The 144,179-nt window shown below is 28.8% G+C and overlaps 8 protein-coding genes and 3 pseudogenes across 12 annotated transcripts; 4 read left to right on the top strand and 7 right to left on the bottom strand.

The window, feature by feature from the left end:
• Positions 1-11,823: 11,823 nt before the first annotated feature.
• On the top strand, positions 11,824-13,447 carry LOC113850808 (annotated as a pseudogene).
• Positions 13,448-29,655: 16,208 nt separating this feature from the next.
• On the bottom strand, positions 29,656-37,310 carry LOC113851409 (probable WRKY transcription factor 12). The gene is made up of 4 exons (XM_027481874.1): positions 37,023-37,310; positions 36,724-36,797; positions 36,035-36,196; positions 29,656-29,818 (listed from the first exon to the last, which is right to left on the bottom strand). Exons 1-4 carry the CDS (start codon positions 37,308-37,310, stop codon positions 29,656-29,658), a joined length of 687 nt encoding a protein of 228 aa, XP_027337675.1.
• A 29,532-nt stretch (positions 37,311-66,842) lies between these two features.
• On the top strand, positions 66,843-68,737 carry LOC113849366 (nucleoside diphosphate kinase 1). Its single transcript, XM_027479232.1, has 4 exons — positions 66,843-67,021; positions 67,477-67,525; positions 67,628-67,859; positions 68,355-68,737. The coding sequence occupies exons 1-4, from the start codon at positions 66,968-66,970 to the stop codon at positions 68,467-68,469; spliced, it is 450 nt and encodes a 149-aa protein (XP_027335033.1). The 5' UTR covers positions 66,843-66,967; the 3' UTR covers positions 68,470-68,737.
• A 1,645-nt stretch (positions 68,738-70,382) lies between these two features.
• Positions 70,383-72,493, bottom strand: LOC113850139 (putative pentatricopeptide repeat-containing protein At1g12700, mitochondrial). Its single transcript, XM_027480525.1, has one exon. The coding sequence runs from the start codon at positions 72,392-72,394 to the stop codon at positions 70,763-70,765; it is 1,632 nt and encodes a 543-aa protein (XP_027336326.1). The 5' UTR covers positions 72,395-72,493; the 3' UTR covers positions 70,383-70,762.
• Positions 72,494-78,207: 5,714 nt separating this feature from the next.
• Positions 78,208-79,686, top strand: LOC113850807. Its single transcript, XM_027481341.1, has 3 exons — positions 78,208-78,483; positions 78,567-79,103; positions 79,153-79,686. Exons 1-3 carry the CDS (start codon positions 78,208-78,210, stop codon positions 79,684-79,686), a joined length of 1,347 nt encoding a protein of 448 aa, XP_027337142.1.
• Positions 79,687-89,364: 9,678 nt separating this feature from the next.
• On the bottom strand, positions 89,365-90,692 carry LOC113850805 (annotated as a pseudogene).
• A 5,483-nt stretch (positions 90,693-96,175) lies between these two features.
• On the bottom strand, positions 96,176-97,798 carry LOC113851349 (annotated as a pseudogene).
• A 4,355-nt stretch (positions 97,799-102,153) lies between these two features.
• LOC113849476 (ELMO domain-containing protein B-like) lies at positions 102,154-109,385 on the bottom strand. Of its 4 annotated transcripts, XM_027479409.1 has the most exons (10): positions 109,300-109,385; positions 108,924-109,159; positions 107,547-107,656; positions 106,956-107,024; positions 106,698-106,813; positions 106,550-106,604; positions 103,906-104,026; positions 103,532-103,579; positions 103,233-103,327; positions 102,164-102,679 (listed from the first exon to the last, which is right to left on the bottom strand). In XM_027479409.1, exons 2-10 carry the CDS (start codon positions 108,994-108,996, stop codon positions 102,578-102,580), a joined length of 789 nt encoding a protein of 262 aa, XP_027335210.1. In that variant the 5' UTR covers positions 108,997-109,159; positions 109,300-109,385; the 3' UTR covers positions 102,164-102,577. The 4 variants fall into 4 exon arrangements, with proteins under 4 accessions (XP_027335212.1, XP_027335211.1, XP_027335210.1 ...); XM_027479411.1 differs by having other exon boundaries at positions 102,154-102,675; positions 108,924-109,379; XM_027479410.1 differs by lacking the exons at positions 108,924-109,159; positions 109,300-109,385 and adding an exon at positions 108,588-108,615 and having other exon boundaries at positions 102,159-102,679.
• A 17,397-nt stretch (positions 109,386-126,782) lies between these two features.
• Positions 126,783-131,948, bottom strand: LOC113849271 (chaperonin 60 subunit alpha 2, chloroplastic). Of its 2 annotated transcripts, XM_027479044.1 has the most exons (9): positions 131,726-131,948; positions 131,487-131,652; positions 131,292-131,413; positions 130,987-131,194; positions 130,753-130,898; positions 130,330-130,636; positions 129,780-130,030; positions 128,646-128,846; positions 126,783-127,511 (listed from the first exon to the last, which is right to left on the bottom strand). In XM_027479044.1, exons 1-9 carry the CDS (start codon positions 131,780-131,782, stop codon positions 127,224-127,226), a joined length of 1,746 nt encoding a protein of 581 aa, XP_027334845.1. In that variant the 5' UTR covers positions 131,783-131,948; the 3' UTR covers positions 126,783-127,223. The 2 variants fall into 2 exon arrangements, with proteins under 2 accessions (XP_027334845.1, XP_027334847.1); XM_027479046.1 differs by lacking the exon at positions 131,726-131,948 and having other exon boundaries at positions 126,980-127,511; positions 131,312-131,413; positions 131,487-131,627.
• Positions 131,949-133,067: 1,119 nt separating this feature from the next.
• LOC113849480 lies at positions 133,068-137,122 on the top strand. The gene is made up of 5 exons (XM_027479416.1): positions 133,068-133,531; positions 134,092-134,505; positions 135,986-136,078; positions 136,265-136,404; positions 136,546-137,122. The coding sequence occupies exons 1-5, from the start codon at positions 133,145-133,147 to the stop codon at positions 136,988-136,990; spliced, it is 1,479 nt and encodes a 492-aa protein (XP_027335217.1). The 5' UTR covers positions 133,068-133,144; the 3' UTR covers positions 136,991-137,122.
• A 17-nt stretch (positions 137,123-137,139) lies between these two features.
• LOC113849479 (protein mago nashi homolog) lies at positions 137,140-141,920 on the bottom strand. Its single transcript, XM_027479415.1, has 3 exons — positions 141,685-141,920; positions 141,124-141,300; positions 137,140-138,383 (listed from the first exon to the last, which is right to left on the bottom strand). The coding sequence occupies exons 1-3, from the start codon at positions 141,901-141,903 to the stop codon at positions 138,324-138,326; spliced, it is 456 nt and encodes a 151-aa protein (XP_027335216.1). The 5' UTR covers positions 141,904-141,920; the 3' UTR covers positions 137,140-138,323.
• Between the last annotated feature and the right edge of the window lie 2,259 nt (positions 141,921-144,179).

Below are 144,179 nucleotides of genomic sequence, written 5' to 3'. Positions count from 1 at the left end.
ATGTGCTAGAAGTCAAAGAATTGTCAATAAGACTCAAAGGGGCTAAACAAAGGGCAAAATGCAAGGTAAGCTATATGGCCAAGTGGGTAAAAATTTGAAAGAAATGTCTCTATCATATTCATAATTGCATATGAAAATTGTAGCCTTAAAGAAGAATCAAAACAAGTTCTAGAATGACAAAATTTAAGAGGGAAAGCACACAAGAAAGAAAAGAATGGCATGAATTCCAACCATCCAAAAATAAGGCTCAAAAGCTCACAAAGGTAAAGTCTAACATACTCAATCATACAAATCAAAATCAATCACCCAATTCACATATATCAAGAGGACGAAGCAAAAATGAAATCATGTAGGAACTCTATCCTCCTTAATGACTAATCCTTAACTCAACAACTTCCAATTCAACAAAGGAAAACAAAACAAAACAAAAACAATGCTAAATAATAAAGTTACTCTCCCCCCCACACTTCAACTTTACATTGTCCTCAATGTAATATATAATGGAGATGTAAGTAAAATATTATGGGGAAAGGGAAAGTGGAACTCCCTAATCAAGCATAAGTGGCCGCTAGCAAGTGGACCTCCCCAATGGTCTCCAAGGGTATGTCCTCATGAAATGGCTTCAAGCGGTGACCATTCACTGTGAGTACTTTATCCGTTCCAGGCTCCAAAATCTACACAGCACCATAGGGAAAAATCTTAGTCACGATATAAGAACTAAGCCATTTAGAATGTAGCTTACTAGAAAAGAACTTGAGGCGAGAAACTCAAATGCAAGAATGCAGAAAATAAATTGAAAATTTCTAAAAGAAAAAAATAATAATTGTGAGTTATATCCCTAGATATTCCTCCTTTTTCTCATAAATTTGCAGCACTTCATTTAATTGGGAACATGGAAGAAATAGCCGTGGAGGGATTTTCAGCTGCTTCATGAACTTAATAAGCTTCTCTTCATGCTCTTCATTTCCTTGATGTGCAGAATATCGTGTCTTGCTGCTGTACCTAGGCTGCTCCCTTGAATATACAATGATATAATATTTTATATTTCAACTGCTCAGGAAATGGCTTTAACTCACATGCAGGGGGTAGCTTTAGAAAAGAAGGCAGTGTAAAAATTGGAGCTGAATCTGCCGTGGATGCATCATGATTTACTTTTTCAGAATCTGCAATAGCTGCATCAAAATCACCATAAACATATGTATCAATCTCAACACAGATGCTACATTTTGTAGAATCATTACATGTATCACAAGTAAAAGAATTAGGATAATTGACTAGGTTAGGATAATTAATACAATCTAAAAATTGAAAAAACTCAGCCAAATTATCATCAACTAAATCATTCAACAAATTATCATGAAAAACCGAATGAAATGGAAGAGGAACAGGTTGCTCAAAATTTTCTTCTGCCTCAGTAGAAGTGGTATGAGCAGTAGGAGCAAATTCTACACTTGCTGGGCTGCAATCACTTGTTGGAGCAGTAGCATTAAGATCTTTATCTATTGGTTGCTGCTCTTGCGAGTGTTTAATGGTCTTTCTTGAACTCAAAGTAACATTCTCTAGTTCAATAACTAGTTGTGCAGAAAGATTACTAGGACCTTGAGACTTCAGCTCGTTTACTGTTGTTGCCAACTGAACAATCTGATTTTTCAAGTTTTGAATGGATGCTTCTGTTCTTAGTTGGAAATTCAGATCGTTAATTGTCATCTCCCTTATCAACTCTTCCAAGGAAGACTCATTCTTGGAAGGTGCAACATTTTGTAGTGGGGGTTGATATTGTTGCTGCGTAAAATTCTCCCATCCCAAGTTTGGATGACTCATCTAACCTGCAGGCTCATACAATGTAGGACAGAAATTAGTATGATGTTCAGGTGAATTACAAATTTCACACAACATTGTAGCCATTTGTGACAATGTCAACTGCTCAATCAAATAAGCTAAATCATCTAGCTTGTTCTCTAGTCTTATATGATCAGCCATATAAAAAATTCTCTGAGCCATAATATATAAATAAGAATGAAAAGAAATAATTTTTTTTTCAAAAACCACCAACCAGCCTCCGAGCTATTGTCATTGCGTAGATCTCGTTGAGCTATATGAAATGCATATATTACAATAAGAAATACGAGTTGTATGCAAAAAGTTATGTCACTTTTAAGTTTGGACAGAGATCTACACGTTCAGATATACGGCCGTGTACTTTTTTGATGAATGCAGAATGCAAAAATGTAGAAACACAACACAAAATGTAGAGAATTGAATGATGTAATACTAAGCAAGGACAGATGACTACCTACTATGCTATTCAAAGGCTACTAAAATAGAATGCATAAACACAATTATGCTAAATGAAAAATAATAATTATGTAGAATCCTAATTTGATGACAAACGCTAATTATGCATAATCATAATTAGATGTAAAATGTAACACAGAATATGCAATGCAATCACACTAACACAAAATTACATAATCAAATAACATCATCATCCCGGGCAACGGCGCCAAAATTTGATCGCGAGTGTCGTGCTCGAACAAATTATTAAAAACTGAATTGCATAAAAATTATGTAGTATGAGGTGCAATCTGAGTCATCTCCCAATGATGATAATGTTATACGATTATAAATTTAGATGGGGTTTGATTTATAAAATAATGCTGATTAGAATAAAAAGCTAACAAGAATTTAAAACTCTAATCCAAGAATTTAGAAGAACTACGACCACTCTATCACCGGATTCCAAGAAGATGCATCAACTAACAAATTAGTTATTAACATTAAATTTTAATGAAACCTCAATTCAAATTAAGCATTCACACGAGAACCCTCATACATTCGATTAATACACAATTCGCTCAAAATTCAGAAACCTCTAGAACCTAATTGATTTGTGTTAATTTAATTCACCAATGCCATTAATCTTAGATCCCAAATCTGAAAATCTAATTCACACTTCTTCAAGAATTAATTACATACATCAACTGAATAATATATAATCAAACAATTGCACAATTATCAATCCAAACGAAGAACTTCAATTCGAAATCATAATTAGCAAAAGGAGAAAGAAGAAAGAGATGAAACTGAATTTATTGTTGAATAAATTGCGAAACCGATCCTCAAGAGTGTCTCAATCCTTTTTCAATCCTTGGAATAGATGAAAGTCTAAGCCTCCATTAATGGAGGAAAATGATTCATGAATGGGGGAAAAAACGAAAACAGAGAGAAGAGATAGGAAGAAGAAAAAGTGAGGAGCCAAAAAAAAAAAACAACTTAAAATTCAAAATTCCAAATTCAAAATTTCGTTCGTCACTTTGTTTCCTTTTTTCATCTATGAAAATAGCCTCTTTTTGGTTCGTGGCCTGAAGGACAATTGTAGCCTTGATGCTAGCTTCAAAAAGCCACTGGAATGGGCTTAATTGGACATCTGTGGACTGAGATATGGCTCAAATACTGCACCTTGCTCAGGATCTGCGACTGCAACGTTCTGACTTTTTCCAGGCCCAATTTTAGCTTCTTATCATCAGAATTGGTTTCTAACCTCTCATAGGAATTGTGCACCTTTCTCTTAGCTTTCCTACAAATCAAGAATCACAATTAAAGGAGTTCTACAACTCAAGATATGGTCCAAAAACTAAAACAGTATCAAAATTTGCCAAATACTAGAAAAATTAAATAAAGCCCAAATAAAATCCAAACATCATAAAATGATCCAATTCAACCAATTAGGCACAAAAGAGGATTAATGAGCTAGGAAATAGAGGAAATAATGTTATAAAAATCCAATTGATCAAAGTTCAACTCTAAAATCAACCTAAGACAATTTTATGTGGATGACTTAGTATGGTGAGTAACCGGAGAAGCATGCTGAGACCGACGAGAAAGGAAATTGGCAGCCAACTGGGAAGGACCCTTTCGAGTAGCAGCAAGACTAAATAATGGAGCATACAAGTTAGAGACATTAGAAGGAAAGCTTATATCGAGAACTTGGAACGCCACGCACTTGAAGCATTATTTTAGTTAAACGCCTGTAACATATAATCGGTGCACTCTTTTTCTCGCCCAGGTTTTGTCCTCTTAAAAGAAAGTGAAAAGGGGTTTTCCTATAAAGGTTTTTAATGAGGCACCTTATCAATGAAATACTTCTTCTCAGATATTCAGTTTTTATGAGTTAGTTAATGAAATCTATCTACCAAGCACTTGATTAAAATTGAATTAATTAATTCTCTCTCGAGTACCCCTACTCGGCCAAGGATGAATCATTATTACAATTCCCTCCCAAGTACTTCTACTTGGCTAAGGTTGAATTAATTAATTCCCTCCCGAGTACCCTTACTCGACCAAGGATGAATCATTATTACAATTCCCTCCCAAGTACTTCTACTTGGCTAAGGTTGAATTAATTAATTTCCTCCCGAGTACCCTTACTCGGCCAAGGATAAATCATTATTACAATTCCCTTCCAAGTACTTCTACTTGACTAAGGTTGAATTAATTAATTCCCTCCCGAGTACCCTTACTCGGCCAAGGATGAATCATTATTACAATTCCCTCCCAAGTATTTCTACTTGGCTAAGGTTGAATTAATTAATTCCCTCCCGAGTACCCCTACTCGGCCAGTAATGAGACAAACAGAAGTATTTAGTGTTAATGAAATTTCATTAAAAATGTTATATATATTCAGTTTGGTTATTTTTTATATAAAAGAACTCAGAAGATAACAATAAAAGAATTGAACTTGTATTCATATTTGAAAGGATTACAAAATTTGGGCACTATCGGCCTATGAATACAAAGAAAATCAAAAACCTATTTCTAATTTCCCTCCTCTCCGACATCAGGACCGAGGGCGTCAGGACCGGGTGCGTCAGGACCAAGGGCCTTAAGACCGAGAGCATTGTTATTAACTTTGACTCGGGAAGGGACTTCGGTGTCAGGTTCCACATCATCATCCACATCGTTGTATGGTAAAAATCTGCTACTGAAAAAATCTTTGATAAGATCGAAATAGAAGTCGGTTGGCACTTGGCAGAAACCATAACATTGGCGAACGACATGGTTAAAGCCCGACTCGTGTTCGATAGCCACCTGAACCGAACACTTGTCAGCAAAGGCCTTCATCTCAGCATCAGCCTTTTGCCTTTCAAGAGCCAATGCCTCTTCCATTTCAACAGATTTGGCTCTTAAGGCCTCCTCCAGTCCCAAATATTTTACCCTTAGAGCCCCCAATTCTTCCTCTTTAGCCTTCAATGCTTGCTCGGTGGCCTGGAGCTGACTCTCCACTATATGATAGTGTTCTTTGTACTGAATCACCTCGGCCTCCAAAGCTTTGTTGGTCTCAGAAAGACTCAGCTAAATCTCTTCGTTATTGGCCAAAGCTTGTTGAGATGAGGAGTACTCGTTCTGCATCCTTTTTACCTCGAGTATGGGCTCCAAAGTTAGTCTTTGGAGCATCATCATGGATCGAATTTGAAGCTCCGCGTAGCATCGCCATAAGGACTCGAGGTCCAGGTTATTGACTGCTTCCTTTCCTGAATCAGAAAGCAAGTTAGGGGCAACTACTCATCTAGCATGTACCCCTGGGACGAGGAAGGTGTCGGATAAGATAGCTGGGGGAATAGCAGAGTTTGCAGAGCTGCTAACCCCAGCCATCATATCACCTCGGGATTGACTTTATGCTCCCTCTGAGCCACTCGGTCTACTCGAATGGGAATGCTTTCTCTTTTTCTTTGCCTTTCTCCTTGCCCTTTTCTCTATGCCTCTTAGGCTGCCTCTCTATAATGGCAAGGTCTCGGGGAGGAGGATGAGACTCAGTTATCTTTGGCATGTGGTCAAGTTGAGGGTTTCGGTGCTCCTCAATGGGTGTGTTTTTAGGTGTCTTGGTCTTCAAGGTTTGACGATATGTTGGTACGTGAATACCGCGTTGAGCCATCAAACCTACAATAAAAACAAAAAGTTAAATCAATACAACTTGATTCAAAAACTAAATTATAAGGACCCAGACGAGGGTGAGGAGATTTTAACACTAGGAGTATGTGTCAGGCAGGAAGCTCTCGGGGAAGAGACTTCAAGTAATTCAAAGTCGATAACTCTTTGGCCGACAACAGGTCCTCAGGAATCCAGTCGTACCGGCGAGGCACTCGGGTACAGTGGAAGGGAAAGAGGAGATTGTTTTCACAATCAAAGAAAAAATTTCTACCTACAGGGTGGACGGTTACTTTGAAGTAGTCGATCTTAAAACCCTTAAAAGATGAAGCATAAGGCTTAAACAATGGTAATTCTGGTTGCCTTATTAAAGATATCCATCTTGCTAAGTCTGATGGTTGAGTATAGAAGAAATAAAGAAAGAAGCATACACTAAGTTCTATATAATGAAATTTACAAAGTACTCTAAAAGCTTGGATAGTCACCCACCCATTCGGATGGAGTTGTGTCGGTGCACATTTAAAACCCTCAATACTCCCATTTGGAAGTTGTCAAAGGGCAGCTTTATACCTAGTTCTCTAAACATATACTCGTAAGCAAAGAAGGTGTCGGCCATCCTGGCACCCCCTAGAAAAACAAATTCGGGGTTCCCGGTTTCCTCTCCTTAGCAAGAGTCGATGGATATGGGGTAGGGATCGGAAGGTTCTGATAATGAAATTTCACAATGGTCCACGAAAGATTGAAGGCTCCTATTTTTTCTAAACCGAGAGAAATAACCGGCTACTTCACCATGTACCCACTCGTATCCAGGAACTGTACAGGAAGGAAATACTGGTTTTTCCTTAGGAGGGCTCATACTCGGTAGAAGCTCAGAAGAATTAGAATCAATTGACTCAGACGATTTGGCTTCGTCACTACATTCTCTAAAGTGAGTCTCTACTTCTTCATTTACCCCACTCAGTCTTGAAGAAAATTCTACCCCCCTTTCGATTCTCTCAACATTCTAACCATCGATACTAGTCGGCCTAGATGAGTCCGACAACGAGTCCTCCCATTCCAAGGATTCGGCCATGGTAAAACAAGGAAGGGAAAGAAAAGAAAACTAAACGTACCTCACAGATAGTTGGTTCGGAGGAAAGAAAGAAAATTTTAATACCCTTCGGTTTGGAGCAACAGTGTGTACTTCTCGGCTCAGAAAAAAAGTGGAGAATAAAAGACCTGGACCACCATGTATTTATAAGGTTTAGGGCCCTCGGACATATGAAGGGTCGCATCCCTTTCAAATCGACAGATCTCTTCTAAATCAAACAGTTGAGATTGAACACTCTTTCGTTTCATACACACACATCGAGGAAACCCTAAAAAATTCTGAAACCCTAACAAAGCTAAAGTTCTAGAATGATCTTTTTTCATTATTATTTATTTTATTTTTTTATGGTTTTTTACCTTTACCTCCTCGGTCTTCACCATTTTTTTTTGATAAACCGAATACCCCTTCGGTGCACACCCCTTCATTTTTTTATACTTGAACCGAATACCTTACTCGGCTTACTTATGTTGCTTAAACTGAACAACTCCCTCGGTATTCCTATCCATCCTACCAAACCGAGTACTCCCTCGCTTACATGTTCTTGGCACCTGTATATTATTAAGTCCTTGCCTCGTACCTCTTCGGGTTTGGGGGACTAGTGTACTAGATAGAAAACTACTCGATCCTACATATAGAAAAAGGAAACCGAGTACCTATTCGGCCCAGTTTGGCTGAATACCTTTTGTCAGGATTAGAAGGTAATTAACCCAATTAAAGGTGATAACCAAGGCATTATGTACTTCAAAGTAAAAGATCAAAACTCAAGGTTGACTCAGCAGACCCATTAGCCTATAACAATGCCTATAAAAGGAAGGTAGGAAGTACAGGTAAATGGTTAACTTTTCATTATTAAATAGCATTTATTGCTCAAAACCGAATCCTGACTTCAGTATTGGAGTGCCTTTTACAGGTACCCTCCCCATGTCAGCAACAGTCAGAAAGACGTCACTGTTTCAGAGCAGAGACTTGAAGACTAGTGTTTGCCTAATAGGAACACGAACAAAATCCAAATGTCTAAGTACTGCTTTGTCTTTCTCATTATGAAAGAAAGTTTCATTCTCCTGTTAATGAAACCAACCAACTAAGATGGCCAGAGGATTTATTAAAAAACAAATAGCAATCATAATAAAATATTTCATAGAAATTATAAAAACTACCAAAAACTTTTAAATATTGTCTTCTTAAAAAGGACAAAAAATTATTTAAAGAACTATGTGATATATTTATAATATAACTCATCTTATATTGTCTTTAAAAAATTGTAAAAAAATTAATATTTATAAATAATTATTAAATAAATTAACTCTAAACATTCTTACTCTTGAATGTATGTAAATATGGAAAGGACTTCCATATTTACATTTATTTAAATTGAAATAAATGTGATAGTGTGATGTGTATAAGTTGGTATGAAAATTGTACAGTCATAATATTTGTATTGTAACATATCAGTCCATATTGTTATGATATATATGTTCTAATACATCGATAGGTGCGATTATGATACATGTGTTGTAGCATATTGATTGACGTGATATAATACATGTATTATAATGTATAAGTTAGTAAAAATATGCATTATCTAAAGTGTTAAACATAATTGACTGTTGTCTTATGTGCTTCTTTGTGATGGCAATTTGGATGTTTTGAGTGTTTTGCTAATTTAATCCATGTTAAGTAATATTCCTTGTACTCTGTATACATGTGAGTATTTTGCTTATATTGAATAAGAGATTTTAGAGGGGCGAGAGATACTTACCCTTACTAATATTTTCAGATGATAAAAATAAAAAGAAAAATAGTGCTGAGTTCGTCGTAAAATCATAATCCAATGGTATTGGAAGGAAGATTGCTCTATAGGAATTAGGACCATTTGATAAATTGTATTACTTTGTTCAAGTTGAAATTTACGACAACTAAATTCTGTAAACGAATTATATGTCAAAAGTAATTTTAAGTTTTATTTAATTATTTCAAAGTTTCATAGTTTTATCCTTAGAAACTTGACTTTTTGGAATCTTATGAAACTTTAATAAGAAGAAAATAAAAAATCTTGTCTTTATTTTATTATTAAATCTATTAATAGAAGAAAAATTTATTTACTATCTACCATAAAAATTTGTTGTTTTGAATAAAGAAAATCAATGTATTATAAAAACAACATATATTTATAAGGACCAATAACATATTTAAGTCTATATTATAAAATAATGTTTATATAATAATAATATATAAAAAATAATATGATTTTTTTGTTACAATTTGTTTCTTTGTTTCTTTCTTGAATATGAAAACTAAAAATTGAACTAAATTGCATGAAAATATATTTTTTTTAATTGTTAATTTATTCAACTTTTTAAAATCAATTTAGCATATTTAAGTAATTTAAATTAATCCTATAATATCACTGATTATATAGTTTTAAATTATGGAAAAGTTTGGTAAACACTTAGCCTTATTTTTGGACAGGACAATTTTTTTTTACTTTTAAGTTTAATTATTATTTCTTTCAAATTATAATTCTTCTTTTTTTAAAATTTGTTATATGAACATTAAAAGTTCAAAAATTTAATATAAATATTTATATTATTCATACAAAAGAATATATATATAAAAATATAAATATAAAATAAATATTTATGTAATATATAAATAGTTAATTTATAGAATTAGCATAAAAAATTAATTATTGATAAAATAAATCACCAAAATTATTAATATATTTTCATGTTTTAATAGAAAATTTTTATTTAACTTTTTTATATTCTTAAATTAGACTAATAAAATTTAATTATTACATGATTGACATAAGAATGAATTTTTTTTTAAAATGTATTAACATTTAGGTTAAATTTATCTGTTAATTTTTATAATTTTTTGAAAATGTAATTTGGTCTTCATAATTCAAACATTTTTTAATTAAGTATTTATAATTCTAAATTTTTATGATTAAATCCTTAATAATTAACATTATTATATATTTGTTAAATATTCATTACGTGGTGTTGTGATATAATTGAGTAACCTATCCTTTTATTTTTCATGATTTTTTTATAATTATTATATAAGTATTTTTTAAAATTCTTTAGTCATATTATTATTAAGTGATATATTTATATTGAATTAGTGTTAGCATATTTAAATTTTAAATCTGAATAAAGATAAGTTTAAAGTCAAAATATATTATATTTTTATTAATTTGTTATACTAAATCAATAAAAAAAAATTTACAAAATTTGAATTTACGGTGAAAGAAGTTGATTTCCAAACTTAAAATTTTATGAAAATAATTTTTAAATTTATTTTGAGAATATAAAAATTAAAGAAAAATAAGAAAAAAAAAGAAGATTAACAAAATTTGGATTATCAATAAAATTTAAGATTTTGTTTCATTTAATTTTTTTTATTAAATTATATTAATATTTAAATAATAACATAAATATTAAGCAATAGATTTTTTAAAATATTTTATAAATATTATGATCAATTATCTAATAATATTCTTATTATTTATCAATAATATCTAAATTTATTGATAAGATTTGCATATATTTTTTTACACCTTAACTACAATAATTAATCAAAATATAAATTGAATCTTTTATAGATATATAAACTTTTATTTAACCGTACTCAGTAAAAAAAATTAAAAATTTAATAATATAAAAATTTTTAATTATAAATTATAATTTAATATAAATTATAAATCAAATAAATTTAATTTTAAATATATATATTCTAAAATAATGTTTAATATTTATATAAAAATAAAATAAAATAATTAATATGAATTTATATTTGTACTTTGATTATTTTATTTTTTAATATAAAAATTAAAAATCAAACTAAATAATATAATTGATAACTTCAAATTAATAAATTAAAATAATTTGTAGCAATTATTTAATTCAATTAATAAGATGACTTTGAATTTATGAAAAAATATATTATAAACATTTGTTTAATTTTAATATTTTATTTATAGGATAGATAATAATTTGTATTTCAAGTGATATTATTATATTTTTTTATTTTTATAATTATTATTTTAGGTAAAATAAAATATTAGAAAATGTAATATAAATATTTATATTATTTAAATAAATAAATACATATATAAGGATATAAATTTTTTTATTACAAGAAATAGATATCTTTTTTTTTTCTATTCAAGAAATAGATATTTATCTCACATATAAATAATTATTTTATAAAACTAATATAAAATATATTTATTAATAAAATAAAAAAGTATTATTATTTTATATTTTTATAAAAAAAATTCATTTTTTATGTTAGTAAGTTAATATAGTTTAATTATTACATAATTCTGATGAAAATATTTATTTCACACAAAAAAATTAATATCTAAATCATAATATACATAACTCTTTAATTATTTTTATTCTTAATTTTGTTTTATAATTTATCTGTTTTCTCATTCTTTAAATATAGTTACAGTCGTAGATATTAATTTTTATAATAAAAAGAAAAAATAATATAAAATTTTTGTTAATCTAAAAGACACATAATTTTAAAAACTATTTTTACTAAAAATATTTTATATTTTTATAATATTTATGCTTTATTAATTTATAAAATATATATTTTAATTAATAAATTACATAACTATTATAGATATAAGTTATACAAATTTAAATATCTAACATGTGCATAAATCAAAAATACATAAAAAATATAAAAATAAGTTTCAATTTAATTAAAAAAATCGACAAAACCCTAAACGCAACATAAAAAAAATATAAAACCCTAAAAAAGAGAAGATGCTCCGACTTTGATATTCCCAAATGTCAAGGTTAAGCTCTCCTCTCCGTCTCTCTGTTCCCAAGTTTCCTCCTTTTCTTCTCTGCTTTCCTTCTTCCTCACCCCAAACCCGATTCATTCACAATGTTGACGTTGATGATGCTGTCTCCTCATTTAATCGCATGCTCAACATGCGTCCTTCCCCATCCATTGTTCAATTTAACAAGATTCTGGGGTCTCTTGTGAAGACTAAGCATTTCCACACTGCCATTTCCCTTTTTCAACGGTTGTCGTTCAACGGAATTGCGCCAGACATTGTTACTTTTAGCATTCACATCAATTGTTTGTGCCAACTGCGTCTTATGACCTTAGCTTTCTCGGTATTGGCCAAGATCTTCAGATTGGGTCATCAGAGTAACCTTCACTACATTCATGAATGGTATGTGTCTTGATGGCAACGTTAGAAGAGCACTGCATTTTCACGACAAGTTGGTAGCTCGAGGATTTCAGATGAACCAATTTAGTTACTGGACGCTGATCAATGGATTATGTAAAACGGGAGAAACAAAAGCTGCCATTAAGTTGCTTAGAATGATTGAAGCGCGATCGATTCAGCCTAACGTGGTAATCTACAGTACAATCATTGATAGCTTATGTAAAGATAAACTTTTGACCGAGGCATGTGATTTTTTTTCAGAAATGGTTGTCAAGAAAATTTATCCCAACTTTGTCACTTACAATATTCTAATGCACGGCTTTTGTCTTTTGGGTCAAGTGAAGAAAGCAGTTGGTTTGTTCAATGAAATGGTATTGAAAAGAATCAAGCCAGATGTTTGTACATGCAACATATTAGTTGATGCACTGTGCAAGGAAGGAAAGGTGAGAGAAGCTAAGAATGTGTTAGCTGTGATGATAAAAGATGGTGTCAAACCTGATGTTGTTACGAATAATACTTTGATGAATGGCTATTGCTTAGTTAATAAAGTAAAGAATGCCAAATGTGTATTTAACAACATGATCCGAACTGGATTAACCCCTAGTCTACTTAGCTATGGCATACTGATTAATGGATTATGCAAGATTAAAATGGTGGATGAAGCCATGCTTCTCTTTGAAGACATGCATTGCAACAGTGTGGTTCCAGATACAGTAACTTACACTGCTCTTATTGATGGTCTGTGCAAATCAGGGAGATTTTCTTATGTTTGGGAGCTTATCGATGAGATGAATGACAGGGGTCAATGTGCTAATATAATTACCTACAATTCGGTAATAGACGCATTATTCAAAAACCATCATCTGGATCATGCAATAGCATTGTTCAATAAAGTCATAGACAAAGGCATTCGTCCAAATGCATATACATACACAATACTTGTTAATGGACTATGCAAAGGCGGAAGACTTAAAGATGCACAGGAGGTTTTTCAGGATTTACTGAACATTGGCTATCCTCTGGATGCCCCGGCATATAATGCTATGATCACTGGGCTTTGCAAAGAGGGCATGGTTGATGAAGCATTGTCCTTGCAGTCAAAAATGGAAGACAATGGTTGCAGTCCCAATGCTGTAACTTTTGAAATAATTATCTGTGCTCTTTTTGAAAGTGATGAGAATGATACAGCCGAGAAGCTTCTTTATGAAATGGTTGCTAGAGGCTTATTGTGAGATTAAAACTAATGCTTTCCACCTACACTTATTATGGAACATTTCCTCAAGAATCTTAACTGGCATGTGGCTCAAAACCGTGAGAAATCCAGATGTCAAACTTGTGAAGGAATAAGCATATCCAGTTTCCTTTTCGATTATTCAGTAGTGCTGTTACTTATTCTTTAAATGTTAAAGACAGCATACAATTTGTCCATTTGATTAGTCTTGTTGCTAGCCTGCCCAAGTCATAAATGACAGTTTTGAGGAGTATATGACAGTTCTAGATTTGCCATTCTTGTTTCTCCTGATTTGATACTTGCATTTGTTACAGAATATTAACTTATAATCGATGGATGTCACACTTTTTGTTGCATTCTGAAATAATATAATGGAGCATCGTTTGGCCTTCTGCATGTGTTTCTTTCAAGCTTTTTATTGATTTTATCTATTTTTTGCTCTTTTCTGAAATTTTATTTTATGATTTAACTTATTTTATCAATTTGTAAAATCGTCGCTTTTTATAATAAAATCAAGAGAAACACAAGTTTCAGATATAACAATTTCTAATAACAAAATGGTTAAAATTCTATCAATAAAGTGACAAAATATTTATTTATCAATAATTTACTATTCTAATTCAAAATTTTTCAAATGGTAAAAATATGATATGTATATAAGTGATATTATTTTATTCTATTTTTAAATTATTAATAAATATATTTTCTTGTTTAAGCCAACTATTATGGGTGATAGATAGAAAAATAAGTAAAAATGAGATGAGAAGTTAGTGAGTAAAAATAAATATAAGTATCGTTTTCAGTCATGTCTGTAGAAGCACGAACAAGAAATTCTAGTCCTTTAGATAGTCAGTCCAACTGTGACCATCTACCAACGTTTTCAGCATCGTATTGTTCGATAACTGTTGTTACTCCTGTTCCTAACGATAGTACGTGAATTTCGCTGAATGAACAAGCAACTTGATTCATCTTTACCAAGGACTTCATTCCTTGGTAAAGTTAACAAGCAAATTTATGGAAAAAAGTTTTCAACATACTCCTGACAACAACTTCATTCCTTATCCTCATGAATGTCATTTTCACTATCTTTACCAAGGACTTGTTGAAACTAAAGTGTGCAACTTGATTCTACTCTAACACAGTTGCAGGAGCCTTGAAACTTAGGTTTCTAGTTCTTCATATTACATTTTTCCATCCTCTGTGCATGATAGGTTGCTTCAAATGAACCTTCAACAAAATCCATCTTCATTTATGGTGAAAACATGACAACTTTTCAAAGCAAGAGAAAACCAAAATGATGAAGAAATAGATGGCAAAATGTTGGGGAGTGACCCTACACGATGATGAATGGTGGAAAATGAAGAGTTGAACAGATGGATGAGAAAAATAGTAGATAGGGAAGAAATGGTGTTTGAGAAATTGATACAAACAAAATCCAAATGTCTAACACTTTTGTGTACTGCTTTGTCTTTCTCATTATGAAAGAAAGTTTCATTCTCCTCGTTAATGAAACCAACTAACAAAGATGGCCAGAGGATTTATTAAAAACAAATAGCAATCATAATAAAATATTTCATAGAAATTATAAAAACTACCGAAACCTTTTAAATATTTTCTTCTTAAAAAGGACAAAAAATTATTTAAAGAACTATTTGATATATTTATAATATAACTCCTCTTATATTGTCTTTAAAAAAATTGTAAAAAATTTAATATTTATAAATAATTACTAAATAAAGTAACTCTAACCATTCTTACTCTTAAATGTATGTAAATATGGAAAGCACTTCAATAATAAATTGTATGTAACTTATACTTTGCTTAATTAATAATTATTTATAGATATTGAAATTCATTAAACCAATCTTATCATCTTTTGTATCTTAAAGTTTCATTATATTATAAAATATATATTTTTACTCTTTTCCTTTAATTTCTTACCATTAAAATATTTTATTCTCTATTTTTTAATTATTTGTTTTTACCAGTAAATTAATAATCTACAGTTCATTACATATCAGACACGTGTTATTATATAATTAATATATTAAACATAATTAATAATATGTTTGTAATTTTTCTAGATTTTTAAGTGGTGACTAATTAATCTGAAATTTTAATATATTTTTGAAATTCAAAACCAATAAATTTTATAAAAGAAAACTAAAACTTATATCCTGTCATTAGTATATATGTGAAAATAAAAATTAATGTTTGATTTAAAACTAGCAAAATGAGCCCACACAAATGAAGTAGTACTTAAATTTTAAATTGTAAGTTTAAATTAATTTTTACTTTTTTAAACCTGACCAATTTTAGATTTTACAATATTAATTCTTCAAATGGTATCTATACTTCGAAAATCTAAACGTACTCGTATTAAAAGGTTTGCCTTTGAAAAAGAAGTCAGAATTGTGTACCCTGAACATAATAATTTAATAAAATAAGTCACACTTATATATAATTAATTTCATTTTTTATTATCAAATCTTATTTTCATTTTATATCATAAATATTTATAAAATTCAATTTTTTTTTTATAGGCAAAACAAATCTTATTAAAAAGAGTTCAAAGGAAACTCAAAACTCATATACACAAAAAATTACTTACTCAGAAAAATAAAAAGCAAAAATATACTTATGCAAAATTAAGACAGATGCAATTTTGTGGGTTCAAATACCAATCAGCTAACATAATAGCTTCTCTCTTACTAACAAGTGATAACCATTTCCAGGATCTCAGAATAATAGAATTTAGGACTTCCCTCTCATCCAAAACACCATTGGAAAATATAATTCTATTTCTATGCAACCACAAAGACCACACTGTATTTACCCAAATAATTAATAAGCATATTCCTTCTTTTTTACTACAGCCAACACCAACCCAAGAAAGCAAGTGAGTCGATAAATCTGAAGGCAAAACCAATGAGAATCTAAGCCAACGCACAGTAAAGTACTAGATTTGAGATGAAACTGAGCACGTTAAAAATAAATGAGTTGGAAGTTCCTCCAAACCATGACAGAAACAACAAGTTATATCATCAATTTGAACACCACGATCAATCAGTAAACCTTTACAAGGAAGTGCATTCTTCAACAATTGCCAAGAAAAAATCAGACACTTAAGAGGGACCTTCCCTCTCCATAGCCTTTGCAAGACATCTGATGTACACTGATATACACTATTAGGACCACCAAAAAGTTCAAATAGCCATGAATACGCAGATTGCACTGAATAACAACCTGAAGAATCTGCCCTCCATACCCATTTATCTTCTTGTAGTAACTTAATAGAAACTTCATCCACAAGCTCCAACAAAAGATTAAAGCTCGAGATCTCATGTTGAAAGAGTCCTCTTCGCCAACTAACATTCTAAACCCATCTAGTGCCATCATGAAAACTATTCTCCAATACACGTGATTCAGCATTTCTCGCCACTACAAATAATCGCGGAAATGCTTCACACAATCGCACCCCTCCTACCCATTTATCTCTCCAAAAAAGAGTGTGTAAACCTGCACGCACACTTCTATCAAACTTCTCATCCAGCCATGAATTCCCTTGATGAATAACCTCCAGCAAATCACGCCACCACAAAGAACATCTGTTGTGAATTGATGAACGCTGAAGAGAAGAAGCTAATCTTCCATATCTAGATTCCAACACCCGCACCCACAATGAACTAGAACAGTTAACACCTCGCCACAATCATTTACTAAGAAGCGCCCAATTAAACCACTGCACATTCTTAATGCCCAAGCCACCATTCTTCCGCGGTCTACATACAGTTTTCCATTTCACCCAGGGGATTTTAGATCCATCCTTAACACCCTTCCATAAAAAATTTCGTTGGATAGTGACAATTTCCTTTATTACCGACTTCGGCACCTTAAAAAAGGATAACGAGTGCAATGGCATAGAATTAAGAACGACATTAATCAAAGCCACCCTACCTCCAATCGATAAATACCTATGCTTCCATGACGCTAACCGCTTTTTAAGAGCCTCTAACATACCCTTCCATGCACTAGGCTTTCTCGGGTTAACACCTAACTGTAACCCGAGATACTTTAATGGAAAACTACCAATCTTACAATGTAGGAACTCTGCAGCCAAGTTTTCAAAGTCATCACCAGTGTTAATCCCCAATACAAAAGATTTATGGAAGTTAATTTTCATACCTGACATTAATTCAAAGCTACGCAATACTGCTTTCAAAGTCCACAAATTCTGCACCGAAGCCTCTCCCATAATCAATGTGTCATCCGCAAACTGCAGCAAAGAAATATCTGGTCTCCCTTCCCCAATCGTCACACCAGAGAACAACCCACAAGTCACTGCCTTCCGCATAAGAACTCCTAACCCTTCCGCTGCCACAAGAAAAAGAAAAGGGGCACGAGGATCCCCCTGTTTTAGGCCCCGCTCAATATGAACCTCCAATGTAGGACAACCATTAATCAAAGCTGATAGGCTTCCCCCACACACACAAACTTCCATCCAACTGACCCATTTGTTTGAAAATCCAAAGCTACGTAACATAAACAAAATATATCCCCATTCTATCGAATCATACGCCTTCTCATAATCAAGCTTTAACACAAAACACCTCTTATTATACCTCCGCACATAATCAACTGCTTCATTAGTCACAAGTACACTATCTAACATGTTCCTTCCCGGGATAAAGGCTGATTATTCTTCTGAAATTATTGAATCCAAAACTCCTTTCAACCTATTTGCCAAAAGCTTGGAAACAATCTTATAAAGACAACCTAATAATGAGATAGGCCGAAAATCAAATATCTATTGTGGGCAAGACACTTTTGGCACAAGTGCTACAAAATAAGATAATAAAGACCTAGATAGCTTCCCATTTCTACAAAATTCAGTAAGCATACCCATCACTTCTTCCTTGATCACTCCCCAAAACCTCTTAAGGAACACAAAATTGAAACCATCAGGCCCCAAACTTTTATCATCCTCACACTCCAAAATCATCTTTCTCACTTCCTCCTCCGAAAAAGCATTAACAAGCTCCTCATTCTGTAGAACAAAGACTCTTGGTAAATTATTAATATCAATAGTAGGTCGAAGCCAACTTCTACTACTAAAATGAGCAGCAAAATAGGACACCACACTTGTTTTAATCTCATTAACCTCTTCGACACATCTCTCTCTAATTTGGAGTGCATGTATATTATTTCATCACCGCCTCCCATTGTATTTAAATCACCCTCTTTCTCCCATCTCACCTGAGCTTTTTGGGCTATGAGACTCTCTCTATTCTTCCTAGCCTTCCAAATATCACCCACCAATATTTGTTGACGTTTCTTCTCCACATTGGAAAGTTCTATCACAGAATTTTTATCATCAATCAAATTCAACTCAGTTATCAAATCAGAGATCACCTTATCAACATTTTCAAATACCTCAATATTCCATTTTTTCAATGCAATCTTAACATTCCTTAACCTCTGGCTAGCTCTCTGGGCAGCCCATGGGAGGGTAATATCTCTTTTCCACACTTCCTCCACCACCTCCACAACTTCTTTATGAGCCAGCCAACAATTATTAAATCGAAACGGCTTCGAACCCCAGTTAATCACTTTGTGCTTAAGAGTAATGGGACATTGATCAGACACATCTCTGCTCAGAACCTGAATAGAATCATCTCCCCAGTAATCAAGCCAGGAACTAAAAACAAGGACTCTATCCAGCCTGCTCATCATAGAAGCATCCCCTTTTATCCATGTAAATTTTTTACCCACAAGTGGAAGATCCACAAGTTCCATTTCCTGAATGAAAGAATTGAAGCCCTCCATTTCAGAGATACCATAGTCTGCCTGACAACCCTTCCTCTCTGTCAATTTAATAATTAAAGTTGTTGCGTATATATGGATATTATTCAAACAATGATATTTTATTAATTCTCCCAAGAGTGCCTCGTTGATGATGGTTGGATTGAAACAAATGAAGAAAAAAGTATTACAATTTATTTATAATATATTGAAAAATGTACAAAAAAAATAGTGCTATGAATAATATATGCATGAATACTTATAAATATTTCATTTTTATAAAGATAATTTTTTTCTAATTTTATCAATTAAGAAATAATAATTTTCATTGAGTAAAAGTCACCCTATTAATTAAGGATAATTTTTATTTTTGTCTTTTATAAAAAAATTTGGTATCTTATTATATATTTTTTATACTTTTTATTATTATTATTATTATTATTATTATTATTATTATTATAATAATAATAATAATATTTTTTTATATATTATATGTGATTCATAAATTTTATATTATATTAATATGTGTAATTTTAATTTATATAAGAATTAATTTTTGTATTCAATAAAAAAAATTTTCTCTTTTAATTTTTATTTAAATCTTAATTGAAAATTTTAAATATATAAAAAATATATAAATTTATATATAAAAAATTATTTTTCATATTTTTTTAATATAATTATATTTAATATAATAAATTTTATTATTATATATTTTTATATTTAAATTATAATTTTTTATTTATTTTAACATAAAATAATTTAATAAAAATATAAATAAATTTGTGTAATACACAAATATATTTACCAATTTATAATAAAATTATTATCATTAAGATTTATAATGTTTAAAGTCACATATAAATTAATTTTTACTGTTATATTTATTTTTTATATATAATTTATTTCAAAAAAATAGTCAAAAATTTTATTTAATATTTTTTATCTTTCTCCCACATTAAAAATAATTATTTTTATATTTAAATTATAATTATTTTAAAACTAAATTAAATAATAAAAATATAAATATATTTGTCCAAATCTGAGCAACACACAATTATATTTTTACTAGTATATGAGTATTATTCAAACAATGATATTTTATTAATTATCACAAGGGTACTTCATTGATGATAGTTGGATTGAAACAAAAATGAAAAAAAATATTACAAATATATTTATGACATTGAAAAGTATAAAAAAAATAGTGTTATGAATTAATCATCAACCATTAATGTCATATTAGAAATATTGATTTGAAATAAAATAAATGAAAGATTTGTAATTTGATGTAATAATTTGTGATAATTAAAATTAATTGAGATTCATCACTGAGTTTTTAAAAAATTTAGCAAAATGCTCAGTAGGTGTGCTATAAATTGCGTATAGCACAAGATCAAAGGATGCAAATAGAGGAATAGAAAATAGGAAATAACAGTTGAAAGAAATTGTTGAAATCTATTATTTTAAGGTTTTTTTCTTACCTTTTGTTACATGCTTTAGTTCTTGAGATATTTAACATCACAAGTTTATCTATTACTTGCACTTTTTGGATGTTAAATAGTTTGTGCAGTCAACCATCTGATTCTGATATATTTATATATATATACATATATACTATCAGGAGGTGAAGATAGGGATGAAAGAAAAAAAAATGTTTGGTATTCAATTAAAATGGTACAGAAATGAGTATTTATCCCAAAATTAGGTTTTCAAGTCTTAGATTAGATGCTATTTTTCTGAAATTAGCTTTTAATGATTTATTGATTGGGTATACATAATTCTATTTAGTTTGACTTTGAAAATAAATAAAAAATAATTAGTTTTGTTAAATTTTTTGGGTCAAACTTAAAGGAGTTTGTTCATTTTAGATCATTAGGTTTTGTGTTCTTTTACCTTTTTCTTGCTATTCTGTCAGTAAAATAAGTATATTGGAGTAAATGAGAATTAAACATTATCAACATCTTAGAATATAGGAAAAAATTGATTTGAAAAAAATATTAATTTTATTATCTTATTGCTTGAAACAATTCAAATTAATTTATTTTAGACTATTATATTAACACCCTTATATAATTGATGGTCAATTAGAATTTATACATTTTCTTAAGTTCATTTCTCAATTATTTTATTTTTCTAAATCGCTTTATTTTTCGATTTATAATATTCACATTGAGTTATGTATTGTGTCTCATTTAATATTATTAATATTTACGAAAAATTAAATTTTTGAGTAAAGCAGAATCAAGATAAAGAGGAACGTGATGGAAGGAACAAGTTCAAACGAAAAAGGTAAAAAGAAAACAGGTTTTAAAAAAATTAAATCACTTTTATCAAATAAAAAGGAAAACAAGGCAAAGCATCAACCAGAGGCAAGTCGTTCTTCAAATGATGTTATTGAGTCTGGGAATTCTTCGACAAATGTTGCTGAGACAGAACATTCTTCAAATGATGTTTACGTTCGGACAGAACATTATTATTCTCCTCCTCCAAGGTATCCAAGATACCCTGAAGGAACAAATGAAGATGACACCTTAGTGAAGATATCTAAATATATGGATGAAGATAATGCACATGGTTGTTCTCTTATGTGATTGTGTTTCCAGTTGGAAGAGTTATTAATGTTAATTTTAAGAATAAATGTATTTTACCTTATTCATTCTATTTTCTTTCTAGAAATGTTATTTAATTTACTTGTCCTAAATCAAAAAGTTGTTTTGGCAAAGTAATATATTTTATGTCATGACTACTCCAGATTTGACTTTTTTTTATGTTATAAATATCTCCTTAGGTTTCTTATGTTGTTTTTACTTTTATGTAATAATAATAATTAATAAAATAATAATAATGTTATTGTTATTAACATTTTTCTTTTTAAGGATGAAGCATATAACTTATTTCCTTATGTGAATGTTTAAAGTGTAAAAGGATATATAACAAATTGTGAAGGCATACACAAATAAAGCTGATCAGTAACCATAGGTTGACAAACTTTTTAATATTACTTTTCAGTCTTTATTATTATTTTATATGATAGGTGAATTATTAATTTAATATTTCAAATTAATAATTAATTTATGAACAGTGTGATATAAAAATCAATAGTTTATTTGCTTATTAATTGGATGAAACGAAGTTGTCCCAACCAAAATCGTAACGGAAGATAAAATAATAAAACAATAATTTAAAATTGAAGTCGCACGAATTTATTAAAATAAAAATTAAAAAACCGAGTCAATTTATGTATAAAAATAATAAAAATTTAATGTCAAATCACTCCTAATATATTTGATCTAAAGTTATTACTTTTAATGAATTTTTTCCTTTAAAATTAATTAAAAGAGAAGAAATAATTTTTGGCTCAATGGTTTAATTGTCGCTCTTATATATTTTTTAGTGTAAAATAATAACTCAAAAGTCAAATAATTCTAAAGTATAAATTAATTATATTTTAATTAATCTAAAAATAAATTAAGCATACTAAAATGAAAATTATTCATATATTTATGATTACTTAGATATCACAATTGAGATGTTTTCATTTAATTAAAAATGGAATTAATAAGGCATGTTGCTAATATTAACTTCTTTTAATGTAAAGATATAATTTAGAAATGAATAAATATACATAGAAAAAAATATTTTATACATAAAAATTTGAATGAAGGTAAATAAAAATTTGCAAATAATAATAATAACAATAAAAAAAAACTAATTTAAAACAGTGTATATTATTATTATTATTAATGTGCTAAAGGGTCGTATCTTCAACTTGCAGGCTGAATATTGTTAAGAATGACCTCAATTCCATGTTATATAGGGCCCATATTAACTTTCTCATTGGCCCAAAAGCAAGATCCCTTCTTCAGCCTTGTCATTTCGTTTTTTCTTTTGTATGGCCCAAATCAGCAAAGGAAAGTGAGTGAAATAGAAAAATGGGGCTTTTGCGGAAAAGAAAAAAAAACCAGGGCTAAGTGGTTATTGCCTCTTTAAGTTATATTTGTATTGATAAAAAGATATGGGGTGAGATAGAATAGAATAAAATAGAAAGGTGTAAAATAGAATATAAAAAAAGTAAAGATTTCATTCCATTGTTTAAATGCATTATAATGGAATAAAATGTAAAAAGTTTTGCACTTTGGAAATGAAAACAAGATAGTGTATACAAAACTTAATAATTTAACAAAATAAGTTAAACTCATACATAATTATTTTCATTTTTCGTTTCAAATCATATTTTCATTTTATATCATAAATATTTATAAAATTTAATTTAATAATTTAATTTGTTTAGTATCTGGGTATAACTCAATCAATGATATTCTATTAATTATCACATGATTGCCTCATTAATGATGGTTAGATTGAAAAAAAAATTGAACATTTTACAATATAATTATGACATAGAGTTTTAAATTAATCATCACACGTTAATGTCATATTAGTAATGGCAATTTGGGATAGAATAAATGAAAGATTTGTAATTTAATTATAGTAATTTGAGATAATTAAAATTAATTGAGATTCATCACGAGTTTGAAAAATTTTAGCAAAATGCTCAATATGTGGTGCTATAAATTGCGGATAGTAGAAGATCAAATGATGCAAGGAGAGGAACAGAAAATTGGATATGACAGTTGAAAGAAAATTTGAAGTTTAGTATTTCCAAGGTTTGTTCATAGTTTTTGTGTGCATGCTTAAGTTCTTGAAACGAGTATTTTGCTTAAATTACCTTTTAATGATTTATTCATTGGGTATATATAATTAAATTTAGTTTGATTTTTGAAAAAAGATTAATCAAAAGTAATGCATTTTATTAAAATATTTTGGCCAAAATTAAATGAGTTTGTTCGTTTTAGATCATTAGGTTGTGTCCTTTTTCCTTTTCTTTTTATTCTGTCAATAAAAATAGTATGTTAGAATCAATATTTAGAATTAAAAATTATCAGCATTATAGAATGTAGGAAAAAAATTATTTCGAAACTTTAAATTTTTTTTTTATCTAATTGCTTGAAACAATTAAAATTAATTTATTTTAGGCTTTTATCTCACCACTGATCTTTTACTCCTTTAAAATAGAACTTACAATTATATATTTTTTCTTACGTTCATTTCTCAATTGATTTATTTTCCTATATCGCTCTCTAGTTTTATAATACTCATATTAAGTTATGTGCTATGGTTATTTAATAATATTAATATTTATGAAAAATTGAATTTTGAATAATGCAGAATCAAAGTAAAGAGCAACGTGATGGAAGGAACGAGTTCAAGCATAAATCCCACTGATCAAAATAGCCAAAAGGGTAAAAAGAAAACAGGTTTTAAAAAAATTGCATCACTTATATTAAATAAAAAGAAAAACAATGCATCTAAACCTCTTAATACAAATGAATTAATCTCAAAGGATAAAAACAAGACATCTAAACCTCTTAATACAAATGAATTAGAGCCTCCAAAGGATATTAATGTTGTTAATGATGATTCTGTAAACTCTCGAAAGCATATTCCAGAGGCAAGTCATTCTTCAAATGATGTTATTGAGCCTGGGAATTCTTCTACAAATGTTTCTGAAACAGAACATTCTTCAAATGATGTTTATGTTCAGACAGAATATTGTTATTCTTGTCCTCCGAGTTATTCAAGATACCCTGAAGGAACAAATGAAGACGATCCCTTAGTGAAGATATCTCAATTTTTTGATGAGGATAATGCAAATGGTTGTTCAATTATGTGAGTGTGAGTGCAATAATTGGAATCTCCTTATATAATAATGCAAAATAATTATGAGTTATTTATTTACGATAATTTTAAGAATAATAATAATATTACCTTTAGAACTTTTACCTTTATTTATAAATCTTGTTTTCTTTGTACTTAGCTTTTAATTTTATAAAATCAATTAAGTTATTTTGGCAAAGTGATATATTTTATGATGTGACTAGTTACGATCTGACTTTTTTTAATTCATAAATATCTCTTTTTAAGTTTCTTTTTCCTTTTTGTTGATGAATAAAGGTTATGGAGTATGCTTACACTTAATTTTGAATGAACCAATAATAGTAATAATATCAATTATTATTATTATTAATGTTTGAACATCCAAATTATTTAAATTTTAAATTTTATTTAATAATTATGTGACTTTTAATGTGTAAATGGATAATAAATTTTGAACCGTACACGAAAAAAAAAAGTGACTGATTACTGCAGGTTGACAATTTAATATTTCTTTTCATACTTTATAGTATTTTACATAATTGGTGAATAATTAATTTAGTATTTCAAATTAATAATTAATTTATGAACAGCAATACAGCGTGACATAAAGCTACATGAACAATAATCTATTTTTATGTTGGATGAAAAGATCGTAACAGAAGGTAAGAGAATTTAAAAATATTTTTAAAAAGGAGAATCAGCACCAATTTTATTAAAATAAAAAATTAATTAAAAGGAAAATAATCTACCAAAATCATATCATATTGAGAGTCTATTTATGCATAAAAAGTAAAAAAAGTGAAAATTTAATGTCATAGCAGTCCAAATACATCTTTTCTAATGTTATTATTTTAAATCAATTGCATAAATTTATCAACAACTCAATCCTACTTTACTAAATGAAACATGAATCGCACAATATTATGAAGTCTGGTCAATAATTAAATTTCTAGAAATATAATTTAATTTTTACTAACGTATTGTTTACGTAAATAATAACTCAAAAAGTCAAATATTAAATGTAAATTAATTATTTTTTATTAATTAAAAATAATGAATAATAAAAATAAAAATATTCACAAATTTAATTCTTCTTTAAAAAAAACTCTAGTTGTAACAGGAACTTTTTATTTTAAAGTGTATAAACTCAATTCAGATACTTGACTAAACAAACTCTAAACTATATAGGATGAATTTGGGTCAATCACTATTTCAGTTTGTGGCATAGAACTGTCTAGCGACAAATAATTATATATTTCCTTAATTATATGAGTTGATCTATGTATTTATCAATTTTTATAAAAATAAAATTAGTAACATAATTAATTTATTTTTTAATATTTTTAAAATTAAATGATGGCTAATTAACCTAAACTTTTAATGTTTCCTTTGATATTTCTTTTATTTTTAAAATTCAACATCTAAAAAATTATTAAATGAATAGCTAAAATTTATATCAATCGTGTTATGTGAAAAAAATTAATTCATTTAATTTAAAGTTTATTAGACTTCTTTGTACCAAAAGAAGTTTCTTTCCGTAGTATATTTTGGTGGAAAAAGTACTCGTATAAAAGGTTTTGCTGTTAAAAGAAAAACATAATAATTTAATAAAATAAGGTCTACTTATAGTCGATTGTTTTGATTTTTCCTTATCAAATCTTGTTTTATTTTTATATCATATACATATTTATAACCTTTAATTTAATAATTTAACTTGTTTAGTATCTCTCTTGATAATATTCAAACAATGAAGATATTCAATTAATTATCACGTATGAATGTCTTATTGATGATGGTTGAATTGAAATAAATGAAATTTTTATAATTTAATTCTGGACAATTTAAAAACATATAAATTAATCATCAAGCATGCATTAGTCACATTAGTAATGGTGATTTGGGTTAAAATAAATGAAAGATTTATAATTTAATTATAATAATTTAGATAATTAAAATTAATTGAGATTGATCACGAGTTTTAAAAATCTCTAGCAAAATGCCCAAACGATGTGTTATAAGTTGCGGATAGTTGGATAAAAAAATCAAGTTCAATATTTCTAAGTAATATTATTTTTTACCCTTCTTTTCTATTGCATAAGATTTTATTCATAGCTTTTGGTTGCACACTTAAATTCTTGAAATATTTGATATCACAAGCTTAATTACTTGCCCTTTTTAGATAGGTTTTGATCCAAACACGCTTTAATTGGTATTTTACTCCTTTAAAATAGAATTCTTACAATTATATATTTTTCCTTCACGGTTATTTCTCTATTGTTTTATTTTTCTATATCGTTCTGTATTTTGTTTTATAATATTTAATATTGTCAATATATATGAAAATTTGAAATTGGATAATACAGAATAAGAGAGGATTTTGATGGACGAAAAGAATTTAGATTTGAAGCCCACTGAGCCAAATTGCCAAAAGGGTTTACACCAATTTTGTTAAATCTTAGAAAATATATATCACTGTTACTATGTAGAAAGAAAAACGAAGCATCTAAACTTTTGAAGCAAATGAATTAGACTCTACGAAGCATGCTGATGATGCTAATAATGATGATTCTCCAAGCCCTGCAAAGAATATTGATGATGTTATAATGATGATTCTCCAAACCCTGCAAAGCATATTATTGATGTTACTGAACAATCTCCAAATCCGCTGAAGCATCATTCAGAGCCAAGACATTCTTCAAAGGATGTTACTAAAGATAAGAGTATTCTTTAAAGAATGTTATTGAGACAGAGAGACATTTTTATTTTTTTTTATAATTAAACATAACTTTTTAAATAGTAACATTATCCACCGTCAAATTTTCCCTGTAGAAGTTGGATTTTGTGCTTCTTTTATCCTTCACTTGATTTCAATTGAATAAATTTATTCATATTTCACTGTATAAGAAGGAGACGTTAAGTAGATGAACCGATGATGTTTGGGCATGGCATATACTTTGGGAGGGCCCGTTATTGAACTTTTTGAGAACTTAGGTAAAATAGGAAATTATGACCCCTTAAAAAAATTATAAAATGTAATAAATAAAATAAAAGTATATATTAATAATATTATTAAAATAATACATTTTTTAAGGGGCTATAATTTTTTTTTAATAAAATTATAAAAAAATATTTTTCATTCAAACAATTTTTATGTTATAATTAACTACAAAAATACAAAAAATCATAAAAAAATGGGTTCTACAAGTATTTTGAGATGCAAAATTATTAATGATAACATTAACATTAATATTTTTTAAAAATTCTTTATCGATTGAAAAAATTGTAAGACCATTCAACAGTTCTTGTGACATTGATGACTTTAGGTAGGTTTTAATTAACTTTAACTCTAAAAAACTTCTTTCAGTTGATGATATAATCACTGGGACCATAAAATAAATTCTATAAGTGATTAAAACATTTAGATAACAATCTGCAGATTTGACAAACTTAATAATTATTTAATTTTTTGAAGAAAACTAAAATTCTCAATGAGCTTTAATGTTAAGAATATTAAAATTTTGAAATTAAATAAAGTTTTGAGTTTACAGAAGTCAATGAGTCGAACGTTTATAGTAAGTGAAATGCGAGGAATTAAAAGGTTTTTTTATTTTTTATATTTTTTTTAACTACAAATTATAAGAGCTGAAATTTTTTTCCAAGTGAAAGTAAGACACAATTTTTACTTTGAGCCCTCTTTTAAGCTTGGGCCCTAGACGATCGCACCTCTAAAATATCCTCAAAACTGGATCTGTACTTTGGAGTCTGCATGTTTTGGCGACATAACTCAACTTTTCGGTAATAAGAAGTTTAATAAGAAGTTTTTTTGCTTTAATTATAAAAATATAAATTTATTTTTAAACGTATTAATTATTTTATTGTTAAATTTTTATTTTACTACCAAATTTACAGTAATAAAGCACCCATTTACTCTTTTAACAGCTCAATGCACTCGGCAATTTAATATATAAATCAACCGTTTAACCATTTAAGATATATACTTATTATTGTTTTAATTAGCTCATTGTTAGTGATCAAAGATTCTTCAAGGGTTCATTCAGTATAGTCTGTATTTTTATCATGTCACATTTCGAATCTTAATATTCAAACCAGCATATAATGTACACACTGATTAAATATTAATGCATGCTTCGTTATAAAATCCACTAACTCGTCTTGAAATAGAAAAAAAAAATGGTAAAATCTACTTTAACTTTGTAATTGAGAAGGTTTACACCTCTATTACACGTGTAATAATTTTGACTATTAATTCTAAATAAATAAATAATAAATTTAATAATTTAATTAAAATGGACATTAATATTCTCTATCTTTAAGATATTAAAAAAATTATATTATAACTGTTAATCTGAATAGAGTATAAAATATTTTCTCAAATTTACAATTACTGCTACAAGTAAAAAAAAAAAAAAAAAAAACTCATAATCCATGTTTGAAAAGATTAGATACATTTGGGATTATAATAAAATGTTTTTTCTACGAACCTTAAATTTTTGCATATATATTGTGGGGATTGAAGAAATATGTTATATTAATAGATAAATAAATATATACGTAAAGGGCCTTTTTATATAAACATGATACAAATTAAATGAGTGCACGGTAATATCCGATGAAAAATTGTCACAACTAATTATTAATACATATTAATTAGTGAAACGACATTGTTCAAAAAGAAGTAAAACATTCATGTTCAGATGAATTTGGGTCATCACAAGGGGAATGGTTGTGTCTGCCTTCATAGGTAGTTATCACCATACGACAATCTTCGGAGAGTCGTTCAACTCTTTTCTTCACCCTACAGTTGTTATGGGTACAGCGGTAGTAACTTCTGCTCATATCCCAAAATTGAGATGTCAGCATAAGACAAATGTACATAAAATAAGTGAAATGATTTTGTTACCTTTTTTTCTATTAAATTATTTTATTATTTAAACTATTATAAATCATAAAAATGCATAAATTAAGTGACAAATTCGTTATTTAAACTATGCGTTTTGTTCTCTGCATATCTTCTGTATTTTCTTGTGAGCTATGCTATTAATATTAAGACAATAAAAATAAACAATGCAAATGCAAGAACATTGCCTGTCTATTTTCTCTGGACTTACATGTTTCACAACAAAAGAGAAAAATAAAATCATCATTCTATAAATTAATTAAAATGTTACAAGTCTACGAATGATATAAATATTGTTTTATTTATTTAAAACTTAATATATATATATATATATATATATATATATAGTACGTCAAATATTAATAAATATTATTTTATTAGTATAAATTCATTATATTTATATCAATAATTTAATTTTCATTAAGTAAAACTTATACCAAGAGACTATCTCAATGCCTTATATTTCTTTTCGTTAGTAAATGAGATTCCTTTTTTTTAGCTATTTTAATCTCCCTAACAAGTGTTTTACAGATATTGTTTATAAATAAATAAAATTATTAAAAATATGTGATCTAGTGAGATGCATTGTTAACAATTTTCAAATAAAAATTTTTAATTTTAATTTTCTGATTAGTGCTCGAATGACACTCATGTTAACATTTTTCAAATAAAAGTTTAATTTTTATGTACTGTTATTATAATTTTTTGTACATATATTATTCACTGATTAGACTACAGAGTTAACTTTTCTAAAGTAATTAAAGAGATGTGTAAAGTAAAAAATAAATAAATAATTATCTATCATTAATTTAAGATTAAATATCTTATAAACATTACTAATTTTAAATTAAAGATAAATACACTTTTACATTTTAACTTTGCACATTTTTTTTATTTAAAATGACTTAAGTCATTAGAATATATAATAAATATTACTTTTAAATTAATTATTATAAAAAATATTCTTATTGATATAAGAATTTTTTATTGAATGGGAGTGTGAAGAATTTCACACGGAGAACCACTTAGAAATCATTCTAGGTATGAAAATTTTGAAATAATTATCATAAGAGTTAATAGATTTTAATTATATAATAATATATTATTTTATTAAACTTTTATATATTTTTTAATTCAAATTAATTTTAAAATTTTTTAATCAAATAAATATTTTACTTGAAATTTATTTATATTTTAACCAATATTTTTCTGAAACACTCTCTCCATTTTTTTCTTAAATTTATTCCAATATCAATAACATAATGTGTATTCATGAGCTACTTACAAGATATTATCTAAATAAATTTAACACATAATTTAAGCGTAGTCCTATAAGTATTTTTAGTGATATTTTTAAATTAAAATACATGTTTCATTTATATAAACTGTATAATAAAAGTTCACATTAAAGATCAATATATTAATATTAAGGATTGACCCACATTATCAATGTGAAACTCTAATTCTAATTAAAAAATAACACTCACAGAAAAAACTTGTAATATTATACTTAAATTTTGTTTATAAGTTTATCTTAGCTATGAATATAATGAGACAATATTTTTTTTCTTAAAAAAGACACTAGTTTGCCTTATTTTATTTACTCTTTCTTATTAATATCAATAAAAAAATATTAACCATATGTTGGAAAGTCAAAACACATTATTTCAAAAACTTTATGCCTTATAAAGGACTACTCTTTGATTAGTAATTAATTAAAATTACTATTAATGAATACACACAAAAAGAAAAATGCTTAATCAAGATTGGTATTGGATATATTGTTAAATCTTCTTGTTGGTTAAACGATATTTGTGAATTTAAGACAAGTCTCACAGTAATTTTTTACACTATCAAACACCTGGCCCGTAATGTTCCCAAGTTCCTATGTTCATGAAGTGATCATTCTATTAACTTTTTGATCTTCCTAATTCCACTTCAAAGTACATACCTTTAAGTACAAATTTGTAATGATGAACTTCAACCGAAGCAAATTTACCAGCACTTTCGAAGGCTTGTAATAGTGGATATTCCACTTTAACCATTTTGCGTTGGTTCATGAAGTATACCTCAAATAAAACTATTGAACTTTCTTCCATGCAAGCAACATTTAACACGCACGCACAAGATTTATGTTAATTTTGGGTCTAATGATCCATTGGCTACCACCTTTTTCTTACCCTAAATTATTAGTTTCCTTCAGTCTAAGTAACTTTGGTTTTCAACAAACTATTGTATTTGTTTTATATTAGCATATCTCCTATCCTAAATTCTTCTTCAAAGAGTATACTTTAAGCTCTCGGGGAACCAATTGAAGATTATTCATGGGTTCTACTCAAATTGATAGACTGTTGTCATTTTTCACTTCCATTATCTTTAATGTTTTGTTGAATATCAGTTGCAAATTCAGCTCAAAATAATATGCCGTGTTTGTTTACTTTTATTAGATTGTTTACTGATCTCTGTTTACGATATGTTATTAAACCAAAAATTTGGTTATTAAGTTACACGTGTTAGACAAATTTTAGTCCTGAAAATATCATGTTAAAAATAAAATTTATACTTTAAAAAATTTGAAAGCATAATTTGTTCGATTTTAACATATAATAGCGAGAGGTTTATATATACAGAAAAACTAAGTTAAACTTTTAAATTGTTGCATACCAATTATAATTAACGACATATGTTTATCTAGAAACCAAATTTACTTACTATTAGATATAAGTTTAATCATAACTTATAATTATGATAATTAGCATGATTCTTTATGGAACTCTTCAATTTTTTATTGGTTGATGTAACTCCAATACTACATCAACTACCAAATTATTTCTAAATTTACATATTTTTTTAGGTATAAACAGGATAATCCTTTTTTGTTATTTCGGAAACAATGAAAATGTTATTATTATAGTCATTCATAATCTTCCTAACTAAATAGTATACTTGCATGCAACATTGCATTTGAGAATTTGATATAATTAATTTGTGTTTAATCAGCACTCAGTGATACAACTCTATTTCGTATAATGTGAAAGATAATTAGAGTTTCACCTATTTGTACTGTAGAAAATGATAGAACAAGCTCATCTAGATAGACAGCTTAACTTAACACTACATGTTTCATAGGAAAAAATCTCCACTTGCCTCTTTTAATATTTATTTGTATTTAATGTTTTTCTTTTTCATTGAAATTTTACTCCCACCATTTTCTATTGTTTGTCATTTAAGATTTAAGATTGTGATATAAAAATTAAAAGAATATAACTAATATAATTTTCATAAAAATTAATGTTAATCAATACTTACTATACCCCTTATTTCTTATATCAATTAATTTATCTAAAATTACATTTTGATTACTTTCTAGGTGTAAAATTAGAAAAAAAAAATATTTAATTAATGATTGATATTGTAAAATTATAATAAAAATAATTTTTTTTTAAAAAAGAAGCTAAAATGTCAAACAGAAGGGAATGAAGGAAGTATCTTATAACTAGGCAAAATCAATACTATGAAAAGTATTTCTAATCAATTAATTAAGAGAGACATGCTACTCCCAAAGCAATGGATCGTATGTGAGCTTTTTAAATTGACATTATTTTATTAGACAAAAAGGGAAGATGAGAAAAATAAAATTTGAATTCTTATTAAAATTCTATTTCTCGTGGGTAAGAAAATAAAACCTATTTATGAGACGATAAATATTTCCTAATTTGGCAGAAAAATTACACGTGTGCATACCCATTTTTGTTCTATTATTTAAGATCATTACACAGGTCATATACTCATATTAACAGCTCAACGCGACGGAAACCATATGTATAATTTTTCACTTATATATCCTACGAATAATCATATACTCAAAGTTCGAATTGTAATGCACAGAAAATTTATGCATCAGCTCAGTTTAATAAGTTTTACAAAATGACAGCATTAGCTGCACCCTAATTACAACATTTTCCGTAATTTTCAAGATAGCCTCAAAATTTGTTTGGTTTCGATAACTTAAAATGATGCAAAAGCCAATATACTTGTTTCTTCCATCTGAATGGGAGATTCAGTCAAACTCTTAAGATCCTCACAAGGAGGTAACTAAGCAATGTTGAAATTATCACTGTCTAATTAAAAAGTGGGAGCACTTAACAATAAGCTTTTATATTAATTTTCTGGTGAATTTACAATAACTAGTAATTAATGCACCTCTTGCAAGCAGAAGCCTAGTTAAAATGCATGCACAATTCTATTAACTTATAAACTTCTATCAAACTCAGAGACTCTTTAAATGGATTTCATGCTTTCATTTGATTTATTCACACCTCCACTAGCTAGTCTGTTTTCTTTTTCTTGGTATTTTGTTTGGGACCAACTTCTACTCATATACAGAAAAATTTATTCATTGCTTCTACACACAGAAGTGTAAAAGGCACTTGTAATGTTGTTTTTCTCTAAATCATAATGTTGTTTATTGTAGGTGACTCATGTTAGCGGGATAAACTCATTATAGACAGTACGTAAAACACTCTCTCCGAATACAATTATATTTATTAAGACTCAAACTTAAAATTATATGTTAAGCATTACTCAGTGATACAATGTCTTATTTCAAAGAGTAGTAAATTCTCTACTTGACCCTTCATATATTAACTAGCTTTTCAAGTATTTTGTATTCAAATTCCTCAAATATTTGTGCGTTATTACAGTATACGTTATTTTTGCCACTGTATTAGGATTTTACATATCTAAAAGTTTACAATACTAATCCTTATTATTGAAGGATAAAGTAATTGAAGACATAAAATGGTGAATTTGATGATAAGTCTTTTGTATCTTTGATCAAGGATTATATGTTAGTCACAGACACATTATATTTAGATCACATAAAAAGTTCTCTATTATTTTTAAAATAATGTAATAATGTATGTCTGTTGACTACAAACTTGTCATCATAACAAGAATTGCTTTGTCAATAATGTAGGCTAAATGGTTTGGTGCCTTAATTAACATTCGGATTTGCTAATTATATCCTAAGTAAACGTTTACTTACGATGTACAACACTAAATGATAAAATGAAATATAATTATTTGATATGTAAGGAAATTTATATTGCACAACGGAGAGTGTTGGACGGAATCTATAAATTAATTAAATCCGATAAGTAGTGATGAATGTAATGCGATAACTAAGGCCAAACAAGGGGTTAACAAAAAAAAGAATGTGAAAGACACCATTAACATGAGGGTAACATGAAAAGAAGCTACATTTGATGCGAAAAAAAAAAAAAAGTGCTGAACTTTTTTTTTCTTCACAAAATTTTCATGACAAATTGGATTGGAGAAATTAGGTAAATGTTAACGAGTTAAAATGAAAAACTTTAGGTGTAAGTGAAGCCTTTTTAGTGATAGAAGAATGCATGCGTGGAAGCTGAAGTTGGTCAGATAAATAGCTTGACCATTGGATGGTATGGGAACAGAGGACGAAGGAGGGGACCCTATATTGTGCTCTATTGTCAAAACACTAATAATATTCCACTAAATATTCTAACCAATTCATATTCTTTTTATTTCCCAACATATATTTTTATCTGAAGAAAAGCCGAAGTTTCAGTCTGTACCATCAATCTTCTCTACTCAGAAGCCTATCGAAGTGCATCTTGAATTATTCTTTTAGTTTTAGCTGGAGACTCTCTCTCTCTCTCTCTCTCTCTCTCTCCCCCTCTCTCATTGTGAATGTTTTCAATCTTCAATTTTGTTTGAAACAAAATCTAAGATTAGCTAGACTTGTGAATTAAGATTCGTTTTTTTTTAATACTTCAATTAAGATTCAATTTTTTGGGTACATGAATTAATATTCGTTATTAATATAGTTGTTTCACCACCGACACATGTATTTTTCCAAAAAGGACATTTTACCTTCGTTTCTCCGGGTGTGATGCCTATGATGTAGCCAGTGTACACCATTATAGATTTACCATTTGCATTTGATAGGGATTTTTCAAACACCAAAAATAGGACATAATTATATGGATAGAAACACACTTCATGTGATAATCAAATATAAGTTTTCTCTTATAAATATTATATTAAAGTTCTTGCAAAAACTGAGCAAGTAAAATAATCAATGAGTTCAAAGTATTATGTAATTACCTTGGATGAAGGCTATTCTTGACAACTTTCTGACCGTACTTCCTCCATTTATACCCATCATCAAGCACATCCACGTCACTTCTTGTTTGGAAACAAAACCGTGGTTCTCTCAGCTTCCTCCTTACTTTCGCCTTGCTCTTCTCAGATGCTGCACTCCTCCACCTACCATCATACAAATTTTATTACCAACATATATTTTTAGTTTATTGATAACTTTCCATTATTTGTTACACCTCAAAGTCTTGATTAAACAGCCTTTTCTTAATTAATTAGTTCAAATCAAGCTTAATTAACCTTAAGCAATACAAAGAGAAAATTAAAATAAAATAAATATGAAATAAAAAAGGAAAATAAAAGAAGATGATGATCTATTTGAAGAATAAATGAAGGCTGTGATGGACTGGTGGATTCGAGAATCAATTAGTATCATGACTTTTGAGTAGCTCTTGCTCCTCCTCAAAACCCGAGAGGGAGAGAGAGAGAGAGAGAGAGAGAGAGGTTATAATAATTTGGAGTACGAAAGCAAACTCAGAAGAAAAAGAAGCGGTCACTTCCATATATAAGGTTAGAGACCTTCAGATTCTTCGCAGAAACCTAAAGAATATCTTCTTGGGTATCTAAATTAAATATTTACGTGCATGCAGAGATAGAAAGATTGAAATTGGAAAGTTGTAGTTGCAAGGATATACCATGTGTTGTTACCATCACTAGTATTTCCAGTGCAATTTTCATCATTGACAGTTTTGGGATCCAGAGTTCGCACCTGAAAGTTCATGGTACCATCCATATATATAACCAAAATCGTTTTTTAAAGAAGAGATGAAAACAATACCCTAAATTAATTGAAAGGGACATAATAACAAAAAAAAAAAACAAAAAACAAAAAAACTAATAATTAATTATAAGGTTGAAGATCATAGTCCATAACTTTTAATTAATTTAATCAATTGTTTTACATAGATACCCTATGTATATCAAAGTAAATCACCTGTTCATTATTCCAAGAAGTTCTGGTGACAAGGTCGTTATGGCTGAAACCAATAGTTGCAGCCGAGGTAGTGGTGGCAGCAGCAATCGTGGTAGCAACAGTATTGTTGTTGCCAATGTTTAGAGGTTGACAGTGATGAGAAGATTGGGATTGTGCAGAGGGTGCCAAGAAGCTAAGAACTTGGTTTTCTTCAAATTGAACAAAACCCATTTCATGGATGGCTTGAGGGGGGTTTGTGAATGAAACTTGGAGCTCATAATTGGGATTAACATCTCTCTCCCCTTCCATAACCCCCTTTATTGATGATTTGAAAATGGTTTTGAAATCACCTTCTTTTGGATTTTCTTGGTCTTTTCTTCTAGTTAACTAGCTCGATCTAGTGGTGATGGTGGTGTAGCACAAATTCTAGACCATGTGAATGCAAAAAGAGGGTGATTCAGAAAACTGGGGCATGAGGTGCATATAGTTTGGTCAACAGCAAGTTATATGTGTTGGCCAATTAAATTCTGAAGAGAATGTTTCTTACAAATTATTCCTTCCCCCTCTTCTTAAGGGAGTCTATTCAAAGTCTTGTATACACACTCTTTCTCTCTCTTATTTACACGTGCATTGTCCTACAAGTGTTTTGTATTTGGAATCTATCTCAACAATTGCCAGAAAAATGAAACTGGGTATTGTCGTTTTTATATGAAAATGATTCTTTTACATCATTTGCTCACGCCAGTTTTATACTCATTAACAATGTATTTTTTTTTTTCTTTTTTACTGTGTATGTATATTGTTAGATGTTTTAATTGTTTAATGGGCTATTGTCTAATAATTACCAATCCATAAACTAATTAAAATAAACAAAATTTTGCACATAGTTAATTAACCATAATGGAATTTTTTTTATCTAAACATTATATTTACCCATAAATAAATTTATACATCGGTTTTATACCTTGCTTATTTGAGAAAAATATATCACGCAAAAGGTGTGTTGAAATTAGTGTTTTTCATGTTCTACGGATTAATCGATCCCAATTATAATAACACATTGGTTTAAATGTTTTGATACAAACTAATGGAGATTAGTAATTATAAATTCGATTGTAATGCTCAATCATGACCAGTTACGTGACCAACTTGCATTCAAACCATCTCGAAAACACTCGTTAATTCTATGATGTTAGCATCACTGAAGCCAATTATTGTTTTTAAGATCCGTGTAAGTAACTTCTAATTTTATGGTAATAACACCTACAGTTTTTATGGAAGATACTACTCATTGTTTCCAAACGATGGATTGCTGGTGCACAACCATTTAAATGGCAAACCAAATTTTTATCAGGATCTCGTTACCTTATATAGCTGTCAATGGATATCATAAAATGTTTAGTCTATATATACGTCAAGTAGTTCAAAATGTTAAGCTATTTGAACTCATAAAATGACAACCCAAAATTAACCTTATGACGATTATGAGTTTGTTTATAATAAAAATGTTCTATTGATTTAGATGGTCCAGCAGTAATGGACTGATTTTTTATATGAACACTACCTTGTTGATCCGTATATTGTATGGGTATGTTGATTGTGAAATAATAGCATTAATATTGTTAATAATCAATAGATTCTTAAGTTTAACTAACATATTTATTTTTATAATTTTAAAAATTAAAATACACATGTTCGTTTGGAAATTTGTAAAAAATAAGTAAACAGTTTTATGAAATATTTAAAATACACATGCTCGTAACAGATTAAAAAAATTTACACTGACCTGAATTTTAATAGTTCAAATTTTAGATTTGATGAATACGTTAGAGTCATATCAAACCATTTTTCTGGCTTTACTCGTTGCATTCAACTTTGTGAGCACACAAATTTCAAACATTTTTAGACATATCCTGAATTTGAATCGAATTCCCAACACAATTAAGCATGAATTCTGAATAGCCCTTTGAGCCAATAACTTTTCTTTTGGAAGGTTCAAGTCAGTTAAAAACTAACAACATAGAAACTTAGATTTTTTTATATCATGATCTTGTTTAAGTTGCAATTTCTTGGTAATATGTCCCACTTGACCCCTTTGTGTTTTTTAATTTACATTTTTTGCTACAGTAATTATATATACATGCATTGTCGTGAGACAGGCTTTACAACTTCAAGCGTTATCGAGATTGAGAAGTTCTTCTAATAATTTCTTAGGATTTCAGCTTCAGTTCTCTCATGAGAATGTAGTTCCCACTGAAAAAGAATTTATTTACTAACAAAAAAAATCATATATGTTAAATTATCTGTTATTATAATTTTTATTCAACAAGAATTATACATTTAACATATACATCACAAGTTTTCATTAACGAAATAAAAAAAATATTATATTAACATTTTCATATATTAATAGAAGTATATATATATATACACCCCTCCCTCAATAAATAAATAAATCTATCCATAATTTTTGGATTAAGAAAGGCATACTAACAAAGTTGTACTTGATGCAAGCAATACTAAAACAATGTAATATATTGACAAACAGTTTCACGAAGAATCAATCGTTTTTAATGAAAATTAAAATATTAATATAAACATTATTGATATATATTGATAATATATATTATAATCCATATTAATAGACAAATTTATTAAAACAAAAAATAATATATATATATATATATATACACTGTTAAACGTAAATTAAATAAAACATTCAGATAAATATAAAAATTTTAGATTTACAACCAATGTGAAAAAATCTTTTTTATATATATAATGCGTATTGGCACAGAACTTTATAATACAATTACATTCACTTTGTTCTCAATACTATGACACTAATACGCAATTCCTTGCCATCATTAATTAGTGGTAATCATGAATTATTTGAAGCCCTTCGTGGCTTAGTAGGTTAATTTTGTTCTGTATAACGTAATTTTCATCAAAATGATATGAGAGGATCACAGAGTTTCACAAATACACGTGTTGTTTCGTGGCAGATTAGTTAAGGGCAGGATATGTTAAATGTTGTTTTGTAACACAACATACCAAAGATAGCCAAATGGCAATAAGTGAGCTATGTAAACAACAAATGATTTAGTAAAATCACAGCGTGAATGTAATTTCATGGAAGATAAAAGTAGTATAGATTTTACTTAAATATGACATTTATCAATCCATTTGTTTGATTTAAATTTATATATATAAAATAAATCACTAAACACGTAAATCAATTTACGTTTTAATAAAAAAATTGTGTAAATAAAAACAAATTATTTAAAATAAATTAAATTATTAAATTTTATATAATTTAAATATAAATAAATTCTTCTTCTTATTATTAAATTATATATATATATATATATATTTCAATGGTGACAAACTTTTTGAAATAAAATTTAGTGTTTTTAAATTTAGTGCTACTATATTTTGCTTGAAATCACTTGAAAAAGAAACAAAACAAAGTTTAAATTTATTAAGCAGAAGAAACAAACTCAGTCAAATTATATCACCACTTATTCAATTATCAAAAGATTTCATTAAATAAGATATATTATTAGGAACTTTATAAAAAAATTATTAATAACTTATAAAAAATAATTTATAATTTTTATAAGTTATTTTTAATTTATTTTAAATATATATTTTTAGTACAACTTATCAAAATAAATTATTTACAACTTATCCTAATAAACTTTCATTAAACCTTTAAAGCCTGAAACTTCATAAACTTTCAAAAAAATAAAAATAAAAACAAAAACATTCAAGGTTTTGAAATCATTTGGAAAACATCTTAATAAAAAAGAGCTACAAAGATTTTAAAAAGTTAAACTTTCTAAAATTAATTTTGTAAACATAAAATATATGATCACCATATAATAATATTCAATAATGTTAAGGATTGATTGCTGAATTTATATATCAAAGTTATATGATGTTTTTAATAAAAGTAGTTTTGCTTGTGGGATCTAGATATTGTGTTTTTCGGATGGTAATACTTCAAAAACTTAATTTTTAGTGAAATTAATAAGTAATAAGATGAATAAAGTAAAAACTTAAAACGAACGAGGAAAAAAGCAAATCTATTTTATTTTGGTTTTTCTCTGAGAACTTGAGATTTCGTCTAATTCCCACACATTCTTATTCAATTGGTTGCAAAAATAATAATCATAATCAAGAAGACAGAATTTGAAGAGAAAAATGCTATGCAGACTTGGTGGAGACAAGAGATAGAAAAAAGAGACTCAATGAAGCCTTAACTCAATTAGTGGCAAATTTGATTAATGCTTTGTTTTGATGGGAGATAAAATAAGGACGAAAGAAATAGAAAAGAAAAAAAATAAGAGAGTAAAAAATAAAGTGAAAATATAATTAAAAAATATTAGATATTTAGATGAATTAAAATAAAATAATAATAATAAAATTATTTTTATTTGATTGAATGAATAAAAAAAAGTGTAAAAAAATGAGTTGTATTAAAAATATTTATAAAAAATATAAATTAATAAAATAGTAATTTTTATTATAATATTTTTTATAAAAATTATTTTTATTTTTATAATTTTAATATTATTTTAATATTTATAAAAAAAAATACATAAAGTCCCATCAATCCTCCTCTCTCTCCCTATGTACTGATCATTTCTTTAGATTTTAAGGTGGTTCCAATTTAAATTCTCTCCATTTTTTTTCTCTTAATTCTTAACATCCAAACAAAGTATATGTCAGGTTGATTTAGAATTTAGGTTGATTAAACTGATGACTTTTTTAATTAAATTATAGTTTTATTTGATAATTCCATTTATTGTTTCCAATATTCAAATTATATTAGCAATTTATAAGGGGTTTTAAAAGTTATTTTAATTGGCTTAAGTAGACTCATATTAAAATAAATTGAACGCGATTTCATTAAATTTTTCATGATAGATGACTTAAAATAATTAGGTTTATATTAGATTGAATTAAACATGACTCTATTGTGTCTTCTAATTAATATTTTCCTTTAAATGTGTTTTTAGAGTTCTTAGTTGAACTCATAAATTGATCTTATTAAGAGTATCTTACTTTTGTCGCAATTCATATTAATTTTATCATTGTTTTGAAGATTTTTCCATATTTCTTTATCCTTTTTCTTTATCCATTTTGATTGTAGCATTCTTACTTAGGATTTTTTTTTATTAGAGAGATTTTGTGTCTCTTTAAAGTTTTTAGCTTAACATTGCTTGATTTTATCAAAAGCATTCTTACTTTTATAGCAATTCTTTCTAAGTTTATTATTTTTATTTTTATTTTTTGAGATTCTCACACATTTCTTCGTTTCTTTCCTTTATCTATCCTAATCATAATATTTTTCTTATTTGAGAGAACTTATGTCTCTTTTGAGTTCTTGGTTAAATCCGTAGCTTAATTTTATCAAACATGCTTACTTTTATAACTATCTAAATTAAGTTTATTATTTTTTTAAAATTGTGACACATTTCTCTATCTTCTTCCTTATCAACCTTTACATTTTCTTTCTTGATTTAATTTTGAATTTTAAAATAAATTTTGAGCATTGTATGTATATTTCTAACCTATATATATTTGTTTATGATTCACTATGCTACTTTAAATCTTTTAGAGCATTCATTTGAAATAGAAAAATTATTCTCTATTCTTCACTTGTAGATTGATTCTACATACATATTCTCTAAAGTCACTTTAAAAGCATAGCATATGCACATATAATCAGCCTCTAAAATCAATTTAGAGAGCATTTATGCATCATTTATTCTCACAAAACAAAATTATAAAATGTGACTTAACATCTTGTAATTTAGGAATGCATATAAGGTGCTTTAACACTCAACTCATAATTAAAATATCAAAGTTCATGGTGGCATGGTGACTAACATTTGATATGATAAATGATTAATAATGACTATGCATTTCATTTTAGGTACGGTGGTAAGGAACCAATAATTATTCTAAAAATGGTGGTGGTGACGAGTTTGTAAGAAATGATGTGATGATGATAATAGTAGTTTCATATTGATAAGTTAAATTAATTATGATAGTTATAGTCTTATTGGTAGTGACAAGAGGAGAAGGTCTACGATTGTAAAAAATAATGCAATGTTGATGCAATAATGGAGGCAAGTGAGTGGTAGTAAAATATAAATTTGCAATAGTTTATGATTGGGTTGTAATGATGCAACAATTTAGATTATTGACATATGCAATCAAGAGCTTGTGTTTGTCATTAACATTTTAAACAGTGATTTAGATTATGATAGCAATGAGTCATTCAATAATATTCAAAATACTTATGTTATAATATGTTTAAATGCAACACATATTAAACTTTTAAAGGAAAAAATATGTATATTTTAAAATAATATATAAGGAAGTGTAATTTAAGTACCTATAAGAGCAAAAAAAAAAAAAAATTGCACAATTTATTATTGTAAAAAAAGTTATAGAACAAAAAATTAAATTTCTTAGATATACTAAGCAAGACAAGCTTGATATTTCTTGAAGTATTGAATGAAGTTCATCATCTTTTATTTTTATCCATCCAAACAACACTTTTTTCATCTCATTTTTTATAATTTTTCTCATAATATTCTTTTTTACTTTTTTTTACTATTACTTTTATCCAAACATAATTAAGTTAATGAGCAGATGCTTCTGCCTATATAACAATTTATATATTATTATAATTTAATTGAAAGTAGACATCCAAAAGAAAAATAGAGGAAACAATGTCATTGAATTCTGATATTAGACAAGTATTGGATATGGTTCACACATGATAAAAGGAAATCCAACATGGGATGCAAAAAAAATGTCGTTAGGCTCTTTTGTTTTTTTTATGATTGCTTTACTTACCAAATAAGTCCAATATAATAAGAAAAATTAATGCATAGCATTATCTCTTATAATTAACTTTGTTAGCACTTTTTCGCGCGAACAAGCTTGAATTCACACAATGCATGGAGTTCTATAAACTAAAACGGCATCATTGCACCTGGGAATAATGTATCAACATGTTTCATTCTCTTTTTCTGTTTATTGGTACTGCATTGAAATATTCTTACATAGATGCATTATGTTGAGTTTCTTTGATAGTGGAAGTGTTTGGAAAACCTATTTTCCTCTATCGTGGGAAAAAAGAAAAAGCAATTTATCTTTGTTTCTTAAAAGGTCTCTCAACTTTCATTTTCCTAATATGATGAGTCATGTCTTTTCTTTTAAGTATGATGAGTCATATCATACATCACTATAAAATAAATATCATTTACTGATAATTTAACCTTAAATTAGTATTTATCAATATAAGTTATTCTAATACTTGATGATTTTAATTTACTAATAATTAGTAATTTTTTAAAGTTTATTCACTGTGAATTTCTTTTATACCAAACACCCGATATTATAACATTGGAAAACCATATCCAGCATTTACCAAACGGATCCATTATAACCAAAATGTTATAATGTTTTCTTTTAATAGATAGCTTAACTCTCTCCGAACTCAGTAAAATGCAGGTCCAAAAGAAGGTGTAGTAAATTTTAATGAGGCACAGTACACGCACCATACTCATAAAATTCCCTCCAAGTATTATTGAGTCAGAATTGATCAATCATATGATAAGGACATTTTATACTAAATAATTGTATACCCAAGTCCTCATCCCTTAAAGCATTATATCTTCATTCATTCATTTTAAGTAAACATGATTAGGATTAGATCAATTGCTTCTTAAAATGTGTGAAATAGTCACAAACACTAAGAATAGCATTTTTCCATCAAGCAATTTAGGGGTCAAAATTCCATCATCAAAATTCACTACTTTTTACTGTTGCTTTTCTCCTCTCTATAAAAGAAAAGGCTTTCATTTTATTTTATTTTTTGTGTGTGGGTGTCGAGTGCAGTTTCTTTCCAACTCCACCAAAATACTTTGCCTTTTGGACTTGATCAAAGTCCTTTCTCGGTCTTAATTTTTTGGCAAAATATATAGAAGGATATCATTTAATTTCTCTTTTTTAGATTGATGTATATGCTCTAAACAGTGTTTGAAGCAATTTTGTAACTGTTAGAGCATCTCTCAAGTTTGTGATTCTTTGTTATGCATATACTCCCTGAATAAGATTTGCATTATTGGACAAAAGGAATATATATAAATGCTCAATAAGGATGTTAATTAAAGAATAAAAACAAAGAGCTTTTGATAGAAAGTTTTTTAATACATTCATATCATGATTTAGTTGATTTTTAATAAAAAAAAATTATTTATTAATTTATTAATCTTAACAAAAAAAAACTATAAATACATATGTTTTGAGACAAGCAGAGTGCAACTCATCTAAACTTTTTGTTAAAAAAAATAATAATAAAAAAACTAGTAATGCTACGCTGGCAACTAAAGATTTATTTGATATACATCATAGGATAAGATAGGATATAACATGAAATTTTGATAAGAACATAGTATAATAAGAATAAGATATATTTTTATTTAATAATGTAAAAATTAAATAGGTTTATAATTAGAAAGATAATCTTAAAGGAAAAGGAACAAGAGAGAGTTAGAAAAATTGAAAGGGTTTAGGGTGTAGAAGTCTAAAGAAGAATAAGTGGTGGGGTACATAAAAACTAGCATAGATGTCAAAAATGTCTGACAGTTGAAGAAACAAAAAACACAGAGCCTTTCAAATCCTTTGCCAAATCATATTCCAATACGTACACACATGTGTCCACTCAGAGACCACCCTTCTCTGAAAAAGGAAATAAACATGTAATTATAACCCCCACACACCACATTCTCTATTATCATATCCCTTCTTCTTCTCCACTTGCTCCACCAGTTACTTCATCTACAGTCTCTCTCTCTCTCTATTTTCTATTCTTTTGCCATTCTCTTTCCCTTACTCTAACATTTTATGTTGTTCTTCTGACTCATTGTATCCTTAGCAGAAAGGAGATTGTATCCAAAAAGTGGAGTACATTTTTCAGATCCCTTTGCCAAATTAACCTATCTCTCAATATTAAAGATATATTTAGATAAGTAATTTAATTGAATATTTATATAATCAACTTTTATTATAATATAAATTTATTTGTGTTTAATGTATTAAAATAAAAGTTAAGATAAACTTATTTTAACTATTTATTATACTACTTAAATGAAAATAAAAATATAATAGTTATAAGTTAATTTTTACAATAAACTCTTTCAAAACATATAAATGTCATTAAGGTTTTTTCAACAATTGTTGTACACTAAGACAATTAATACTTATCCTCGTGATCGTGTTATATGCATGTGTCAAAATTCCATGTCTATCTCTCTCTTCATAAGTATTTATAGGCAAGCATTGCTTAGTAGACTGATTAATATATAAATAATAAATTATTAAAAGATATTATAAATAAACTTGGATCATAGTTTTTAATGTTTATTCTTTCATTAGTGTCTTTAACAAAATTAACATTGAAAAAAAATACTATACTTAAACATTTAATGAGTATTTACTAGAAAAAAAAAGTTTCATACTCAATTACTTCATATTTTTTTATTAATAAGCCAAATTATCTGAATGTCCATAAAGCTAGCTACCTCCCACTGTTCAGAAGGAAAGAGATCAGAGAAGGAAAGTTTTTTTCTTGAAATTTTTCACACAGAAAATTTTGTCATATTGTGGGGAAAATATCTTAAATTTAACATATCAGCTTCAAAAATTAACATGCTTTTAACTAAATAAAGAACATTCATACGAAAATAGCTAGCGGTGAAATGTTTAGCAAATTGTAAGAAACAACTTTTTATAACGTCTTATTTAAAAGTGGATGAATTCTTAACACCCACTAAAATAATTTTGATGGCTAAGTCTAAACATTATGTTTATGAAAAACAAATTAAGATTTAGAGGGATAGAAGTAGAGAGAGACGAAATTAACCATTTTTTACATCCATCCTAATTGACCAATAACTGAAACTAAAAAACAATGTAACAAGCATTGAGAATAAGAAATAACTTTTCCTACTGAGAGAGAGAGAGAGAGAGAGATAGAGAGAGATTTTCAAAACTGGATACTAGATAACATCTTGAAAAGGTGATAAAAGAAGACATTATCTAAATAGTGGTCACAAATTTGTGCACAGGTTTCCTCAACTTTCACTATCTCTTTCTCGATGTCTCTGTTTTATCAAGCTGAGTTTAATTAATAGCATACTTTGTTCCCAAGAAATGTATAATATGAAAAGTCCTACGTGTATGATGTAATTGGTCGGTCCAAGCATATCTTTCCCTTTATAATAAAACAAATATAAAAGGTGGTATATTCAATCTACTCGTGTTCGTCCCTTTGGTTAACGTCAATATATACGGTGATGGCTACTACATTAGATTTATGTTTCATTAGTAGCAATAGTAGTAAGCTCAATCCACAAAGGAGAATTGTCGTTTGAACATGGAATTTCAAAATCTAAGTTGGCTAGCGGATGCTATTGAAAGGAACCACAAACAATAAAGTTAAAGGATAAACAAAATGAGTTTATGAGAGGGAAACAAATCAAAAAAGACAAAATATTTCATATTTTCAAGTAAGAAGATAATAGTAGGTCAAGCCGATGCGACTTTTTGTTTTTGTTTTTTTTTTTATAAGATTTGGATAAGAAGTTTAAAATAAATAACAATATTAAATAATCAAATGTATCAAAATGAAAAAAAATCTTAAAATTATATTTATATCAAAAATGTCAAAATTACATAATATTAAAAGTGAAATTTGAATGTATAAATATCTAAATCGTATCAAAATAAAATACTAATCTACACCCTTTTGAGGGCTGTTCCTGTTAGATCTAGTTGCCCACAATTTTACATAAATTTATGATTTAGTTTCAATAGATCTTTCAGAAAAGGGTTAGTTTTCATGCATTAACATGTTATAAAATCACTTATAATATGGATTGGCGACTCTTTTCATTTTGGGTCTTATTTAGCATCCTACTAGAGACAAGTGAAATATTAACAACCTGCCTCAATGCATCAAATATCATACAATGCATTGACGCAAATTAATTTTCATAATCTACATATTGATTACTATTATTGAATGAGTCAGTTACTTTCATCATTTTTTCATATTCTGTTCAAGTTTAATACCTCTTAATTCAAATGCAAACTTATACAAGTGAAGCTTAATTGCTTAGAGTTAATAATTTTGATCCCTTTCTTTGACAAAAAGAAAAGTTGTTCCATATTATTCTTAATAAATTGATCATCTTTTGAACCTTTCTTTTATCATTAAGCTTATCGTAAATTACAATTTAATTTAGACATTTTAGCATTTAATATATTAAATGCTATAGGTATTGCACAAACATGAAAATATTCAACAATATAACCTCTATATCATAGAGATTAATTTTTAAAATTATATGTATTATTATATACACCTTATTTAATTTTGTGTTGGATACAACATAACTTAAATATTTAAGAGATCTTTATTAATAAGCATCAAGTTACTATGTACCTTCAGAATGAGTCTCTTTCATTAATTATATATATTCTCTTTACAATAGGAGCTATATATTAAGATAAATTTTCCAGTCTAATACCACTTGTTTGGTATGAGGAGACTAAAATACTGAAAAGATCTTTATTAATGGTCACGATAAACCATACAAACAAACTTAGATATTGTACTGAATTTGTAACCTTAAAAATTATTGAGTTGTAGGTATTTGTCACTTATACATTGTTAAACTTTTTATTTTTATTTTTATCTAATATAAAACTTTTTCACTCATGATTGATCTCAACACTTTGATCTTCAATAATAAATATTTAAAATATATGCATAATTCATAAAATAAAAATTACAACCTAGTCAACATCATGCATAAATATCAAATAGTTTTACTCTTTGGCAACCAATCAACATGTTAATCTATCAAACACATGTATAATTCCTAAAGAATAATAGCACACAATCAGTATTCTACATATCAAACAGGATCATACTACTACTACTACTACTGAGTTTTACTCTCCACTAATAATTAAGATTTTAATCTATCAAACACATACATTGCATTTTAAATAATTTTTAGTACACAACTAGTATTATGGCATTTCAAACAGGATCACATTCTATTAACTAACTGTGTTATGCACTAACAATCAACACATAAATAGGTTAAACACATAAAATTAAAAGCTCTTAATGCAAGAAAAGTTTATAAAGAATTAAAACATTATGTACACACCTTTAACTTTTAACATAAGCTCTTGTAACAAAAATTTGGTCACAAGCACTCATAACAACATAAATAATAATTTCATCATGTTGTTTTGTACTTTTTTAAGTTCTAAATTACTTCTAATTACTTTCATAAAAAAAAAAATAAGCATTCATAGTTTTATGTAAACACATAATTATTTTAAGTAGATTGATTGTAAGGATTCAAAAATTATAAAATTCAAAGTATTATAATTTTATTAAAAATAAAAAATTAAATGTAAAAAAAATTAATATATTAATTCTATTTTTATTTTATCGTTATATTTAGTCATATCCACTTCTATGTTCAAATTCATGTTCAATTTTATATCTAAATTTTTTCTCTATATTTAATTATAAATCCAATTTCATCTTCATTTCTAAATCCAAATTCATATTCAATGTTTTTAAATCCATATTAATGTCAATCCTAAATCCAAATTGATTGTTCAATTCTAAATTCAAGTTTATGTTAAATGTTTAATCCTATATCTAATGTCATGTTTAATGTTATATCCAACTTAACTCATACTCAATCCTATATGTGTGTGCTTACTCTTAAAAACTAAATTCAGATATCTATACATTGCATAAAAAGAGCAACAGCAATTGGAGGCAATAGTTGAGGTTGGAAGTGGTATTAACAATGCCAAGATCGATGGAAACAACAAAACAGCAATTGGAGGCAATAGTTGAGGTTGGAAGTGGTATTAACAATGCCAAGATCGATGGAAACAACAAAGCGTATATCAGTAAGAAAGGAAAGAGTGAGAGAAGTGAAGGAGACAACAAAGGGTATCGGTTGTGTGAGAAATGAAGGAGAAGGAAGTGAGCAAGAGAAAATGGGTGGTGGTATGGTAACTCTACTGAAAAAAGTAGGTCTCTTTTACTTCTTTTTATACATATAAGTCTTTGCCATGTATGAACCAGTCAATGACTTGCATACTTTATATCTAAATTCTATCAATATTTAAGAGAGAAGGAAAAGAAGATTTTATTTTGACAACATATATACATATTTATATGCATGTATGCATTCATTTGAAGATTGTTAAACACTTTTGAAAACGATTAAATCAGTCAAGAGCATATCTTCAATATATATTACTATTTTCGGGTCCGTACTAATTTTCTTAACTTCAATATTTAGAACTAAGTTTAAGCGTATAATAATAATAAAAAAATAAAGTATTTATTACACTTTAAATTTTTAAATACAATAATTTTTTAATAAATTTTAATATTTTTAAATGCCTAAACATAACTTCAAAAATTAAAATTTACAAAAATGTTAATATATGGATGTTGCAACTCATAAAACTTATATATCCATGTTATTTGTTGTTAATGAATGCATAACATACGATATATATCTCAACATTTTCTATGTACATGAGGCAAGGAATCAATCAACCCTAATTTTACCAAGAAAGTAGGTGGTGCGAGAATTACCCTATAAACTTCTTCTAATAGGAGCAAAGTTTACAAAGTCTATAGGAATGAAAGAAAGGGAAAGATGATTTATAGTCTCTTGCAAAGGTGGGAGAATACTATAATAATAGTAGAGAAGAAAATTTTGCAAATGGGTGGGGGTGCCCCATTCTTTACACGTGGATCCTAGGAAAGAACTAAAGGAAGATAAATATATAGACCAAAGATCATGACATCATTTGAAACATATTCTAATCTTAAAAATCATATTCATAGCTCATTTATTACAAAATCTAACAAGGTTAGACAATATCTAGCAGTGCAAATGAAAACTACTTTTATTGATATAGTTACAACGTAAACTAGGCCATTTACATGAACACAATGAATGCGAACTATATGCATTGAGGGAGGAGAAAATAAGAAAGGACACCTACGGATCCGACATCTTCATGATTTCAAAATACAAAGTTCAAAAGTGTAATAAAAATACTTCGAAAACAGGGATACGATTTGAAGCAACATATTTGTTAGTGTGAAAGAAATAAGGATGCAGAGAGAAAATGAGGATGCTAAGGAGTATATGTATGTGCTGAATTCCATGCAGCAATTATGGCCTCCCAATCAATTTCCAAAGTCTTCTAAAATCTCATGATGGTGGAGTGAACCATCAGATATTTGATGGGTCCCCTTTGTCTCTTAAACCCCTCTTTTCCAAATAAATTATAACTTCTCTTCATATGTTTTATAAGTGATTAAAAGCTAAAAATTATGATAAAATATATTTTTAATTGATGCTTTTTTAATCATTATATATATAATACTCTAATTAAGACATACGTTAGTTTTTTTCTTTTCTCATGAAATAAAACTTCTCTTCATATAGTTCACAACAACGGTGGGTTTTGAAAGCTTTCTAGAGAATGTTCTGGCTGCAGGTGTAACATTGCAATCTTCACCAAACTTTGTTTCTACTGTCTCTTGAACGACACAGTGTTATTGATTACTGATTCATTTGTTGGCAACTTGGCTAAAATAATATATTCTTTTGTTCTCACAGTTTTGAGACTCAATTATTTTAAATTATAAATTTGGTAAGAGAAAAGATGTTTTCACAGAGTTTAAAAAATTTTACATTCTATCTAAATCTTTCATTTAAATTATATTTAACGATAAGTAAAATAATAAATTATAATATACTAAATATAAATTAAATAAAAGACTCAAATTGAATATAAATTTTTTTAATTTACACTAGTATAAAAATATCATACCCTATTTGATAAATATATAATTTAAAAATAAGTTTTAATAGAAAAAAATACAATTATTCTGTTTGTTTTTCTATTTGACTAATGATCCTATGTCATTTTAATTTTGATACTTCATTTTAAATTTCAATAAAAAAAATTTTCATTTAAAATTGTATGAATTTGTAATATTTAATTTAAAATATAACCACCCATAATGTAAAATTAACATAATTTGTTTGTATATATAATAAAGTTTTATCGAAATATATTTATCCCACTATTGTTATGCGTACAAAGTAGTTTGAGAGAATTTTAATAGTTTCATTTTGACGTTTTCGTTTGAACGAGTCACCTATTAAAAATTATAACATTATTTATAAAAATCAAGTCTAAATTGGTTATTTGTATTTTATTTATAAAAATCACACCAATAATAAAGCCTATGGATTGTTATTTCCTTGTAATACTCATTAACAACATATTGTATGAATCAAAATATGTATCAAAGTTATTTTAATGTTTTAACTTTTCCACCGACTTCATATATTAGCCATTGAATTATCAGAAAGTAAGTTATGTTAGTCTTCAAACTATCAAAAGCCGATTACGTCATCCATCCTCAAAAACTAAAGTGACCATATTTTTATAATTTTTAGATCAAATGAGTCTTACTCATTACTTTACTATATTTTTCATACGTGCACTCAAGTTATATATATAATAAAAAATTAATAAATAATATTTTTGTTAAAAATTATAATCTTTAATGTTATTAATATATTAAATTTATAATTTTTTATAAAAAATTATTATGTTTAAAATTTTATTTTATATATTCTTCTGTACACATTTGAAAATCATGCGATTTGTATCATACACTCTGAAGAATTGCAAATAAATATTCAATAGACTTTCTTGAATCTTATGTAAATGTAATTCAAATGAAAATTTTAAATGATCATATGTTGGTTGGTGAATATTTATGCTGCTAAAGAGAGCTATATTCGCACGTTTCACATATATCAATAATATATTCCTATATAATAAAATAAAATTTTCATTTATTACAGTAAAGTAAGCTATTAATATTTACAAAAAAAAAAATTATTGTTTAAGTTCTTTTTAGATTTTTCTTTACTTTTAATTCATTTATGTTAGAATTTTTTTTTCTATTTATCTTTTTTTGTCTAAACTATGGGTATCATTTACAGAAAGTAATCATGTTCCAGTCGTATAAGACTAGACTCAATTTAATTAATTTTAAGTTTACCATTATATATTAAATAAAAAAATATTATCCTTAGACATTGACTAATTTCTTTGTATATTCTTTATAAAGAATAACATGTTTTCTTTTTTAATTTTGTATTTTATATTTAAATTTCTTCATATTAGTTATATATACCTTTTTATAATCTTAAACATTGTCCTCTTTTGATAAATTCTTAAAATTCTAAACAAATTAATTGTGCAAATTTCTTTACAACTTTTAAGATTATATTTAAACTTTTACTTTTCGAATTTTACTTGATTTGAAAAAGTACCCATGAAATCACTAAATACTTACTAGTAATAAGCTAATTTAAAACTATAAAATAAATTGTAAGCAAATAATTTAAAAAAGGTAAAATCTTTCAATTTCTTAAATCAACAAAAAGTCAACGAACAAAAGTAGCATTTACTTTTTGAATTGCATGTGTCGCACACTTGCGCTAACTTTTTCGTTTATTCCAATTGTGCGATTTTTACAATTTGCCTTTTTTCTTTCAGCAGTTGAATTAGGCACTCAGAGCATGTTTATTTTCTATTTTGAAAATAATTTTTAATTTTTAAAAATTAAATGTAATATAAATTAACAAACATACTCTCAATCTTTTTTGTTGTTGTTATTAAAGTAATTTTTTCAAGGTACCTAAGCAGTGACGGTAGAAAGATAGAACAGAAACGAGAGAGAGAAAAGGAGTAGTTAAGGCTTCAATAGTCATTGTTGAGTGAAATTGGGGAGTATATTATTTGGAGTAATTTAAGAATTATTTAAACCAAGTTTATAACTTTTATAAATTATTTTTATTTATTTTAATAAATTTTATTATTAAATTTATAACATAAATTATTATTTTAAAAATAATTTATGAAATAAATATAGGTAGTGCATTTTTTTTATATATTACAGGTTATATAAGTATGCTGATAGGATATTAAATTTTTTTATTTTTATTTAATTTATATTTAACGAATTATAATTTATTATTTTATTAGATGTAAGTTAAATAAAATATTGAGATTGAATTTATAAATTTTTAAATAAAAAAAAATTCTCTGTATACATAAAGGATAGATATGGGTGATATCTTACTATTCACCCTACCTCATATTAATGGGTTATTTAATATATAAAACTAAAAAATAACGTTACACAAATTACTTTAATTTAGCAATTGTTTTTTAATTCATTTAATATTACACAAATCACTATATATAACTAATCAATACTAATAATTAATCTTTTTTTGGCAGATATTAGTGATTGTAAGCATTTGAGTTACAATTTTTATACATTAGCCATTTCTTTAAGTTTGTAAGGAGAAGGGGGATACCCTTCCATTATCATCTTTAATTAAAATTACATATAAAAACGGCACTTAAGTTTTTGCTTAGTAAAATAATGGTAATGTTGGTAAATTTAGCTTCGTTCCTCTTTGAAGCCCTAAATCTTGTGGTTTTTTCGAGTATTTTGTGTCAATTTTTTGTAACCTACGCCTTAAGCTATTTCACCATGGTATCGTGGTTTGATCACTGTGATATCCATCCAAATTCAACCATTTCACACAATTTTGGAACATGGATATTTTTTATTTGTGGGCTTCCATATAAGAAGTTAAAAATAATGTGGGCCTGCACTAATTGGTGGGCTTCAATATAACAAGTTAAAAATAATGTGGGCCTGCACTTATTGGAACCGCTGAGGTGAAGGAAGAGTTTGCAACGTTTGACTTAGCAAAATGATTATCCATAATAATAGTTAACAATGTAAAAAAGTTTTCACTGTTCATGCATTTTAATGATACTTTTAAGTGCACCTTTCTATAACCAAATCTATCTGAGATAAATATCATACTCCTGAAGCTTTTTTCTTTTTTTTGGTTCAAGCTCTTGAAGCTTCACTGCTCCTATGTTTGGCGTGCATAAAGTGGGCTTTCCACAGCCCAATAAATGTTGATGAAATATGAAATTTCATTGTCTGTCCTTGTTGAGATTTTTTTTTTGTCAACTTTTTTTATTTTTTATTTTTTATCTTTTCTTTTACGATTTATCTTTTCTTTATTATTCGTTTACTACATTTTGGTTCTTCTATTTTCTGTATTCAAATTATTATAACCACCATCGTACTTGTGCAGTTGTGCTAATCCACAAGAGAAAGAAATAATGAAAGAAAAAATGTTGGAGCTACTTTCGCTAATATGGAAGAAAGAAAGAAAAAAAACAGAAAGTTTGTTTCTTGATGTTAGGTTTTTTATGCTAGAAAGTGAGAGATTAGTTTTAATGTTAATGTGTTTTGTAGTTGGAAAATTGTTAGGGTGTGTTTAGTAGTGAGATTTGTTCATTATAAATTTATAAATTGTTGTTGTGCTATTGATATTCAACCTCCTTTGATTGTAAGTGTTCGTCACATTTTTTTAATTTATAAATATTTGACAAAAAAAGAGTAGAGGGTGTATAAAAATCACCACCTTATCCCCATTCTTTGGATAAGAATTATTTTGTTAAAAAAAATAATTATATTTATTGATAAAGAAAAAAAGTAATTACATTTTATATTTTTTTCTTTATTTATAACTACCTCAACTTTTCTGAAAAAAAAAATTATATAATTATAAAACTTATAATCACTACTAAAAACAAGTGAAATACATAAAGATTATAAACAAATATTTCTATTTACCGACATATTTTTTTTTCATTTATATATTATAGATGAATATTTTTCTTTGTATTTTATAGATAAAATTTAGGGTTTGTAACATTATAAATGAAAAAAATATATCTATAATATTTAATTTAATATTTTTCTTTTAATTACTTATATAATTATTTCCTGTTGTTCCAATTATCATAATAATTTGTAAACATAATAAAATTATAAAAATCAAAATTTAAAATTTAAAAAAATACATAAAAAATGTTGAATTAAAATTTTATTCCAATTCAAAAAGTAAATATATAAAGTAATAATGTAAAAATAAAATAAAAATATATATCACGTGATCATCGTCGACCGCAGTATCATCATTATCGTCAATAAAAGAGGAGGAGGATGAATGTCGCATTGAATTAAATACAAGTAGTGTTAGAGTTAGTGGAAGATGATGGAGAGGTGTGGAGCTACTTGTTCTCATGAGATCGAAGTATGTATATATTTATTGTATCTGCATATGTTGTTGCATTTGCTGCTATACCTTCATCTGCATCCTTGATGTCACATTTTTCTCTATCTTCTTCTCCATATGTTTCACCCACTTCTTCCATGTACTCTTCTTAGTCTTTCACATCTCCTCATCTTAATTCTAGAGCACTTTATTTAAGGCATGAACTTAAGTGTGGACTATGTCTTCTACCTCCTCAGGCGCAAGAGAAGGGGTATCCTTGATGACAGATGCAAAGGACATCGAGTTCACAAAACAGGCCCTCATGCCATAAATGTGGCCTTTATAAAGGTCGCTCACCATCTCTGACCACATAGCGTCTTTATCAACGAACTCTGGGTTCTTAGTAGATGCAACTTCTAGCCTTTGAACATAGTTATTCTACAATTTAGTGCATACAATTATGTATTATCCTTAAGAAGTTACTCTACATCAATAGAAATTAATTAATACATGTAAAAGAATTAGAGATCTTATAAGACTTAAAATAAAATAATTGACTTTTATTACCTACCAATATTTGAACCACTCCACATTTGTATCCTTAGGCACCTTAGCAAAACCTGTGTAAGATGCATCATATATCTTTTTAATAGTATTTGTTACCTTATGGATACTTTTTGCAGTGGGTACCAATTAAAACATAATAAAATAATATTATTATGATATCATTTACATCAAATAAAATTGTGCCCCATATTTTATAAATAACCTACTAAATGGATCTATCATATGTCAAACTTGGAAGCAGACTCAAGTATGCCTGGTCTGAGACTGTTGCCCATATAAAGATGCAACAACAATGGATCTCTCACTTGTGCGTTATGCAAAAGGGCACAATGTGAGAAATATAGTTACCGATGCAAACTGTAAAGCTCATTGTACTGGGTGGAAAGGCAACACATACCCAAGGTTGACACCATGATGAACTGCTCCTATCCCTTAGCTTAGGAGATCTACACTGTAGCTAGTGTGGAGGTGGAAGTGGAAGTAGAAATGGTGGGTGAACGAGTGTTGTCACAAGCAAGACACTAAGCAACACCTTTTTTATCTTTATTTGTTATACCTAAATAAAATCTAATACAAGTACACAATATTGTATGAATATCTTTTATTTTACATTACACAAATTTATAATGTAACATTTTGGCCAAATCCCCTTTAATGTATGAACATTTCCTTACATATATTAACACCTAATACAAAAATAAGCATTTCTTTCACACATAATTCATATATTATTTAAAAATATATTAATAAATAAGTCATAAACATACACATCACAATCTTAAAATCATTCTAGAACACATCCTCTTATAATTTCACAACATGCATATTCTACAATCTCCACAAACGCATACAATCTTACAACAAACAATACAAACAATTCGATGAAAAACCACTATGTTGAGGCAAATAATAACACAAATAAAATTAGGAGAAAATAATCTCCATTAATAAAAAATTATTACAAAACTCCTAAACATCACCCTACCCTTTTACATAACACATAACTCATAACTTTTTTTTATTGCATTTATTGTTGTTATTGTTGTTTCTACATCTTATCAAAAGAAATGAAAATTGCTTCATTTATAAGTACTAATGCACATTTTCCTTCCCACAAAATATCCATGTAAATAGGGATCATAAGCACTATGTATGACATCATTTTATTTTACTAAATTTGACAAAAACCAGAAATAATGATTTGAATTGGTCAAAGGAATAAGGAAATATAGCTAGACAATTCAATAATTCTTCCCCTTCAGCTACGTATAAGAAGTCATCATCTAACGTCTATTCCAACAACATCTTTACATAATTCACGCTTTTCTTTGGTGACCACCTTCGTAAGCATATTTGTTGCATTCTTATATATATGAATCTTTACCAAACTTAACACTTGTTGATCCATTATGTCATGTATCCGATGATAGCGAACATTAACGTATTTTGTGTAAGAATGATATCTTGAACTTTTACTCTCAAGTATAAAGCACTTTGACTATCATAATATATCATGTACTCATTTTGTTTTATCCTAAAGTCTTGAAGAAAATGCTTCAACCACAATATTTCTTTCTCAACTGCAGCTATTGCGATATATTCTGCCTCTATTGTGGATAAAGCAACATACTTCTGCAACCTTAATTGCCAATATACAGCTCCCTCTAAAAAAGTGTATATGTATCATGATGTAGATTTCTTACCATTAAGATCTCCAACCATGTCAGCATTTGTATAACCTTTCAAGATTGGATCAGCTCTCTCATAACACTAAAATTTCTTAGATGTGCCTTTAAGATACCTAATGTAACACCTTAATTTAATTTCTAGATAAATAAATTTCACCAAAAATGGGAATAATAAAGACTTTATTTCAAATAGTTCCCAATGCATAATTTTAACAAAGTATTTCAAAATAAGAGAGGGTTACAAGCTTGCATCACAATAAACGCTACAAGACTCAATTAAATACATCAAATTTTCATAAATAGTTTTTTAATTCCTATAGCAGTTTCATTCCTCCCGTTCACTGAGTCCGATGCTGATAATCTTAGTCACTTGAAAAATAAATGTAAGGATGAGTACTCTACACTATCATACACAAACACAGAGACTCACCTTACGCACTATATATTTTTCTAACATTATTCAAATCACATATCAAGCAAATGTAAAATAATACATTTCTAACATTTCATTTCAATCCATACACGCGTCCACTCACTACACGTAACCACACTTATTGTGGCACTATAATCACAGATTTCTAATGCCCTCAACCTCAGAGACTTACTCAGTTCACACCATAGATGATCGTTGGATAGCTCCCGCTCCACAAATACAACGTGTGCAGCATTGAACCTCCCGAGCAAAGGTGTTAGTCAGAGGCCGAGTCAGGAGGAGAGTGTGTGGCCTGTGGTGCAACCACACTCTCTTCCCTAAGGTATTTCTACTCCCCCATCTTCCACATCCTAGTGTATCACTGAATTATTCATAGTTTTTAACATATTCACACACAACCAATATACCATTCATACCAATTTCCAACCATTCAAATTATTCAATTTCAATCAATGATATGTCTAGGCATTTCACCCACATTCTCAATCACATCATTACATTCAAGTTCACACATGGCACGTATGTCCATATTCAATCACATTACACTTAAACATCAACACTTTATCACAATTAAATTTCTACATCACACACACTATGCTCAATACCCATCACACTATAACCCACACAATCTTTTCATCTCAATCTCACTGCAATCAAGTCACTTTCATTAAAATACTCATATTCTAATATTCCAATCATTCTCATTCACAAATATAATCATACAAACGAATTTTAAGCATAAGAGATAGGATAGAGTCTCCCTTTATCTCAAAGTGACGACCCCACACGAAATAATAGCGAAAAACATTCCTCACATGTTACGTCGTCCCTAAATCATGGAAAATCTCCATGAGAACCTAAAGAGAGCCAAGAAAATAAAGAAGAGGGATGAAAATTGAAATCCTAGTCATCAAAACTTATCTCCAAACGCTCCAAATGTAATTCCAACCTTCGATCTAGCTCACAAACAGCTTTGGGGGAAGTTTAATCAGTAAAAATGGGTTGAGGGTAGAGAGAATCAAAGAGGGTTTGAAGAAAGGAATGAGAAATGAATTTCTTAAATCTTAAAACCCTCAAATACCCCCTAAGTCACAACACTTTCGCTACAACGAACCTCGCTGCAGCGACACCCTCTTTTGCTATAGCAAAAATATAAAAGAAAATTACACTCTGATTTATGCAGAATCTCGCAACAATAAGACCCTCTCGCTAAAGCGAAACTGCACTAAAAAAAAATTTCTCTCTGTTGCCTTCTTGCTACAGTGAGAAGTCTCTCGTCACAGTAAAAATGTAATAGAATCACTCCCTTTTTCCCAGGACTTTTTTGCAACAGCGAGAACGTCACAGACTTATGCTCTACGCCCAGGGCTTCCTCACTACAACGAAAATGTCCCTACATTACACACAGCCTATTCTCAATCGATTCAACATACCACATTCTCAATACACAATCATCATTCACATTCATGCTTACATACACATAGTCATACACTTCCACGTTATCACATATATCAAAACTATGCATCTAAACACCACATAAACTCATATATATACACATCCAAACAATAACTTACGTATTTATAATTAATAATCAATAAATTACAAAACTCGGGACATTACACCTAAGAATCCAATTAACTGACTCCCCATGACCTTTTCTAAGATTTGACAAGTAAATGCTTACTACTCCAATAATATGAGTTATATCAAACCTTGTGCACACCATCGCTTACATTATTAAGCTTTCAACTGTTGAGAAGTAAGGAAATATTATCATTTCATCCATTTCCTCTTTAGAAGAGAGACATAACTTTTTGCTTAGCTTGAAGTAATTAGCCAATGTCTAACTTATTGACTTGACATTCTTTATATTACACCTCTAAATAAGTCATTCAACGTACTTCTTTTGGAAAAGCGACAACTTTTGTACTTTCATATCTCTGTAAATGTGCATGCCAATAATTTGTTATGTTGGCATTAAGTCTTTCATATCTAAGGACTTGAAAAGTTCTTCCTTAAAATATTTTATCTTTGTGGCATCCTTACCGACTATCAACATGTCACCATATACAATAGTAATACAACAAGGGTTTCTCTTACAAACTTTTGGAAGTAGATACACTGGTCTACTATTGTTCTTTTATAACCTTGACTCATCATGAAAGAATCAAATTTCTTATACAATTGTCTGAAAACTTGCTTAAGGTCGTACAAACTCTTCTTCAGTTTACACGTAAGGTTCCTTTTCCAATATCAAAACCTTTAGGTTGTGCCATGTATATTTCTTCACGCTAGTCACCATGAATAAATGCAGTCTTCTTATTCATTTGTTCAAACTTTGAGTCTAGGCTAGCAACAATCCAAAAATAGCATGTACTAATGCCATATTTACCATAGGTGAGAAGATTTCATCAAAATCAATTCCTCTCTTCGAGAGGAATCTTTTAACCATCGGCTGCACCTTGTGCTTCATGACTTTTCCATTGCTATCTTTTTTTATCTTAAACATCTATGTATTCCTTAGCACCTTCTTTCCTTTAAAAAATTCATCTCATTCTGCATAACTCATAGTCATTTCTCCTTGTTTGGATGAGATAATACTTCTTTGAATCCTTTTAACGCCCACTTTAGTGAGAAGAATATATTGTGAATATGGATACTTTTTCGATGGGATCTTGCTTCTACTTGACCTTTATAACTGAGGGTCATTTGGTTATGGTGACACTTAATTTCTAGTCCTTCTTCTTCTTATTGTTGCAGCTCCTTTGGCTCAATAACCTCCTCTACATATTCTTATGAGCTTTTAGGCATGTCCTTACGCACCTTTGCATTCTTTATGATAATGGGTGCTGGTTTTGGAATAATATCTTTAATAATTAGACCTTTAGTCATCATAGGTTTTTCTAGGTCTTCATATGTCTTATTCTCTCATAATATCACATCTCTACTTCTGAACACCTTCCTCTCTTTTGGGTCCTATAATCTATATCCAAACTCTTCATCTCCATAACCAACACAAATACATGGTTTGGTTCTTGCATCAAGCTTTTGTCTTTGTTCTTTGAATACATATACAAATGTCAAACACTAAAACACTTTCAAATGTGAGTATAATGGGTCTTTGTCAAACCATACCTTCTTTAGAATCTCAAAATTCAAAGGTGTAGAGGGTGATCTAATTAATAAGTAAGAGGCAATGCAAACAACTTATCCTCAAAATGTCTTGACCAACTTCACCATACTAAGCATGTTTCTTGATCTCTTTATAATGATTCGATTCAACCTTTTCGCTACATCATTGTGTTGAGGTATACGTGGTAATGTCTTCTCATGCCGAATGTCATATTTCTTACAATAAACATTGCTCCCTAGATGTATACTTTCCTCCATTCTCTACACAAAAACACTTTAACTTGTTTCCTATCTCACATTCTACCATGACATGAAACTGCTTGAAAATTTCTAGTACCTAATTCTTGGTTCTTAAAAAAATACATTGAGACCTTTCTAGAAGCATTATCAATAAATGTTAGAAAATATTTGTTACGACCTAATAATTCTACCTCCAAAAGACCACATAGTTTAGAGTAAACTAGACTTAGTAACTCTAATATTCGTACTTATGAGAAGTTAAAACAAATTTTTCATTGTTTACCGTACAAACAATGATTACATGGATGACTCATTGTATCCTTAATAGTAATCAACTTTTTCTTCATCAAGGTTGACAAACCTTTCTTACTTATATAACTAAGTCTTTGGTGCCACAGATCTAGAGACTCTTGCTCCACTATATTTATGCTTTCTAAGTTGATCTTTACTTGAGTTTTGTATAAGTTATCACAAAGTTGTCTGTCAACAAAAATTATAACTCCTTTCAACATTTTCCATGTGTTATCGTGGAAGCGATTTTTGAAGCCTTGTTGATCAAGATTTTGTATTAAAAATTGATTCAATCGAAGATCTGGCACATGTTGAACATCTTTTAAAGTAACTTTGCAGCCAACGTGTTACTATTTGAAAGTTACCAATATCCACAATCTAAGCAACACTAGTGTTTTTCATCTTCACAGTGCCAAAATCACCAGCCTCATATGAATTTGAGGAGTAGCATGACAAGAAGTTACAATATCAATTGTCTACTCAATTTCTCCACTTGATTCTGCAATGTATAACTTTTCTTAAATGACGTATACAACCCATCTCTTCAACGATTGTTACTTGTGTTTCTCCATCCTTCTTTACTTAGGAGCTCTTTGGGTCTTGCTCCCTTTGTAACCTTCTACAATCTCTACTGAAATGATCTTTCATCCCACAATGGTAGTACCTTAGTTTCTGCCATTCTATCTGTTGACTTACTCCTACTTTTGCTCCTACCTTGTTATCTACTTTGATTTCTCCCTTATCTTCTGTAACAAAAGCTTTCTTGTTGTTTATGCCATTGTCCTTCCATCTAGCTTCCTTATTGAACAAAGCATTATTCATCGCAGCCATAATGAGTTTTTCACCAGAAGTTGAATTGCTGAGGGTAAAAACTAGAGTTTGCCAATTATTAGAAAGAGAATTAAAAAGTAAGAGAGGTTGTACTTCATCATCAAGATTTAGCTCCACTGTAGACATTTGGTTTACTAGATTATGAAATTTACTAGTGTGTTTTGCTATGGAAGTTCCACTTCACAATTTCATATTTACCAACTTTCTTATAAGAAAGGCTGTGTTTCGTGTTGGCTTAGATTGATACATATCCTCTAACTTCTTCCAAAGGATGTAAGCATTGGTTTCTTAAGACACTTGATGAAAGATACTATAATTGATCCATTGTCAAATCAAGTTAATTGTTTTTCTATTTATCTTCTTCTGTTCTACATCTTTATTAGGATTGAGGTTCTTATAGAATTATAGTAATCTTTTGTAGTTAGCAATGAGTTTAATCATGACACTAAACAAATTGCCTATTCTTTATTGCAAGAAAAAAATTACTAAAGCTAAATTTAACAAAATTTGAGACAAATATAATAATAATAATAGTAGTAGTAATAATAATAATAATAATAATATTTAAAATATGCTAATAAGGTGATAGGATAACACGTGGCGATAAGTTTTGTTGGCCTCTTGCTTATGTGGTAATTGACATGGTCGGTTTCCGCTTGGATAGTATGATTTTTGTTGATATTTCAATATTTCATTTTCTTGAACCCCAATCGTAACTCTAGTACTACTTGTTGGAGTAATGAAATAATAACACAAATAAAATTTCAAAAAGATAATAAACTCTATTAATACTAAATTATTACAAAACTTTCAAGTATCACACTATCCTTCTACATATCTTAAATATTTTTTTTTTATTTTAGTGATTTTTTATGTCCAAAAAGTTTGTAAGTATATATTTGAAAAGTTAAATTGTTCATGAATTTTTTGAACTAATTAAAATTTTTAATCGATTATTGATTTTAATAAAATGTTAGCAAAAATTAGGTAAAAAATCTAACTGAAAGTAATTCAAAATTTCATAAAGTTAGTTATACTATTTCAAAATATACAATTTTATTTAAAATATGATTTGAAACATACAAAAAATTATAATCTTATATTGATTGTAATAATTTGTTTATATATAGAGAAAGATAAATCTTCTATTTCCCTGTTTGTAGACTTATAAGTTACAATGCATAACGAGATAAAAATACAAATATTTTAAAATTTAACTAAAATACATCGATAATGTAAGTGTTCTTTATATTATCATTTAATTATAAGTTATTATATAATTAAAATTGATTAAATTTATAACAATTAAATTAAAAATAATATTTAAAATAATTTCTAAATTTTAAAATAAATTATGAGTATTTATGTTTATTAAAAATTGAATTCAAAATTACAGATTAAGTTATAATAACCTCTTTCAAGTGGTTAGTGGTTTAAAATAATTTTTAATTAATTTATAATAGATAGTTTTTTTTACGTTAATAATAATAATTATTATTAAAAGACCACCAATTTTATATATAATAATTAATGCATCTTTCTCACTAAGACACTCTTGTGTTAGACAATAATGGTAATGTTTTAAAAACAATTTAAGAAGATTCGTTGGAACGCCAATTGGAGTAGTTTTAATGCATCGAAGAATCGTTTGGGCAGTTGGATCACCGAAAGTTGTAAGAATTAATAAAACTTTTAACTGAAAATAATTTATTTTTTTGCAAAATTAGTGGGTTATCTGTCTTTATAATTCTTTAATTTGTAACCACAATTCTATATTTAAGGAATATTGGTATTTTTTATGAGAAATAATAAATAATTAGTTAGTAGCCGTGAATAGGTATTTTATTTTAAAATAAATATATATAATCTAATAGTTAAAAATATTAAATTTTTTTAAAAAGTATACTTCGTTAATTAATTATTTAATAAACTCTTTTATAGAAGAATTTATCTTATAAATTTTATCTTAGAACATCTTACAATAAATTGTAAAGAATTTATTTTAATAAGTTATATTAATAAATTTGTTACAAAATAAAAAAATATGAAAATTATTAGCTATTTTCGTAATATTTCGTAAATATTAAAGTAGGGTTTTTTAATAATTATTTTCACACACATGAATCTCGAGATTAAATCCAAGATACCATTTATCATAAACATTAATTGCTTACTACATTTCTTAAATATAATAATGGTAGTTTTTAAAAATTCCAAAAATCTAAATTAAAAGTTAATGTAAAATTAAATTAATTATATAAGAAATTTTTAATCATAAAATATTCAAAGAGTTTAATTCAAATAAAATTATATAATTTTAATAATTTTTTATTTTATTTATTAACAAATATTATTTTAGAGTTTGCTTTAGTTATACATATAAATCAAGTCGTCAATGTTTTTCTATATACATGTTTGCAAAATTTAATATTAATTTAAAATTATTTTACATTTTATTGATATATATACACATAAACTAATAGATTATATACTTTTAAAATAATTATTTAATAAAAAACTTGGTTTTTATTATTTATTTACTTTTAAAATATAAAAATGAAAACTAATTTAATTTTGATTGTCATTTAGTTTTTATAAAATTTAATGTACACAGTTTACATAAAAATATTGTTTTAACAATTCTATTTTCTTAAATTTATTTGAAAATATTTTTTTTGTTATATTATCTTAAGATTTTAATCGTAAGTTATTTTAACATAAAAGTAAACTTATAACAGGGTTTATTTAGTTAAAGAAATTTTTTAAAATACATTATATAAATTAAAATTTAAATAAGATTACTTCTTCTTTTTTACTTTGAAATGTAATTTTATTTATATTAAATAGAAAATAAAATAAGTTTAATTATACTTCAAATAAATTTTACTTATTAATTTACAAATAAAGGCTGAGTGTGATTTCTTTTTTATATAAATCTTTTAATTTTTTTTATCAAAATAGATTTCTGAAAATTTTTAAAAAATCACTCAAATTTTCAAAATAATTTTTCACATATTCTAAATTTTGATGCTTACCAATTATATCTTTCAATTAAAAAGAGATAATGAGAATAGAATATGTAGGCATTAAAAATTTTAAAAAATACGTTACCGGTTAATTTTTTTTTTTAAATAAGTGCATAAAAAATATAATAGAAATACTATTACAATATTTTTTATTAAAAATTATAAAATTTAATATATTAATTATATTAACTATAATATCTTTTAATAAATTTTAATTTATTAATTTAAAAAGTAAAAAATTGGCATAGATAATAAATGGTTCCCACCGTAATCGGCAGAATATTCGTTTATGAAATTAGGGTTAGGGTTTGAACGTCATCTTCAGACGTATATAAATCCCCCTTTTCTCTCACACTTGTACTGTATACCATACGCTCTCTCGCTCACACATTCACTGAAGTCGAACATCAAGAGAGAGAGCAACATGGCCGAACAAACCTTCATCATGATCAAGCCTGATGGTGTTCAAAGAGGCCTCGTGTGTTTACTTCTTTTTCAAAACCCTTTTTTTCCCTCTATTATTCGTTAAATAGTGCTTTGTTTGTGCATAACTGGGGTTTTTGCTAAATTTCGTGATAATTATCAGTATCTGGCGTTTTTTTGTGGAAATTTTCGAGCTTTATATATATATATATATATATATATATATATATATATATATATATGGGTGGTTTTATGGGTTTAATGATTTTTTTTTTTGTTTAATCTGAACTGGTTTTGAGGAAATTTTGTGTTTTGAAGAGGTGGGGTTGCTAATTATGGCTATTCGGGAAATGGGTCGATGACTGTTTTATGTGTGAGTGTTTCTGAGTATGGAATTTGATTTTGGCTATGGCTGTTTGTGTAGATGTTTTGAATTTGAAGGATTTTGTATGTGTTATGATATTCTGAAGGTTTAGTAATATTTGATGGAAAACAATGTTTATGTTTCAGATTGGTGAGATTATTAGCAGATTTGAGAAGAAGGGTTTCTACTTGAAAGGTAATACCTAATCATTTCTTTAAAGACTAGTAGATTTCGTGGTTTGAGAGTGGTATCTTTTAGCCAATTAATTTTGAAATTGTTCTAAATGTTTGTTTTCAGGTCTGAAACTGATTACTGTGGATCGTCCTTTTGCGGAGAAGCACTATGCTGACTTGTCTGCAAAGCCTTTCTTTAATGGATTGGTGGAATACATAATCTCTGGCCCTGTTGTTGCCATGGTTTGGGAGGGTAAGAATGTTGTCACCACTGGCCGAAAGATTATTGGAGCCACAAACCCAGCTCAATCTGAGCCTGGAACTATTCGTGGTGATTTTGCTATTGACATTGGAAGGTACAAGCTTGTTTCCATTACCACAATCTCTTTTTTCAAGCAAGTTTTGTTTTGAAATAATTTTTTTTAGATTGATAAATATGAACATGTTCCATTCTTATTTCCATCTGAAATATGGGAATCTTAGGATTATTATTGTTATATGGTTCTCAACATGTGTATTTGTATTTTTTCCCACGAACCCCCTGTATTTTAGAGACTAGAGTGCCCTCAATCTTTATTTTCATTCATATCTCGTTAATATTGCAACATGTTCACAATATCTTCAATTAAAGGAGATGATATCACTAGTGAGAAAATCAAAATCAAAGATGATGATTCTATAAATCCTTGTTAAGTATCATTATTATATTGATCAAAATCAAAATTGTTGAAGATATCTTTACTTTCCAATGTGTGGAAAATTTTAAATTATGAAGGGAACTTTGAACTTTTGTAATGAACTTGGTGGTAAAGCTTTTGGTATGGCATGTAAAGAAGGTGCTCTTTTTGTAGGAATGTTATCCATGGAAGTGATTCTGTAGAAAGTGCCAACAAGGAAATTGCATTGTGGTTCCCTGAGGGCCCTGTTACCTGGCGAAGCAGCCAACACTCTTGGATCTATGAGTAAAGACAAGTTCTTCGGGTTCATCATCAAGTTGCCTTAGGTTCATCAATAGTCTCTACTCGTTGTGTTAGTCCATTTGCTGGACCTTAATTAGCGTTTGGTACTGTGGTTTGCATGTCAAGTTTACTTAATCTTTCTGTTCAAACTTGTTCAGTCTCATAAATCAAATCCCAAACTAGTTTTGCTTTGCTTAATTGTTCGATAATGCTTTTGCTTATGAGCCATTGATGAGAATCCAGATAAATTATAACCTCCCATTCTTATAACAATTCTTCTATACCTTTTCTAATATCGATTTTAGAATAAGACTTTGAGACGGCAGAGTATCTTTTTTACGCATGGGGATTATAAGAGGTGTCACATAGACTAATTTCAATTTAACTGATTATTTAGCTAATATACAAATGTATTAATAATATAAATGCCCTTTATTTTATAATTTTAATCACTTTAATACACTAGAAAACCTAATCGCGTAAAGTTAAGTTGTTGATTGGACTTCTCGAAATATGAAGTTAAAAAATACTGTTTGCAGAACATGTTAAAATTTTTGAATCAGTAGCTATTGTTTTTTGTGTTATCACGTTTGAGATTTTGAGTTTTTTTCAACATTATTGTGCCATATACGACTTAGCTATGATATGTCCTAATTTAGTAAATTGTTACTTAAGTTTTTAAGATTTGAAGTGTCATTTTAATTTTTTTATTAAATTGTTTTAATACTATTAAGGATTTAAAAATATGTTCATACTATTTTTTTGCTTAAAACATTTGTTTAAACGAATTTAAGTCTGCAACTCAACCTTATTCATAAAACATGCGTTGCTATTCTAACTCCTTTCCCAAATGATTTCTCTTTCTATCTCCTATCAAACATTCTAGGCAAAGAAGCTATATAAATGTGATTCATATCAAATGGCACAAACATAGAAATCACCAACACTAATTATTGGATGAGGTACACCCATTTCAATGTAGGCACTCCTGCTCCAAAAATATGGTTGATTAGAACAAATATGGATGTTCTATTAAATAAGAAATGAGTTTGTGTTCTACAAATGAGACTCGTCAGATTTCAAATCGCTAAAGACAGAACTTTTTACTCCGTACGAGATGGTTATGAATGTCATTAAACAAAACTTGTAACTACCAACGACATGTATGATAAAACCACATTTGGGGATGGAGAGAGAAATCATTTGGAGACGAAGAGGGAGTGGTAAGCAGCCAACTATCCTCCATATATAACTATCTTAGCATTTATTAAAAAAGAAATAAAAAAGGTTTAATTTTATTAAAAAAATTTGAATTACATATTTAAACTCCCTTAAGTTTTAAACTAAAAATTTGTATAAATAAAAATCAAATTAGATATTTGATTCACGCGTTAATAAGATAGAATCGAATCTCAATTACGCAGTAAGCAATAAAAGAAAAGAAAACATGAGTGATACCGCTCTCACTTTTTTTTCCTTTTATTCTTTTAAATTTGATATTGTCCTTAGACATTCTTGTTTTACTCACTAACTTCTCATCTCATTTTTACTTATTTATTTTTCTATCTATCACCCATAATAGTTGGCTTAAACAAGAAAATATATTTATTAATAATTTAAAAATAGAATAAAATAATATCACTTATATACATATCATATTTTTACCATTTGAAAAGTTTTGAATTAGAATAGTAAATTATTGATAAATAATTATTTTGTCACTTTATTGATAGACTTTTAACCATTTTGTTATTAGAAATTGTTATATCTGAAACTTGTGTTTCTCTTGATTTTATTATAAAAAGTGACGATTTTACAAATTGATAAAATAAGTTAAATCATAAAATAAAATTTCAGAAAAGAGCAAAAAATAGATAAAATCAATAAAAAGCTTGAAAGAAACACATGCAGAAGGCCAAACGATGCTCCATTATATTATTTTAGAATGCAACAAAAAGTGTGACATCCATCGATTATAAGTTCATGTTCTGTAACAAATGCAAGTATCAAATCAGGAGAAACAAGAATGGCAAATCTAGAACTGTCATATACTCCTCAAAACTGTCATTTATGACTTGGGCAGGCTAGCAACAAGACTAATAAAATTTACAAATTGTATGCTGTCTTTACATTTAAAGAATAAGTAACAGCACTACTGAATAATCAAAAAGGAAACTGGATATGCTTATTCCTTCACAAGTTTGACATCTGGATTTCTCACGGTTTTGAGCCACATGCCAGTTAAGATTCTTGAGGAAATGTTCCATAATAAGTATAGGTGGAAAGCATTAGTTTTAATCTCACAATAAGCCTCTAGCAACCATTTCATAAAGAAGCTTCTCGGCTGTATCATTCTCATCACTTTCAAAAAGAGCACAGATAATTATTTCAAAAGTTACAGCATTGGGACTGCAACCATTGTCTTCCATTTTTGACTGCAAGGACAATGCTTCATCAACCATGCCCTCTTTGCAAAGCCCATTGATCATAGCATTATATGCCGGGGCATCCAGAGGATAGCCAATGTTCAGTAAATTCTGAAAAACCTCCTGTGCATCTTTAAGTCTTCCGCCTTTGCATAGTCCATTAACAAGTATTGTGTATGTATATGCATTTGGACGAATGCCTTTGTCTATGACTTTATTGAACAATGCTATTGCATGATCCAGATGATGGTTTTTGAATAATGCGTCTATTACCGAATTGTAGGTAATTATATCAGCACGTTGACCCCTGTCATTCATCTCATCGATAAGCTCCCAAACATAAGAAAATCTCCCTGATTTGCACAGACCATCAATAAGAGAAGTGTAAGTTACTGTATCTGGAACCATACAGTTGCAATGCATGTCTTCAAAGAGAAGCATGGCTTCGTCCACCATTTTAATCTTGCATAATCCATTAATCAGTATGTTATAGCTAAGTAGACTAGGGGTTACTCCAGTTCGGATCATGTTGTTAAATACACATTTGGCATTCTTTACTTCATTAACTAAGCAATAGCCATTCATCAAAGTATTATTCATAACAACATCAGGTTTCACACCATCTTTTATCATCACAGCTAACACATTCTTAGCTTCTCTCACCTTTCCTTTCTTGCACAGTGCATCAACCAATATGTTGCAGTTATAAACATCTGGGTTGATTCTTTTCAATAACATTTCATTGAACAAACCAACTGCTTTCTTTACTTGACCCAAAAGACAAAAGCCGTGCATTAGACTATTATAAGTGACAAAGTTGGGATAAATTTTCTTGACAACCATTTCTGAAAAAAAATCACATGCCTCGGTCAAAAGTTCATCTTTACATAAGCTATCAATGATTGTACTATAAATTACCACATTAGGCTGAATCGATCTCGCTTCAATCATTCTAAGCAACTGAATGGCAGCTTTTGTTTCTCCCATTTTACATAATCCATTGATCAGCGTCCCGTAACTAACTTGATTCATTTGAAATCCTCGAGCTACCATCTTGTCGTGAAAATGCAGTGCTCTTCTAATGTTGCCATTGAGACACATACCATTCATGAGTGTAGTGAAGGTTATGGTATCCGGCTGATGACCCAATCTAAAGATCTTGGCCAATACCGAAAAAGCTAAGGTCATATGACGCAGTTGGCATAAACAATTGATGTGAATGTTAAAAGTGAAAATGTCTGGCTCTATTCCATTGAATCCCAATCGTTGAAAAAGGGAAATGGCAGTGTGGAATTGCTTAGTCTTGACAAGAGACCCCAGAATCTTGTTAAATTGCCTGATGGATGGGGAAGGAGGCGTATTGAGCATGCTATTGAACGAGGCAACAGCTTCATCAACATCCACATTGTGAATGAATCGGGTTTGGAGTGAGGAAGAAGGAAAGCAGAGAAGAAAAGGAGGAAACTTGGGAAGACGGAGAGAAGAGCTTAACCTTGACAATGACATTCGGAATATCAAAGTGTGATTGTCTCCCCCTCCTTAGGGTTTCGAGGAGATGTTTTGGGGTTTGGTTTTGGAGTGATTGATGAAAGAATACGTACTGTACTGTGCGTAGGTTTCTTGTTTTTCTTAGATTAAATTGATATTTTAAATAATGACCACTTATCTTATATTCTATACTTAATAACTTTGATTTATGTATAGGTTATCTAATTTTTTTATGATATAATCTCTTTGAAGATTCTATAATAATTAAATTCTAAAATTATTTTTATTTTAAATTTATATATTAATATGAAAAATTACAATGATTTATATTTGAATATGATTTGTGTCTACAAGTGTCTTGTAAAAATAAATTTCACATAAATTTATATTTATGTAATAAAAAAATATTATAACATAGATATTTATAATACTTATGCACTTAAAATATTAAATTTATATTATAGTTTCATTAGATTATTTAAATGACTCAAAAGTATTTTTTAAAATATTTATTATCTATATTATAATAAGTCATTTTTTGTGTATAATGTGAAAAAAATTAGTTCTTTAAAAAAAATATTCATGCAAAAATCATACATCATGTGTTATTAACTTGTACAAAAGAAATTGATAATAAAAAAAATACTTCATATTATATTTTTTTTACTAAAAATAGTATCTAAAACTATAATCATATTAAAAATAACAAAACAAACCAATAATTATATTATGTTAACTTTATTTAATGGCATAAAAAATAGTACATAAATTTTTTATTAAAAAATTAATATTTTTTGTAGTTTATTTTATTAACTTTGAAAATGTCGGTGAGAAGAAAAGAATCACGAATATATATATATATATATATATATATATATATATGTGTGTGTGTATGTATAAGATTTTGTCAATTTTTTTTAGATTAGAATAAATTAAACACAAAAAGGAAAATAATAATAATAATATTTAAATAATTATTGCTTATTATTTTTAACTTTTTTATGTATTTTTTTAATGCACATGATAGATATCTAAATTTATATCAATTGTATCTATCGTAGTTATTTACAATTTATTAATTAAAAATATTTTTATAAATTAATAAAATATAAATATTATAAAGAATATAAAATATTTTTAAAAACTCTAAATAAAATCGCAAGGTCTTTTGTATTAAAATGTTTTATATCATTTGTTATTTTTTCCTTCCTTATATTCCTATTTTTCTTATTAAAGTATTAAAAATTTAATCATGCTTAGTATTATATATGTTAAGCACTAAAAGAAAATTGACTTAGCTATAATTAATTTTTTTTCTCTGATTTCAAGGATATTAGAATTAAGTTCTGTGGTTGATAATGATTTAAATTTTATATATTCTTAATTTTTTGGATGATAATATAATCTCAATGAAATCTCTACAATGCATTAATTCTAAAACTATTGTAATTTTAAAAAATTATATATTAATGTGTTAAATTACAATAATTTTAAAAATTTATATATTTATTTTACATTATATTTTCATTAAATTATTCAAATGACACAAAAGTAATTTTAAAATTTTTATAATCTATTATAACAAGTTGTTTTTCTTGTGTATTATGTAAAAAAAATTAGTTCCTTTATTTTAAAAATATACAAGCAAAAATCTCAATATACTATGTTATTAACTTATAAAAAAAAATTGACAACAATTTTTTTTTTTTATCATGATAAAAAAAAATACGGTAGAGTTTAAAATAAAAGAAGGATATATATATATATATATATATATATATATATATATATATATATATAAAAGTGTTTAGCTTCATGTAATACATGAAATAATTTATAATATTAAATTTTTAATTTTTAATTATTAAAAATTATATAATAAATTTAAACTATTCAATAATTAAATTTATATATATTTATCACATAAACTATTCAATTTTTATCATCAACATTATTAAATATACATATTATATGAATTTTATCAAATAAATATTTATATTAATGTAAATATTTCCTTCTAGTAATATATATATATATATATATCTTCGTATATGCATTTGTTTGTTTAATGATACAAATTTTTATAATACATTTTTTCACTTCCTAAAAAATTTTTCCATTAAAAAAGTAAAATAATAAAACTTAAAAAAATAAGTGTATCAATTTTTTTCATAAAATTAAGTTTATTTAATTAGTAATATTAAAAAATTAATCTAAATTATTTTAATATATTAACCTATCGTTAATTATATTTTTTACGTAATTTAGTTAGATTTTCGTTCTTGTATTTAAAATAAAATAAAATCTTACACATTATAAGTTATAATTTATATTTCAATTTAATCTATTTATCATTTTTAGGTTTAATTTAAAAAAATAAAAAATAATAAATAAAACTTTAATTATAATAAAAAATTAAAAAAAAATTTCATCAATTTTATTAAAAAATATATATATTATGCTAATTTTATTTAATAGATATTTATATTAATATAAATATTTCTTTCCTGTGATATATATATATATATATATATATATATATATATATATTTGTTTGTTCAATGATATAAAATTTTATAATAATTTTTTTTAATTTTTAAAAAATCTATCAAACTGAAAAAGTAAAATAATAAAACTTAAAAAATGAGTGTGTAAATTTTTTCATAAAATTAAGTCTTCGTAATATTAAAAAATAATATAAACTATTTTAATATATTAATGTGTCGTTAATCATATTTTTTATGTTATTTAGTTAGATTTTTGTTTTTGTATTTAAAATAAAATAAAATCTTACACATTGTAAGTTATAATTTATATTTAAATTTAATATATTTATTATTTTTTTGATTTAATTCAATAAAATAGAAGATAATAAATAACACTTTGATTATAATAACAAAATTAATAATTTTTGTCATCAATTTTATTAAAAAATATATACTATTATACTTTTATTAAATAAATATTTCTATTAATGTAAATAATTTATATATATATATATATAAATGAATTTATTTGTTCAGTGATATAAATTTTTTTACTTTTTAAAAAATCTGTCAACTTAAAAAGTAAAATAACATAACTTTAAAAAATGAGTGTGTAAATTTTTTCATAAAATTAAGTTTATTTATTTATATTATCAAAAAATGATCTAAATTATTATAATATATTAATATGTCATTAATCATACTTTCTATGTGATTTAATTAGATTTTTGTTCTTGTATTTAAAATAAAATAAAATCTTACACATTGTAAGTTATAATTTATATTTAAATTTAATATATTTATTATTTTTTTGATTTAATTCAATAAAATAGAAGATAATAAATAACACTTTGATTATAATAACAAAATTAATAATTTTTTTCATCAATTTTATTAAAAAATATATACTATTATAATTTTATTAAATAAATATTTCTATTAATGTAAATAATTTATATATATATATATAAATGAATTTATTTGTTCAGTGATATAAATTTTTTTACTTTTTAAAAAATCTGTCAACTTAAAAAGTAAAATAACATAACTTTAAAAAATGAGTGTGTAAATTTTTTCATAAAATTAAGTTTATTTATTTATATTATCAAAAAATGATCTAAATTATTATAATATATTAATATGTCATTAATCATACTTTCTATGTGATTTAATTAGATTTTTGTTCTTGTATTTAAAATAAAATAAAATCTTACACATTGTAAGTTATAATTTATATTAAAATTTAATATATTTATCATTTTTTATTAGTTTAATTCAATAAAATAGAAGACAATAAATAACACTTTAATTATAACAAAAAAATTAACAATTTTTATTATCAACTTTATTAAAATATATATTATGCTAATTTTATTAAAAAAATATTTATATTTTTAAATATTTTTTCCTGTAATATATATACTTATATATATCCTCATATGTGCATTTATTTATTTGAGTAATATATATATTTTTATAATAAATTTTTTAAATTTTTATTTATATAAAATAGATTATTATAAATAAATTTGAAAAATTAAAATATATAATAATATTATTCAAAATAAAAAAATTACCATTGAAAAAGGTAAAATAAAAGAAATTAATAAAATGAGGGGTTGTTAATTCATGATCGAAATTTCTTTTTGTCAAGGGAATTCGTCGTTTTCAACTTCGTCTATCTGTTAAGGTAGAAGGATTATAGGTACTAACATATGTGGGTTATTTAACGCTTCATAAGGTAAACCCAGTGCGCTGCTTTTTGAACCCATCTCCTTTGCCCAATCATCATCTATTGACACTCTCGATCTCATTGGTTTCTCACGCACAACGGTAGTGGCAGAGGCATGAGGTGAAACATCATCGATTTGGTGTCTCGTAATTGATCGGCATACGGGATTGAAATTCAACGATCTGCAACACAGATTTGATTAAAGACAACAACATTAATTTCGGGAGGAAAGCTGAAGAATTCAATGGTGGAACGGAAGTCTAGAGGAGGGGGTAAATTTGGTGGGTATCTTGGAAAAGTTCTCAATAATTTCACGTCTTACTTTCTACAAATTTTCCACTTGTTACTGGTGTTTCAGCCTTGTGGCGGGTGTTTCAACGGTGGGGAAGGTGGTTGATATTTTCATACCACAAAAGCATGACAAATTAGGACGTCGCTTTGGTTTTGTGTGCTTTGTGGATGTGGCGGATGCCAAGAGTCTGGAAGGATGCGCTTGTCTATCAACTTAACGAGGCATGTAAGGGAGAAAATTGTGGGTTCGATGGTGTCTGCGGAGGGCGATGAAACGAGACACTCCTTTGTCATTAGGGCTACAAAGACATCAGGTATGCGGACAAGCTTAAAGCACTTCGTCTAGATGAAGGGCGGATTGAGGAATGTAGAGGGGCTATGGTTGGACGGCTTCATAGAAAACATAATTTGAAAAGTATGCGAGGGGTTCTCCTGCGGGAAGGTATGTTAGATATTAATCTCACGGCCATGGGTGATGACATGGTGTTGGTGGAATTTGATGCGATGGTAAATTTAGAGGATACAGTATCGCTCAACAAATTGTGGTGGGAGAAATGGTTCTATGATCTACAAGAGTGACACCCAAGTACGGTAGCTGTGCGGAGGATGACTCAGGTACGTTGTTATGGGGTCCCTTTGCATGCTTGGGGTGAATTATTCTTTTGTAAGTTAGTTTTTTTTGCTTGGTGATTTTATTCAGATAGGCAAAGTCACGGCAGAAAGGCGACGATTGGATTATGGGAGGATACAATTAGGTACTACCATTACTGAGCTTATCAAGCAAAACATTACAGTGAAAGTCAATGATCATTTTTACTCAATAGTCATGCTTGAAAAGCATGCCTGTGATGTTTAGAGGAAGGCGTGGCTAACTCTTCTGAGGACGACAATGACTTACTGAGGTTGGTTCAATGGAGTTGGAAGCCTTGGATAACTATTCGAGTGAGGAGAGTGTGTTGCACGGTGATATTGAAGGTAAGGATTGTTTGGTTGATTCTGTGATTAGAAGTGAAGTGTCAGTATCAATAAGAGGGTGTTTGGTGGATGAGGGTTTGGGGGCTAGTGGTGCAGATGATACGGGTCCAGCAGTGATTATTTGTGATGCTGTGAATGAGCCTTCAGAAAATATGGAGAGGGGAGGCCTAATAGCATGGCCTTGTCCGTTGTAAAAGGTGGGTAGAAATGGGTTGAATCTATCAGACCCATTTGGATTAGACGCATTGATTTGGAAGAATCTAGAATCAAAGAGTAAGGAAACAATTGGGACAGCACAAGTAGGCCACTTTCAATCTAAAACTTGGATTGAAAAAGAGAGAGTGAATATGCGAGAATCCCTTCGGAGGGCACGTTCTGTGAAAGGTAGTCGAGGTGATGAAGGAGGAAACAGACATAAGAGCGCGGTTTTCATAGACCCCCAGGTAGCTGATGAAATTTTAGCTAATACTTTCGAGAGTTCCTATAAATCGCATCCTTCCGATCCCATAATGGAGGTGGGGGAGCAATTGGCTACTGCAGTTTGTGATGATGAGGTAGTGGCGTCGAGGTTAATAGACATTGGCAAGAAGGTTGGTATAGTTGTACATGGGAACGATGAGCAGGTTCGAGAGAAATTAATTGAGATGGAGGTACACGACAGAACAATTGCGAATACACATGGGGTTCGCTTTGATTCTAAATAAAGATTGGCTCATTTAATTCTCGAGGATTGGGGAGCGAGGTGAAGCAAAAGAAGGTGTGTGAAATTGTTCGCTCTGAAGGTTTGGAGTTTTTGGCAATTCAAGAAACAAAACTTGAGACATGTAATCGCAACTTATGTGCACATTTGTGGGGTTCTATGGATTTTGATTGGATTGCCTTACCCTCTATTGGCAGAAGCGGGGGTATATTTTCACTTTGGGATACATCCGAAGGTAAAATACTTTTATCCTTTTCTGGTACTGGATTCCTAGGTGTTTGCTTGCAAGTATTGGCTGTTGGAAACCTATGTGTTGTGTTGAATGTCTATGCATCATGTAGACTAAGTGAGAAGAGAAAGTTATGGGATGATTTGCTCATGACAAGAAAGGGTTTTAGCAAATTTATGTTGTGTATATTGGGTAACTTTAATGCTGTGCGACAGGTGAATGAGAAGAAGGGTTGTCAGGGAGACTATGGTATCTCTAAAATGGACGACTTCAATTCTTTCATTCAGGAAATAGAGCTTGTGAATCTTTCACTTGTGGGTAAAAAATTTATATGGATAAGGGAGATGCTTCTATGATAAGCAGGCTGAAAGAGTCCTTGTTTCTGGTTCCTGGATTGATTATTGGGGAGATGGTTTTATTCAGGTTCTGAGCAGAGATGTGTCTAATCATTGTCCCATTATTCTAAAGCACAAAGTGGTTAACTGGGGTTCGAATCCATTTCGATTTAACAATTGTTGGCTGACTCATAAAAGAGTTATGGAGGTGGTGGAGGAAGCGTGGCAAAGAGGTATTATTCTTTCATGGGCTGCCCAGAGAGCGAGCCAGAGGTTGAGGAATGTTAAGATTGCATTAAAAAATTGGAATGTTGAGGTGTTTGGAAATGTTGATAAGGTGATTTCTGATTTGACAACAGAGTTGAGTTTAATTGATGATAAAAATTTTGTAAAGGAACTTTCCGATGTGGAGAAAGAGCGTCAACAAATATTGGTTGGTGATATTTGGAAGATTAGGAAGAATAAAGAGAGTCTCATAGCTCAAAAAGCTCGAGTGCGATGTGGGAAGGAGGATGATTTAAATACAAAGTTCTTTCATTTATGTGTTGACGGGAGGAGGTGACGAAATAAAATACATGCGCTTCAAATAGGGTAGAGATGTGTTGAAGAGGTTGATGAGATTAAAGCAGGTGTGGTGTCTTATTTTGCAGATCATTTTCTTAGCAATTGTTGTTGAATGTACTTTCTTGTAAAAGTTTGTTAATTGATCGTGGTGTTCAAATTGATGATATAACTTGTTGCTTCTGTCATGATTTGGGAGAACTTCCAACTCATTTATTTTTAACGTGCTCAGTTTCATCTCAAATCTGGTATTTTACAGTGCGTTGACTTGGATTCTCACTTGTTTCGCCTTTACATTTATCGACTCACTTGCTTTCTTGGGTTGGTGTTGGTTGCAGTAAAAGAGAAGGGATGTGTTTACTAATTGTTTGGGTAAGTACAGTATGGTCTTTGTGATTACATAAAAATATAATAGTATTTTTCAATGGTGTTTTAGATGAGAAGGAAGTTATAGATTCTATTATTCTGAAATCTTGGAAATGACTATCACTTGTTAGTAAGGGAGAAGCTATTTTATTAGCAGATTGATATTTGAACCCACGAAATTGTCTCTGTCTTAACTTTAAATAAGTATGTTTCTAATTTTATTTTTCTGAATAAGTATTAGTTTTTTTCCTCTATGTATATAGGTTTTGAGTTCCCCTTAAACTCTATCTAATGATATATATTTTGCTTAACGAAAAAAAAATTCTATAAATTTAAGTTTATTTAATTGGTAATATTAAAAAATTGATCTAAATTATTTTAATATATTAGCCTTTCATTCATTATATTTTTCTGTGACTTAGTTATATTTTCGTTCTTATATTTAAAATTTAATTTAATTTAATTTAATCTTACATATTGTAAGTTATAATTTATATTTAATTTAATATATTTATCATTTTTTATTAGTTTAATTCAATAAAATAGAAAATAATAACTAACACTTTGATTATAACAAAAAAATTAATAATTTTTGTCATCAACTTTGTTAAAATATGCATATTATATATATTATACTAATCTTATCAAATAAATATTTATATTACTGTAAATATTTCTTTCCTATGATATATATATATATATATATATATATATATATATATATATATCCACATATGTGCATTCGTTTGTTTGCATGATATAAATTTTTATAATAAATTTTTTAACTTCTTATTTTACATAAAAGAGATTATTATAAATAAAAATTTATAAATTAAAATATATAATAATATTATTCAAATTTTAAAAAAAATTATTAAAAAACTAAAATAATAGAACTTAGTAAATGAGTGTGTAGTTTTTTTTATGAAATTAAATGTATTTAATTAATAATATAAAAAATGAATCATTTACAGAGAATTCAGATATCATTAAAATTCCTCACAAGCACCCCACTCGGTCAAGGTTGAATCATTTACATTTACTCCCTCCCGAGTACTCTATTCGGTTAAGGATGAAATATTTAAAAATAATTCCCTCCCGAGTACTCCACTCGGTTAAAGTTGAATCATTTACATTTATTTCCTCCCGAGTACTCCATTGGGTTAAGGATGAGATATTTAAAAAATAATTCCCTCCCGAGTACCCCACTCGGTTAAGGTTGAATCATTTATATTTATTCCCTCCCGAGTACTTCATTTGGTTAAGGATGAGATATTTAAAAATAATTTTCTCTTGAGTACCCCACTCAGCTAAAGTTGAATCATTTACGTTAATTCCTTCTTCGAGTACCATACTCAAAGATGAATCCAGTATATTTAAAGAAGAATCCATTATTCGTCTATCAAGCATTCCATTCGGTTAAAAATGAATTAAACTCCCTCTTGTATATCACCTCTTGGTTGAAAAAAATTGATTACGATCTCAGTTGAAGTTAAACTATTCAAGTACACATCTCATTCGGTTTAAACTTTGGTTATTAGCACGAATTTGAAAATTTAAAGCAAATTAATATTGTAAACAACAAAACCAAATTGAGGAAATTAAACTTGTATTATCAAAAAAGGCCAAAAGAGTTACAAAATAGGCACTATTGGCCTTTGATTTACATAAAGAAAAAGAAAAAACTATTAATTCCCCTCCCTCGGCATCATTTTGGGAAGGGACATCTTCGGCTGCAACACATTGAGCTTGGCTTGGTGCCTCGATGTCGAGCTCCACCTCTTCATCCACTTCGTCATATGATAAGAACTTTCTACCAAAGAAGTCTCTTGACAAATCGAAGTGGAAGTCGACAGGGACTTGGCAAAATTCAAATGCCTATCGCATGGCATGATTAAAGCTAACCTCATGCTCAACCATGAGTTTCTCGTTGCATTCGACAGTTAAAGCTTTCATCTCAGCATCCAATTTATGCTTTTCCCTAGCTAAGGCTTCATTCGACTCCAAGGTTTTCACCCTCAGAGCCTCTTCGGCTGTGCATAGCCGATTCTCTATGATATGGATATGCTCCTTTATTTGAGCAACTTCACCATCCAGTAACTTATTAGTCTCAACCAAGTTTGACCGGACCTCCTCGCTCTCTGCTAAAGCCCTTTGGGAGGAAGAGAATTGGCTTTGGACCCTTTCCAACTCTTGTAAAGGTTCCAAAGCAAAGCTACGCGCCATCACCATGGCCCGAGTTTGAAACCCGCAATACCATTGCCACCGAGACTTATTGTTTTGTTTATTTACAATCGCCCTCCCCGACTTCGACAGCAAATTTGGAGAGACGAATCTGTTAGCTTGAACCCCTTTGGCAAAAAAGGATTCGGAGTAAACAGCAGGGGGACGACAACACGAATCGATGAACTACCCAGACCACTTGACCTCGCATCTCGTGCGTTTTTTTGCTTTTTCTCCCTCTCGGACTCCTTCTCCTTCTCCTTGCCCTTGTCTTTTCTTTTCTTAGGTTGACCTTCAGCAAGGATTAGATCCCGGGGAGGAGGGCAAGCTTCGGCCAAATTTGGAATTTGGTCCAAGACAGGGTTCCAGTGCTAGTCAACCGAAGTGCCTTCCGGACCTCTTTGCCTCAAACCCTTTCGGTAGCTTAGACCAAATCCTCTTTGTGCCATGATACCTGCCATAAAAACAAGAAAGCCAAATCAATATAACTTTGTATCCAAATTATAAACTAAGGTAACAATGCATACCATCCATATCCAAGTAAGGCTTGGGGGACTTCAGCAAAAGAATAAGGGCTTGGGCTGGTAGTTCCCAAGGAAGAGATTTCAAATACTATAGAGTTATTTGTTCTTCCAAGGACAACATCTCTTTGGGATACACATCGTATCGCCGTGGTACTTGAGTCCAAGAAAGGAAATAGAGTTTTATTTTCACTATTGAAAAAATATTTCTACTTACAGGGTGGACGGTTACTTTAAAGTACCCAGTTTTGAAGCCTTTAAAAGAGGAAGTATAAGGTTTAAATAGTGGTAGTTTGACTTGCCTTATTAAAGATACCCATCTTGCTTTATCTGAAGGACGGATACAGAAAAAATGAAAAAGCAAATATACACTAGCCTCTATATAATGAAATTTACATAAAATTCTGAAGGTTCATAGCCGCCTACCCATTCGGATGAAGTTGTGTTAGCGCAACATTCAAAACCCTTAACACACCCATCTGAAAGTCGTCAAAAAGAAGTCTAATACCTAGGTCCCTAAACATATATTCATATACAAAGAAGGTGTTAACCATTTCAACATCATCTCCTAAAAATACTAGATCGGGATTACCAGATTCATCCCCTTGGTAGACGTTTATGGTTATGGGATAAGGATCTGAAGCCTCCCATAGTGATATATCACAATGATCTACAAAAGCCTAGAGACGTTTATTTTGTTGAAACACAAGAAGTAGGTGGTCACTTCACTGTGAAATCACTCGTATCCAAGAATTATATAGGGGAAAAGGATGACCTTTCTCTTCGGGAGCTAGTGTTTGGCAATGATTCACTAGACTTAGTGCTATTAGTAGCAACATTTAACAATTCGGCATTGTCCTCACATTCCCTAACAGTTGTCTTAGGCCTATCTCCAGCAGTGTTCAGCCTTAAAGAAACTTCCTCAAACCTTTCAGTGCTGCTGAGGTCTCCAACCTTAATAGTAGTAGTCGATCTCGCATGATCCGACAACGAATCCTCCTACTTAAGTGAATAGGCCATGAGAATAACAGGAAAAGAGAAGGGTAAAAGAAGAAACAATGCATACCTTAAGGTGTCAAAAGAAAGGAAAAAGTTTCTAACAAGATGACAAGAGTATACCCTCGGTTTAGAACAGAAAGCGTAAGATGAAGCTTGATCCACTACATATTTATAGAGCATAAGGTTTCAGGCAGATGAAGCGTGCGCCCTGCTTTAACCATTAGATCTTTTTTCAAGATGAGCGGATATGATTAACTGACCTTTCGTTTCAAGAGCATGAACCCTGAGAAAAAAACTCTAAAAAATCAATACTATGTAAATATTCTATAAAACACAAACAAAGTATTGAAAAAAAAAAAAAAAGAAGGGTGAACTAAAGTGGAGATGATACTTGAGCTCGTTCTTGTCAAGCAATGAAAGAATGCATAACAATGGTGTGTAAGCAATCAAAATAATAATAATAAAATAATAATACTTTATAAATCGTATAAAAGAAAAAGGAAGTAATAAAAAATGAAAGAGGAAGAAGAATTATGAACTATACATAAAAGTGTAAGAAAAAAAATAGAGACGATACGTAAGTTTGCTTCCTTAAGCTTTACTTCTATTTAAATGCAAGATTTATCGTTAAGGATGCAAAATATTGGAGTCGCAAAGTACACAAAACTAATATAAAAAAAAAAGAGTTGAAAGGGCTTGCTGCTAGTGTTGAGAGAATTTATTTTTTAGAGTGTTTATACAGTTACAATGTGAAAAAGATTAAACTAAATATGAATACATAAAAAAATATATATAATTTCTACCTAAATATGAGTAATGGAGTCAGATACACCAAAATGATTTCAAACAATGTGAAAAAGGAGGAACTAAATATAAAGACACGATAAAGTAAAATGAGATGATACTTAACTTAATTGCTTAACTTTTCTTTTATTTATTCGCAAAGGTTTGTAATAGTAGGTAAAAGAGCTTCAAGACTGTAAAGTATATAAAACTGATTTCAAATTTATACTATAGAAAAAATATAAGAATCATGCTTAATTTTACCTTGTGATTTCATTTGAAAGATTTTTTGCGAAAGCAGAAGGCAAGAAAATGTTGAAAGAAAAGTAATTCTTTAAAAAAATCTAATATGTAAAAACAATATGAAGAAAGGTAAACCAAATATGAAGAGGTAATAAAATAAGGGATAACCAAATATGATGACAGAAGAAATAAAAATCACTAGTTACTTCTTCTTTTATTCACTTACAAAGGTTTGCAATGGTAGGCAGAAAGAGCTTCAATACATAAAGCACATAAAATTGATTTCAAATTTTTAATAGACTATTTGGTGGTAGGTTTATATATATATATATATATATATATATATATATATTCATTGTGTTTCCTTTCATCTGTAAGTTATTGGAATGGGTTCTAATACATCATGCCAAGATAACATGTCAATACATGTCAATGAATCATCAATCTAATTCACATACATAATCAATCTTTCCAATAGCCCAGCTACAAGCCAGTTCCAAGAACGGTACTTTATAGAATTAAACATTTTACAAGCGTTTAACACAGAGTTGTTGAAAAGAATATCTGCTGAAGTCAAATTGTCCATACTACCATAAACTATACCACTACAACTCCCTTCCATTTCTTTTTTCTATACTAGATTCCACATATGTTTAGTAATGCCTCGTGCAAATATTGAGGTAAACACAAACTGACACCAAACCATTCAAATACAATGTACCACAGTCTCAAAGATATTACAAAAGGATAAATAATTTAGTGGAAGATTCTTTAGAATAACATTAAGAAGTGTTACTCTACTCCCAATAAAGATGTATTTGTGCTTCTAAGATGCTAGTTTATGATTAAGCACCTCAAAAAGCTTTTACCAAATACTTTCTCTTCTCGATTTATCCCCAACATAGATGCCTAAATATTGAAAAGGCAAAGATCTCACCTTACAATTTAGACATCGAGATGTTGTGTCTAGAAAATCTGTTACATTCACCCCACAATACAATTCTTATGAAAATTAATTTTAAGCTCGGATATAAGCTCAAAGCTTCGTAGAATATACTTTGTTGTCAACAAATTCTGCTCCCTAGCTTCGCTTATAATCAAAGTATTATCTGCAAATTGTAACAATGAAATTTCTAGTCCATCATTAACTTTGACCCCAAAAAAAATACTTTTTGAGACTACACTCCTTGCCAATCCCTCCAAACCTTCCGTTGTTAATAAAAATAAGAAAAGAGATAAAGGATCGTCTTGTTTGAGGCCTCTACCAATCGTTACTTCTTCCGTTAGGCTTCCATTAATAAGGAGTGATAAATGGCCACCACAAATACAAGCCTCCATCCATCTTACCCACTTTTTCCCAAAGCCAATCTTTCGTAGCATAAATAACATATATTTTCAATCCATTGAATCGTATGCTTTCTCATAATCTACTTTCAACACAATATATATATATATATATGTATATATATATATATATATATTGCTTTCTTAGCATAATCTATCACCTCGTTGGCAACAAGCACACTTTCTAATATGTTTCTTCCTGGTATGAAAGCCAATTGTTACTCATTTATTATGACTGCTACCACACCCTGCATTGTATTTGCAAGTATCTTTGAAATAATTTTATAAAGATACTCCAATAAAGAAATAGGTCTATCTTTACTAACCTCTTGTGGATTCTTCATTTTCAGAATGAGTGCTACAAAATAAGAGAACAATCCTTTGGAAACCGCGACATTCATATGAAATTCCATAAGCATCCTCATTACCTCACCCCTCACCGAGTCCTAAAACGATTTTACAAACATGAAATTGAATCTGTCAGGACCCCGACTCTTATCTTCCTCATGCTTTCTTATTATACTCACACCTTCTCTTAAGTAAAAGTATTTTCCAATTCCTCCCTATGTTCCTCTAATATGCATGACATATTAATGTTGTCAATTGTTGGTCTGTCCCATTAACTAATGGCAAAGTGATCAAGAAAATTTTTTGAATATATGATTTTTCCTCGTTTACATCATCAAACCACTTACCCCCACTTCTAATGACATTATTTGATTATGTTGTCGCCTTCCTTTTATACAAGCATGGAAGTATTTCAAATTCATATCACCCTCAATGGACCACTTCTTCCTTGCCTTTTGTTATTAGAGAATAGTCCTATGCCTACTCACCCGCCAAATACCCTTAACCAAGTTCTTTTGCCGAATTGCTTCCTCACCTAACAAGTCCTGAATTTTGTTTTTCGTATCTAACTCTACAAACTCTAATGTTATGTAACCAATTTTCTTCTCCACGTCTCCAAACACTTCTCAATCCCATCCCTTAAGAGAAATTTTAACATCAATCAACCTTCTCTAATTAATATGCTTTGCAGTCCATGACTTGCTAACATTGTCATTCCATGCCTTGTTTACCACCTCACGAATACTCCTATGCTCCATCCGGCAATTGTGAAAACTAAAAGGCTTTGGCCATAATCATCCATTCTGTGCATTAACAACAACGACAATGATTAGATAAGTCTCTCGTAAATTTATTTAGTTGTATTAGCTTAATTCAATGACATAAAAATAGTAAATATATTTCTATTAAAAATAAAAAATTAATAATTTTTATGATTTATTCTCTTAATAAATATACTGTAAGTTAATCTTATAAAATAACTATATGTGAGATAAAAATTTATTTCTCATGATATAAACAGTTAAATAAATATTTATATCTTTATATATGCAATTATTTATTTGAGTAATATAAATATTTATATAATTTTTTTAATATCTTATTTTACATAAAAAATTTGGAAACAAAGAATTATAAATTAAAATATATAATAATATTACTTAAAATAAAAATATTTTTTAATTAAACGAATAAACATTAGGATTATCAAAATGTGTTTGACAGATTTTTTTTACCTAATTAGTTAAATTAAATAATTGATGCAAAACTCAATATTATCAATTACATCTTATTCAGTTTAATTTTCATTTCTTATATTTAAAATTAAACAAAGTCATTAATATAAATTCATAATAATTTTTCTATTCTATTGTTATATAAATATTAAATATTATTTTAAAATATATGTATATTTTTTAAATTAAGTTTATTTAATATATAATTTATACCAAGTTATATTTATAATTAAAATTAATATATTTAAATTTTTTTATATTATTAAATATTTAAATTTTTATTTAATAAGAATTGTCTATTAAATAAAAATTATATATTTCTAAAAGACTCAATTAATTATCGTACTTAACATTTAAGAAGATCATATACTAATTTTATTAATAACTTTATATATTATCAATAAATAATAAAAATACTATTACATTAGTTTATTGTAAAATTTATAAAATATTTTAAAAAAATTTATTACTTAATATTCATTTTATGATTTAGATATTAATATAAATTTACATAAAAACAACATTTATGTGAAAGAAAACCTTAAAAATTTATTAATAATTCAAATTCTATTAACTCTTTTTTTTCCTTTTTGGACTGTCAAATTTTTTTTAAATTACTTTCACAACAAAATAAAAATTGTGCATTCCAAAAACAGCATTAGTGATTAACTAGAGTACGAAAAGTTTTTACAGAAACTTGAGATTATCTAATTATTAACGTTAAAAAATTGATTCAAATCATTTTAATATGATAAATCAAGTTTGAAAAAAATTGAAATTGAATATATCAATAATTAAAACAAAAAACATTTTAATGCAACTCAGTTCAGTTTTTAGTTCTCGTATTTAAAATAAATTAAACAGAACTACAAAATTCATATATTTTTTCTATTCTATTATTATATAAACATTATCTTATAATATATTATATTGAATGTATTTATTTTTTAAAATTGAGTTTATTTTTATTTGTAATTTAGTCTAAATTTATATTTTTAGTGAGGTTTCATATTTTAAAAATTATTATTTAAAGAATTTGAAACAAGGAAACCATAATCAATTAATAATGCATTAATATTACTTGATGAAACAAGGAAACAATAATCAATTATTGCATATTCTAATGATTTGAAACTCTCTAACTAGAACCCCTCCATTTAAAGGGTACTCAACTGCAAGCAATAGTACCACATCACAGCTTTGGGACTAATTTTGAATTCATGTTGCATTTTCTGTATTCGGTTGATGCAATCGCTTTTAGTTTAAGAATCCTAAAGCAATTTGACAAATCAATCTAACATGAGATAAGGACCTTCGTCTGCTTCTATTCAAAATAAAATGAGAAGTACTAAGTAAGCACCTGTTTGTCATTTCTAAAACATGCATGGCATTTACAATCAAAATTAATAATAATATTTGTCGCATATCTAGCATCTTATTCGACAATTTTGCACCTTTAAGTTCCATCAAACGGCGACTAGTTCCAAAATTGCATATAGAGAAGGTCTCCATTAAAGCAAATCAGCACTGTCAATACAAAATTAAGCCACAGTTAACAAAGAAAAAGCAGAACTGCTGCTCCATAACAAGTATAAGTGGAAAGCATTAGTTGTAATCTCACACTAAGCCTCTAGTAACCATTTCCTGAAGAAGTTTCTCGGCTATATCATTCTCATCTCTTACAAAGAGAGCACAGATGATTATTTCAAAAGTTATAGCATCAGGACTGCAACCATTGTCTTCCATTTTTTACTGTAAGGACAATGCTTCACCAACCATGCCCTCTTTGCAAAGCCCATTGATCATAGCATTATATGTTGGGACATCCAGAGGATAGCCATTGTTCAATAAATCCTGAAAACCTCACGTGCATCTTTATGTATAGTCCATGCATAGTCCATCAATAAGTATTATTTATGTATATGCATTTGGATGAATGCCCTAGTCTATGACTTTATTGAATAATGCTATTGCCTGCTCTAAATGATGGTTTTTGAATAACGCATCTAGTAAGGAACTTTAGGTAATTATATCAGCACCTTGACCCCCTGTCATTCATCTCATCAATAAGCTGCCAAACATAAGAAATTCTTCCTGATTTGCACAAACCATCAATAAGAGAAGTGTAAGAACCGTACCGTTGCAATGCATGTCTTCAAAGAGAACCATTTCTGATGTTGCATGTTGTTGAATATACATTTGGCATTCTTTAATTCGTTAACACCAGGTTTGACACCATCTTTTATCATCACAGCTAACACATTCTTAGCTTCTCTCACCTTTCCTTCCTTGTACAGTGCATCAAACACTGTGTTATAGGTATAAGCATTTGGATAAATGCTTTTCAATACCATTTCATTGATTTGGATAGATGCTTTTCCATACCATTTCATTGATCAAACCAACCGCTTTCTTCACTTCACCCAAAAGGCAAAAGCCATAAATCAAACTAGTGTAGGTGACAGTGTTAGGATAAATTTTCTTGACAACCATTTCTGAAAAAAGATTACATGCCACGGTCAAAAGTTTATCTTTGCATAGGCTATCGATGATTGTGCTGTACATTACCACGTTAGACTCAATCGACCGAGCTTCAATCTGTCTCAGCAACTGAATGGCAGCCTTGTTTCTCCCATTTTACATAATCCATTGATCAGAGTCCCATAACTAACTGGTTCATCTGAAATCTTCGTGCTACCAACTTGTCATGAAAATGCAGTGCACATACCATTCATGAGTGTAGTGAAGATTACAGTGTCCGGCTGATGACCAACCTGAATACCGAAAAAGCAAAGGTCATATGACGCAGTTGGCATAAACAATTGATGTGAATGCTAAAAGTAAAAGATGTCTGGCTTAATTCCCTTGAATCCTACTCGTTGGAAAAGGGAAATGGCAGCGTGGAAATGCTTAGTCTTGACAAGAGACCCCAAAATCTTGTTAAATTGAATGATGGACACCAGGCAACGGCATCATCAACGTTAATGAATCGGAGTGAAGATAAAGGAAAGCAGAGAAGAAAAAGAGGAAACTTGGGAACAGAGAGACGGAGAGAAAAGCTTAACCTTGACAATGACATTCGGAATACCAAATTCATATCAATTATATCTACAGTATTTATTTAAAATTTATTAATTAAAAATATTTTTAATTAATAAAGTATGAATATTATAAAGAATATAAATATTTTTCAGTAAATTAATAAAGTATCAATCACGTAAATTAATTGTTTAAGCAACTAGGATGCAATCATAAAAGGCAGCGTCTTAGTACCAGTACGCAGTTTTTCTTTCCATTCAATTAATTTTGAAATTAATGCAGGAGAAGTTCTCCCTTTGCTTCTAAAATTAGTGTTAATTAGAGAGTATATTGGATGCATAGCCAGAATTACTCTCTCCCTTCCTCTCGGCTCTATCTATTAATTTGCATGAACAGGATCCACGTATCGTACCTTTTGCTTACACTTGTAAATTTGTAACACAGTGCACAATGTCCAAAATTGGAGGCTGATAGGTAACCCAGTTGGGCAGAGTTTTAAAACTTATAGTCAATCTTTTCCACTTGTAGTTAATGCAAGACTGAACCTTTCTTGTTCTAAGTAAAACCTTCCATTCATTCATTAAAACACCTACAAAAACTGCCAAGGAGAGAGAGGAGACCACCTGCCAAGCTTTGATTTCAAAGTAGCAGTAACTAACTTATAGAGGTAAGCCTAAGACAGACCCATCTAATTCCCTCAACAGATCACGAACCAAGGCATGCAGCAACATTCTCATTAATTCCTTCTAGTGTAGCCTCTCATTCACAATTTTCATCACCACATAGCGTGGATTAAAAATAAGTGCTTTGCATTCCAATTACACGTGTGAACTCCCATAACATGCCCATGATAATTACACTCACTGCAGCTAAATCATGATCATGTACACTAACCGTGATCATTTTCCCCTCCCACTTTGATGGAACATCAGAACCTCTTCTCATTGTGTGAAAAACATTTTCTCTGTGCTGCATCATATGAACTGCCCCAAAGTAAAATTGCCACTAGGCTTAAAATCCCACATAAGATATTCAGTACAGTTTGTGAGTATACTTCTAGCAGGAAACAGTTCCACGAAAATCTCCTCTAGGTAATAGAATACAACGACTGATTTTAGCTTCACTCTCAGACCTCATGTATGAAAATCGTAAAGGTGGCATTATACTTAAGTTACACTTGTCCATCCTCCATTCACCAAATTCTGACCTCTGATATATAAGGCACATACTTGAATATGTTTTTGAAAAGAACCAGGATCACAATCTTACGTAATGGAGAATGTAAGGAAAGGCAATTTGATGAACGTTCCCTTCTTTCTTGATTCCACCTCGCCAAATTGCATGAGGCTTAATCCTTACACTTCACGTGTAATGGCTAAATTTAAAGAATTTAGTGGCTGGTTTCATGTACCTTGTATGCATAGAAAGAGGGAACAGGCTGTCTAACTACTTCACATTTTCTCCTTACACTAAATAATGAATCCTCACTTTTCTTTCACTATTAATACCTCTCCCTACATCCATCTTGTTGGCTGCTGCACCCTGTCCCATTGTAGTTCAGAAAAATAAAAGAAAAGTCACCAAAGGCTGCTTGGCTTTTATCAACTGAAGCTTCCAAAACCCTTTATAATAATAGCTAACTAGCCCTGCATGCAATCCCATTCCTCCACTGATACCCTCAACTTAGATTCTCAAATACACACACATACCTCTTCCTTTCACTCCACATTTAGTTCCACGTTACACTTTGAAAGTTCTCAGCTTCCTTTGTTCAACTTCTGTTTCAATTGCTTAAGAAGAAGAACCAAAAATCTTCGCAAAGAAATATTCATTGCAGTTCAGCCACTGCACAGCCAAAGTCATCATTCAGCTCAAATCTTCCACAAAGTTCCCAACACTAATGTAAGGGAGGAGTCCATTCTAGAGTCTTTCTAAATTAATCTTTATATACATATATTGAAAGGGAGTGACTTAGTGTAGATAAAGATGTATGATAATATTGTCAGAATGTTTGATGTTTGGTATGTTCTTGGTTTGTGAAAGAACTTAATTTTTGTTGGTACTTTGAATAAGGAGAGGTACAATCTTTTGGGAAAGAATTGATGGGAGAATGTCAACACAATAGGAGGGCAACAAGCAACAGAAAAATATCCCCCAAGCTTGCAAGAATCACTAAGGAGTACCAACAAAAATAAAGCAAAATAGAACTACAAAATAACATAAGAAACAGACAATTGTTAAAGTAGAACATATGTTAAAGTAAGGGTAAAAAATCACAGATCGTCTAGACCAAAAAACTAATTCATTGTGATCAATAAAGATTACAAGAAGCTCTACACTGAGTATACAAACCATGCTTATAAACAGTCAAAACAAACAAAGCAACAATGCTCACAAATAAGAAACAAAATGAAAAAAAAAATCAGAATTACAAAATGTGACCTTTGTTTGAAAAATGACAGGTCTAGTGGTTTGCAAAAATAACAATATGCTCTCTCTCTCTTCTCTCTCAATGTTTTTGCTGTAACAAACCTCTTTTTTTTTTTACTCTATCTAGCCCCTCTCAACTAGTATAGTGAGACATATTGGACCAATATATTTGGACCTTTCTCTACATAGGAAGGGAATCCAACAAATCCAACAATTTATCCCCTCACAACTATGTAGAGGTAACCGCCAAATTGACGATCTCACAACAAACTTTAAACTTTCTTTTTGGTAATGTCTTAGTCACCATATCTACATCATTGTCATCTATATGAACTTTGACAAACTCCAACAACTTAGCATCCCAAAGCATCTCGTATTAAATGATACCTCACATCAATATGTTTGGACCTAAAATAAAAAGTTAGATTTTTACCAAGATGAATAACACACTGATTATCCACAAATAGTAGATACATTTCTTGAACAAAACCAAGCTCCTAAAAGAATTTCTTCACCCGTAGCAACTCTTTGCATGCTTCAATCATGACAATGAATTCTACGTCTATAGTTGACAAAGTTACACACTTTTACAACTTAACCTGCCAAGCCAGAACTCCCCTTGCAAATTTAATCAAGTATCTCGTAGTGGACTTGTTGGAATCAATGTCTCCAACCATATCTGAGTTTGAATACCGCATCAAAGTAGGCTTATCACTTCCAAAACAAAGCCTTATGGCAACAGTACCACAAAGATACCTTAAAATTCACTCTATAGCATTCTAATGCTCTCTACCCGAGTTTAACATAAATCTACTGACTGTACCAACAACATGTGGTATATCAAGTCTTGTACACACCATTGCATACATTAAACTAGCATAAGGAACTCATTGCATATCTAATTTTTTAGTTTGACTTTGTTTAAAATAACTTAGAATGAGCTACCAGAGGAGTGCTCACCTTTTTTTTGCCTTTTTAATCTAGGATTTTCATAACACCTCTTATTAGCTTGTATCGTGTTTGATCTTGATGTCAATGCTTTTGCCCTTACAGCCTTGAGTTCCTTCCAATTTGTGTCCTTAATGATAATGTAGGTGATAAATTCAACTAGAGACAATAGTTTATTCTTATGCTTTAGTTGCTGCTTATAATCCTTCTAAGATTCTGGTAATTTTTCAATTAGCAGTTCAGCAACAAAGTTCTCAAGCAGTGTGATCTTCTCAGCTTTCATATTTTCCAACAGCTTGTAGTATTCATTGATCTGAATCTTGATATCTTCTTTATTGTTCATCTCCCACTTATAATAGTATCCGATAATGAACTTCTCTCTTCCAGTATCCTCAATAGTATATTTGAGAATCAGAGACTCTCAAATTTTGTTGGTTTCTTTATAGGAACAATAGACATCAAACAATTCATTAGACAATGTACTGAGAATAGTATGTCTACAAACCTTGTTAGTAGAAGTCCAGTCTTTTAACAATTTTGGGGTAGCATTTGAATCTGGTTTCGGTTGCATGAGAGCATGAGCTATGCCGTGCAGGTTAAGACGAATAAAATAAAATTAATAATTAATAACTTCTTTTGAAATATAATTATATTATTTCTAATAAAATCTCAGTTCAGCCACTGAGATTGTTGAAAGTGTGTGTTAATTAACACGAATGTGTATAAGGATGTGCTTCAATATGAAATTCTAAGACACGAGGAGAAAGTTAAGTAAATTGGTTAAAGAAAAAAAAATGATAAAATTGATTTTCATGCATCATGAATATGAGAAAGAAGAAATCATCGAGTCTACAGTTGCATAGCTTCGGGAAGCTTTGTATTAGGTTCATGGCGAACCTTAGTGATGGTAAAGGAGATGACTCAATGGCGTGCAAACTAACTCACTGTGATCGGGTCACGTTGTCAGCAAACTTTTGTAAATCTTAACGTGAACAATCGTTATCAGGTCGTGGTAAGTCCATTCCTTGATAGAATGCCTTTGGCATGTGTTGTCCACAAATTGATATGTAATTTTAATGCGCTTAGATGTGATGTTAAATATTTAAATTTTTATTTAATAAAAATTGTCTATTAAATAAAAACTTATATATTTTAAAAGATTCAATTAATTATCATATTTAACATGTAAGAAGATCATATACTAATTTTATTAATAAATTCATATATTATTAATAAATATAAAAATACTATTACAGTAGTTTATTATAAACTTTATAAAATATTTTTAAAAAATTTAATACTTAATATTCACTTTATAATTTAGATATTAATATAAATTTATATAAAAATAACATTTTGTGAAACAAAACCTTAAAACTTTATCAATAACTTAAATTGTATTAACTCTTTTTTACCTTCTTTTTGGACTGTCAAACAAAATTTTAAAATGACTTCCACCACAAAATAAAAATTGTCCATTCTAAAAACAGCATTAGTGATTAATTAGTACACGATAAATTTTTCATAAACTTGAAATTAAATAAATCAATAATTAAAAAAATACATTTTTAATGCAACTCGGTTCAACTTTTAGTTCTCGTATTCAAAATAAACTAAACTAAACTACAAAATTCATATATTTTTTCTATTCTATTATTATATAAAAATTATTTATAATATATTCTATCATTTCTAAAACATGCATAGCATTTACAATCAGAATAAATAACAATATTTATCGGATATTTAGCATCTTATTCGACAATTTTACACGTTTTAAGTTCCATCAAACGGCGACTAGTTCAAAAATTGCATATAGAGAAGATCTACCATCAAAGCAAATCAGCACTGTCAACACAAAATTAAGCCACAATTAACAAAGAAAAAGCAGAACTGCTGCTTCCCTCACAATCTTTAAAATGAATTTCTCACAGTTTTGAGCCACATGCCAGCTATGATTCTTGAGGAAATGTTCCATAACAAGCGTAAGTGGAAAGAATTAATTTTAATCTCACAATAAGCCTCTAGCAACCATTTCATGAAGAAGTTTCTCTGCTGTATCATTCTCATCTCTTTCAAAGAGAGCATGGATAATTATGTCAAAAGTTGTAGCATCAGGGCTGCAACCATTGTCTTCCATTTTTGACAACAAGGCTAATGCTTCATCAAACAAGCCCTCCTTACAAAGCCCATTGATCATAGCACTATATACTACCACATCAAGATGATAGCCATTAATCAAAATGGCCTGGAAAATCTCTTGTGCATCCTTAAGTCTTCCGCCTTTGCATAGTCCATCAATAAGTATTGTGTATGTATATGCATCTGGATGAATGCCCTTTTCTATAACTTTATTGAATAATGCTATTGCCTGCTCTAAATGATGGTTTTTGAATAATGCGTCTAGTAGGGAACTGTATGTAATTATATTAGCACGTTGACCCCGGCCATTCATCTCATCAATAAGCTCCCAAACATGAGAAATTCTCCCTAATTTGCACAAACCACCAATAAGAGAAGTGTAAGTTATTGTGTTTGGAACCATACCGTTGCAATGCATGTCTTCAAAGAGAACCATGGCTTCATCCACCATTTTAATCTTGCATAATCCACAGTATGCTATAGCTAATTAGACTAGGGGTTACTCCAGTTCAGATCATGTTGTTAAATACACATTTGGCATTCTTTACTTCGTTAACTAAGCAATAGCCATTCATCAAAGTACTATACATAACAACATCAGGTTTCACACCATCTTTTATCACCACAGCTAACACATTTTTAGCTTCTCTCACCATCAACCAGTATGTTGTAGGTATAAAGATTTGGGTTGATTCTTTTCAATACCATTTCATGGAACAAATCAACTGCTTTCTTCACTTTACCAAAAGGCAAAATCCATGAATCATACTATTGTACGCTATAACATTGGGACAAACATTTCTAAAAACAAGTCATATGCCTCATTTACAAGTTTAACTTTACATAAGCTATCAATGATTGTATTGTACATTACCACATCAGGCTGAACTTTACATAAGCTATCAATGATTGTATTGTACATTACCACATCAGGCTGAATGGATCGCGCTTCAATCTTTCTAAGCACATGGCAGCTCTGGTTCCTCCAGCTTTACATAATCCTTTGATCAACGTCCCATAACTAACTTGGTCCATATGAAATCCTCGTGCGAACAACTTGTCATGAAAATGCAGTGCTCTTCTAACGTTGCCATTGACATATACCATTCATGAGTGGAGTGAAGGTTTAGGCTGATGACCCAATCTGAAGATCTTGGCCAATATCGAAAAAGCTAAAGGTCATATGACGCATTGGCATAAACAATTGATGTGAATGTTAAAAGTAAAAATGTCTGGCTCAATTCCCTTGAATCCCAATCGTTGAAAAAGGGAAATGGCGGAGTGGAATTGCTTGTTCTTAACGAGGAACCCCAAAATCTTGGTAAATTGAATGATGGATGGGGAAGGACGCGTATTGAGCATGCGATTGAACAAGGCAACAGCATCATCAACGTCAACATTGTGAATGAATCGGGTTTGGAGTGAGGAAGAAGGAAAGCATAGAAGAAAAGGAGGAAACTTGGGAACAGAGAGAGGGAGAGAAGAGCTTAACCTTGAGAATGACATTCGGAATAGAAGTCCCAGTTTCTGCACTCCTTCAGGTCCGAGAAGATGTAGTGTGTTTTGGTTTTGGAGCGATTGATTAAAGAATCACAGCGGTATTGTGTGTAGGGTTTTATCGGTTTTTCTTAGATTAAATTAAACTGAAAAAAAAAAAAAGGATAATGATAATATTTTAAATAATTATCACTTATTTTTATATTTTTATGTATTTTTTTATGCACATATTATATATTTAAATTCATATCAATTATATCTACAGTAGTTATTCAAAATTTATTAATTAAAAATATATTTTTTAATTGATAAAGTATGAATATTATAAAGAATATAAAATATTTTTCAATAAATTAATAAAGTATTAATCACGTAAATTAATTGTTTCAGCAACTAGGATGCAATCATAAAAGGCAGCGTCTTGGTACCAGTTAGCAGTTTTTCTTTTCATTCAATTGATTTTGAAATTAGTCCAGGTAAGTTCTCCTCTTCTAAAATGTGTTTATTAAAGAGTATATAGGATGCACAGTCGGAATTACTCTCTTCCTAATCGATTTTATTTTAACTACTAAATAAAAATAATATTTCCATTAAAATAACAAATATAAAATTTTATTTAAATAAAAAATAATCATAACTCAAAACTCAACAAAATAAATAACATAATCTAACTTGAGCCCACATACGGTGGTTCTTCCTTCAGGAACGTAAGGCAATGCGATGAGGGCAATATATACCACCGCATTTATAGATTTTTTTTTCAATGCATCAATTATAACCAACGTATATTCACATGTGTTGAGTGTCTAATTATATTGCACTCTACAGACCGATAGTGGTGACGCAGCTTGACCAGAGATTTTGCAATCGTTCGAGACTGTCCGATATATCTATTCAGTTGACATGTGTCATTCATTCACGTGTATCACTTGTTGATAGCTGATAGAGTTGATGCATTTTGACTGACAACTTATTTATCGTTTAAAAACGGACGATATACCTCTGATTTTGACACGTGTCTATCTCTGAGTAAGTATTGGTTAGTCACCACCAATAATGTATTAAAAAATTGAAAAATTAAAATATCGTACATGCAGGTGCGATATAGATGATGACATGGCCAAATTTCATACCAGACAGGGAATATGTTTAAAAAAAACCCTATTTTAAGAATTAGTTTTTAAATTAGCATTATTTAAATAAATTTGTCCAATTTCAAACTCATCATGATGTAATCTCACCACTGTCCAACACAATTTCTCGTTCAACAATCATTATACCATTATTAAACACACATCTACTTCAAATAAAAATACAATATTACAATAACATGTCACTCCTTTGCAGTTAAATCATTAAATTAATGGAAATCAGACATCTCAAGACTTAGCTCAAATCGTATTTTCATACCATAATAACTTTGAATATGAATGCTCAATTATAGAGTTTGAAATACACCATATAATCATTTTGCATTAAATATTTCTAATATAATCATTTTTCAAATATTCATTTTACTCAAAAAAATAACTTAAACCTTATTTTATTCATAACTTTCTCTAGAAAATCCTTACTCAATTTATCTGAACCTTAGGTTTTTAACACCTAATAAACCCATTTATAAGCTTAGTTTTTTAAAATAAACATAATATAACTCACCTACTGAATATAGAGAGTGTACAAAAATTTAAAAAATATTATGATTAAAGCTTTAAATTATGGGATAAAATTCTCTTTACCTCAAAAAGATGATTTTGTGAATAGTTTTACGGAAGAGATCGTCCAATGAAAAGTTCTTTCTATATATTCAAAGTGGAGCACTTTTGAAAAGAGAGAAAATGGAGAAATAAAAGTGAGTTGAGAAGATTGAGCTCCAAGGAACTTACTTGGAATCAAAAAGTAAAGACATCTAAGCTCGAATTCAAAAGTAATTTAGAGTTTATGAGAGTTTTCTTTGAGAAAAAGGAAGAGAAAGAACAGAGAAAAAAGTGAGGAAAAGTTGCTTGGACTTATAATCCATGTTTAAAACACTGAATTGCCTTAAATACCATTTTTGTCTGCGACTTCTCACTAAGTGAACCAGCTCTCGCTTGAGCAAGACTGCTCGTTTAAGTGAGATTATTCTTGTCTAAGCAAAATCTGGTTCAGAGAGCTCGTCATTTTTCCTGTACCTTCTTGCTTAAACAAGAGACTCTTCGCTTAAGCGAGAGACTCACAATTGGGTTGAGACCCATCTCGCTTAAGTAACAATGTCCTGAAATGTCTAGTTCAGATATCTTGCTTGAACGAGCTGTAACCTTCAAATTTTAAAAATTTCTATTTTAAAAAATAAAATATAATAATAAATAAAATAAATATACACTAATAAAAATGAGGATATTACATAATTTTAATTAACAATTTTTATAGTCATTATAATATGGCATGTGACAATTATGTGTATGTGTATTCTAATAGTATATACCTTATCTTGCATTTAAAAAAGAAATAGAGATCTCAAGACATCTTAACGTCTATTTGATAGAAAACTTTTCTAAAAAAAAAGATGTATTTTAATTTCTAGCATCATAAAATAATTATTTTTTTAATTAATACAGCCGTATTAATACAATTGAATCTTATTCTTCTAAGAAAATTGTTTGATGTTTAATAGTTGAATGAACTCTTCTTAGATTTTTGTACAAATATTAATTCGTTGTTATGTTAAATTTACAAGTTTTATTAAATTAATTTCAAGGCCGGTTAACTATTTTGATGGTATATTGAATGAAAGTTATTTTTTATTAAGTTTTAATCAAAATTAATTGTAATTTTTTTTACATAAATGATATTTATTTATGCGTAATTATATTACCTATTCTATTTTCATACGTGTGCGTACGTCATTAACCACTTTTAACGAATTTGTCTTAAGTTTATGTTCTTATAAGAGCTACCAATTTTCTTTTTCTTTCTTTTAAGAGAATTTTGTTTATTATGACCTAACTTTTGGGAGCTATCTATTTAATATTGATAATTCTCACCTTTTTATTTTCTTATGTAATAAGTTTGATTAATGTACACGTTAGATATCTAGATTTTTATAACTTATAGTAGTTATTCATAATTTACGTAATTAAAATATTTTTTTAACATAAATAATCCTATAAAATACTTTAAAGAAAATATAATAAAATAAATTATATCATAACATACGTATATAATGACATTAAAATTAATTATTTAAAATTTTTAGTTTTAATTATAAATATTTTTCAAGTATCTAACGAAAATGAAATTAATTATTATTCTTTTTTATTGACATTATTGTATGCAAATTTATGTAAATTCGTGAAGTATTTTTGTAAATTATTTTTTAATAGCAATACTTTTAAGCTAATGTATACATTCGATTTGCTATTTAAACATTATATTTTTTATATATATAAATTCCATTGTTTGCTCTCTTCTTTTTTTTCCCGAGTATTCTTAGGTTGTTTAGTGTAGCACAAACACAAAAATTTCACTAAACTTGTTCCAAAAAAGACTTGACTATACTCTCATCTTTCTATCCAAAGAAAGATGAGTAATGAGTAGAAGAATACTCGTTTGACTTAACTCTTTTTTTTCCTAATTTTAAGAGTATTACAAATATGGTTGATAAACACTGGAATTATATATGTTAATTTTGTACATGACAATATAATTTCAATAAAAAACTCTACCATGCATTAAATCTCAAAGCTATTTTTATTTTAAATTCAGGTGTTATTATGAAAAAGTTATAATGATTATATGTGACTATGATTTGTACAAGTGTCATGTGAAAAGAATAATTAAAAGACTTATGTATTTAAAATATTAAATTTATATTATAATTTTATTAAATGAGTAAAAATTCACAAGTGTCAAACTTAAATACTTACACTATTTAATAATTTTTCATAAAATAATAGATCAATCCAATAGTTGATTTGAATATTCTTATAAAACTTATTTTCAAGTTGGATATTTATTGCTTGCATTTTTTTTATTGACAATTTTTTTAATAAATTTTATGTGATCGATAAAAACAAAAAATCAGTTCCTGATTTGGCTTATCATCCAAAGTTCAAACCCTCAACTAATGCTTCACTCACAGTATGTTTAGTACTTAAGGTATAGAGCGAGAGAAGTTGAATTAATCAGTTTGAAGTTTAATAAATTTTATTTTGCATCGTTAAATATATATCAAATTAATCTTTGTTATAATGTTTTTTATTGAAACATATTCTTGTTAGAAAATGCAAAAAATATTTTTTCTTCTCCGGAAAATTAGACTGGTTGCATAAACTAATGGGCAATTTTATGGGCAAATAAACAAGTAGCATTGAATCTGTTAAACCAATATGCAGTACAATAAACAAGATCAGGAAGATGCAATCAACTTAAATAAAGTTGTCTGAAATACATTACTGCAAGCTGCATTTACCAGTTAATCGACCGCAAGGAAATATATAGGCAAAGTGGCAGACAACAAATCATTATACCAAGCAAATTTATATTTACCCTCCTGGCAGCATATCCGTCAACAAGGTTATCCTCCAACTAGACTAAAAAACGCTTAACTGCTGCATATCAAACCTTGACATCATGTTTAATCTCGCATCAGTGTTACAGTTTTTAGCTCATTCTTGCAGAAGTGTTATTAAAAAGGCTGAATTGGCAGTAGTGAAAATTATGATAGCAGTATCACATCATATACAAAAGCCTCTTGGCTAAAACTAGGAGACTCACAGGATTTTGGAACTGATATCTATCGTGAAAGTAGTTTGTATGATGGTAAATCTTCAAGCCGAGTTATGTCTTCAAGGAGAAGCTCTTTCTCTAACTGACGTCGTGTAGATTTCATCACTGTCTGTCGGAATACAACGTAATATGAATATTAGCAGACAGTCACTAGCAATTATAGTTAGCAAGTTAAGGTTAGCTGCAAAGAAACAATATCAGGAACACTCCATGACAAACAATTTAAACAATGATACAGATGATTTCTCCTCAATATTTTTTTGTTATAAAAGGACCACGATGGGCAATTTTGGTTTCAGAAAATATTACTATTTTCATTTTCAGTTTTTATTTTTAATTATAAAACTGTCATCATGTTTTCATTGTTTCCTGTTTTCAAACATTTATACAGAAAACATGAAAACAATAAAAGGTGGTTTTTCTGTACAAATATTTAAAAACAGAAAATAGAATAAGAATAATGTGACAATTTTGCAATTAAAAGTGAAAACATAAAATGTTTCCAGAAACCGAACAAGCCTTTAAGTTTTTCTAATTTTCTGTTCTTGCATGCTTTCTCCTTTCACCTTTCCCATTTAACGAACTTCTACACTTAAGTTAAATTTGCTTGTGCCATAACTTTCTCTTATTTCTCTAGAAAACTGAGATTTAAGGGTACATACATTAAAATCCATGTATGAGGCACGCATAGAAAGCCATTGGTGATCCATTAGCTTGAAGGTTATACAATAGAGAAGGTCAAAAGCTGACTCATTTTCTGTCAGACAAACGTGAATGGATTAATTTAGTTAAAACAGCAAGCTAAGATAAAATGAAAACTGCAACTTGCAAAATAAAAAAGCATAACATTGTAAATAAAACTTTTTCATTTTGTCTAAGTTTCAACTTTCAACCCTCCTTGATCCCCTTCCAGATTCAAGCGAAGTAAAATGAACAGATTAAAAGGGAGTGTTCGGACTACCTGCAAGAAATTTTAGAAAAGTTGCTCCAACCAGATTGCGTGGCTTGACTGTAAAGGCAAAGCATATAATTATTAGATAACTGTTGCTGATCCAGATACTGATTCAATGTATCACAGCATGGGACCATCAATGATTCAGATGGCAATTGCAGGTGACCTTTGTTATACTGACTTGTGCAAAGTAAAATGTCAAGAAACAAAAATTGAAGACGGCTTAAATTTTAATTAGTTGTGTCAATATGAAATTGATATGACACAATTCAGAAAGAAAAGTGCCCATACATATAGGCAGCAACCAAAATTATCACTTTAGACACCATAAAAACAGAGAATAAAGAAGTTTTAAAATTATAATAATAGGAGAGGTAACAAACCTGCTTCAAGATCAAGCATCTGTATCAGCATATATGTTATGTTAACACCAGCAACAGCAAATGGGTATTCCCACACTGATCTATCTCCTTCCAGCTTCCGTAAGAGATCCTGGAAGGATTTCTGCAAAAAAATTATGACAAAGAGACATGAATGACAACTAATTAGATTTAAGGTTGACAAAATATTTTAGCGGTCTTGGGGATCAAAACAACACTTGATTAACAAAGACAAACCAATAGGGTAACAACTGACAAGTCTCATTGAGAAGATACAAAGAGGGCTTTATAAAGGTTAGCCACAATAGTAAATTATGGAACGCCTAAAGGAATCAGGAGGCTTAGGTATGTTTCCTCTGGGAACCTCTGAAGTTGTCATACTGCCAAACGACTAAAGGACTGTTTTATGTTTATCTTAGCTTTATATTTTATGTGAGAATCTACTATGAGTGTCTTGGGGAAGCTTTAGTAGCTTCCTCTCCTGTTTTTCTCTTTGGGTTGTACTTATTGAAGAGCTTATTTTTTCATCATTCTTTCAGATTTGTTTTTCTTTTTGGAGAATATCATATTATCTCTTGTAACTTTTACTTCCTATCAACTACTACTAATAATAATAACCATTTGTCTATACAGAAAATTAAGTTAGCTAGCCCTGGTAGATTACCAGCATATGTCAGATAAATATCAAGAGCTAAAAGAAACAAAATACACAATACTTCATCTTAATGAAAAATGCAGTATACACATTAGCACCAAAACAGTTCAAATATGAAAGGAAGGTAAGGATGTGAACATGCAGATAGAACATCACATTTTAAAAATTATCAGTCAAACAAGAAATTCAACATTTATGGCCGATTATCATAATTCATAAGAAGTCCACATTGATGTGTGGAACCAGATACCAATGGTGAATAATGAAGAAAAGTTCACCACTGATTTGCATGAAATCATATTTGAGAGACATTATTAGAGTAGGTGTAATTTGAAAGAGAGGCTGGGAAAAAACAAATCAATTAATTTAAACATAATTTTTGTTTATAATGCAGTTTAACTTGCTAGACCCTTTTTCTCAAAGAAAGCAAGAGAATATACAAAATATGGGAACAAATCTTCTATCATGGAGGAAGTTCAACACAAGAATTTTCTTCAGATACGCTCGGAAATTTACCTAAATTACTGACAATCCTTTATTTCTTACACCACCATGTTCACTGTCTGAAATAATGATCCCTCAATTTAAATTAAACTCCTCCTTATCCAACTAATTTATTAGAATTATAAGAAAAGAGATTATATTACCCATGAATCATATTTATAATCATATATTAACATCAGAATCAATCATAAATACAGAAGAACAAAAATATATTCCTAATTTATAATTACATATAATGGATATCTAATTATATCCCTTATTTTGTGATGATTGTTATCTAACAAGAATATATGAAAATATCTTATCCTATTTTAGAATATCTTAAATTATCATTTAGGATTAAGTTCCATATTTTCTAAATGTCTCCAAGATTAGTACAAATAAGGGTTAGTTCTTTAAAATTTATGAACATACATCACTAAATTGTATATGGTGGTGTTTCATTCAGGTAGAGTTATCTATCATTTCCCGACAGTTTTCCTAGAGATATGAGCTTAACCCCGCAACTTGCCTAGAGAGATCAGTTGCTTTGTGACTTTACCAAAAGTATTAGCTGGCCCAGCGACTCTCCCAACAAAATCAACCTGATATTATGGCTTTCCCAGAGATATAAAGCTTAGCCCTGCAACTTCCCCAAAGATTAGCATAGCCTCATGATCAACTATCATCACAGCTTTCTAAGAGAAATCAGCTATCTAGGTCCTGCCATCCTACAACTTATATTTTTTGTTTTTCTCTTTTTTGAAAGGGTATATTTGTAACGGGCTTGAAGCTTACTAAACTTTAGTTGAGAGGGAGTTATAGAAACTTAGAATACATGAAAATATCATATCTTAGATTATCCTATAGGATTAATTTTCCTATTTTCATATTATCTCTTTGCTTTATTTACCATATTTCTAATCTTATCATGATTTGTTTTCTTAATTAGTTAGTATTATGATTATTACAAAGAGAAGTGATATAAACACACTTTTAGTTATTGACTAAAATTTATTAAAAACTACAAAAGTATAAGAGAGAATCATTAAATTAAGAGTGAAAAAAAGTGAGACTCATGAATTTTGTAATTTTGAATAAATTTTGACCAAGAGTGCATTAGAAAGTGTGTTGTTAGCATTTCTCTTATTACAAATAAAGGATAGTACTTTAGGTTTAATGCACATGCACCGTTACATTGTAATACATCTCAGTTAAAGGATAGTACTCTAGGTTTATTCTCTTTTATCACTCTTCCTCCCTTTATACTTAAAACCATAATTTCAACAATATCAATACCCAACAATATCACTATTTGCATCAGTCCCTTCTAATAGAAACTAAAAGGCTTCTTTTGGAAGAAATATATAATTCTTAGTTACTTTATCTAGCCTTTAGGATGAGCTATCATTCATAAGGCTTTCCATTCTAAACTATAATCTGGTGAACATAAGTAATCTTTTCATTAGAAATCAGATAAGAGTGAACAGAATAATAAAGAAGTGATACCGGGAAATTCCTAGCAAAGAAAAGAAAATTCTCCAATGATATAAAACCACCACCCCTGCCAAAAATATACACAAATAGAAATCATTAGCAACAATAATTGGAAAGAACATAAGATTTTGGCAGTGAAAAAATGCAGGACAATGTCTACCTAAAATCTGTTGATGGATCTTTCCCTTGCCAGCCCATTTCCTTCCACTGCTCAGATATCAAGCCATGAAGTTCTTCTTCAGGAAATGCAGCATTCCACAAAGCCCTAAGGGCATCCTAAAATATGTAAATTACACTCTTAAGGCATTGAAGATTGCAACACAGCAACAAGCCAGTGGCAGCACATAAAGCTATGAGTACATAGGTTGAAGTGCCACATCGCTCACACAAACTTGAAAAATATTAACAGAAAAGATACCTGGTGCTCAATTACTGAGCTATCATATGGAACATCTATACGTCTCTGTAGCCTCTGTAAGCATTCCTCCTAAGAATTGGAAATTCAACACTATGGGAATTTGTAGTGGTATAATTATAAACAAAATATTTAACAGAAAAAAAGTGGAAAGTGCTACAAAATTTCATATGGTAAAGGGAGCACAGCTCATGTATCTTGGCACCACTAATCACAACAGCTGATTAGCTATTGGTAATCAAGATTCCACCTAACAACTAGATTTCTTGGCATCCCCCAAACCACATACAAAATATGGACGATAAACAAGAAAAAAACACAACCAGAAATGCAATTTAACAATAATTCTGTTATTTGATAAGAAGACAGATTTTTCAATACAAATCTGAATCGCAAAATGTTTCTATTGCACACAGTTTAGAAGATGCTCGTTGTACCTGAAAAATGTTCAAGATCCTTACCACATAGTAGACGCTCTACTTCAAAAATCCTTTTGTTATTTTAGTTTTTACAGGAAGATGCCTAAAGCATAATTAACTGAAATACTTGAACAGAAACTAAGTGCTGCTTTGCTTTAGTTTACAAAAATATTACCTGGGCTGGAGTCAAATCAAAACAGTTAGAAGCATCACTATCTCTTCTTTGTACACAGACACAAGACAGACCTCGACCAAGCCATGCTGCTGATCCTGCCACAACCTCAGCTGCAATTAAAAAAAAATTGCCATCAACGAAGATTCTACCCACTTTCATGCTACATATTTCATCCTGAGTTGCTGGACAAACAAGCAGTGTTTCAAACAACAGAAAGTGGCAGCCTTTTATTTTTTTCCTTAACAGTTTGCATAATTTACAATATATTTTAATCAAATCCACTAAACGTAACTGGAAAGCAAAAAATATAAAATAATACGAAATCATGTAAAAGCTACCCATTCCATCTCCCCTGAATACAGTCCCCCATGGGCCAGTATAAAAACTTCCAAAGCTCGGGCCGACGTCACAAGCTGCCACTCAATTTTTTAACATTTAACAAATAGTTTGTGTTCTCCCAATCGACACCAATCCACAAACTAAGGCTATACCTGGATGGGGACCCACATTCCACAACATCCCTCGAACAAAGAAACACGGCCATTAAATATAATTGAATAAAAAAACCGAGCCAACGCAGCAAAGTTTAATCATAGAAGACCTCTTCGTTGCTTTACTCAGAATTTTACCACTTCATCAGTAGAGCGCTTCAAATACAACAGATGAAGAGCATTTCACAAGATATGATATACCATGAACGTTAGATCTACAGGAACAACCCCTTGTAGATATAAAAACATAGATGCCACAAAGTAACATTTCCCACGAGGGTGTGTTTGGATTGACATCAAACTCACTCAAACCGTATTCCAGATCTATTTCAACTCTAGAAGTTATAACTTTCATGTTCAAACGTAATTTAACGTGATTTTGATTAGCTTGGAAACAGAAACTCGAGGGCTCTACTCAATAAAACTAGAGCCAAAGAAAGAGAAAGAGAGTTCCGAATTTCTATGAAAATTATACCAAAAAAAAAAAAGATATTAAAAAAAGCATAAAAAATTTTGAAAACCGATAATTGTATAAAATGAAACCACCCACCAATACAACGTAGAATATCAGAAAACATCACCAACTTGGGTTATGGATCGGCCTATTATAACACGGTTCGATCTCGATCCCGGTCCATATATATTATATATAATATTAATCATAAATAATATATTATATATATTATATTAAGAGAGAGAGGAGTAAGAAGAAAAGAGGTGGAACAAGTACAACGACTATTTGTGAAAGTGAAGACAATAGAGAGAAAAAGGAAACGAAGAAAAACAATTAACGTTTGAAGGAGTGAGAGAAAAGTGGGGGAAATCACGAAGAAAAAACAAAACAAACGAGAAAATTCGAAGCAATTTCATAATTTTGAACTTTTACCAGAATTTGAATGGCAGGTTTCTCCTTGTGGAATCCTCCTAACAGCGACAAATGAGCTACCTCTGTCATCCATTTTCTCTTCTTATTCTTCTTCTTCTTCTTCTTCAACGATTACTGCTAATTCTGCTGCTGCTGCTACAGCACCATTGTCAACCTTGAATCTCTCATTTTCCCGGGAAATCTCACCCTCGTCAATCCAAAGAAACAACAGTGTAGCAAAAGGTTTCTCAGCGAACCTGAAATGCGGGTGGTAGAAAATCGCCAGAAAGGTTGAGATTGAAGATTTTCTCAGGAAAATGGATGGGAGAAGGAGAGAAGGAAAAGGGTTTGAGGGAGATCTGAGAGAATAAGAAGAATGAAAGGGAGTAACGGTTACAGATAGAGAGGGAGTTTTGTGTCTCTGTGTGCGTGCGAGTGTGTTACTGTGTGTGTGTGACTGTGTCTGGTTATGGCGTTGGCGTTTTGTTTAGATTTAGAATAAGAGGGAGGTGGGGGTGTATCATTTTTGAAACTAGTATTATTAGGTTTTAAAATTTTTATAAATTAAAACTATTTGTGTTTTATAATTTTAGTTTTTAACGTTTTTAAATTTCCAATTTTAATATGAAGTTTTAATTTTAAAATGCAAAAGTTACTTAAATATGTTTTTAATCTCCACATTTTAATAATTTTATTTTAGTTTGTCAAAATATAAAAGAAAAAATTTGTTAAAATATGAAGATTAAAAACACATTTAATCTAAAAACTATCAATATATATTGAAAAAAGATAAATTAAAGAATATAAGAAAAGTGTCAAAATAATTTTTTAAAATAACAAATTATTTTTAAATTTATTATTAATTAATTGTTAGTTGAATCAATGATAGGTTTCATAAAACGTGTATGTGTCTAAAATATTTATCTTTTTGCAAAATAAAATTTTTCAATTCAAATATCTCTTAAAGTTAGTGAAAAAATTTTAAAAGAAATATAGAAAAATTAAAGAAAAAAACAGTTTAAATTAGTTCAACTCACTGACTTAAAGTCAGATATGGATTGACTCGGTGAAAATTAGATATCTAGTTTTATTTTTATTTAAATAAAAATAAAATAGCTTAAGTGAAAATACATAAAATTAAAAAAAATTATGCAAAATTAATTTAAACAAATTTTGTAAGAAAAATTTGTTTAAGAAATTATTTTAACTTAGTGAATTTTGTGCATATGAGAAGATAGAAGTTAAGGTATGAGAGAAGAGAGAACTAAAAATGAATGACGATAAAGAGAACTGGTAATATAGAATAATGGTGGAGAAAAATGAGGTTAGAGAGTTGAATATTGAAAAAAGAGGAAGATATAGGTATATGTAGAGTAAGAGTAAGAGAAGGAAAATTAGACATGGAATAGAAGAAAAAAGAAGTTGGAAGAGGAAGAAAAAAATTTGATAAGAGAAAAGGAATAAAATTGAATATAAAGATTAAAGAGAGTTGAATATAGAAGTTGAAGATACAGTATTATGCATAAGAAAAAAACAAGATCAATAAAAAAATATAAAATTAGTTAAAATAATTCACTTAAAATAAAGTCAAAAAAACATTATTTAAACTAATTTTATGTAAAAAAAAATTACATTTTTATTTAAACAAAAATAAAACTAAATATATCATTCTCGTTACTATAGAAAAGAATTTGTATCCCTTCAAGTCAAGGCTAGTTTTTATTATTAGCTAAAATTATCACAATAAAATTCTTGAATTACACAAAATGACTCAATTCAGATATTACAATACAAGTTTTTTTTTGGTACTTAATCGCCATTGTTCTCGAGCCTCTTTAGGCATCATGCTTTCAAAAACAAAAATATAAACCTTAAGTATTAGAAAATAGACAACAAAAGGTTAGTAATAACAAATAAGATTGGTTACTAAATCTAATGTCTTGCTAGGTGACTTTATTTCGGACCCTCTGCGTTAAAATTTTCATTGTACCAAATCTAATATTAACTCTAACTATTTATTATTTTTAAATAAAATATTTTTATTTTAATAACCAAAATTCTTTCTGACAATAACGTCACTGTAGTGATCTTTATCCCTTCATCTCACACCCATTGTGTTCTGATACTATAAGAAGTGTCTTATGAATCTGTCTTTTTTTATATTTTTCTATAATAGACTTAGCCTATAAATAGTATACAAGTATGATTGACTTTGTTATTTGCCAAACATGGTCATTTAATTTTATAAGGAAGATATATATTTTTTTTGTCAACTCTAATTTATAGTCATTTGTATTTAAAAGTAAAGCAAATAAAACTTGAAACCAATATTAGTTGATTTGTTTATTTATTAATTAAATATATTGAATTTTAATTATTATTATTATTATTATTATTATTATTATGTATGAATTAAATGAGAAAACTTACTTAATATGAGAATGATAATAACAAAATAAACTGTTAGATTTTATTTAAATGGTTAAGATTAAAAAAAAAAGCGTATATAACTTTTTTGTGTTCATGAAACTACCACTAAATTTGATTCATATTTAATATTATCATAATTTTATAATAAAAACTATTCTCACTAAATATGTTTTCAATATATATATATATATATATATATATATATATATATTAAATAAACAAAAATATAATTTAGTATTATTTTTTAAAAATATAAATTTAATTTAATTTAAATATATTTAAAGTATTAAACTTAACTTGTGGTTCCGAGTTTAAGTAATGAAACTATGTTTAGTGTGTTAAATATTAAAAAAATTGTTGTATACAATAGTTTTAACTGAAGATGGTCTCTAATATATGATACTTGTGATTTAATTTTATTTTTTTTTATATTATCATCTAATCGTAAATTGTCATATTAATAATAATTATTTTTTTTAGAATAAATATTATAAAAATTATACAATAATGTTTCTGATTGATTGACAATGTAAAAATCTTTACCCTGATAGTGTATCAAAATTAAACTTATGTAACTTTGTCTTTACAAGTCTGAATAAATTTAAAGAAACATCAAAGATTTTGTAAATAATTTCAAAAAATTTACAATTTGTGAAAATAAGTTTTAATTTTTTTAGACTTTCTTTTACTCATTGAAATAATTTTTTTGGCATACCTTAACAAAATAAGCTGCTTTTAGCTTATTCCTATAAATTTTATAGTTACATTTACTAAATAAGTCATTCTTTTGAAAAATGCTAATTAAATAAATAATTAATTAAATTATGTATCCAAACGCACCTTAATATAATATGAGATTAATTATTTATTTATTTTCAATAAAGAATAAATTATTTTATTGAATAAAATAATAATATATTAATAAAACAATTAAAATTTAGTAAAATTTGAGTGTTAAAATTTAATTAAATTAAAATTTTCATTTTTTATTAAATAAATTAATATTTTCACTGAAATATATTTAAAATGGTCTAACCATTACATATTAGAATTGATTATTAATACAATATAGATCATCTAAGATAGAGAAATATATTAAATACATTGTCAAATAAATTATATTGATTTGTTTGAATTGAATCGACGTGACAATGACAAATGAACTAATTATTTAATTTTAATAAATTTTATTATTAAATATTTGAATAGTTATTTATAGACAAATATATACTTTAATTTTAAATTATTATTATTAAAATCTAAATTTAAATATTTATTACTATTATTATTAGCAATTTTAGTGACATAATTATGTAAAATAAATTTTTTTATATTGGTCTGAGTTAAAAATTTATGTTAAATATTTATAAGAATACTATTTATTTTGATATTAGTGATCAGTGAATAAAAAAAAATTAAAACGTCGATTTATTTGATTAAATTTTTAAATTTTATGAATCGATATAATAAAATTAGAATATTTCCAATACAAAAAATATTTTTATATTTAAAAATATATTTTTATCCTTATATGAATATGTTATTGTATTTTAATTCTTATCGTAACAACATTGTTAAAAAAATATAATTAAATAAATAATAACTTTTATTAATAACGATAATTACTAAAATATAAGAAAAACAGATATATAAAAATTATATATATTTAACCTATGATTTCATTTATCCTTCCCTAAGAAGCATGTAAATATGTGATAATTAATTAAGTTCCCGAACTTTGAAATTTATTAATAAAGAATCTTAAATTAATTTATTTGATATTTACCTATTGACAAAAAAAAAATGTAGGGCATATTTGCTACAGTATATGTATTTTGTTTGTTTTATAAATCATTTTAGATGTAATTGTCAAGCTAGATATAATATTATCATTTTTTTCTAAAACGAAAATAATATTATCTTTTCAACATTAATTATTGATAAAATAGTTTTAACAAAAGTTTACTCCTTAATTGATTCGGTATGAAATGTTTAGGTGTTCAAATAATATTTAACTCTAAAACAAATAAACACAAATCTAAAGAGTTTCATGCATATTTATTTTAAATAAAAAAATATTAATGATATTTTTTAATATACTCTTTAACATGTTTGTTTACAATTATTTATTTTCAAAAATTTAATTTAATTTTTTGAAAAACACTAACCAATTACCAAAAAATGTTTTAAAATTTTTTAACATATATCTTCTTTAAGAAAATAGACACAACTCCTTCTAGGCAAATATCTTCATTAATTGCAGACCAAATCCTAGCAAAGCATTGTGTTTCTATTTAAAAGCCATATCAATAATTTACAATAGACACAACCTTTGTTGTGTCTCTATCACTAGAAGTGGAGTAATGTGATAATAGTTAGGCCAAAAGTGCTCCATCTAGTGATATAAAAGGGTTGATAGGAGAGTGACTTATAGCTTCCATGTAAACCTCTTTGAGGACCACTTTCACAATTTCAAGAGACATGGCACCTTAAATCAAAGTAAGATGGCTTAAAAGTTATATTGATCACAAAGTAAGAGTGTGGAAAACAAACTTGGATGGTGATGTTTTCCCTTTGGTTCTAGTTGATGTAATTGATGCTTAAAAACACAGTAGAATTTGGGGAAGATAGGATGATGTGGCATTACACTTCACATGAGAGGAAACCACAATTAGAGTACATGTTGCTTTCACTTTGTTGTACCCTCTAAGTTCTTGCCCAACATGCTCACAAAGTTAAAATGTTCATGTGAAGAGCATCCATGACCAATGAGAAAGCAACATTGTGTCAATGATGAAGGATGTCAAAGTTTCCTCTAATGATAGTGAAAATATGGTATATGCTTTAACACTGTGTGCTGTTTGGAGACTTTCTTATCTTCTTTGGCAAGTGGACAGGTTGGAAGGATAGGACTTTGAGCCTTTATGGGTCACACATGTGGCATCTATAATTTAACGTACCTTGCAGCAATCAATGTGGGTAAATCTGGAAGTATTATAATGAATCCTTTTTTTAAGGTGTAGTTTAATACATAAAATTTTTACTAAAAATTATAATATTTACTATCTTTATTATTTTAAAAAAATTAAATTCTTTTACTTCAACCGCTATCAATTTCTTTTGTTCTTTCCATTAAAAAAACAATTTAGTCATTAGCTTTGGTGCATGTTATCCCTATCTCAAAGACCTTGATAAAGTAAAAATTATAATTTAATGTTTTATATATTGTTAATAAATAAACTAAAATTACTGGCAATACTAATTTAGAAATTATATTAATGTTTTACTCAACAATTTAAGTTTATTGAATTGTTGTTTCTTGACATAATATAACTTTATATGATTATTTTTGGCTTAATAGATATGTATGATTTACAATTTGATATTTAACTATTTCCTTCTAAATTAAAAGAAAAAAAAAACCTTAAAATTAAGCGTGGCTTAAGAAAATCTATACATTATTCATGCTTTAAATACAAAAAATTATATTATAAAAAAGTTATAAAAGTATTAAATATAATTTATATATTTTTTTGAAATTATTTAAAATTTTGACATATAAAAAAAATGAGCTAAAAACTACTAGCTTACCATTGTGACTCTAATTAAAAGTTGTGAACTTATAACTATAAATTTATAGGTGTCTAAGTAGTTTGTGAAATTAATTTGTTTGTTAAACTAACTGTATAAATAGCTTATTTATGTTAAATGACTTAAAAGAATATATAATATTATATTTATATGATATTAAAATTAGATATAACTATTTTAACACATTTTATTAATAAAAATAATATCGATTCTAATAATAATTTATTTTATTTTTAAAATTATAAATTTTAACATGTTATAGCAATAAAGATTTTATGAATTGATTTAAATAATTCATTTTTTAATTTTTAAAGTACTATTTATTTTCTTAATTTATTTTTATTTGACAAAAAATTATTAATTATTAACAATAAAAAATGAAAATGATAGAAAACAGAAAAATGAAAAGGACTACCGTAAAGATAAAAAGAACAAAATAGTAATAAGATTAATTGTATGAGATGATAAGTTTTATAAAAAAATAGTAAAAATATAATAGAAATATTAATAACTAACTTTTAAAATTTAAATACTTCTTTAAATAACTTTTAAAAAGGTAGCTTTCAAGAACTACAAATTCCTTTCATTTTCTATTTACCAAACAACTTTATTAGCTTATCGAATCAATGAGCTACAAACTCTTAAATAAATTACAAATTACATTTATCAAACATAATGATAATCCAAGTAGTTAATAGCTTCTATAATACACATGTATTTTATTTAAAATAAATTATATATAATATATAATAATTATTTAAAATATTAAAAAAATTTAAAAATTTATTTTAACTTAACTCTATAATCACAAATAATATATATTAAAATGATAAAAATTTAATAAAATAATAATAATTTATATTTACTTTAATTTTAATTTAAATTTGTTAGATAATAAATTTGATGTTTTAAAATTTAATGTCCATTTAAAAAATGTTGTTAATGCAATATTTTATTTTTAACAGATATTAAAATAAGTCCTTTTTTTTTTTAAATAATAAAGTAGGTTACTTGTTTAAGTCCGCTATTCAGAAAGAGTTAAGTGTGAACTGTTATTTTTAAGTACCAAATCATTTCAAGCCTTTTTAATCCATCCGCATTAACCCGCCATTGGATGTACCCTAAGCTAAGTTCGTTGCATAACTCAAATTGATAGCTCTAAGCTAATATAAAGATTTTTTACATTGAGATACAATCATAAATTATCAGATAACAAAGAATTATTTATTTATAAAATAATCAATATAGTTTTTTCATTTTATATTTACTTTATAATAATAAAAGAATTATTAAGAAGATACTCCCTCCTTCCAAAGTTTTGCATAAAAATTAACAAAATGGTTGGTATTTTAAATTTTATAAATTAATTATTACTTAACTCAGAATATGTGTTTTTTAAGGACAGAATATGGGTTAAAATTTTGTGAGCACAAACATGCAGCCTCATATGTTGGTGGACATTAGAGTCGACATTGAAAACGGAGTCACATGAAATGTTGCTAAACACCCACAGCCTTTATTATTATTTAAAATTTATTAAAAATTATAAAAATATAATAAACAATATTAAATTAAAAATAAATTTTATAATAAAGAATATTTTTATTTTAATAATAAATTTATATCTCTTTTAACTTCTGTTAGATAATTAATAAAATCCTTGTATACATTCACTACAATAGAAACAAGTTTTTGAAGTGCTAACTTAGACAACAGTTAGTATGAATAGCTTTATAATAATATATTTAGAAAGCGGTTAGCGTTGAACTATTCTCTAAGATATATTTCTAAGAGCGGTTCAATATTAACCGCTCTCTAATATACACTTCTGACAGCGGTTAATAGACAATCGCTCTCTAGTGTATACTTCTGAGAGTGGTTTTTTGTTAACTGCTCTCTAAAGTCACACACTTCTAAGAGCAGTTGATAAAGAACTGCTCTCTAATGTATACTTCTAAAAGCGGTTAATAGAAAATCGTTTTCTAAAGTTTTTTTTTTCTATCTTATAAATGAAGTGTGCTCTCAAATTTCTTCGTCTTACTAATAAAGTTACTCACTTTTACATTTGTAAGTTCTCTTCATCTTCTTCATCTTTTATATGCTAACAAAGTTGTTCTCTGTCTCTTTCACTGTAGGTTCTCTTTATCTTCTCTGCGTTAAAAAAGTTAGTTTCTCTTACATCTGTTGCTACCTTTCTAATTGTTCTCTATGTTCTCTCTTTCTTTCTTTTTTCCTCTATTAACTGTAAACCATTTCGCTAATTTGTTCTCTTTTTTCTTCTTAATAGTGTTGCAAATGTGGACTGTTTGGTTAATACAACCTACAAACTCAACAAGTTTCACTTTTTATTCATGATAAAAATAAAGAAAGATTGAGCATAACAATAAATTAATTTTGGTTTGAAATAGAAAACTAAAGAAAAAAATTTTCAAATTCCAGATTGACATTCACTTTGTGAGAGCGGTTCCACGTAGAACCTCTCTCTAATATCAACATTTTGAGAGCTGTTGTTTAACGGCTCTCTTAAGTGCAACATATTAGATAGCGCGGGATTTTAGAGTAATTCTAAACACTTTCTAAATTAAAATAGAACTGCTCTGACATATCCATTTTGGCGTAGTAATTTATTATATATATATATATATATATATATATATATATATATATATATAAGATATTTCAAGAGGAGTTTGCATTATAAAATGTGAGATGCATTAATAATAATCATTTGATCAAATAATTGACAAGAGAGAGAAGAGAATTAATTGATAAGAGAAAAAAATTATTATTAATGTCTTTTACCTCTCGTAATAATAAATTCCTCCCACTTAAAATATCCCTTATGTATATATAGATTATAAAATCAAATTTATGCCTAAAATTATCAATGCACTCATTTTATTATCTTAAAAGACATTTAAAAGAATAAATAACTATACGTCACGCAGCTACTGTTGATGCTTTTCTATGAAGAGAATATATTGAAAAGCGATCCATCACGTAATAAATTTATTTTGTAATTCTATATATTTGTTTACTTAGTTTATAATTAGCTTTGAGGTTATAGTTCAATGAACCAAGCATTTGATCACGATACTTCTTTTATATTATTGTTAATTAAATTTTTTTTGCTGAGAAACAAATAAATAATTTGTTGTTAAAATCAAGAAAAATAAAAGGCAAATGCTTATAATATTTTTTATTTTAATTTCTCAACTAATAGCTTAAAATATTTGTTAACATTTTTAGAGGGACCAGCATATATTATTAGGTGTGGATAGAAAGATGCAAATCAATCTATTTGGATTGTTAGTGATGTGTATCTAGCTAGGTTCATAGAAAGAAATGCTCAAGTTAATGGAATCGGATCTATCACCTTCAACGGATTATAAATTAATGATTTTACATGTTCAAGAAACTAATTAATGTCATTAAATTATATTTTATTCCGCGATAATAAAAACAAGTATTTCAAGTATATTTATATGAACTGAAATATTTACAAGCTCTTTCATTTCAAAGTAATAGTAAATATATACTCTTATTTTTTATTTAAAAAAAGAATTTTAAAAGTTATATCAATATGATTTGGTAATTTTTTTACTGACCCTAGTAATCTTTTTTCGTTCTATTTTTTCTATAAAAATAAACAACAAATTCATCAAAATTAATAAATAATAATTGTATATAATATATTTATAATGTATTTAAAAAATTTTATAATAATAAATAGCTAAATTGTTAACTAATATTTCTATTAAAAATAATGAATTTATCCATTTATACGAGTAATGGATAAATATCTTGTTAATTCAACTTCCATATTAAATAAGGATATATAAGTAATTTAACAATTAATGTATCTAAAATGAATATATATATTTTTATAATTTAGACTAAAAAATGTAATAATTTTTTTTATAGATAGAAACCGAAGGAATATATCTCTAGTTATATAATATTGTGAAACTTTGTTATATTCTCTTGATAATATTTTTACTACTTTATAAAATAAGTTTTAAATAAAAATATTTATTCATTATTACGTTGAAAACATAAAATGTATTAATTATTTTATTCAGAAAGATTGATAAAAATAAAAGATAAAAAGATTTAAATTATTGAATATTAAAACATGAGTAATGCATTGTACAACTAAGGTACAAGAGAAGAGTCATAATTGTGAAAGATTTTAAGCATATTATGATAAGAAGTGTGACCTCTATCAAGTGTGTATAAAATACTAACTGAACAGACACAATCTGCTTATTGAAATTGTGGGGCAACTATCTGATCCAATTTGAAAGATGGATTGTGAGCAACCTAGAGGTGTAGATAGAGTGTTGGACCTTTCTGGATTGCCTCAAATCAAATACTTTGGTGGTTGATAATGATTGTTAGTTATGTCCTAATTCAATTATAATTTAATATATTGTGATAAATAGTAATAATTAAATATATATTAAATCTTAATAAAGTTATATATAATATAATTAAAAATTGTATATACTTAATGGAAGTTGTTCTGAGTGACAAACAATTCAATATTATTTAAGTAAAGTCTCAAATTCGAATATTTGTGTATGTAAAAAATCTTTGATAATAAACTTATTTAATAGATTTTAGCTAATAATAAAAAGTATGTTATTAACATTACTCACAATAAAATTAAAATTATATATATATATATATATATTTAAATATGATATAATGCTTAAAATAATATTTAAAAAGTCTCAAACTAGCTTATATGGAACATTTAAATAAAAATAAATTGTTTCAGACTCATTAAGCTCGAATTTCATATTACTTTTTCTCAATTTTGACTGCTTATGATGATTTTCCATCAATTATTTACATAATTAATTCTATGAATGAAATGGGTTCGATACTTAAAAATGAGTTCAATCTGATCTTATGATCATTGAAGAGGTAGTCGTGCTACTTCATTTTTTGGATTGTAAGACGAGTCATTTCAATACTAAAATTCTTCATTGTTATGACTTAAGATATATTTCAATTGGTGATGAAGAAAAAAATGAAATAAAATGGAATGATATTTGTTATGGATTGTTTGAATTGTAAAAATATTAATCAAATAGAATAATAATTAATGGAGTAGATTCTATTTCATTCTATGTTTCTCGTAATTTGAAATGTATATAATCAAATTATTTTTTGTATTATAATTTATTAAATTTTTCTTGTAAAAATAGCTAATTTATTATTTAACTAAAAATAGCTAATTCATTGTTGCTCACATGCTAGCTATTTAGAGAGCTTGGAAGTCAATATAATATGTAACATGAAAAAATCCTTCAGATTTTACTTTACAAGCTGTTGAGAAGAACCTTTATTCCCTAGTTAGTTTCTTCCAATCTTTTTTTTATTTTATTTTGTTATGATACCAAAAAAAAAAAAATATTAGAGAGCAATTCAAATTACTTTAAAGTGCTGCTTTGCAAAATTGGATACACTTAAAAAATAATTATAAATTACTTCTTAAGATTTCTTGTTCCATGAATAATTACTACCTCAACTAAAATCATTTGACTTCTAAATTATAAAGTCAAATTCAAACTTTTGTCACCATTAAGTATACTAGTAACATGTAACATCATTGATTTGCATTATTATTGCTATTGCATCACTTCTTAATATCACAATTTTTTTCTTTGAAATCACTGCCAATAACACTACAATTGTGTCAATCAAATCTATCACTATTAAACTACTATTATCATTATTTCATCACTTTAATATCACGAACTCAATTGTTATAATATCCAAATTTACTGTTAGCTCTTCACTATAATACGTGGAATTTTACAGTCATTGCTAACCTTTTATCAGTCAAACACTGATATATCACTTTCTTAATTATGAGAAGAACAACGCCTTAACATTTGGTGCATTATTTTAAAGTTAGAAAATTTTAGAGTAAATTTTAAAACTTTCTTATGAGAATGATAAATACATAATCGCTCTTTAAAGTGTGTTTAGAGAGTAATTACATATAAAAATTAGTATATATATAAACAAACAAGTTTCTTGGGTAAGATATTAGATTAGTTTGTTGCAGCTATCGAACAAAATGAAACAGTTCATAAGGTCTTCTGATATTTGGTTTGGCTTTCGGTCAAATAGTGGTGGGTCTCATGGCTTTGTTTTGTTTAATGTCTCGCCCTTCATTTTCTAGTGGGTTGTCCATTTTATCAATACCCTTGTCGGAGGCATTTAATATTCTTCATCACTTTCTGCAATCTGATTATACTATAGTACACTTTCAAATTTAACTACAAAAGCTACTTTGAGGCTTAATTAATTTTAATTGTTTTAAATATTTTGGAAATTTTAGTAACTATCAAAATTAATTTAAAAGTAATTAAAATATAGCCGTGTATGTTCAATCCATTTTCACAACTAGTTTAATTTAAATTTAGTTATGATCAAACTTTCTTAAACTATTTCTTATCTAATATATATTTAAATTTATTTAAATTAAAAAATAAAGATGTCTATAAATCATTGGATGGTTGAAAGATCCCTCAATGAAATTTTATCCAACATTCACCTTTTGATCAAGCTGGTCACAGAAGAAATAAAAAACATAGACAAAGTTTCTATTAAAAAAATATCAACTTTGAAATGAACTTTTAAGAACTCGTTTTATCTGAAAATTTAGATTCTTAATACCTAACTAGTATATGTAGGATACTGGTTAAACAAAATGTTAAAAAAATTATCATTGTACCATTTTCTTTAATTTCTAATGCATTCTAATATAATTTTCAAGATTTTTTTTTATAATAATTCTATCTTTACTTATAATCTTGTCACATTTGAACAAGGTTAGGAAGATATGGTACATGAACTAACAATACCTAATTTAAAACGAGTTTCACTAATTTTAAGTTAGTTGAATCAGCTTTAGCTCTAGAAAAAGCTATATCAATGATTTGAAGATGTCACTCCCCAATAGTAGCCACAAGCTTTTTGTATGACCTGTCAATATTAACCATGTCGGATATGAAAGGGGGTAACATGCATAAATATAGATTTTTGTTATATTTTTTCATACATTTTTCTAATAATTCTCCTCCTCCTATTTTATAAAATATGTAATAAATAAAAACTACATATATTAATTATCAATTTTAAAATTAAGAGAATTTATATGCATAAAAGGTTGAAATTTAAAAATTATTCATAAATATGTAGCTTCCTAATATATATAATGAGACTTAATTTTTTTTTAAAAAAATCTTTAAACAAACTTTTGATCCGTATAATTTTTATTCATTGAAGGTTTTCTGTAAATTTAGTTTGCAAATCTATTCATATAATTTCATTTATTTGGAATTCATTCCTTATCGTTAAGAATTTTTCTTTATATTTTTTATTTGTTTTTATTTTTGTTCATATTACATCAAATTACTAGGGACTCAATTTTTATATAGTTTGTTTTTGAAAGAGGTTAAAGTTAAAGAAATTATGAAGATCATTTATATATTTTTTTAAAAAATTGTTTACCTCTTTATATATAACTTATTAAAAAGTTATTTTAATAAATTTTATGATAAATTTATGTATATAAATTATCATATAATAAAAACTTATCATATAAGTACTTAATTAAACAACATACGTAAATATACCCTTACTTTAAGAAAAAAGTAAAACTAAAATGACTATAAATAAGGAACCGATAAAACCAAAATAAATATTGTATAGAAATATAATCTAAAGGGACTAACTATAGAGATGAAAATATTATTTAAATTTTAAATATTTTTGGTGATTAAACCTTTTTAAGTTTTTAAATTTTATTTTATAATTTTTATGTAAATTTTATGATTATACATTTTTCCTCTTTTAGAGACTTCAAATTCTAATCATGAAAATCCTAAAAATATATAAAATTTATCCACAAATTATTTTATAAATTTATGTTTTTAATATTTATTTTAATTTTAAAATTTATTGTTAGGTCTTCAATTTTTCATTAGGTTATATTTATTTAATTAAGATACCTATTACTCTCTCTCAATGTAATATTTATTTATTTAACTTAAGAAAAAATTATTTTATTTTACTATTAATTTTTTTTATTTTATAAATATTTATCAATAAATCTATCCAACTAATGTACACATAAATTTCAAAGAACAAAGTGTAAAAGGAAAAGTATTTTATTCATATTAAAATTTGTAGTACATGTGTACATTATACATAGAGGTGCACAATCTCTCAACTATTCTTGCCTATGCATGGAGTTTGTATACACATGTATTATAGTAGAAATAGGTAAAAAACTCATACGTTCAACCTGAACTTTCTCACGTATAACATGACAATCAATCGTCAAATGCTTTGTCCGTTCATGAATACTTGATTAGCAACAATATACAGTGCATTTTGATTATCACAACAAAGAACAGAAGGGTGATGACACGCGATCATTAAGTCAACCATTGTAGTTCACGTGTTGCAGCACCCAATGCCTTCCGATGAGGATCGAGTCACAGTGGTTTGCTCCTTGCAACACCAAGTAATCGAATCACCCAAAAAGAAATAACAACTAGAGATTCAGTGTCTAGTATCCATGTAATGGAAGATGATCGTGAAAAGAACAACTATTTTTCAGGCGCATGTTTCAAATATCTAAGTATTTGAATGGCAACTTTATAGTGTAAAACTGTCTTGTTTATCCATGAACTGACTCAATTGTTGAGTCACAAAAGTAATATCAGGTATGATAACTGTAAGGTACAACAGTCTGCCAACTAAACATCTATATGTGAGAACGTCGTTAAAAGATTCTCATTACGATGAATGAAATAAAACCTAGCTGGATTCTGCAAGGGATCAAGATTCTGATTTTAATTTCCTCCATTGAAAATTCCACTATTGGAATTGTTCGAATTCAAGTTTATGTTGCACAGCAGAACTCCGATGAACAGAACTCTAATACCATCAAAGAATCAATGTACACATGATTTTCAGATAATAATAAAGTGTAGAAAAGAGATTTATTTTATTCGTACCAAAATTATATTACATGTTCATATATGTATACACAAACGTGTAAGGTCTCTCAACTATTATTGCTGTACTCATGAATTACATCATATTGCTACCATTGTAACTAAAATCATATTTAAGATTATTTAAAAAAATCCTTAAAATAATCACTTTTCAGTTTTTAAAATTGTTCGGCTAAAATTATTTTTAAAAAAAAGTTAGAAGTTAAAAATAATATGATTTTAGCTCTTTTAGAGAAGCTGTTTTGAATAGTTTCTAGAAAGAAAAAGAACTCAAATTATAATTATCCAGTGACATAAAAATACTTTTTATAATTATAACTAAATAAAAATAACTTTTAATTTTTATAAAAGTCTTTGAAAATAAATACTTTTTGGCGGAAGCTCGGTGAGTTTGTATAGTATATGACTTACGAATAAGTAAAATGAGATATTGTAACATGTTTGAAAAGTTCAGTATTTATCATTTAATTCAATATTTTAATTTTTTATATATTTAAAATAGGTTCTTTAAAATATTTTTTTGAAGACAACTATTTTTAAAAAAACATAATTTTTCATTTACATAAAATTCAATCATATTCTCTCAAACTCATTCTCATTTTTGTTTCTGAAGCAAGTTTAATTTTTTTTTATCTTTCTACGACTAGTTTGATAATAGATTGAGTGAATGTAATTGAAATTTAAGTCATAAAAATCTAAAAAGAAATATTCAGGGCAAGAGATCGAATGAAATCATTCAATCCTCACTTAGAATATCGTCATAAATGCTTTGTTTAATTTTTACTTGTATTAGTTCAATTCTTTCTTATTTCTCCCTCTTAACAAAGTGCAAACATATTTTCTAAATCTATCATAAACTCTAAACCTAAATAATCTTACTCTTTTTGCATTGTCATACTTTGAATCGTGATATTTGTAAGTGAAACTAATTAAATTTAAAAACATCATATACACATCCTAATTATCTTAGAAATTAATATTTAGTGTAATTAAAAATAATGACTAAAGAAATGTGGTTGAACAATAAAAAACATAAAAAATTCATTTATTGTAATTTTCGCTTAAGCCATACATTATTCGCTTAAGCGAATTATAGACAATGATGAGCTAATAAATTTTGTCAAAACTTGCTTAAGTCAATATAAATTTGCTTAAGCGAATTATAGATAGTGATAAACCTAAAAATTGTCAAAATTTGCTTAAGCCAATATAATTTAGCTTAAACTAAATATTATTCGCTTAAGTAAATATTATAATATCTTTGTAGCTAAAGTAAAATAATTTCAGTGAGTCATTTTTCTTCTGTAATTTTTACTTAAGCTAGCTAAAAATTACTTAAGTAAAAATTGCAGAAATTATGTGATGCAAGAGCAATCATTATACAGAGGGGACATGAGAAAGATTTTAAAGAGTATTGAACAATCTATCAATATAAAAACTTATTTTCATAATAAATTGAGAGTGGATGTGAAAGTTTTAATTTTAAAAATCATTAACTTTATATATAAAATTTATATAGAATCTTAAAATTTAAAATAACATTTAACATTCTATTAATTCAAAAGTTATTTTCATTATAAATTGAAATTAAATCAATGCATATGAAAGCATACTTTCTTAAAATCATCACCTAGATATAAAATACATACAAGTGATGCAACTTGAAAAAAATAATAGATTTTGAAAGTCCAAAAAATAATTTTATCAATTTTTACAAAAGGATTAAATAATAAACGTATAAAAACCAGTATTATTAAGTTAGATGTTAAATTTTTATATTTTTTAAAATACATCTAATAGTTTAAAAAAGCATACTCACTTATTCCCCACTTATTTTGCTCATGTTCTAGATTCCTTCCTTTTAGAAGCTTCAATTTATATTCATATATACGGTTAAAATATAAAATAACTTTTTTATATTAAATTAAAAAATATTAATGATTAATATTTTTATAAAAACGTTTTAAAATTTCAAATTATTAGTTGATGGATAACAATTAGAGGCGATCGTTTAAAAAACATATAATCTTTAAATTATTACAACTATTTTTTATATAAAATAGATAATTTATCTTTTAAAAAGAGATCTCTTGTTAATTAGTTTTTTTAAAATTATCTAACTATTTTGCATAGTAGCATCACTATTTTCCCTATTCTATACACAACCTTGCTGTTAACCCACGACCACATTTATCTGAGTTCGCTAATGCCTGGCAGCCATTGTTGCCCTCAGTAGCCCTGGCCCCATCTCCATCAGACCAAATGCAAGTGGAATTAATAATATAATTTGGTTGATGAAAAAATTAACTATAGAATTTAGATTTAAATATATCTTTTAGTCTCTATATGTTTGAGATTTTAATTTTAGTTTTAAATTTTTCTAAATTTAATACTTTCTATATGATGACATGACACAACAAAAATTTGATACGTGACACAAAAACTTGCCATGTAATAACCTCCTAATTATTGAAATTGATCACTATTACTAAAAGTGTTGAATTAGAAAAACTAGGAATAAAACTTAAAAGAAAAATCTTAGTAGAGACCAAAATCAAATTCTCACAAAAACATAAGAACTAACATATAATTTAATTTTATGAATATATACAAATATTAAATAGAAAATTTATATCGTGTGTGTATATATATAAATCATTAAATTATTTTAGTTTTTATTCAATTGAGAAATATTTGTTCGATATATGGAGGAAATCTAATCAATCTAATTTAGTATGAACTTTTTCTTTTATGTAAAAAGTTGCTTTTCTTTTTAGAGACAAGATAACTGAAGTTAACACTTGTTTCCTTACTTTGAAGCATATAGTTTATGAAGAGAACAAAGTAACTGCATAAGCAGATCTCATGACACGAGGTCACTACTTTCATCCAAATTCGAGTTATCAACAATCTTTAGAGAATATGATATTACAGGTTTTTTTGAACAAAACTATTATCCAACTATGGTGTTGCTATAAAAGGAATCGACAAAATGGAGAAATAAGCCTAACACTAATCAATACCTGTGGAATGCATTTGAACTTCATTTGTCTAATTGTTTCAATCGCTTCATGACACATGGGTTTCATCAATTCATAAGAGTAAGAAGCAGTAACCTCTGACCTTCCCATTCTTGAAACGAGCATTTTTATTGCTGCCAGAGTATTAGCCAACCCAAGTGACATTCACAAGCTTTGATTCATCCAATTAAGACTTAAAATGTGCTCTCAAAATTTGAATTGTTTTCTGCATCTTAGGGAGTTATGCCAGGGACCAAGGGCACAGGTGGCTCGGGTTTCTTTATTTTATCCACCAATATAGCTTCAGTAGTTAGAACCACACCAGCAACAGAAACTGCACTTTGAAGGGCACATCTTGCAACTCGACATGGATCTGCTACTCCAGCATTCAAAAGATCTTCATATATGCCACTCATTGCATTATATCCAGTTCGCCAATCATATTGTCTAGTCTTCTGGACAACAATGTCTCCATCAATTCCCGCATTAGTTGCAATTGATTTTGCAGGTTCAAGGAGTGCCTGAAATGATACGAGCACAACCACTCACAAATGTGTAAAAGCATTCAAGACAAGTTCATAAGGAATGTTACCTTCCACAAAACTAGTCTCAATCCTATCCTACAAGAAAGTGCAGAGGAAAAAATAGTAGAAAATATTTCAACATTTTCACCGGAAACTAATAAACAAATGATAACTACTAAGCTAAACAAATTATAGAGGGTAATGCTACATGACGAACCCAATGTAAAGATGCACAGGAGCTTGACACACCCCTCAATCTCCAGGGGATAGAAGTGGCACCTCTGCAAACACTTTTGGATAAAGGATGTCCTTACTATATAAAATATATGGTACGCGAAGGGTATACCTAATTGGTACGCTATTTAAGTTTGCTGTACACTATTTGGGTTCGCTATATTAATATTTTTTTATTAATTACCTAGCTTAACATGAAATGCAAGAGGCCTATACATTTCAAAACTTGTGCTAAACTAGTCTAGCTTAAATAAGCCCAATTCAGACCGACATACAAAATCCATAAACCTAATTGGGCACCTAAAAACTAATTAAGTAGAGTTGACCGACGATCTTCGGATGAGAGCATGGTGTCAAGAAAAGTCATAGAGGCTAGGCAACATAATCTGAAAAGGCCAGTGGTTGCTATTGGTCTGTGGGAGTAGTCCATGGTGGTTTCTATGTCAATAGAGGAAAGATAGAACAGACCATTCCATGACTGCAACCTGTAGTCATGCACCCCCTTCTTACTGCCAGAGTCACAACGTCATGTTGAAAGCATTTCTTGAGGCAACAAAGAGCTGGAATATCAAGACCCTTGAGGTAACATGGTGCTTCACTGTTTTTGCTTCCCCAACGTCAATTGCTATGTCCCAAATCATTAATGGCATCAAATTATCACGAAAAAAATACCAAAAATTGATGTGCATGCCCCAATTTGGGGTTCATGGGGGAGATGAGAAAATTTGGAAACAATGGTCAAAACTCTTGTACTTCAAAATTTTCTTTTTCATGCAGAGAAAGAGAAATATATTACATGGAAGTAATATTAGAACATTCACCATATGTAAATTCCATAAAAGAAGATACATATGGAGGTAAGATAGAGAACTAGTAGACTAAAAAGTGTAACCATACCTTTGCTACAATATCAGCACCAATTTGCTCATCTAGGTCTTCCATGGAGTTCCTTATTGGAGGTATCAAGTCCAACAGGTGGACATACGTGGCACCTCCTCCAGGAACAATTCCCTCACTTATGGCAGCAAATGTTGCATTCTTGGCATCCTCAATTCTAAGTTTTCTATCTTCAAGTTCTAGCTCAGTATGTGCGCCTACCTATGCAATTGGTTATTGCATTATGTACTAAACACTTGAGCATGAAAATAATGTTAAAGTAACATTTTGTGAGCAAAATTTAAGATGACAGGTGTTTGTTTCGGTACAAAAAATTAAAATCAGGAATTGTGAATATGGAAAACAAAAGAAAGTCAGTAAGACTCTTGCAGTTTAGCACAATGGCATACTTGGTCCCATGCATAACCTATACTTTATACAAGGATCAATGGATAAATATCCAAGCAACACTTCTTCCATAGAATCCAGAAAAATGGTGAACAAAGCCCTATAATTAAGAAATAAATAAATCAATTCAAACTCTATTTTTACTAGCATACTTTATTTTCTAAAATCCTCACACTAAAAAATTACGAATATAAGGACAACCACAACCTAGTGCACAAGGCTCCCACTCCCACCTAGTGAGGTCTAGGAGACTTAATGTACACAATCTCGTACCCACAACCGGAGAGGCTGTTTCCAGAATTGAACCTGTGAGGCGGCCATGACCTCAAGTCATAAGGCAACAACCTTACTGTTATGCCAAGGCTTGCCCTCCGAAAAAAAAAAATAGTGCTGACAAAAAGAAGAATGTTATCTATGTGGCACCAAATCTAGATTTATATTATCTTTGTGCTTTTAAAAGATCCAATCTCATAGAATTCAGAACCCTACAACAAAGGATAGGAAAAAATAGAATGGCCACAATTCGGATTTGAGTCATTTGACTGGCAATGGCACAAGTTCTTGATAAATACATCACATAACTACTACCATTGAATTAGATGTTGAAAAACACTATGATCCAATAATACATAAAATCTAAGGGTAATTAATGACAATTGATTTTGAATACAGTAAGAAATACTAAAGCAACCTTAGCAAAGTAAAGAGCTGAGGTGTGCAGGATACAGAGATTAGTGAATTCGGTACCTTTATAACAGCTACACCACCAGTGAGTTTTGCAATTCTCTCTGAGAGCTTTCTCGACAGGTATGCGTTATCTGTTTCAATTATATCCTTCTTAATCTGTGAAATTCTAGCCTGAATTTCAGCCTTAGTGCTAGGATCTGCAATTATAGTTGTTGCATTACTGGTTATTGTCACTTTCAGTGCAGTGCCAAGCTGGTCTGATGTTGCACCTTCAAGTGTAAGACCCAGGTCTCCAGAAAAAAAGTCAGCACCTGTGGAGTTAATGTTAAGAGGTCAAACAAGTCAGCACCTTGCATAAGACTCTTGCCAATAGATGAGAACCGTTTAACAAAAATACATATTGTCAATAAAAAACCTATTCTCATACAGATACTGTCAAATGTATAAAAAAAACTCCGTAATTTAACAGCACCCCATAGAACATACTCAACTACTGGACACATAACCTCATAGGCTTCATGAAAGAATTCCAAAATAGGGAGCATAACCCTAATATAGAGGAAGTTGGCAGAAATATCAACCAAGCTCATCAAAGACTGCAGGAACTCACCCGTCATAAGTGCAATATCTTGTAACAAAGCTTTCTTTGCACCTCCAAATCCAGGACATTTTACAACTGCAACTCTTAGTAATCCTTTCATTTTGTTCACTACTAATGTTTCCAACACCTGTCCAGTGATATCCTCTGCAATAATTAAGAGTGGGGCACTCAACTGCATAGCCTTTTCCAGCAAAGGAACTATTTCTTTGACATTCGAAATCTTTTGATCAGTTACCAAAACTTTAGCCCAGTCAAACTCTACAATGGACTTCTCCTGGTTTGTAATGAAGTGAGGAGACATGTAACCCTTGTCAATCTGTACAAAAAGAAACAAACAACTATAATAAGGCAACACATCAAGGATTATTCAGATCTGTGCAAGAAGAACTGCTGCTGCTTATTGAGTATTATTATTATTATTATTATCAATACCTTCATCCCTTCTTCAATTATCACAGAGGTTTCAGACGTAGGGGAAGACTCAATAGAGATCACCCCATCAGAACCAATCTTCTCCATAGCTTCAGCAATCAAGTTACCAACATATTCATCATTTCCAGCAGAAATTGAGGCTACAGCTGCAAAAGGAGAAAGAAACACCTTCAATACTTTCTTGTGAACAAAACCCCTTACTTTGCCAAAATTCAAACAAGCAGAAGCAAAGACCTTTAATATGATCCCTTCCTTCAACTGGAACACTTCTCTTCTTCAAGAACTCGACCAAATTCTTCACAGTCTTATCCATTCCCTTCTTCAAAGAAATAGGATTAGCCCCAAAAGCAACTGCTAATAGTCCAGATTTAATCATGGCTCGAGCCAAAATAATTGCTGTGCTAGTACCATCACCAGCCAAGTCATTCATTTTACTTGCAACCTAGAAGCAGAAAAAATAAAGTTAAAAATAAGTGTACAAACACATTTGAGGCTAATTTTGTTTCAAAATTCATCCAACCCTAACCACCATGATCAACCTCTTGAATTAGCATGGCACCTGCATTCTCAATTGCATCAGGAAGCTCAATGGACTGAGCAATTGTAACACCATCATTGATCACTTTAAGTTTTTCAGATTCAGAAAGAATCACATTACGTCCTGCACAGTTAGGAATAAAATCGAATCAATTCAAACACAAACAATTTATTATGAGTAAAAATGAAATATATACCTTTGGGGCCAACGGTAAGAGAGACAGCATCGGCGAGTTTATCAATTCCAACTTGTAAAGCCTCTCTGCATTCTTTACCGAACAAAATCTTCTTAGGACCGGCACTCACCACAAACTGTGCCTTTCTCCGAAGCCCAAATGCCACTCGCTTCTTCAAATGAAGATGCTGCAACAACATCGTCACGTAAGTGAGAAAAAAGCGTGAAAATGAAGGGAAAGAGCGTAGCAAAGAGACTTACAGAGAATGAAGAGAAAGGGTTTGGATTGGGAGGGAATAAGAGAGACAGAGACATCATGTGACGTTGTTTCTATTCGGTTATTCACTTCTTCTTCTTCGAATTGGCGTTGTTTCCTTAAGGGATTAGAAGATTATGAAGAGTTTCCAAAATGTTTTGTTTGTCCCGCTCTTTTATTTTGTAACAGTGCCGCTAGAAGCTTCCATTTTCGGGTCTTAGAAGGTATAATAATTTTAAGAAAATTTTGATGATTAAAACAGTTATTGTGTTTGATGAATTGCCCAATATATAATCGAATATATTATTTATATAGAATAAATATTATTAAAATATAATATATAAGGTATGAATGAATTAAATTTATTGTGTTTGCTATTTTCTTTTATTTACATTTTCTCTACTGTAATCAGATATAGGTTCTCTGTTTTTTCATATAATTCCCATAATGAATTTCAGTTCCTATCAGTAGCAAAACAATTGCTAAGGCTTTGCTTGGTCTATCTGAGCTGAACAATTCCTACACATAGGATTTTATGAAATGGGATTGTCTCTTGTTGTTTTATTACATGAATATCTCTGCCACATAGGAAATGATTCTTGCCCTCTGTATAGTTTTGCAATTCAATCAATTTTTTAGCTGAATTTTCATCAGTAGTGAGGGTAATGCATAATGAATTATATGTTATATATAACATTTTTAAGTAACTTAATAAATAATTTTAGTACATGCCAAAATCTTATATTTATTTTATGAGTTTAATTTTAGTACATGTAAAAAATTTTAAATTATCAACCAATTAAAATAATTATTAATTATTGTAAAAATAAATAATTATTAAAACATGAATTTGGTGCCAATAGGTGTTTCTCATTTTTAATAGTTTGTGAGCTTCGACAATCGACAGTGATCATATTTAAGCTTTTAGAGTAATTATATGTCCATTACATTCTAACCTTGTAAAACATGCACAAGGCCTTCTACAATCTACATACAATAAAAAGAGACTTTTGACATCAAATACTTATTAAAAAAATTATTCACTTATTAAAATTTAATTATAATTTTTTAAGTGCAAAGATCAATTTAAAATTAAAAGATAAGTATAAGGACTAAATTTATATTTTAACTAAAATGTATAAGCCAAAATTAAGTAAGCATTTAAAAATTAATTAATTTTTGAAAAAGTTAAAAATATTATTATTGCTTATATTTGACTTTTATCACAAATATATATTTATAGTTCATTTAAGTGATACACTGAGATAAAATTCAATTATGATTAAAAATAGCACCAAATATATTTAAGAAATTTAAAAAAGAAAAAAACATTTTTTTTTCCATTTGCTCTGCTGATACTAGGTTGCTGGTTCTCCCCAAGTTCAAAAGAAAAGTGGTTTTTGTGTTCATCCAAACTCACGAACATGCAATCTCCTTCCCTCTACCTCCCCAGAACCTTCACCCCACACCACCCCCATCACCAACACCTTGGCTTTAGCCACACCCTCTCTTCTACCCACAATACATTTCCATCTCTTTCCTTCTCCCCAAAACCATGTTCCACAAGGTTCACAGTAGCCATGGCCCACAAACCCAATCACAAGAAGAACAAGAGTGGTGTGAGAGTGAAGGGCAACAAGGACAACGTTTGGAGCATCGACAACGAGCTTGCCAAGGTTGCTTCTTCTCAGAAGGAGAAGAGGAGGAAGCAGAGAGGGAGGAGGATGGTGAAGAGGAAGAGACCGAAGGGTGGAAGGGTCATTGTCTCTGGAGCTATGTTGGTCGAGGTTGAAACTGTTCTTCAGACTCAGGTACAGTTTTACTCAATTGGGTCGCTTTAAATTTGAAATTTTTGATGCAAAGTTTTCATATTTTGTTTTGTCTGGGGAAGAGAATTGATGTGGTGGGGGGGGGGGGGGTCTGAAATTGCATTTGAATTGGTGAATGGACTTTGAATGTACGAGAAAGCTGGGATTTGTTAACAATGAAATGACTAAAAAAGAAAGGAATAAGTAAATTGTGTGTAATTGTGGATATATATAAACATGAGTAGTGCTTGGTATCATATCCCTACGCATGTGCCTTTGAGTTCTGAGTGAGTCTACTAATTTAAAATAGTGGATAATTTTAAATTAGAAGTGGCATTTTTGTGATTAAAAGTGAAAAAGAAAAAGAAAATATAAAACGCTCTCTGAAATCAAATAGCCCCTTAACTGTTGATTGTTTTCATGGAGTATGGATTATTGTCTTTACTCTTCCTTTGTATTCATATATTTGCTCTTACTTAGATTGAAGATGATAACATGGTATGGAAATCATTCCTACTTCATATTACAATGAGCATTATACTGACGAGTGGGTACTCTTTCAGGAACCAGTGATAAAACCAGTTTGGAACACATTTGCCAGCAGTCTCAGTGGAGTTTGGAAGGGTGTAGGTGCTGTGTTTTCTCCCATCACTGCTGAAATGGAGCCAATGGATATAGGTAGCAAGAATGAAAACCTATATGACTGCTATACTCTTTCCCGTATAGAGGCAGTACAATCGCTCACTGGTGAACATACATCTCAAATTCAGAGAAAGGTTAACTGGGTGAGTTTGAATCCGTATGGTGAAATACCACAGCATATTGAAGACAGCAATGTATCCAAGGATGTGAAGCACAAACCCAGTGAAAATGTAACAAATCATGTTTTGCCTACATTTGAATCCTTTGAATTTAAAAGAAGTGATGTGATGGAAGAAGATGTCATGGGCTGTGAGCCAGGCCTTGTTTACTTTGAAGTAAGATTCTTTTCATGCTAGTATAAATTTGTTTATGGAAGGTGAGTTATTGTTTAAGAGGATATGTTATAATATTTTTTTAGTATTTATCATGTGGTTTCCTTGCAAAACAGAACACTATTTCCCCACTGCTACATAGAAATAAAAGGATGACCTTTTCCTGGTTCAGTGAAATTAAACCTCTGAAATTTTACGTTGTAATAGATTGAAATATACTTTTTCTGTTGCCAAAACATATTTGTTATGTCCTTTAGGTTGTTTCTTTTCTAACTTAGTAGTGGTGAGGCTTTTACCTTCTTGTGTATATTTTCTTTCGTTTTCTACCATACAATCCTTGGTCGGCCATACAAATGTTAATATGGTCAACCATTGAGTTTTCAAACAAACTATCTTGGTACACATTTTTGTCAGTTGCTTCACTGAACTTGTGCAGTGTAGTTAACAAATAGAGTTTTAGATAGTCTCAGTTGAGTCATCTATGCTGTTGTTTGATCAAATACTCACATCTGTGGCATACTGATAGAAATTGGTTCAGATATTGAAGGAGGATTTTCTTTATTAATAGAAGCTCCTATATAATCCTTGTAGGAATAAGGATAGGAACAATAACTTGTAAAACAATTAAACAAATAATATAAGGAAGAAGGGTTGGAATGATTTACTCGGACTTGAATGCCTCCGCACTTGGAAAATAATGAAATGAACTAATTGACTAATAAGAATAACTATAGAAAGCTCCACGGGGAGGAGAGTCACACACATGAACTTGTAAATTGTGATGAAACTCGAAGTTGGACCTCCATGTCAGACAAGAAAAAGAATGTATTAAGTTTAAAAAAATAACTTATCATGTATGACTGAAAAAAATAGACAGCATGATTTTGTCAACAAATCTTTATGGTTTGAAGAAGTTACACGATTTCCCTTTGCTAGCTGGTTGAATTGTTAGTGAGCATGGCTAGTGAACTATCACAGAAATCCTAGAATGCTGTGAAGAGGACATAATGTGAGTTAGGCCAATTGTGAGTTTGATCTGAGGTTTTGGACTTTTGGTCTGTTTCTATGCAGAGTACCATTTTCATCTTTGACCATCTTGTTCCCTTAGCCTTGATGAAAATGCATCATGTGCTGTTTTGTAGGAGTTGGTTTTCTAACTGAAAAAGTTATCAGAGTAAATTCTTGCAAATCCTGTTTTTTGCACATCCAAAGGCCGTTTGGCTCATTTGCTATAGTTGGATAAAATGGCCTGCCTAGTTAGTTACTTCTATGGAGTGGACATCATTGTGTTGTTGCATTCGACTTTCTAATGAAATTCAAGGATATTAAATGACCAATAATTGGTCTGGTCTTGCGAACATATACATCCACCATTATGAAACACTTACTCTATTAGCTTTACTTTTAATATTGCTGTATTTAGTAGTTCATTTATTTTTCTCCCCTTTGTATTTCATAATAATTATGGTTCAACAAATTTCAGGATGGATCTTATTCTAGAGGTCCTGTAGATATTCCAGTGGGTGAATATGATGATACCCAGTACTATATCACACCAACTTTCAAGTTTGAACAAGTAAGTCTTCCATGCTACTTAGAGAATCCCATGGTTAAGGTTATTATTTACGCAAATGCATTTGTTATTTTTAGACCACTAGCTCCTCTCTCCCTCCCTGAAATTAACACAAAAAGATGTATGTTCAACTAATATTTCATCAGTAAGAGTTATAATTTCTCTGTTTCACAAATCCTCCTTCTTCAGTGTTTGGTGAAAGGCTGCCACAAAAGGATCCGAGTCGTCCATACTATAGAATTCATTAACTGTGGTTCAGACATACAGATAATGAGAGTTGCTGTGTATGAAGAAGTATGGGTCAGTCCTACTTGTGTTGATGATCCAAGGTACTCATGCTTTATTGACATATCATACCATTTTTTGTGACTATGAAGCACTTATTTAGTTCTTATAGTTTGTCATTAAGCTTCAGAACATCTTACACTGTTCTTTTCCTTTCTCACTAATGCATGTTGCATTTGAAACAGTGATTTGGAGTTTGATTTAAAGCCATTTTCTCAAAGAAAACGAACCAAGCCATCGGAGCTGACAGGGTCATGGAAAGTGTTTGAGGTCAGTGCTATGCCAGTGTATGGTGAGGAGAATGAGGCAGAAGAAAGCAATGGCACCCCGTACGTCTACCTTTGTACAGAGAATCTGAAGAAGAGGAACCTCCCTGAGAACACCAACTACTTTGGCGAGGAGGAAAGGTTGGACATGCAAGATGTGACCATGTTATGGCTTCCTGGGGGTGTGACATGCTATGTTGACATTAACAAGGAGGGCATTCTTTGTATTGGAGTTGGTTGGTACTCTGATGAAGGAATCAACCTTGTGATGGAGAGAGACTATGGATTGGATGGAAAGCTTAAAGAGGTGAGATGGAAATCAGAGGTGAAGAGAAGGTGGTCTAATCCTCTTCCCATTGAATAAAATATGAGGATTAGCGGCTTGTAAAGTTGTTAATGTTATAGTATGAGAAATACAAAGAAAATTCAATGTTATACATAGTGTGTGCATAATAATGTCCAAGAGTGGATATCATGTTAATTTTTATTATCACTTGTCATTTTGGTCTGTTTTGCTTATAATTTATTTGGTCATAGGGTTGGGCGCTGATCATTGTTAAGGTTTAGCACTACGGATATGGATACTAAATTGCAAGATGGGTTAGATTGAGTTCAAAATTCTACTCCCTAAACTCAAACTGAAAGGTTTAGAAAAGCATTACTTGGTTGGGGTCTGTGCAAGGTACTTCTATATTTTCAAGTGAGACTTAAACATAACTATCAAGCTGACCTTTGAAATGACATCTGGTCGGCATATGTTCATATGGAAGAAAGTGTGGGCATTGGGCAACTTTTTTGCCTGAAACGAAGGGTCAAGCAGGTTCCCGGCCCAGATGCACCCAAAAAAGAGGAAAGAATGGTCCTAGCAAGACAAAATATTTTTTTTTCCAGCTGTTTTGAGGTGCACACAATTAACCAGTAATAAATCGAATTAATCACTTATTTATATTTCTAATCAATTTGAGGTGCCTAAATTAACCAATATAATACAACACTATTAAGAAATACGATAGGGTTCTCCAACTGAGATAATCCCTTCAAATTGTTATTTAGTAATTTAAAAAAAAAAGTTAGATATTTAAATAAAAATGTTTTAATAAAATTTTTATATTTGTACATGTGACAACTTTTCTACACCATGGGACGTGCAAGGTAAACCACTTGATCTTAAAAAGGCAAAACCACGATGGAGAAACAAAGTGCTTATTCTTTTTTCTTTTTTTCCAACGAGGTGCGTATTCGAAAAATAATGGAATATTGCTCTAAATTAGCAACCATGGGCTAAATATAGAAGATATCATCAGTACTTGCTGCAAGCATTCTGGATGGTTAAGGAAATCCTGATAAATTCTTGCACGTACGCATTTGATACACACAGAAGCAACTCCCAATGTAACATTTTAGATGCTCCACCATAGAAGCAAGGGGAAAAAGAGGGAATAACTAAACGCTGCATAAAAACCAATCCAACCAACCTTTGTACTACCAATCCTGCCAACATTTTGGAACAAGAGTCATTCACTCAAATCTGAAGTTTCCTAATTCATGTAACCACCAATACAGACCAAATCATATTCACGAGTGTAATGCATGTCACTCTATCAGATGTCCAACTCCATTAGCAAAAACGGATACTTAGTTAAACATGTAGACATTCCACGAGAGGATGAATACACAACATTGCAAATGTCTACATCTTATATAGGCTTGATCTTGAAGTGAAGTGAAATTAGAGAGAAGACAAAGCACTTCAAATCCTGCAAACAGTAGTTAAAAATAAGAATAAACCAAAGGAATTAGTTGACATAAAGTAAATCAAGCATTTAGCAAACCAATAGCTAAAAAATACAAGTAAAATAAACTAATAACATCACAAACAGGACACACAAATCATTATAATCTAAAACATGATGAAATATAATCATTAAAACATGAAAAGCAAAGAACAAAGGAATTCTCAAATATGAATTAAAATTGATAACAGAATTATGAAACTAAGATTCTCAAATTAACTATATTACTGTTTTTTAGGTCCAAGTATAATATTGATTTATATTAGGTTTGCTTATTTTCGGTCTTCGTTTACTGGCTTTCCCAGACCCTCATCAAGGAAGGCATTTCTGTTCAGTTTTTAAGTGGTTTTTGATAAGAGTCCAGAATGAGGAGGCAGGCCCAAAGGTGTGGAAGGTCTATAATCTATATTAGGAAGAAAAAAATTATAAAGGGTTCAAAAAGGAATGTGGGAATGAGTTGGCACAGAGAGAAGGTGGAGGTTAGTGGGTTGTTACATGCTTGCATGTTTTGGGTGTTAAATAGGGGAGTTCAGGAAGAGGAGGTATCTTTCCGTAAAATAATCATTTAGTTTGTTATGGATAGAGAGTCATAGCTCTCTATAGGTGCTTTTCTCTGTGGCAATTGGAATTCTTTTCCACTGCAATTCCTTTTATTTCATTTCAATACACATCGATTTCTGTTTTGTTATTGTTCGGCTTAAGCCACTTGTTTGTGCATAATTGATACCAGTTTTGGTTCTTATTAGGTCTTTAGTTTGATTTGATATGCATTTCTGTACTACGAAAGTCTTTAAGGTGATAAGAGGGCTACTGCTAACACTACCTAATTGTGCAAAAAATTCTTACTATTGTTGACTAAGTCAATAGTAAACTTCTCATAAATTGTTTATAACTTATGAAAGAAGTTTTATTCATTCATTTTTTTTCTTCTATAAGAACTTCTCTAGAAGTTTACCCAAACTAGGCTATAGTACCAAATATGAGTAATGTGGATCATGAACTAGAACAGGAGTTATATCAGTTGGTGGGCTCTATTGATGGGAAGCCCAAAATATGGAAAGTGTACACACATAAGATAGAAAGTGTGTTGGGGATGAGAGTTAGTTACATGTTGCTAAGCTGGCCAATTTGTTCTGCCATACATTGTGCTAATAGGAGGAGGGAGAGAAAGGAGAGAGAGAGGTATTGTTTTCAAGTTGTTGTTGGACAGAGAATACTAATTCTCTGAGGTGAGGAGCCTAGGCCCTGGTTTTTCATTTATAAGATACTAAGAGCTCAGGCTCACTATCTTTGGATTCATCAATAATACTACCCCCTTATACATCATTCTGTTCCTATCAGTACCACACAATTTCATACCAAAGAAATTCTAGATTTCATACTAGGCAGAGTTCTTTTCTAAGTTAATTTTGTCCATTTAATACATAACATAATTCCCCTTAAAGTACTACAAATTGCATAACCATAAGACATTTGTCTTCTAAACAGATTCTAACGTAAATTCACAGAACCATAGAAATGCCTTTCATTTGATTCAATTTGGATTGCAAACAAATCCAAACCCATTACACGTAAAGATAATCCTATGGCACAAATCAATGTTCAAGCTAAGCCCAAGAACAGCATTCTAGAATGACAAACCAGTGCATCAAAAATAGGACATGAACCACAACACATTAAGAAATTTGTTATGCAATATAATGGTTCAGAACACACTGCAGCTCTATCAATCACAACTTTTTCGGAGGCAGTATTGGAATTTGAGATATCTTACAAATAATCTAATGAAAATGGTAGCAAAATATAACATTGATTATATGAGAAGTATTCTTCTTTGTTGCTCAAGTTTGAATATTTATTATATTCAACACATTAAAATTTCAATTCCTTTGGGAAGACCAAGTTCTTTCTTCTGTGTAGGAATTCTCTTGTATATCATATTTAGAATCAAAACATAATTCATCACTGAATGATATATGAGATTAAGGCCCAGTTTGGGTAAATTTTTAGAGAAGTCCTTATAAGAGAAAAAAACCAATATAAAAAATGAATAAAACTTTTCCCATAAGTTAAAAATAATATCTCCTCAAATTTTATAGAAGTTCAATGAGAGGTCTTCTAAAAAACATACAAAAATATAAGTTGATTTTAACTTATGAAAGGAGTTCTATTCATTTTATTACTTTATTTTTTACTCCTGTAAGTATTTATTGAGCAGTTTATCCAAACTAGACCTAATTATAATGAGAGGACGCTTTTTACGTCTAATATTTAACACTAAAACTTAGAGATGGAAAGGTAGAGAATAAAGGACAGAAGAAAATAACTATCATATTCACTTTATCTTAATCAATGATGAAGGAAAGGCACAATACACAGACAATAGCCCTTTTTGGTTAAGAATGTGGATAAGTTCTTGTAAGAGAAGAAAAACAATATAAAAAATTAATAAAAATCATTCATAATTTAAAATTAACTTATACTTTTCAAACTTTTAGAAGTTACTCCCATTTAACTTCTCTACAACTTAAAAAGATAAGTTATTTTTAACTTATAAAAGAAATTTTATTCATTTTTTATATTGTCTTTCTTCTCTTACAAGGACTTATTCATAAGTTCACTCAAACAGGGTCTATATATAAAACAAAAAAATCCAAGAACTCACAATATAAATTAGTAAAAAATCATAAAGCATTCATCTGACCTGAACAAGATAGTAGAAGATACGAAGACCTTCTGGATCTGCACTGCTCTGAACATCCACAAGTGATCCAATCTTTGAAGTGGTGAAAGAGATGTGCTCATTCCCCATCACAATCTCCAACTCCTGGCGTCCAACTCGATCGGGTTCCGGCCAGTTGTTATCATCTTCCTTCATGATCTGAACAAAGACACCAAATAAGGAGCACACAGAATAAACCAAACAACAGAACAACCCAATAACTCAAACGCCAAAGAACAGGATAAAAACACTCGGAAAAAAGAACTATTCAAGCTCACGCTTTATGATTAAACAGGATACAGTTAAATTTTCATTTCAGATAAATAAACTTTAATTTGTCAATTTTTCAGAATACAAATAAATAAAATAACAAATTAGTATAAACTGAATACATTATTCATTTATTTATTATCAAAAAAACATATAAATTAGCCTCCTCTCCCATCTCCTTGGAAAACCAGCCCTAAGCATATAAATTATACGCATCAACAATTGCTAGAACTAGAAAGAGGGGTGCAGTGGGTAAGGGTTAGAGTTAGGTACCTCGCTTTCGGTAATGATACGACGGCACTCGCGAAGAACGGCAGGAGTGAGGTAAACCTCCTTGCGGATGATGGTGTCGTTTTTGTAGTTGGAGTTGTTGGCGTAACGGAGCTTGCCATCGGGTCTGAACTCGAACTCCAAAAACTCGTGTCCGAACTTGCCCTTGTGCCCAACGTAGTATCTCAGGTAGAATTCTCCGTTCTCCTCTTCGCTCCCCATTCTTACCCACGCACAACAATACCAAGTTCACTCTCATTTTACCAAAGTGTAGAGAAGCTCCTCACTGGGCTGGGTTGTCAAGGCCCAATCCCATCTGAGAAAGCAAAGAAATTCTGTCCAGTGGACACGGTATTTCTGACTTGTTTGGGCCCGGCCTAGTTGTTGTAGACCCTGTAGTTTTTCAAGTCAAATCAGCCTTATCCTTTCCTTGATAGCTTGGTGTCAAGTTCGAAGACAAATCCCTTGAATCCTTAGCATAGTTATTTTAGTCTCTAAAATATTAAAAATATCATGTACTTTTATTTTTATTAAGTATTTTAGTCTATAAATTATACTTTAACAAACAGTAACAAAATGCTTATATGACATATTAAGTGTCATTTTAGAAAGCTAATATAACAAATACAATATCATTTTAAATGAATAGAGGATAAATACGACCAAATAATACATAGCTAAAAAATTTTCTTTCTCTTTTTATAAAGAACTCTAATATTTTCTTCAAATCTTTAAAGAAAACTATGTAATTAATACAACATACAGCAAAAATAATTATAAAAACATCAATAATGAGGGCAGAAACAACTTGATCGCTAGGGTCCATGTTCCTTCTACCAAGGCAGTCAACCATGTTGAACATATTCCTAATTCTTCACTTCTTTCTCATAGGAATCTTTTAATTTCATTTTCGTCCTCTCTGCTTGGTAGCTAGTAGCCTCTTGAGCAAGGTCTAATCATAAAATCTTTTAATCTTTTCATTGCTAAAAATGTCATAAATCTCTTTCAATTTCATGAAATTTTCAGAGGCAATTTTGAGAGAAAGAAAAGTAGTGTCTCAACTGTACTCCTTTGATAGTCTTTGATAAGCAACTTTAATTTCTTCCAAATTTGCATGTGGTGATAATCTTAAGAATTTTCATATTTATTCATTCAATCATGTCATCACAACTTTAATATCTCCCCTCAAACCCTTTGCTCACAAAGCCTTAGGTTGATTTCTTAATATCATGATGTTGTATAATATAACTTGCGAAGCTGTTGTGGAAGCAATGGAACAAGCCACTTGAGCTTTTCAAAGCTAATATTAAAGTACATGTGTAATTCTCCTTCTTGCAAGTACAACAAATTTTCTAGCGCCAAATAGAGTTATGATTTGCAATTTGTGTCTTAAGATTTGGGGAAAATATTAGGGTTCTTCATAAAAAGAAAAGAAAATTTTCCAACTATGTATTGTTTGGCCACATTTACCCTTCCTTTTATTCAAAACATGGTTGCATATGTTATATTAGCTTTCTGACATGTTAGTATTTTGTTACTGTTTGTTAGCGGTGTCTCAGTTTAGGAATTAAAATGTCAAACAAAAATAGAATTCAGAGACTAACGTGTCATTTTTGATATTTTAGGAATTAAAATGTTTGACGCTAACTATTTCAAAAACCAAAATGAAAATTTAGTGAAAAGAAATTGTAAGAACCAGGGTTTACTAAACATGCAATTTAACTCGTGATGCGACATTAAAATTGCAAGTTCAAGACCGACTTACAAGTTAACTCAAGTCTCATTTTTCATTCCATACGATGATGTTTGAATCCTTTTTTGAAGGCTTTCCTATTCCCATAAGTGATGACCAGATTTGAAGCAAATGAAATTCTCTTCTACAACGATGCCCAAGTGGTGTACCCATCCAAATCGTCTTGAACCTCCTTTCCACTCCCTTTGACTTCCTCGTATTGGGAGATACAAGAAAGAAATAGAGGCACCAATGAACACTGTTGCATAAAGCAGCACTAACAAGAGACAAATGTTGATTGGAATGTTAAAAGAGTTAAATATAATTACTATTAAAAAGTAATTAGGAAAAAAATTTAAATTTAATCATAACTTTAATAAAATTATAGAAGACACTTAACTTAACCTTTACTGCATTATCTAAGTGGGTTAAAAATTTGATGATGGAAATTATTGAAGACGTTAAAGAAATATCATGTAAAAAAAAGATAAATTGTGGACATTAAGGTAGAAAATAATGAGATTGAATATGAAGACATTTAAAAAATATAGATAAAAAGATTTTAAAAAAATATATATACTTAGAAGATTATATTGCTCAACTTAAACAACAATCTATAATAAATGAAAGTAGTGATGTAAAGAAGTTGAAAATTCAAGGCCAACTTTAATTGACAAGAAAATTTAGCCCTTAATTTTAATATTAAAGAACTTCTTTCATTAGAGGAAAAAAAACTATAATAATAACAGTGAAAATGAAATTGATG

This window comes from Abrus precatorius, unplaced genomic scaffold (genome assembly GCF_003935025.1).
Source record: "Abrus precatorius isolate BTA unplaced genomic scaffold, Abrus_2018 Scaffold9, whole genome shotgun sequence".
Taxonomy (NCBI): domain Eukaryota; kingdom Viridiplantae; phylum Streptophyta; class Magnoliopsida; order Fabales; family Fabaceae; genus Abrus; species Abrus precatorius.
This window is presented reverse-complemented; position numbering and strand designations above follow the sequence as displayed.

What these genes read in the sequence shown, in the direction of transcription:
- LOC113851409 (XM_027481874.1), bottom strand. Translation starts at nt 37,310, where the DNA reads ATGGAAGGGGAGAGAGATGTTAATCCCAATTATGAGCTCCAAGTTTCA. An exon ending in CTTCTTGGAATAATGAACAG is followed by an intron (nt 36,798 to 37,022) that starts GTGATTTACTTT and finishes ATGAACTTTCAG; the next exon opens with GTGCGAACTCTGGATCCCAA. An exon ending in AAGAATAGCCTTCATCCAAG is followed by an intron (nt 29,819 to 36,034) that starts GTAATTACATAA and finishes GGATATGAGCAG; the next exon opens with AAGTTACTACCGCTGTACCC.
- LOC113849366 (XM_027479232.1), top strand. Translation starts at nt 66,968, where the DNA reads ATGGCCGAACAAACCTTCATCATGATCAAGCCTGATGGTGTTCAAAGA. An exon ending in ATGGTGTTCAAAGAGGCCTC is followed by an intron (nt 67,022 to 67,476) that starts GTGTGTTTACTT and finishes TTTATGTTTCAG; the next exon opens with ATTGGTGAGATTATTAGCAG. An exon ending in TTTGCTATTGACATTGGAAG is followed by an intron (nt 67,860 to 68,354) that starts GTACAAGCTTGT and finishes CTCTTTTTGTAG; the next exon opens with GAATGTTATCCATGGAAGTG.
- LOC113850139 (XM_027480525.1), bottom strand. Translation starts at nt 72,394, where the DNA reads ATGTCATTGTCAAGGTTAAGCTCTTCTCTCCGTCTTCCCAAGTTTCCT.
- LOC113850807 (XM_027481341.1), top strand. Translation starts at nt 78,208, where the DNA reads ATGCGAGAATCCCTTCGGAGGGCACGTTCTGTGAAAGGTAGTCGAGGT. An exon ending in TACATGGGAACGATGAGCAG is followed by an intron (nt 78,484 to 78,566) that starts GTTCGAGAGAAA and finishes TTCTAAATAAAG; the next exon opens with ATTGGCTCATTTAATTCTCG. An exon ending in AGCTTGTGAATCTTTCACTT is followed by an intron (nt 79,104 to 79,152) that starts GTGGGTAAAAAA and finishes TATGATAAGCAG; the next exon opens with GCTGAAAGAGTCCTTGTTTC.
- LOC113849476 (XM_027479409.1), bottom strand. Translation starts at nt 108,996, where the DNA reads ATGGATGACAGAGGTAGCTCATTTGTCGCTGTTAGGAGGATTCCACAA. An exon ending in TTGATTTGACTCCAGCCCAG is followed by an intron (nt 107,025 to 107,546) that starts GTAATATTTTTG and finishes TCCAATTCTTAG; the next exon opens with GAGGAATGCTTACAGAGGCT. An exon ending in CCTCATACATGGATTTTAAT is followed by an intron (nt 102,680 to 103,232) that starts GTATGTACCCTT and finishes GTATTCCGACAG; the next exon opens with ACAGTGATGAAATCTACACG.
- LOC113849271 (XM_027479044.1), bottom strand. Translation starts at nt 131,782, where the DNA reads ATGATGTCTCTGTCTCTCTTATTCCCTCCCAATCCAAACCCTTTCTCT. An exon ending in ACCCTTTCTCTTCATTCTCT is followed by an intron (nt 131,653 to 131,725) that starts GTAAGTCTCTTT and finishes ATGTTGTTGCAG; the next exon opens with CATCTTCATTTGAAGAAGCG. An exon ending in TAATTGAAGAAGGGATGAAG is followed by an intron (nt 130,637 to 130,752) that starts GTATTGATAATA and finishes CTTTTTGTACAG; the next exon opens with ATTGACAAGGGTTACATGTC.
- LOC113849480 (XM_027479416.1), top strand. Translation starts at nt 133,145, where the DNA reads ATGCAATCTCCTTCCCTCTACCTCCCCAGAACCTTCACCCCACACCAC. An exon ending in CAGGCCTTGTTTACTTTGAA is followed by an intron (nt 134,506 to 135,985) that starts GTAAGATTCTTT and finishes AACAAATTTCAG; the next exon opens with GATGGATCTTATTCTAGAGG. An exon ending in CAACTTTCAAGTTTGAACAA is followed by an intron (nt 136,079 to 136,264) that starts GTAAGTCTTCCA and finishes CTCCTTCTTCAG; the next exon opens with TGTTTGGTGAAAGGCTGCCA.
- LOC113849479 (XM_027479415.1), bottom strand. Translation starts at nt 141,903, where the DNA reads ATGGGGAGCGAAGAGGAGAACGGAGAATTCTACCTGAGATACTACGTT. An exon ending in GTATCATTACCGAAAGCGAG is followed by an intron (nt 141,301 to 141,684) that starts GTACCTAACTCT and finishes GTCTTTGTTCAG; the next exon opens with ATCATGAAGGAAGATGATAA. An exon ending in TCTTCTACTATCTTGTTCAG is followed by an intron (nt 138,384 to 141,123) that starts GTCAGATGAATG and finishes TACTGTTTGCAG; the next exon opens with GATTTGAAGTGCTTTGTCTT.